The sequence below is a fragment of the Odocoileus virginianus genome, chromosome 18, assembly GCF_023699985.2.
Source record: "Odocoileus virginianus isolate 20LAN1187 ecotype Illinois chromosome 18, Ovbor_1.2, whole genome shotgun sequence".
In the NCBI taxonomy this organism is placed as follows: domain Eukaryota; kingdom Metazoa; phylum Chordata; class Mammalia; order Artiodactyla; family Cervidae; genus Odocoileus; species Odocoileus virginianus.
In genome coordinates, this window is record NC_069691.1 from 19,969,518 (window position 1) to 20,072,885 (window position 103,368).

At 41.3% G+C, this 103,368-nt stretch overlaps 1 protein-coding gene and 1 long non-coding RNA gene across 9 annotated transcripts; one reads left to right on the top strand and one right to left on the bottom strand.

Annotated features, from left to right (window-relative positions):
• Positions 1–27,647: 27,647 nt before the first annotated feature.
• Positions 27,648–70,638, bottom strand: PUM3 (pumilio RNA binding family member 3). Of its 4 annotated transcripts, none has more exons than XM_070480415.1 (19): positions 70,531–70,613; positions 69,626–69,735; positions 64,954–65,045; positions 63,976–64,194; positions 59,744–59,879; positions 59,073–59,148; positions 54,864–54,957; positions 54,545–54,611; positions 53,210–53,384; positions 52,139–52,242; positions 51,132–51,210; positions 48,873–48,971; positions 47,717–47,770; positions 43,999–44,079; positions 35,997–36,139; positions 35,171–35,393; positions 33,190–33,277; positions 30,807–30,897; positions 27,648–27,955 (listed from the first exon to the last, which is right to left on the bottom strand). In XM_070480415.1, exons 3-19 carry the CDS (start codon positions 65,033–65,035, stop codon positions 27,823–27,825), a joined length of 1,944 nt encoding a protein of 647 aa, XP_070336516.1. In that variant the 5' UTR covers positions 65,036–65,045; positions 69,626–69,735; positions 70,531–70,613; the 3' UTR covers positions 27,648–27,822. The 4 variants fall into 4 exon arrangements, with proteins under 4 accessions (XP_070336516.1, XP_070336515.1, XP_070336514.1 ...); XM_070480414.1 differs by having other exon boundaries at positions 70,454–70,542; XM_070480413.1 differs by lacking the exon at positions 69,626–69,735 and having other exon boundaries at positions 70,531–70,638.
• Positions 70,639–70,724: 86 nt separating this feature from the next.
• LOC110136802 (uncharacterized) lies at positions 70,725–90,021 on the top strand. Of its 5 annotated transcripts, XR_011492796.1 has the most exons (6): positions 70,750–70,996; positions 72,145–72,229; positions 72,945–73,112; positions 82,722–82,832; positions 87,214–87,364; positions 89,547–90,021. It is a non-coding gene; the product is annotated as an uncharacterized lncRNA (long non-coding RNA). The 5 variants fall into 5 exon arrangements; XR_011492795.1 differs by lacking the exons at positions 87,214–87,364; positions 89,547–90,021 and adding an exon at positions 80,301–82,385 and having other exon boundaries at positions 70,725–70,996; positions 82,725–84,243; XR_011492797.1 differs by lacking the exon at positions 87,214–87,364 and having other exon boundaries at positions 70,764–70,996; positions 89,547–90,017.
• Positions 90,022–103,368: the final 13,347 nt, after the last annotated feature.

Here is a 103,368-nt window from a genome sequence, read left to right on the forward strand (position 1 = left end):
AGCACTGGCTCACTCTCCCTCTTTTCTGACAAAAGTCTTCCAAAGTAGCGTATCATTTTGCATTCTTACCAGCAAGGAATGTGAGTTCCTATTTCTATACATCCTGGCCAGAATGAGGTACTTTGTTGTCAGTACTTTGGATTTTGGCCATCCCAAAAGGTATGTAGTAGTATGCTGCATGCTAAGTCACCTCAGTTGTGTCCAACTCTTTGCAACCCCATGGACAGTAGCCCACTAGGCTCCTCTGTTCATGGAATTCTCCAAGCAAGAACCCGGGAGTGGGTTGCCATCTCCTTCTCCATAGGATCTTCCTGACCCAGGGATTGAACCTGCATCTCCTGTGGCTTCTGCATTGCAGGTGGATTCTTTACTGCTGAGCCACTAAGGAAGCCCCTTCATGCATTCCTAGAAAAGGTAGTATTTTCTTGTTGTTTTAATTTGCAACTCCTCAGCGACATAAGATGTGGAACATTTTGTCATATGTGTATTCACCATCTGTATATCTTTTTTGGTGAAATGTGTTTAGATCTTTTGTTCACTTTTTAATTGGGCTGTTTTTTATTATTGAGTTTTAAGTGTTAGCTCTCTGTATATTTTAGATACAATTCCTTCATCAGATATGAGCGAGTTTTCCCCAGGCTGCAAGCCAACAACCATAGTTTTATAGATGTTGGTAGAAGACACAAGATTTTGGTGTCAGAGACAAAGGACTTTACTACTCACAGCATAGCAAGTGGCACGAGCTTCTTGTTCACATTGGCATCTCTTGCCCTCAGTTCCCTGCGGGATAACACAGAGTGGTCTGGGGGGAGAGGTACTGCACACACAGTAGTTTCGTGTCACAACTGAAGAACGCCAGCCTCAGGAAGCCTGAATCTTTTCTAATGGGTTGCAAGGAAACTTGCTTAACTTTCACCTGAGAGGGAGAATCTACTTTTATTACACTACACTCTTAAAAAAAACCTTTCCCTTTGACTTAGAGACACTCTCTCTTCCAAGGCTGTCTGCTAGTCAAATGTCATTGAAAAGATTGTTTGGAACAAAAGTTGTTAGTGTCTTTGCTCACAAGACTGCAGAAATTGATCAAGAACTGTCTCCCCCGAGTCATGACTCAACACCTCTAAATATCTTGGCATGTGTGCTCTAAATAAATTCTCACGTATGATTACCATAACATTATCACAAATAAGAAATTTGACAATTTCTTAAGTCACAACTCCAACAACTCATTAATATCCAGTCCATATTCAAATTTTTCCAAGTATGCCAATAACCTATTTTATGGCTCAACAAACAAATCCAAAACATAATCCTATCAAGGTTAACTAATACACTTGGTTGTTTTGTCTCTTTAGTATATTTTTATCTAGCACAACCCCTTTGCCTTTACTTTTTGCTATGGGGGAAAAGGTCTCACATTCTGAATTTGTCTGATAGCTTTCTTGTGATATCATTTAACCTGCTCCTCTTTACCATGTATTTCTGATAAATCAGAAACTGAATCTAGAGACTAGGTAAGATTCAGACTAAACCACTTTGGCAAAAATACTTCTTCGGTAATGTTCATTTTAAATACAGTGAGAAAGTATCACAGGAGGAGGCATTTAATGTCAGGTTGTCTTGCTACTAGCTTTGATTACTTGGATAAAGTGACAACTGCAAGACCTATCCTTCAAAGGTTCATCCTTCTATTTGAAATCTATAAGCAATCTGAGATGTAATCCTCGTGTGTGTGTGTGTGTGTGTGTGTGTATTTAGTTCACAGTCATCTCCAACTCTTTGCAACTCCACGGACTGTAGCCTGCTAGGCTCCTCTGTCCATGGGGATTCTCCAGGCAAGAATACTTGAGTGGGTAGCCATGCCCTTCTCCAGGGGATCTTCCCAACCCAAGGATCGATCCCTGGTCTCCCGCATTGCAGGTGGATTCTTGGCATCAAGCAAATGACCGATTCCCCAACAGGTTGTAGCATCCATTGGTTTCTTCCCTGAATTAATTATTCAGTAGGGTTAGCTTTGCTACTAATCAAAGCCGACCTTTCAAAAAAAAAAAAGAAGTGAGAATGAAAGCAGGGAAGGAAGAAGGAGGTACATTTCTCTTCCGTAAAAATGCGTCTCCAAAAATGGACAGCTGTGGCTTTCAAGAGCTCATTTTGGAACACTAAGTCAAGAATTTTACTCCCGTCTTAAAGGTCCCCAGCATCCACCCTTCTCTGGGGGTGTTGAACTTTGGCCTTAGTCCCAGAAGGAAAAATACAGGGAATATTTCAAATATTATCTGACTATACTTAAAGAACCAACTTTTCCAACAGTGGAAGTAGAAAATCATTAGTGGATGCCAGAACCCAAGGGCAAAGGTTTGAGAAGAAACATAGTATTTACATAGTCTCAGCATGCATTCCTCCAAATCACTTACTAATTTAAAAAGAAGTAGCTCAAAGTTAACACCACCAAAAACAGGCTACACTGAAGAAGCCTCCTAATGTTCCTGGGACACAACATCATTTCTGTGCTACTCCTGCCTGGACATGGCAAATTCTGGGTTAAATCAGGCAAATCAGGGTCAGGCTGGAATAACTCTTTTGTGCTCTTAAAAAATGTGACAGTCAATTATGGCAAAGGAATGCTGAAGAACTACTGCAGATTAAAGGAGATTAGAGAGGTATAACAGCTAAATACCGTAGGTGATTCTGGACTAGATCAGGGACTGAAAAAAAGAAGTCATAAGGGTTTTATTGGGATAATTGACAAGATTGGAATATAGACTGTAGATTAGAAAATTGTGTTACACCTCTGTCAAATTTCCTGATTTTGAGAATTGTACTATAATTATCCCCTTCATGGACCACAGCCTCGTTGTGGCAAACAGGCTTGAAAAACTCATTCAAGCTAAGAGTCGTGCTGTGCGGGGCCACCCAAGGTGGATGGGTCATACTGGAGGGTTCTGGAGGTCCACTGGAGGAGGGAGTGGCAAACCCCTCCAGTACTCTTGCCTTGACAACCCCATGAACAGTACAAAAAGGCAAAAAGATATGACACCAGAAGATGAGCCCCCTAGGTCAGAAGGTGTCTCATATGCTACTGAGGAAGAGAGGAGAGCAATAACTAATAGTTCCAGAAAGAATGAAGTGACTAGGGCAAAGCATAAACAGCTCTCAGTTGTGGATGTGCCTGGTGGTGAAGGTAAAGTCCGATGCGGCTAAGACCACTACTGCAAAGGAGCCTGGAATGTTAGGTCCATGAATCAAGGTAAACTGGACAGGTCGAGCAGGAGGAGGCAAGAATGAGCATCGACATTTCAGGAATCAGTGAACCAAAATGGACGGGAATGGGGAATTTAATTCAGATGACCCTTATATCTACCACTGTGGGCAAGAGTTCCTTAGAAGAAATGGAGTAGCCCTCACAGTCAACAAAAGGTCCAAAATGCAGTATTTGGGGACTGGTGCACTGGGAAGACCCAGAGGGATCGGGTGGAGAGGGAGGTGGGAGGGGGGACCGGGATGGGGAATACATGTAAATCCATGGCTGATTCATGTCAATGTATAGCAAAAACCACTACAATATATTAAAAAAACAAACAAACAAACAAAAAGACAAAACGAGTACTTGGATGAAATCTCAAAAATGACAGGGATGGTCTCGGTTTGTTTCCAAGGCAAACCATTCAGTATCACAGTAATCCAAGTCTATGCCCCAGCCATTAATGCCAAAGAAACAAGCTGAGCAGTTTCATGAGGACCTACGAGACCTTTTAGAAGTAACACCAAAAAAGATGTCCTTTTCATCATCAGGGACTGGAATGCAAAACTAGGAAGTCAAGAAATACCTGGAGTAACAAGCAAGTTTGGCCTGGGAGTACAAAATGAAACAGGGCAAAAGCTAACAGAGTTTTGTAAAGAGAATGCACTGGTCATAGTAAACACCCTCTTCTGATAACATAAGAGATGACGCTACACATGAACATCACCAAATGATCAATACCAAAATCAGACTGATTGTATTCTTTTCAGTCAAAGAAGGAGCGGCTCTACATAGTCAGCAAAAACAAGGCCTGAAGCTGACTGTGGTTCAGATCATGAACTCCTTATTGCAAAATTCAGGCTTAAATTGAAGCAGGGAAAATCACTAGGCTATTCAGGTATGACCTAAATCAAATCACTTATGATTATACAGTAGGGGATAGGAATAGATTCACGGGATTAGACCTGGGAGAGTGCCTGAAGAACTCACGGATGGAGGTTCATAACGTCTACAGGAGGCAGTGATCAAAACCATCTCCAAGAAAAAGAAATGCAAGAACATAAAATGGTTGTCTGAGAGGGATTAACAAATAGCTGAGGAAGGAAGAAAAGGGAAAGGCAAAGAAGGAAGAGAGAGATATACCCAACTAAATGCAGAGTTCCAGACAATAACAAGGAGAGATAAGGCCTTCTTCAATGAACAATGTAAACAGACGAAAGCAATAGAATGGGAAAGACTAGAGATCTCTGCAAAAAAACTGGAGATATCAAGGGACATTTCATGCAAGGATAGGCATGATAAAGGACAGAAACATTAAGGACCTAACAGTAGCAAAAAAGATTAAGAGGTCACAAGAATACACAGACAAACCACACAAAAGAGGTCTAAGTGACCTGAATAACCACGATGGTATGGTCACTCACCTAGAGTCAGACATCCTGGAATGTGAAGTCAAGTGGGCCTTAGGGAGCATTACTAAAAACAAAGATAGTGGAGGTGATGGAATTCCAGCTGAGCTATGTCAAATCCTAAAAGAGGACGCTGCTAAAGTGCTGCATTCAATATGCCAGCATATTTGGAAAACTCAGCAGTGGTCACAGGACTGGAAAAGGTCAGTTTTCACTCCAATCTCAAAGAAGGGCAATGCCAAAGAATGTTCTAACTAATATTATGGGTTCAAATGAGTGCTCACAATTGTGCTCATTTCACATGCTAGCAAGGTTATGCTCAAAATCCTTCAAGCAAGGCTTCAGCAGTATGTGATCTGAGAACTTCCAGATGTACAAGTTGAGTTTAGAAAAGGCAGGGGAACCAGAGATCAAATTGCCAACATTCATTGGATCATACAGAAAGCAAGAGAATTCCAGAAAAACATCTACTTCTGTTTTGTTTACTACACCAAAGCCTTTGACGGTGTGGATCACAACAAACTCTGGAAAATTCTTAAAGAGATGGGAATACCAGACCACCTAACATGTCTCCTGACATACCTCAAGAAGCAATAGTTAGAACCAGACATAGAACAATGGACTGGTTCCAAATTGGGAAAGGAGTACATCAAGGCTGTATATTGCCACCCTGCTTATTTAATTTTTATGCAGAGTACATCATGTGAAATGCCAGGCTGAATGAAGCACAAGCTAGAATCAAGATTGCCAGGAAAACTACCAACAACTCAGATGACACCACCCTAATGGCAGAAAGTGAAGAGGAACTAGAGAGCCTCTTGACAAAGGTGAAAGAGGAGAGTGAAAAAAACTGGCTTAAAACTCAACATTCAAAAAAGTAAGATCATGGCATCTGGTCCCATCACTTCATGGCAAATAGAAGGGAATACAACAGAAGCAGTTAGATTTTATTTTCTTGGACTCCAAAATCACTGTGGATGGTGACTGCAGCCATGAAATTAAAAGATGCTCGCTCCCAAGGAAGGCTATGACAAACCTAGGCAGTGTATTAAAAAAACTTTGTCGTTTTGCTGACAAAGGTCTGTATAGTTAAAGTTATGTTTTATTCCAGTAGTCATGCACAGATGTGAGAGATGGACCATAAAGAAGGCTGAGTGCTGAAGAAATGATGCTTCAAATTGTGGAGCTAGAGAAGACTCAAGTCACTTGGGCTGCAAGAAGATCAAACAAATCAATCCTAAAGGAAATCAACCCTGAATATTTATTGGAAGAATTAATGCTAAAGCTGAAGCGCCAATACTTTAGCTACCTGATGTGAACAGCCAACTCATTGGAAAAGACTCTCATACTGGGAAAGACTGAAGGCAACAGGAGAAGGTGGTGGCGGAGGAGAAAATGGTTAGACAGCATCACCAACTCAATGGACATCAATGTGAGCAAACTCTGGGAGATAGTGAAGGATGGAGGAGCCTGGGGTGCTACAGTCCATGGGGTTGCAGAGAGTCAGACATGACTTAGCAACTAATGATAACACTATGATTATGTGAACTTGTCTAAGGAAAGATGCATATACCAAAGTATTTAGGGATAAAGGGACTTATCTCTTAACTTACTCTCAAATGACTTCAAAATACACATAGGCAAATATACAGACAAAAATGAGAACATGGGGCAAATATAAACAATTGGTGAATCTTGGTGAAGAATTTGATTCCTGCATCTTTTCATAAATTTCAAATTATAATTCCTCAACAACCAAAATGAAGTCACTCCTGTTTCTTTCATTTTCCTTATTCCCTGCTCTAAAATTCCATGGGCAAATGAGAACAGGTCTGGACAGAAGAAACCTGATTATAATCCTCACCTCCAATCAGAACTTGCTGGAATATCTTGGGCTAGATCCTTTCTCTGGGCCTCAGATTTTTTTATCTGCATAAATGTGAAGTTTACCTTGAAGGTTTTAGGATTCCAGTACAGGTTGCCAAGATGGAAAGATGTTTTTTTTTTTGGTTGTTCACCTACTGAGGTTGTGTTACTCACACTTCTAGATGCTGCCTTCGTCTCCAAGTGTCCATCACATCTTTTCAGCTGCCTCTGAAGCTCCTAGAGCAGACTGAGTTGGTTGCTCTTGAGTTTCTCATCTCAGGTTGAATTGGGAAGGGGGATGCTGTTTGTTTCAAGTGATACTAGTACTAAAAGGACCACTTTTGAGCCTTCATTAGCCAAGGTATGTCAGAGTGCCCAGGACTTCTGTGGCTGCTCTTTGAGGGGGAAGGCGGGGGTGGGGGAGGCCAAACAGACATTCACGGTTATTTGCTGGAGAGAGCTCCTGACTTCAGGGCATCTCTTGAATGAGGTGGGGTTGGGGTAGTGGATGAAAGGGAGACAGACCACTGCTCTGATCTCAGAGTATCTGGATGGCTTTCATTCGTGGCCCTTTCTTCAAATTGCCAGACTGAAGGTGTCTCTGATTGAATATAAGTGAGAATTCAAATTTCCCAAAGTTCAACACCACTGACCATAGCTATATTGCTGAACTAGGAAAAAAAAAAAAAAACAACAAAACATGTGGAGTCTGGAAAGTTGGCATGAATAGTTAAAAATTAATTTCAGTATGGGTGGAAACTGCCACAGCTAAACAAAGCAACATGTCACAGAGCCTTCTAGCTCTGTGCATGAATCTTCCCATGGGCTCTCACACTCAAGACATTAAATGTTCACAAGATAGAAAGTCTATCATTTGTCGATTCAAGGTTGGAAAAAAGGCATCTCTCCATTCCTTGAGACTTTTTGAGTAACCCGTGGATTCTACATCAACCTTCTAACCAACCCATGTTGCTAAGTGCAGCAATTAATTTTATCAGTTGTAAATTACTGACATTAAATTACCAATAGGAAAACAAACCAGTATTTTTATCTTTACCCTATCTCCTCTTCTCCCCAGGGGTCAGGAATGGAGAGAAAAGTTTGTTAAAAGTGATAGCAAAGTAGTTAATTGCAGTGCTTCTCAGAGGGTGCTGTTTTATTTAGACCTGTCTAAAAATGACACCAATTCTGCTAGTCTTAAAGTTCTTTGCTCTGTGTATAGCTGAGTGCCTCTGCTAGTAGAGATATCAACTAAGACCAAAGGAAGATTTAAGAGTCTTGTTTCTCCTTCCACTGTGATGTTGTATCAGTGAAATAAGACCTCCTGATACTAGTGGACTAGTATCTCAACTAGTATGTGGAGGTTTCACAAATATGGTTCAATTTCACATCCTGTATTTCACAGGAAGCCTTGGTCATGTAAATAACAAGCTCACTTGCGTGTAACGCTCGGTTCACACTTTCACATACACCACCTTATTTCATTCTGAAGATAACCCTGAGCCATAGGTGCCGCAGGCAACTAGTTCTACCTATAAAATAAAATAAAAAAAAGAGCCCAGAGGTCTTAAAGTGGCTTGTCCAAGGTCACAGAGTCAGTGAGTAGCCAAGATGGGAGAGAGCCCTAAGAACAAAGACTGCCTCTGGAGTGTCACAGCCGATATTCCCTGCTAATGATCGCATAGGTCTTACTTTGACAGCCGAGGGACTTGGTTGCATAGGTCTTACTTTACTATTGTTTTCCCCCGGGGGCCGCTGGAGTAAGAAGGATTTGGGAGGTGAGGCGCTGCTGTCTAGATGATGTCCAGGAACATGATACCAGCTGTGAAGGCCATGGTAAAGCCATAAGAATCCTGAGTCCCCGGCCAGGGATGTGGTCATCAGATCACCATGGGAGCAGGAAGCATGTACCTGCCAACTCATGATATCTAACTTGAAAAAGGGTTCTTTAATTGAAAGATGAAGGCATCAGAGAAAAACAACTAGATAAAATGGCAGTCATTCCCACTAGGAAACCAGAGGACAGGTTCAGCTATGGTACTGATGACCTCGCATGTCTTCACATCGATGTACAAAAAACAAGGAGTGACAAAAGCAAATGTGGATTTTAATCTGAGGGAACTACAGTCTTACAAGTGTCAAGGAAACCTGGTGGGCTGAGGATCTAAAGTATGACACCATGTAAAGTTGAATCATTGAAAAGAAATACTTAGTAAAAGAATAAGAAAGGTCATATGAAATGTCAAGAGGGTGCAGATTTAGTTGGAAATCCACAGACCTGAAATAGACACAGTGAAAGGCATGTGGCTGAGACAAAAACAGAGAACCAAAATTCTATCAGTAGAAGTACACTTCTTACCCAAAAGGCCACAGCAAACATTATTAAGAGAGACACACATCAAGACTGGAGAATAGATGAGAAAAGAACTCTAGTTTATTTACATAAGGCAGGCCTATACACCAATAAGAAACTGCAGATCTTTTGGAGGGAAAATAGCTGTTGGCAAAATTACAAAAATAAAAACCGACAGAGGTTAGACAAAATTCCAACTCTAGTCATTTCTGATTTCACCCAAGGCATACACCCAAAATAATCTGTGAAAGTGAAGACTGGACACAGACCATGTTCAAGTTTTCCAAGTGGGGAGAAGGACAGATTCAAGAAACAATTCAGTTCAGTTAGTTGCTAGTGGTGTCCCACTCTTTGAGACCCCATGAACCGCGGCACGCCAGGCCTCCCTGTCCATCACCAACTCTCTCACACGCTAGTAAAGTAATGCTCAAAATTCTCCAAGCCAGGCTTCAGCAATACATGAACTGTGAACTTCCAGATGTTCAAACTGGTTTTAGAAAAGGCAGAGGAACCAGAGATCAAATTGACAACATCTGCTGGATCATCGAAAAAGCAAGAGAGTTCCAGAAAAACATTTATTTCTGCTTTCTTGACTATACCAAAGCCTTTGACTGTGTGGATCACAATAAACTGTGGAAAATTCTTCAAGAGATGTGCATACCAGACCACCTGACCTGCCTCTTGAGAAACCTGTATGCAGGTCAGGAAGCAACAGTTAGAAATGGACATGGAACAACAGACTGGTTCCAAATAGGAAAAGGAGTACCTCAAGGCTGTTTATTGTCACCCTGCTTATTTAACTTATAAATAAGTTAAATACAGAGTACATCATGAGAAACATTGGGCTGGAGGAAGCACAAGCTTGAAACAAGATTGCCGGGAGAAATATCAATAACTTCAGATATGCAGATAACACCACCCTTATGGCAGAAAGTGAAGAAGTACTAAAGAGCTTCTTGATGAAAGTGAAAGAGGAGAGTGAAAAAGTTGGCTTAAAGCTCAACATTCAGAACACTAAGATCATGGCATCTGGTCCCTTCACTTCATGGCAAATAGATGGGGAAACCATGGAAACAGTGGCTGACTTTATTTTTTTGGGCTCCAAAATCACTGCAGATGGTGACTGAAGCCATGAAATTAAAAGACACTTACTCCTTGGAAGGAAAGTTATGACCAACCTAGACAGCATATTTAAAAGTAGAGACATCACTTTGCCAACAAAGGTCCATCTAGTCAAGGCTATGGTTATTCCAGTAGTCATGTTTAGGTGTGAGAGTTGGACTATAAGGAAAGCTGAGTGCTGAAGAACTGATGCTTTTGAAATGTGGTGTTGGAGAAGACTCTCGTGAGTCCCTTGGACTGTAAGGAGATCCAACCAGTCCATCCTAAAGGAGATCGGTCCTGGGTGTTCACTGGAAGGACTGATGCTGAAGCTTCAATACTTTGGCCACCTGATGTGAAGAACTGGCTCATTTGAAAAGACCCTGATGCTGGGATAGATTGAAGATGGGAGGAGAAGGTGATGACAGAGGATGAGATGGTTGGATGGCATCACTGACTCAGTGGACTAGAGCTTTAGTAAACTCCAGGAGTTGGTGATGGATAGGGAGGCGTGGTGTACTGCAGTCCATGAGGTTGCAAAGTCAGACACGACTGAGTGTCTGGACTGAACTTGTCATTTAGAATGGAAAATGGCGATCTTCAGGTTGCAGCATGGATCATTTCAGCAAGCCATGACAAGGTGATTTCACTTCTCGCAATGACTGACAAAGAAAGAATGTAGTTGACTTGTCAGTTGCAAAATTTCTGACATTTTCTCATGAGAGTGGACAAAGTAGAAACATGGGTTGAAATGTTAACAAGAAGATTTAAATCTGTAGCTTGTTGGGCTTGCTCAGAGTGTTGACTGATGTTTCCATGACAACTTGGACAACAGAAGAGAGTTCCCTAGTTGGCTTCTGAGCTTGATCTTTGGCTTGGTTTTGATCAAAATTTTTATTAATAACTTGAGTAAAGACATAGAAGCTGTAGTGTGTTGGTTTATGGGCACAGATCATTAAGTTTTTAGAAAATCTGTAAACAGGTTGACACATTAGCTTGTAACTGGTCGTGGTGGGGTATTTAGACTATGGAAATTAGCAAGCGCTGTAAATCAGGCCCCTCCCTTTCCCTCCCAAGAAGAACTAGTTGTTAAACATTTACTACCACACCACTGAACAGAAAAGGATATATTGTCAGGACTCATTTGACTAGAGCTAAAATTGCTTTAAACAAACAAACAAAGCTCCCCAGCAAGTTTAAGTAATTAGACAGTCCGCGTTGGAGCCTTGGGTGGAGTTGGACACCTGCTCAGATGACGTCACAAAGACTCAGTCTCCCCCTCCGCTGCTCTCCCTGAGTTCAGCTTTCCTCCTAGGGCTTCATTCGGTTGTAACTCAAGGCTTTTATCATTCTGGCATTGCAATGCCAATGGAAAGAGAGCCCTTTTTCCTCAGCAGTTTAAACAAAAGATCCACTCACTTTGATGAAGGGAATAAAGCGCTTTGATTGTTCAGTCCTGGGTTATTTTCCTATATCTGGGTATAGAGATTGAAAATGCTGAAGTGGCCAGCCAAATCAGGAGCTATCAGAAGAAAGACAGCTGGATGCTGGGCATCCAAGGAATGTGTAGCCACTAAATGCAAGGAAGACTGAGAAATTATAATCCGGATGAAAGAATCAATGAGCATACCGTGTCAATTCAAGAACTGTAAGAGCTATTCTATAATAATTTAACTACTGCTCAGAGTATTGTATTCAGTTCTTGACATTGCACTTTACAAGAGACGTTGAATATTCACAAGAAAGTCCTAAAACCATGCATTAATATGTAGAAAAAGGTGTTAACAGTGGCTGAAGAAATCAGAGAATGTTTGCTTTGGAGGAAAGCAGGCTTAGGAGCACACAGGGATCTCTGTCTTCAAGTGCTTAAAGTCCTCTTCTAACCCAGGATGTTCTCATGTGACTCTGGAGGGTAGAGTTGCAGGACCGGGGACAGATTTGGTTCAATATAAGAAACTGCTCTCTAACCATGAAGGCTGCCCAACAACTGGATGGGCTGACTCAAATCAGGGAACTCTCTGCCACCAGAAATGCTCATGTAGAACTTGGATGACCAAATATCTGGAAAGGTACAGAACAGCCTGCTTGGTATACTGCATAATGGGATAGCATTTTATACGGAGGTTAGACTCTAAAGTCAGTCAGGCAAAAATCACATGTAGCCGACCTTGAAAATTACCTATATAGAATGATTAATATAGATCATAGGTTTGTATGTGTGATATGTATATATAAATGTACAATGCAAAATTATAATTCCAAAAGATACATGTACCCCAATGTTCATAACAGTATTATTTGCAATAGCCAGGCCATGGAAGCAACCTAAGTGTCCACTGACTGAGGAATGGATAAACAAGGTGTGGTACATAAATACAATGGAATATTACTCAGCTATAAAAAGGAATGAAACTGAGCCATTTGCAGAGATGCGGATGGACCCAGATACTGTCACACAGAGTGAAGTCAGAAAGAGAAAAACAAATATTGTATATTAAAGTATATATGTGGAATTAGAAAAAATGGTAGAGATAAACTTATTCACAAAGCAGAAGCAGAGGCACATACTTAAGACAACAAACGTATGGATATCAAGGGGGAACACTGGGGGTGGGGTGAATTGAGAGACTTGGATTGACATACACACTTCTGTGTATAAAACAGACTAACTAACGAGAACCTCCTGCATAGTACAGGGGACTCTACTCAGTGCTGTGTGTGACCTACATGGGATGAAAACCCTAATAAGAGGGGATATATGTATACGTACAGCTGATTCAATGTGTTGTACAGCAGAAAATAGTACCATGTTGTAAAGTAACTATACTCCAATAAAAAAAAATTTTCAATGTACAATAAAGCACACAGTCTTTTAAGCTCTGGCATGAAAAAAAAAAAAAAAAACACCCTGAGAAGTGTGTAGGGACCCAACAGAATCACCACTGATTCAAGTCTCTTATTCATGTTCATTTTGGGCACATACTGATTAAGTGCAACAGTGGATACCCTGCTGACAGCACCTTACTCTTCCCTCCCACTCCTCTACAAGCACATTTAGTTCAATCATCCTGCTGCGTAATAAAAAGAATGGACTGGCCTTTGTCCCTGGTTCCTGGGAGAAAGGCTTTAACTCCTTAGAATTCCCCAAGTAATAGAAGTGTCATTTTATTTGAGTTTCTTGGGTCACACCTGAGTTTATGCCAAGAGATGAGTGAGGATGGGGGCCAGTTACCAGAAAGACCTTATGGTGAGAATTTTGGGACTTGGAGCCAGTCCAGCTTCCAAGAAGGGAGGGGGACTGCAGATTAAGTCCAAACCCATAGCCAGTGATTCCACCTAAGACTCTCTTTTCATATCTCATTGGACAGAACTGGATCATAGGATATCCTTTAACCCAGTCACTAGCTTGTGAGTGAAAGTTGCTCAGTTGTGCCCAACTCTTTGAGACCTCATGGACTGTAGGCTGCCAGGCTCCTCTGTCTATGGAATTCCCAGCAAAACTACTGGAGTGGGTAGCCATTCCTTTCTCCAGGGATCTTTCGAACCCAGGTCTCCCGCACTGCAGGTGGATTCTTTTCCAGCTGAGCCACCAGGGAAGTCTGACTCTATCTGTCACTCCCACTAAAGACTCTAGAGATCAGCTAGTGTGGTTCCCTGAGTTGAAAATCCACTGATGCACTCAGTAGCGTTCCACCAGGAGACAGCATGGAGGCCCCAACATTTGAGACCCACCCCCTACTTGCCCAAAGCATCTCTTCATTGGACCCGTCCTGGTTTGTATCCTTTCCCCCAAAAAAACTATACTCCTAACGTGGTGCCTTCCTGAGTTTTGTGAGTCTTCCAGTGAATTACTGAAGCTCAGGGGTTGTGGAAACTTCTGACTTTGTAGCCAGTGGTCAGGAGTGCGGGTAGCACCTGAAGAAAGGGTAGTCTTGTTGGGGACCATGCCCTTAAGTCTACAGATGTGTCACTAACTCGGTGACTAGTGTCAAAAGTACATGGCAGTATTCCAGCTGGCATCAGAGCAATTGGAACGTAAAATGTGGGATGTGACTGTACAGTACCTCTAACAACAAGTACCTCTCTAATAACGCCAAAACCCCAAATTCTACTTTTTAACTACAGACCAAACAAAATTAATACTTTCATCTTGGCCCACAGAAAAGCCATTAGGCAATAATCTGTTGCATTATGAAATTTATATTTAAAATATGCAAGAAAACTGGACCTGGAATCTCTGGCTAGTACAATTTCATGTTTCTGATTCAGGTTACCAGACAGCAGCTCAGATCTGGTGATGGAACAGCTTGTCCAAGTGAGGTCCAGCCAGTTAGGGAAGAAAAGCAGAGATCTTCTTTCTGAATCAGAAGATTACCCCAGAGACCATTAGCACCGTGGTTAAGAAGATCTGCATGCCTAATGGCTTAAAGGTTGTCAAGATTTTTCTTGAGAGAAATGTGAATCAAGAATATCCACTGGCCATTTCACAGACATTCAGAGGGAGGGGAAATTTGCTTGCAAGCTCTCTTAGGGTGGAAAAGACAATGCGTTCTTTTCCCAGCGCCTGCAGTCACAGGCCAACAGCGGTTAGTATTCATCCCATACACAACAGCTACTCAAATCCCTCAGTGTGTCCCCAGAGATGCCTTTGCCCTCCAGCAATTGCGGGGGGTGGGGGTGGGGGGTGAGGGGGCAGGGTGGGCAGGGAGTGAATTCCCAGAGGGTAGAATTGAGATCAGGAGAAGTTATAGGGGACCTTCTTAGCTGAGTTTAAGGAAGGACTTTCTGAGTGGAGGAGACTGAGAAAGAACTCCCTGTTACCAGTAGGTCACAGCCACCTCACAGGGACAAGGGTGTACACATACCAGATAAAGGATGAGGACCTTAGAAGACATTTCAACCTCTGCAGCTCTGACAGCTTCTGGTTCTAAGTGACTATATGTTCAAGGTAAAACCAGGGAGAATAATCTCACGTAAGTGGAGTTGTCCGCTGTGTCCTTACTACAGATACTCCAATAATAAATCCCAGAGTACCTCCTGTATGATGTTATTTAGGGCAGTTAAGGGAGATTCTGGAACTATTTCAATGCCATTTAGACTCATTATCTACTGCTAATTAAAATGATCTGTTTTGCTGTCACCAAGGAAAATCTTGTTAGGGAAACTGATGAACTATAGCAAGTTCTCTGCCACTGGGCTGGGAGTAGAGTATGCCAACAGAACCGCCCATCCTATGTACATTCACCAGCAAAAAAAAATTAACCTGGCCTTGTACCTGGCCTCAGGCAGGTTTCCAGGGCCAGCCAGGCATCTGGACTAGTTGAGATCAATCTTTTTCAACCCAGAATTCACATTAGAGCACAAGAACTTTCAACAATTCAATACCCAAGCCCCACTCCAGATCAATTAAATCAGAATCCCTGGAGAGGCGTCCCTGGCATCAGCATTTTAAAGCTTCCTGGAATTCCAACATGCAGGTGGACTATCACAGAATTCAATGGTCTGGAAGGACCCCTCTCTCCAGCCCCGTGCCCCTCCCCATTTCCAGACTGAGTGATGGGGAATCATTGGCTCGGTTCATCACTCTCTTGCACACGCTAGTTATGAGTCTGATTCAATGAAATTCCCCACGAGTATCAAATCATGGAGGAAACTGTTGTTAAATCATGACCATGTCTTAGTTATTTTTGCATATGCTTAGCACATACTAGGTGCCCAGTACTCATCTGACAGATGCAGAGGGCAAAAATTCCATTTGCAATTTATCTAATCTCTGCTTCACTTTGAGTGGCATTTTAATCATGTTGCTGCTCTTTCACTCAGCAGAGCAAGAAGCATTAGTTACTAAAGTTAAATAAGACTCAACTTTAGTAACAAAATAGCCCCAAATAGTAGCTTAAACAAGAGAAGTTTATTTCCCGCAACACATAAAACTTTGGTTTTCAAAACATGAACCTGGGACCAGCATGATCCATGTCAACTGGGAATTTTTTTAAAAATGTAGACTCTAGGGCTCCAAACCATTATCTACTGAATCAGACATTGGGGATAGGGCCTAGATCAGTTTTAAGAAGCCATCCAGATGATGTGAGAATCTTGCCTTTATAAGAGGCTGGCAGTCCAAGGCTAGTATAGCAACTTCAGGGACACAGGCTCCTTTCTGCTCACACACCTTCACTCACAGGGTAAAATACTTTGTGTTCTTCAGTATAGCTGCTTTAGCTCCAGCCATCACATCTGAGTTCAAAGGAGTAACAGAACAGAACAGAAGAGGACATTCTTTCTCCTTTAATGTGATTTCCTGAATGAGTACGGCATTTACTCTTACATTTCATTGGCAAAAACTTTTCTATGAAGAAGGCAGGAAATGTTTTTGAGTTGGACACAGTCCATCCAGCCAAGAACTTGGGTTCTATTTCTGAGGTACCAAGATAGGAAATTAGTTGTCCATCTCCACTAATCACTTAATAAGTATAACTAAAACTTCTGAGTAAATTTCACATCCAGGCACTGCATGATAGTATTCTATGGGGGATTGTTAGAGAGTATGTGTGGCTTAGCGTCAAAGCTATGCTACCCTGACAAGTGTTGCTGGAGATAAGTAATAATATTTTATATCCATTCTTCATTAGCAGGAATAACACAGCACTAGTTTTTGCCATCACTTAACAAGGTTAAGCTTGCAAAGCAACCTCCACCCCATTCCTAATGGCTAGTTTGTTCTTTCTTAAGGATGCACTTTCAGTTCACTAGGATGGGTCTGCAGTGATGTCTTTAAGAAGCTTGGGTCTAACACAAGGGAGGATCCAAGATTCATGGGGCCTAAAGCTTATATAATTTAGGATCTCCCCTTAAGAAAAAACTTAAATTACAAAGTCAAAATGAGGTTAGCAGGGTTTTCGGAATGCCCAGCAAGCATGGGGCCCTGATGTTTAAACCTTACTGGTTTCACAGGAAATCTTGCAGCCGACTGCCTCCCTTCTGGCCCAGGTTGCTGACTGCACAAGTTATCGAGGACACACTTCAGGTGATGGCAATTAGGCAAACATGGACTCCTTCATCCAGAAGGGATGCTGGAGATAACACTATCAGCGGTTTTTTGGCTTTTAACAGCAGAACTCGGTTACAAAAGAAACCAAACTCGTAAGTGGAGCTGCTCTCGTGGGAGCCCAGGTGGCTGGCTGGTCAAGAATCCCTTCTCTCTGCCCCCACCTCCTACCACACTGCTGCTCCCAAGGCATCTCAGGGCAAACCGGGACTCGAAGGGTCCCATCCCAAAACCACCAGGCACACATCTATCCAACGCCCTTTTCATTCAACTGTAATAATTATTCTGATTTCGAGGCCAGCCCTCAAAAGCATTTTGCTGAGCTCTCACCTAATTCCAAATGCAGGGCTTGTTGAACTGTAGAGTCACAGCACAAGGGAAATCAGGACAGGCCTGCCTGTCCCACCGCAACTGTGGTGGAGGAGGGCTGGGAGCTCCTTCCAGGCAAACCACCCAATGCTATTCCCCTGAACTCCCGGCCCTCTTTCTCCCCTCCGTCCACCCAGCACCTTCGGCAGAGCCTCTGGCGCACTGTAACCGCGGGACTTGGGAACCAAACAAGGCAAGGAGTACCTAATCTATCTAGGGAATCATAAAACACCTACAAGGTTTTACGAGGCACCGTCACATACACGATCTTGTTGGATTCTGAGTTCAATCCTCTGAAATATTTCGGTCTTATCTCTGTTTTTTCTGAACTATAAGGGAAGTTGAGCACCGAAGAATTGATGCTTTTGAACTGTGGTGTTGGACAAAACTCTTGAGAGTCTCTTGGACTGCAAGGAGATCAAACCAGTCAATCCTAAAGGAAATCAGTCCTGAATATTTATTGGAAGAACTGATGCTGAAGCTGAAACTCCAATACTTTGGCCACCTGATACGAAGAACTGACTCATTTGAAAAGACCCTGATGCTAGGAGAGATTGAAGGTGGGAGGAAAAGGGGACGACAGAGGATGAGATGGTTGGATGGCATCACTGACTTGATGGACACGAGTTTGAGCAAGTTCCGGGAGTTGGTAACGGACAGGGAAGCCTGGCGTGCTACAGTCCATGGGGTCACAAAGAGTTGGACATGACTGAGCAACTGAACTCTGTTTTTATAAATAAGAAAAGAGAAATTTCTAGACTGTGACTTACCCACATTCCTGGTCAAGAGTCAGGGTGGAGCTTCCAAGCCAGGTCTTCTATAAGCAAACTCCAAGTGCTTTTCACTGTGGTAAGGCACTCAAAACCCACTCCCATTCGCAGTGAACCTTCTTGTTAAAAAAGAAACAGTCGCCTGGAGTCAGCCCACTGCGTCTCCAGGCTGCTGACTCACACTCACTTCCGGATGCCTAGACCACTACCCAAGTTGAAACCCGCACTTCTCTGCGGTTCTAGGCTTTCTGGCCCTGGAGAATGACCTCAACTTGCCCCAGTCGGTCCCAAGGAAACAAACTCCCTCATCAACCAGCCTAGTTCCCAGCATTCTACCTGAACAAGCGCTAGACTCTGAAGGAAGGTGTTAATCACAGAGACAGCTGGAGGTGCTCTTCCTACCAGGGTTGTTTGCATTTGAAAAGGAGCCAATTTGGGCTGAGTGCTTTCACCTTTGCTTCCCAACCTGCAGGCAGGAGAAACTGCTGGGGGCCTGCAAACACTACCTCGCCCCAAGCACTAGCTACTAACGGAGTAAAAGCCTTTCAAAGGCACTCAGCTGTTTTAAATTGTAAAATCTGTATTTAAAAGTGATGAATTCCTGGGCCTTCTTAGATGATTTCTTACCCAATACAAACTCAAACGAACAGATGTAATATTGCATTTTGGGGCAATGGTTGCTAAAGTGTTTGATGTCAAAAAAAAAAAAAAAAAGAACTTCAAAAATGGGAACTTACTATTTGACTTCCAAGTCACAGCTGGGTGACAACAGCAGCCTTTCCGACCTTCTGCAACCTACCATGATTCTTCCACTAGGAAGCCTGGCCAAGTGTGAGGCCTAATGTGTGTTCAGGCTCAGTTCTCCATCCTTTTCACGTATAGACTCAACTTAAGCCTCATAGTGACCCAGTGAAGTGAAATGACCCTGATGCTGGGAAAGATTGAGGGCAGGAGGAGAAGGGGATGACAGAGGATGAGATGGTTGGATGGCATCACCGACTCAATGGATATGACTTTGAGCAGGCTCTGGGAGTTCGTGATGGACAGGGAGGCCTGGCGTGCTACAGTCCATGGGGTTGCAAAGAGTCGGACACAACTGAGCGACTGAACTGAAGTGTGTATCATCTTTTTGTAAATGAGAAAACGGAAGCAGAGAGGCTATGTAGCTTGCCCAGCCATCCAGTTAACAGCCGGGCTTCATGTCACAACATGACTCTAGTTAGGCCAGCACTCCTAACACTATCCTCTACCACCTCTAATTTTACATGACGTTCATTTTGCAAAGGAGTATTATTTGCGTGTAAATATATGACAGGAGACACCTAGGAGTTTGGAAATGAAGTTCTGAGAGAGGTAAAAAGCTACCACAGGAAAGAAATTAGGCTCACTGAAAAGAGAGGAAAAGATGGATTCAGTATTTTACCAACTGTAACACCACCTTGATGTTAAGAAAATGACCAGACTAAGATGCCACCAACTGTAAGGTGCATCCTTTCAGATTTGCTAAAATGTATGTTTGATGGGCCTCCCAGGTGGCTCAGAAGTAAAGCATCCACCTGCAATGCAGCAGACACAGGAGATGAGGGTGAGAAACGGCAACCCGCTCCAGTATTCCTGCCTGGGAAATCCCATGGACAGAGAAGCATGGAGGGCTACAGTCCATGAATCGGACACGACACACACACACACACACACACACACACTTGGGGGTGGGCAGGGAGGTGGCACGCACAGTCACACACACACACAGCGGGTGGGCAGGGAGGTGGTGCACATGTGTACGCCCACACACACACACACATACACACACACACACACACTTGGTGGGTGGGCAGGAAGGTGGCATGAACTGGGGTGGGCAGTGCATTTTTAGAATTGATGAAATGTAACTGCAGCCTGGTGCTGCCTGCCTGGATAAGGAGCTTGAGACCCCAGGGAAAGGCAGATCATCCCTCACAAGTTGTCTCAGAAGCCACAGAGCTCTAAATGCTGGTCTCATGCCGGATTCTGATTTGATGCTGTTTATTAAAAAGAGTACTGTGCTTAGTTGCTCAGTGTCATTTGGGAGACTTGGGTCACACGCATCTGGTTAAAGCAGGTCATGATGGGTTCATCCTACCCTGGGAGGATGGCTGTGAAATGTGGGAGGAGGGGAACCCAGACCAAAACTCACGTCCACCAGGTTGTATTACATGCAGATATCCATATAATGGGTTCCAACAGATCTACATTTAGAACTAGACTTAAGTGTTAAACAATAGACAGGACAGAATAGTTGATTTGGCAAGAAAAAGTAAAACCCAAGACAAGCTCAGTCCCTCCAAAGCACTTCCTTGCTGCTACAAAGGTCTTGATAAATCATGTTTATTCTATCACTGTGTACTGTGTCTTTACTGAAGGTTTATTAAGAACAACATGAGTTTTAAATGCAAGAGGATTTCTATGTAAAAGGAAAGTCTTGTTTTCAAGCATCTGGAAATCATTTGAAATATCTAAATTATTCATTATGCTTAATTATAGTCATCAAGAGCACAAAGTCAGATGATTCCCATAAACTTACCAGGTTTCTATCACCTTCCACTTAAGTGTTGTCACATATCAGGCAGAAGAGCTAATCATTTCCCCCAAGAAAGAATTAACTTTAAACAAGTAACTAAAAACAAGAGCTCATGGGCCAAAATTTCTCATTACCATGTTTTTGCAGCTTTCTCTGTCCACTTCAACAATAAGCAGGAGCCCATGTTTAAAAACACTAGAAAACATTTCTATGAAAGATTCCAAACGCCATTCCTTCACATGGATGGGAGCGAAAATATTGGCACCATCTTCCCAGTCACTGTTTTGGGTACAAACATGTACAGAGTATCAGTGTCTGTACACTCTGGGATGCAGAACAGAGGCTGTTTTAGTTACTATTCATAAAAGTAGCGTGATCCAAAGAACACAGTATATATCTCCTGCTTAAGACTGCATTTACAACCCTAAGAATTCATCTGGGAAAAAGGTTAGGGAATTTGGCGGCACTGTGGTGGTAATGGTTTTAAATTTAGAAAAGGAAAGATGACGTATTAGTTTGCTAGGGCTGCCTAACAAATACCACAGACTAGGGGGCTTCCCAGATGATGCTAGTGGTAAAGAACCTGCCTGCTAAGGCAGGAGACATAGAGACATGGGTTTCATCCCTGGGTTAGGAAGATCCCCTGGAGGAGGAAATGACAACCCACCCCAGTATTTTTGCCTGGAGAATCCCATGGACAGGGAAGACTGGCAGGCTATCTTCCACGGGGTTGAAAACAGTCAAACACGACTGAAGCGACTTACCACCCATGGGAAGCTTAAAAAAAAAGACGTTTTTTATCTCCTCACAGGTTCTGAAGGCTGGAAATTCAAGGTGAAGGTGTAGCAGAGTTTGTTTCATTTACAGTCCTCTTTCCCTGGCTTGGGGAAGGGTATTTTCTCTTCACATGGCCTTCTCTTTATGTGTGTCCCGATCCCTTCTTATAAGGACATACCCAGTCATACTGAACTAAAGCTCACTCATGAGACCTCATTTTACCCTAATTATCTTTTTAAAGACCCTATATCCAAATACAGTCACATTGTGAGGTTGGTCGGGGGGCGGGGGCACAGTTAGGCTCTTTATACACAGACTTGAAGGGGACACAATTAATTCAGCCCTTAACAGATGGAGATGATTATAAACCTAGTTTCCTAAGATTCAACAGTTCAGAAGTGGAAAAAAAAGGTTTAAGGGGCAGATTTTTATGTTTGTTGATTACGGTCCATTAGCTTTTTTTTTTCCTAAATGTGTATTTACTTATTTATGTTGCTCTGGCTGTTAAGTTGCAGCAGGTGGGATCTAGTTCCCTGACCAGAGATTGAACCTGGGCCCCCAGCATTAAGAGAACAGAGTCTTAGCCACTGGACCACCAGGGAAGTCCCAAGTTCATTAATTTTAATATAAAAATAGTTTGATTAGTGGTTCGGTGTAAATGGTAGCTCCTTTTTCTGAGACTGTGTCCTCTCTTAACCATTATTTTAAAAATAAACACACAGTCCTGTATTTGTAAGACATACTCTTAAGAGTGACTAACCTGCTCTGATTAAGATGTAACCTTTTCAAAACTTCACTGCAAATAGAAGTGCCATGACAGTTTTAAAGAACATACACCTTTGCACACAGGAAGCCTGATTCCACTAGGCTAACGCACACTACCCTAGTCTTAAAGGGGATTAACCTAGCCTTAAAAGTCAGGAAGGAAAAGTTAGAACTGGACATGGAACAACAGACTGGTCCCAAATAGGAAAAGGAGTACCTCAAGGCTGTATATTGTCACCATGCTTATTTAACTTATATGCAGAGTACATCATGAGAAACGTTGGGCTGGAGGAAGCACAAGCTGGAATCAAGACTGCGGGGAGAAATATCCATAACTTCAGATATGCAGATAACACCACCCTTATGGCAGAAAGTGAAGAAGAACTAAAGAGCCTCTTGATGAAAGTGAGAGAGGAGAGTGAAAAAGTTGGCTTAAAGCTCAACATTCAGAAAACTAGGATCATGGCATCCGGTCCCATCACTTCATGGCAAATAGATAGGGAAACAGTGGAAATAGTGGCTGACTTTATTTTGGGGGGCTCCAAAAGCACTGCAGATGGTAACTGCAGCCATAAAATTAAAAGACACTTACTCCTTGGAAGGAAAGTTATGACCAACCTAGACAGCATATTGAAAACCAGAGACATTACTTTGTCAACAAAGGTCCGTCTAGTCAAGGCTATGGTTTTTCTAGTGGTCATGTATGGATATGAGAGTTAGACTATAAAGAAAGCTGAGTGCCAAAGAATTGATGCTTTTGAACTGTGTTGTTGGTGAAGACTCTTGAGAGTCCCTTGGACTGTAAGGAGATCCAACCAGTCCATCCTAAAGGAGATCAGTCCTGGGTGTTCATTGGTGGGACTGAGGTTGAAGCTGAAACTCCAATATTTTGACCACCTGATGCGAACAGCTAACTCATTTGAGAAGACCCTGATGCTGGGAAAGATTAAGGGCAGGAGGAGAAGGGTATGACAGAGGATGAGACGGTTGGATGGCATCACCAACTCAATGGACATGGGTTGGGTTTGGGTAAACTCCGGGAGTTGGTGATGGACAGGGAGGCCTGGCGTGCTGCAGTTCATGGGGTCGCAAAGAGTCAGATATGACTGAGCAACTGAACTGAACTGGAAGGGGAACAGGTTCTCCTTTCTTCCAGGTCTGTTAAGTCCCTGAGAGAAGGATGGAAGTGCAATCTGAAAACTACAAAAGTTAAAATTTAAAATTAAAAACATTTCTCAAATCCAGTGAACTTTTCCATGGAAAATACAGCCTCCATTCAGTCAGGTAGGTTGTTCTCAATGTGGTTAAAACCATCTGTTGATTTCTGTTAAGATTAAATAAAAATAGTATAAAGTTAAAACAACAGTGGAAACAGGAGAGAAGTCACCAGTCACTGAACAACAGCGACAAACATCTGGAAGAAGGGGAAGTTGTGGGGAAAGTAGCAGGGCCCAGAAAGCTGAACAGCAGGTACATGCAGAGAAGCAGGCTAATTCTCTCTGTGATTACAGAAAATTTCAGCAAGAAGAGGTGCTAAGTACTGGAAAGAGCTGGGGTGAGGCCTAGGATGAAAACGGTGGGTTGGCTCAATCAGGCTACCACTCCACACAATGGCAAAAGACTGAGTTTATTTTGTGGATTCCGGTGGTTCAGTTTCTCCAAGCTATGGGGTCCGAGATACAAGAGAGCATGACAGATAGGCACTGTATGCAAAACAGGTTGGTGAACGAAGACTTGAATAGTGCTGAGCAACCAGAATTCTGGCTGCTAGCTGGCATCTCCTCTAGAGGCACCAAAAGGTCCAAACAGAAGCCCTACAGATCCCAACATATGGAGGACTCCAGTCCAACAGCAGCAGCCACATCTCTTCACCTGTGCAATGAACTGTCAACACTCCAGAAGGTCCTGCATCTTATCTGATCAGTTTTAGTGGTCTTATGTATACAAAGGGGGGCTTTACATACATAAGGAGGAGACGCAGGTTTGATCCCTGGGTCAGGAAGATCCCCTGGAGGAGGAAATGGCAACCCACTACAGTATTCTTGCCTGGAAAATTCTATAGGCAGAGGAGCCTAGCAGGCTACGGTCCATGGGGTCACAGAGAGTCAGACATGACTGAGTGGTTGGGCCCACACACATATATATAAAGGAAAGCCAAAGATCTCTCCCAGAAGCTCTCAAATGTGAGAGACCAAAATAAAAAGTGCAGACACCAGAAAAAAGACAAAGCAAAGTAAAACAAAATGAACATAAAAGACAACGGAAGGGCTGAAAGAAAAAGTGGAGGAAATATTTCACCCAGAAGGCAAATCAAAAGGCCAAAGAATTGAAAGAAAAAAATTGCAGATCAAATCAGCATTCAAAATCTGCAAAATAGGAGCTTCAAAGACAAATAATAGAGAAAACAGGGTTGGAGGAAGTAGGCATTAGGGAGATAATACAAACACAGCCCCTGGATGGGAGAGCTTGCCTTCTCCAATGAAAATCCTAAACAAGCACCCAGTATGAAGAATGAAGAGCAGGTAACACACAATAGATAGCAATGCCAAGATCCTGAAATGCGAGGAGGCTGGCGATACAGTCCTGAAACCTTTCAGAGAAAACCCTCTCATCCCTCCAAAAAAAGGCCACACAAAAGACTGAGAATAAGAATGGTACTGAACTTCCAGTCACTCTGCAAGCTGAAGGAAATACTGACCCATGTCTTCAAAATTCCACACAAAATTAATTTCAAACTAGAATTCTACAGCCAGCTAAAATAGGTGCTCAGATGCAAAAAGGTAGAATAAAGACATTCAGACTTTAAATTTTGACCACATATGCATTCTTTCTCAGGAAGCTACTAGAGACTGTGCCCCATTCAAAAGAGGATGTTAAGCAAGAAGATGAAACGCATGGGATCCTGGAAATGGGCTTTCCGTAAGAGACATGAACGGAAGGCCCAGGATGAAAGCCAGCTGGCTCCAGGAGAGGTGTCTGCCAGTTGACTTGATGTACTAGACAGGGTGGAAATTACTATTCAGTGACAGATAAGCACACTTTGGGCTGCAAATTTCCAAAGATGCAACTCGAAATGGCCTAAGTGATAAATAAAAGTTAACTCTCTCACGCAGCAGGAAGTTCAGTAGTAGGGCAGTTGATTATTCAGCAGTTCAACATCAAAGTTTCAGATTCTTCAACCTTCTGCTCCAGCATGCCCGGTGTGCTTTCTGCATATACTGAAGTCAGTCAGCGGGAAGGCGACGCTGTTCCTTGTGGGTCTGAGACCAAAGGAAACTGTCCCAGGAATATATTGCTCCTCTGAGAAGCATATTGGTCAAGGCCCTCCTTAAACCCATCACTGACTTAAGGGAAGGGCCCCTGGGATTAGTTTGCAAAAGAACACTGATGTGAACTAATCAAGGAGATGTGTGTAATGGCTTCCTGGAGTAAGGGTTGAAGCTGTTAAAATCTCAGCACATTTCTGACCCACCTGAAGCACATGAGGTGGGACATATCAGAGCCATGGGGAAAAGGGTAGACACCCCAATGACATGGGAGCCTTGCCAGGCTGAAAAAAATAGAGGAAAAGGGGGCCTGCTGGAGAAGAGTTTAAACAATTCCGATAGACAGTTTGAGAAAAATAATAGGAACGCAGGAAAGAAAGTAAATAAAAATAAACGAGGCAATTTATTAACCCCAGGAAAAAGAAATTACTATAGGAAACGTCATGACAGTTCATTACTTCCTTCTGTATTTAAGAACTGACGTCAGCATAATCATATTAACTGAACACCAATTTTTCAAGAATGATGTAATTCTATTGGGAAAATTGAAAGAAAAGAAGTAGGGGAACAGTGGTGGTGAAAGGTCTCACTCTGTATTTTGCCCTAACAGGAAGTTAAAAGAAAATGTTTAAAACATATATATATATTTTAAAACCTCAAAAATTTTGTTTGAACACCTAGCAGAGCTAAAAAAGAACTGAAAATTGCTTCTGGGGAGGACAAGTCCAAGAGTGAAAAGGAGTAGGGCAGACAAAGGGTTTCTGTTTTTGATATATGCTTCCTAATACTCTTAACTTTCAAAACTGCGGATGTTATTTTATTTTAGTCTTATAGATGGAACAAATAGCAGAGTTTTGTCCCCCTCTCTTTCTAAATGGGCCCATTATATGGAAAACAAACTCACATACACAGGTCAAACAAAAGCAAGCTTCTTCCCCATTATATCTCATCACTCCAGCCCCAGACCCAGCAGTTCCACATCTCCACCCTTAGGCCCAGTTGGGAGTGGGGATGGGGGCGTAGGTAGGTAGACAATCTACACAAAAGAGAACCACCGGCATAGGCTCTTTTCAAGGCACCTGCCAGAAAGGGCAGCAGGTGACATCTCCTGTGTTGGAAGTAGTCCTGGGACCCGGCAGTCTGGCAGGAAAGGCTCAGCTGCTCTCAGGTGTAACCCTGGTGCAGAATGAAGTGGGTGCGCTGTTACAGCAGACTACTGAGAGAAAGCACTGAAGCTGGTTTCAAAAGCAGTCAGTATTCCCAGGCAGGGCTGCGTGAGCCTGACTACGAACCCTTCCAAGGTCTACCAATCCTTCCACGTTTGCTTCCTTGGGAGTCAAGTGTAGTTTTAAAATTCAAACAGCCAACTTGTACCAAATTCAAACTGCTGCATTATTAACAAATCTGCATAACCTTCCTTCTAACTCAAACTCTGGAGGCCTCAACTACTTTAGGGAAAAGTTCCAAAAGAAAGAGCCTCATTACAAAGAGCTGGAAGGCCCAGTTTCAAAGACAGGAAGATTTTCCCTGTGACGCTGATATTCACACTGCTACCCTGCGTGATCCTTTAATTCACCCAGCACATTTTCCCCTACAAATCTTAATTTACTGCAGTTGCTTGTTTCCAACAAAATCTAACACAGTGTCCAATCTATCAGGCAGCTGGGAATGCAGCTGCCCTAGATGTAGAGAGGCCCCATCCCTGTGCCCCTTGGGCCCCAATGGTTCCTGAAGCACTGCCCCCACCAAGGACTCTCCGTGGCTCTCATCCATCACATCCTCGCGAAGATCCCCTGGAGGAAATGACAACCCACTCCAGCATTCTCACCAGAAGAATCCCAGGGACAGAGGAACCCGGTGGGCTACGGTTCATGCGGTGGGGTCACAAAAAGTCAGATGCGGTACAACTGAGCGACTGCGCACTCACACACGGCCTCATCTGAAGCTCTGATTCCTCCTCCTCCAAGAAGTCCTCTCGGGCTCCTGTTCACTGAAGGTGTCTTTCCCCCTGAATCAATGCACACAACTACCTTACATGAATTTGTTTGGTCCTTGTGTATGACTGTCAATCCTTTTCCATTGTGACTTTGCTTACTATTCAACATGATAAAAGAGAAGGCTGAGATTGTTTTTTTAAAAAGGCCATTTTTAGAAACAATTTTATAAATAGATTCTTATACAAAGAAGAAACACATATACAGAGCACCCAAATTACCAGTAAGATGGACCCTAGCCCTTCTTTCCTGCACTGGAAAACAGAACAAGAAAAATGATTCCAACTTGTTCTTAACTGTTTCCACCTAGGCAGTCAGTTTTTCAAGTAGCATTTCTATTCCTTTGCTGGTGTTTTTGCTTTTTTCCAAGGCAGGAATCAGGCTTTTCAGTCCAGCTTTGACTTTATTTGCAACTTCTTGATCAGAACTCTGGAGAAGGCTGAAGAGAGAAGACAGAAATCAACAACAACAACAAAAATGTATTTCATAAAGCCTCCTAGATTGGTCTGCAAATAGTACCTTCACACACAGTGTCAAAAATTCACTGACATGTGAGAGAAGTCTTATATCTATATATATGTTTTTTTCATTCATCAGACAAATGATGAGGGCTAGGAGTCTATATATTCTAAAACCACATAGCTTGTCCTACTTTCACTTTGTCTTAGGATGGAACACTGCATTAAGATTGTTTATTACATTTCTTTTATCTTGCCTTCTCCACCTAGATAAGCTCAAGAAGAGCAAAGACCCTGTGCTTTATCTATCCCATGGCACTGTGGTGCAGAGCAGACAGTCGAGCAATGCTTGCTGAGAGGCTGAGTTCACATCTGCAGGCAGGTGTGCATGGAGGGAGGTGGGCCGCGCAAGAGGGAAGCAGATAATGAATGGCCTTCTCGCTGCACTCTGTTGCTAAAACACTGAATGAAGGGGTGAAGAGTACCTTAGACCTTACCTGTACAGATCTGAAAAATACCTCTGACACTCTAGTAACTATACAACCAAAAGTGTGCATTAAAATTCTCAAAGGCTGCAATCTCCTGGCCTCTAGAATAGAATCAACAAAATAATCCACCTTCTACCTCACAGGGTTGTGTTTTGAGGCTCACATGATCTTGTACCTAAAGCACCTAGCCAGAGCCTGACACATAGTTAAGTACTCGATCGATGTGAGTCACTGAATAAGATAAGGTCAGCTCTGCTCTCTGAGACCTTGCTGGGGCACTCTAGCCCAGGTGAGCGGAGCCCTGCAGGCTGGCAACAAGTAGGCCCCTTCCTCTAGATAGGGGCCAGGTCACAGGCACTCTGTCGCCAAACACCAGGGCTGAATTTTTTATTCTCCCCTGACTTCCTCATGACCACATTTACTGACCACTGAAATACATCCTAGAAAGTAATCACTTGGCACTTCTGAAAGACCCCGGCTGCAATATTTCCAGAATGTCCATAGAGAGGAGGGGAAATGAGCAGCCCCCAACAACATTCCAATGCTTGTGGGAGACGAGCAACGAGTACTGCCTGCCACCTGCAAAGCTGAAAGGTGCCCTCCTAGCAGACTTGTGACTCACTCGGTGTTTTTATTTTACATACCTTGGCTAAACACACAGTCACATTGTGCACAGCACTAATACAAGTTAATATTTATTGAACATACGCATTAGACCTAATGCTAAGCATCATGTATGCGTTATCTCATTTAGTTTTCCTAACAACCTAGGATTATTATTAATCTCATTTTACATCCAAGAAAATTAAGGCTCAGAAAAGTCAAATAATTTGTGCAAGGCCACACAGTGAGCCGGGAATGGAACCCATGCATTTAAATGCTAGAGAATAATGCTTCCCTGAGTTATTTTTCAGACTGCACACAAGGCTGATTTTTTTTACCCAGAATGAGGCTTTTCCACTTACTCCTAAAAAGATACAGCAAAGCAAACAAACCAAAAACAAAAACACATATATGTACTGCATGAGTTTAAAGAAAAATATAAACAAGCAAAGAATCTTGCCAAACAAGTCAAGCACATGACAATAATCTATAACCAAATAAAAAATAATTATAATAATCAATTATTAACTTATCTACAGCTTTACTTCTCTTAGAACCTCAGATATTTCATGTTTTAGTTTTAAGGAGTACTCATAATAAACCTATATAATATCCTTCTCATGTTTGAAATCCACCCAAGGGGAGTTCTGATTGATGATTAATCTTAAAAAATTAATTTTATGGCACTGCCAGAATTTTCAGTTAATTGTGTGTAATGAAAGAATATGTCAGTAGGTGTTAACACTGCAAACGCCTAGTAAAGAAATCCATGTCAAAAAAGTTCATGTTTCAACTAATGGACTCCAGCTGCTCAACATCAACTGGAAAATGAGTTAATTTTAATGAGGAATAAACCAGTGATCAATATCACCTGTGCATCTAGAGATACTAATAAACCAAAAAAAAATGAATGCCCATTTGGAATGTATATATTTGTGAGTACATGTGTACCAAATCAAAACATAAACTGAAGAAATACATATGATGTATAAACAATACAAATTAAATTGCAGAGGATCTTGCATGTGAAATACTATGGGAAATTCAAACTGAAACTGGTAACTGTTTTTTCCAAAGCTTGATGACACAGAAAGGGGCAAAAATCAACAGTGATTGCTTTAAAACAACACAGAATCTATTTTAAAAGGAATATCCTTATTAGAAGGGTTTTATCTGGGAACAGAATACATGGCAATGTCAATGCCCTGTAAATTATAAACTCAACCTATGTCCAGGCAAAAAATATACAAGTTACCCATATGTCTCAATTCACAAATCATTAATTTTCTATCATTTTAATTAGAAACAAAGATAAATAGGTAGACTGTAATAGCTAATGCTTCTTGAATCCTTTCAGAATAGTTGAAAACAAAGAATTATATGTAAAGTCAGTTGTGATTTTTAAAAAAAAACCTTCATCAGAGCCCAGAGGAACAAAACTAGTTCATTAAAAAAGCATACAATTACACTGTGGTCAAAACCAAAAATATGGTGAAACAATCAAATAATGCCTTGTAAATGCCATAATTTTATGATCCTTGATATCCAAAAGAGGGCATATGGAAAAAGTGATATTTACTCTCTAATATTTGGCAAATTAAGACCAAGGGTGACTGAGAGGAATGCTGGGCTACTGAAAACAGACATTCCAACCGAGAAATAAATGTGAAAGAACCATGTTTTGCACCAATAGGCATTAAGGATAAGAAGCCTCAGCAGGAAAGACACACACTCTACATACCTAGACAGAATAATGGCTCCTCGATTGACACTAGCCCAGGACTTCAGGTTCTTCACACCAACATGTTCTATGAGTGTTTTTGCAAAACAACCTGTAAAATAAACTGAAACTTCATGAACGTCATATACCAGTATTTAAACTCCCAATCACTTCCTCTCTACTACACTTAGAGTGGGAAACATGTTTTAATAAGAAAGCTAATAGAGTTCTCACCCAATATCACTTAACACGAAAAATTCCAGCTCAGCTTGACATAACACATTTTTAATATAGCCATTTCTTTCAACCCTGACCCAAATCTCCAGCTATGTTTAGCAGTAATTACTCAAGAGAAACAATGAATTTTTATAAAATGCTCACTTGGTCAGGTTTGCATTTCTTTGTACTATTTAATGATTTAACCCTAATCTGAAAGTTATTTAGGAAGTAAAGGTGTAATAGCAGTGTTTGGTTAAAATCAAGTTATTCCTCAAGGAAAATGCTCACTCCGAAGGTGCCATGAACACGATTATGTTTTCTCTTTACAACACTAAACCTTTGTTCTTCCATCAAAAATACCATTCATCATTTGTTACTGCAGTACATCTGATTCCCAAGGTTTTAAGAGTGTATTATCGTATTCACTGGGTCATCTAAGCATGACTAACTCTAGGACAAAGAAGAAACTCTGAATACCAGGATCTGGTACAGATGGAAGTAGAGACAACCTATTTTAAAGGCAGCTCTCTTGGGTAGGTCCTACGTATAATTCATTCAAAGATATCCAATAGTGAGGAACCTTTAAAAACCAAGGGGTCTATGGCTATTTCACTCTTTGTGGCTCATGCTCAAGAGGGTCTGAAACCAGCTGGTGAGGCAGATGACATTTTCCAAAGGTGGCCACAGCAATATCTCCTTTCCTGCGTATGCTTCTAGAATAGTGCCACTTCCCCATCTAGAGGTGGAACTGGTATCTTCTTGTGAACTGGGTGGGCCTTTGTGACTGACTTCAAAGTATGGTACAAGTGACCTTGAATCACTTCTGAGGCTAAATTATGAAGTACCATGTACCTACTTCATTGTCCTGAAACTGGACCACTATGTTGTAAGGAAACTCAGCACGCTAGAGAGAGGGACTGAGACTGCTGGACTTAGCCACTGCCAGTCATGGTTTAAGTGGATACTCCAACCCCAAGTCAAGCAGCCTTGGATGACTCGGGGTAGAGCTTCTGAGCTCCACCAAACACCAACCAAATGACTGCTGTTCTGAAAACTACTAGGTTTTGAGGCAACTTGTTATACATCAACAGATAACCAAGACTGCTAGCCACGCATTTGGTACTACACGAAAATGATGAATACTTCGAGTCCAAGTAGATGTGTTTTAGGGTTGCCAGTGCAATTGAAATAAGGAGAAAAGTCACTAGAAAATTCTTCACATTTTAAAAGTAAGCAAGAAAACTTTTTCTGACATAAACTCAGCTCAACTATGTATCAACTTTTTAATAATGAAGATGATGATTCAATATATTATTTTTTCTTCAAAGTTTATTACAAGATTTTTTTTTATTAAAAAAAAAAGTTACAGTGAGAAATAGGGCCAAGTTTATCTTCTTAAAGACACAGTGAGAAGTGACAGCTCTACTGCCTCAGTGATTGCCGCGCTAGCCATCAGCACTGCAACTTGCCTCAAGACATAAATTCATGATCTGTCACTTCTTCCAGACACAGTAATAGAAAGCCCAAACTGTTTTAACTCAGCGGGAGGAAATCTCTTTAGTGGCTAAAATAGAGTTTGAATCGAGTTTGAATTCAGAAAGAGAAGGTCTGGTCAAAGAGACAGGACTGACAGGGGAAGGACATGCAACTTCTCACTTAGATAAAAGATGCTGTCCTCCTGGGGGGCTGAGTTTCTACAGAGCAGCTCTAAGGTTTATGAAAAACTGTGAAGTGCTCTTTGGTCACATGTATTCCAAGGCCAAATTGGCATCAGGTCAAAATTCTCTGATAAGGATAATTTTCTTCTAGTTATCCTTTCCTCAAAACTAGAGATAAATATGTTTTTCAACTTGAGTGATGATACTCACAAATGGGCCCTCCTACTCAGCTCTCACCATCCTCAAAGAACCAAATGGCATTTTAAAGCACTGGACAAGCCTGTTTTGAGGTCTGAAGTAGTAGAAGAGGGAAGGAGGGTGGGAAAGGGAAAGAAAATGGAAGGATTCAAGGAGACAAATCTCCAGGGGAAAAAGCAGTAACCACTAAATCATTTCTTACAGACATCATGTCTGAACACTCAACAAGCTTTCATCTGAGCTGAAATGACCAGCATAAAGTTCAAGGATGCCAAACATTACTGAAATTTCACATATAATACCAGAAGAGGTCAAGTTGCACAGCCTACCTTCTCTTCCACGTTCTTTCATCTTTTTATCTTGCTCAATTAACCACTTCAGAACCAAATGTCCAGCAGGATGTTCTGCTATGTGAAGCTGTGAGAGGTCAAAAACACATTAATTAAGAAGCTGCCTTCATCCACCTGATATCACCACATATGAATAAGGTCTCAGGTGAGCTGAAAGTTCCACAAGGCTTAAGAGGTCTTTATTGAGATGACTACTACTCCTGGAGAGAAAAGACCTATTCCAACCCCAACCGAAATGAAGACAGTTATTCAAGATAACACAGCCACCAACACAGCTCACACTTAGCTTCACAAGCTCCAGACTGAAGAGCTCTACCACTAGGCTCATCTTAAGATCACACAAACCACTTTTCAGATCATCATATGCAGTTCTGAGGAGCAACACAGTAGAAACACTGAAACCTGATGTTGAACGATGTCTAAGTACAGGTGCCCGAGGAGCACTGCCTGGAGAGCAGGATAAGAAACCATCCTTCAGCTTAACCTCCCTCCTTTTCAAGGGCCATATGAACTGTTTGCATAGAGATCGACCTCTCCGTGTCCAGTGTGAGAGACAAGCTCTATCTCCCTACAGAGGAACTTTCAAGACACATGCATCATCCCAATTTGTTAACAGGATCTGTTCCACGATGGCAGGAGCCAGGGCATCTCTAAGACCCCCGGCCCATTTCTTCCCCCATCTCTTGTGTCAGACAACAGCCAGCTCCCCAAACATGTCTTTCCATCAGGAGCTCACAACCCTGCACGGGATGAGGCCCCAGCAGAATTTGGCTTCTGCCTTCCCCTTCCCTCTGCTCACTGATTTCCAGCCCCCTATGCCTGCTGTTCTCAAACACGCCGAGCTCTTTACTTCATCCAGGAGGCCGCACATGGCTCTTCTCTCTGCCTAGAATATTCTTCCTTTACTCATCTACCCATCTTCTGGGTCTCACTGCCCTGGGAAGTCCTCTGAGGACAAGCTGGTTCCTGTTTGTATATAATCCTGTAGAACCTAAAGTTTTCCTTCAAACCGCTTATCTCTATTCTACAATAAATAATTGTTTGTGTACACATATTTATTTAACTATGTTTCCCCAAATGGCATTCTCTGTTTTAGGTGGGGGTAGGGGGAATGTGGACCACTGCCTAGCACATAACTGGTGCATGAACCGATAAACTTGAGATACAAGACAGAATGATACAAGGCCCAAATAATGTAAGCAAGAGCAATCAGAAAGAGCGAAGAGGATTTTCCTGATGGTCCAGTGGTTAAAAGTCCGTCTGTCTATGCATGGGACATGGGTCAAACTCCTGGTCTGGGAACTAAGATACCATGAGCCAATGGGGCAACAAAGCTTGTGCACCCTAACTACTGAAACCCACTCACCTACAGCCTGTGCTCCGCAACAGGAAAGCCTATGCACTGCAACTAGAGAGTAGCTCCTGCTCGCTCCAACTGGAGAAAGCCTGCACACAGCAACAAAGAGCAACGCAGCCAAAAATAAGTAATAGTTCAAAAAAAAAAAAGAAAAGGAAAGAGCATAGTGTTTCTGCTTGAGAGGGAATTAAGACTTCATGGAGAAGGATTCTGAGGACTCCGAAGGATGAATAAGGCAGTTTCTGCAGGAAGAGTGCAGGAAAATGGAAGTATGGGCACCACTTGCGACTGAGAAAAGAAGTACATAGAAATGAGGAAGTACAAAAGTCCACAGCAAATTCTAAACCGAATTAAGAACACAGAGAATGCTGGAAAGGCAGCCTGGGTCAGTCATGGACAACATTAACAGGAGTCTGTTTTTACTCTGCAGATAATGTAGAGTCATCAAAAGACTGAGTATTAAAGTGAGTGTTAACAGCATTAACGTACTGTAGATAGGAGGTGGGTGAACGATCATTAAAAGGCTCTTTCTAGCAGTGTTCCCAGAGATGGGAGTTTCTGGGGCCAAAGCGGCTTTCCCGCCATCTCACGGCGGCATCTCACCTCTCCGTCCTTGCCACCGGGATGTAGCTCTGCCGCTGCCAAGCTGGCGATGGCATCCATGGCGGGCTGCATGTCTCCCGTGGCAGTGCCCAGGATGTCAGCCACCAGCACGCACGCAGACTTATCCAGGACCACCTCCTGGGCGTGTCCCTGCAGGTAGCTTACCAAAGCTGGAGAAATGGACTCTAAGAGCTCTCGTCTGCGGATTTCTGTGTCTTTCTTACTGTGGGAACATGATGAATGAAGAATCAAGGGAAGATGAATAGCAGAGCTAATGCTTTCTTCACACAGAAACCTCTAAGGCTTTTAAGAGCTAATGTCCTGCTCTGCTATAACTGTCTGATTTCTGCTATGCATATGGATAAGCAATTGGAGGGTAGGATAGTTTTCATTTTTGGGTCCCCAGGATCCAAATAGTGCCTGGCACAGAATGGACACTCAGTAAGTGAAGCTCGCCTTGTGTAACACACACACACACACACACACAAAAACCCCAAACCAAATAAAGACAACAACAAAATACCTCACAAGACAACACATGTCTAGATTACTGTACGGATTCTGCTCTCTAGAGGACTTGATTAACTGGTTGCTTTAAACATAAAGCAAAATCATAAAAAACCACACACCCAGACACCTACTATGTGCTGGGTCTCAGAGGCAGGATACTTTCATTTCCTTTTCAGGATAAAAACTTTTAAGAATCTGCCACAACTACAGGCTTAAAAATGGAATTCACCTTTGGAGTCTGAGGGAGGAAGCATGAGAGGTGGACATGTGTGTCACTCAAAATGAATGAACAACCAGCGCGGGCTTAAGCCCTTACCTGTGTGCATTACCATCTCCCTTCTGCAGAACTTCAATGATCTCTCGCACCGTGTGAGCAGGATCTCTGGGGCTTAGTAAATACAACAGGACCTTCCTTCCATATTTGTCGTTTACTATGTTCGGCAAGGAATTGATAATTTCCTGTAAAATTACAGAAGCAGAAAGTGAAACTATACACTTAAACTATGCTTAGAATCTGAGTGGAAAAGAAGGATACATAACTTTCCTCCAACATAATGAAAAATGTACAGCTAGTTCTGAAATCGTCTCATTAAAGCTAAAGAAATTTCTTACACATGGAACACAGAACTGCTTCTCTATTGGGACTAGTATTACTGAACAATCCATTTATAGCTGACTGACCAAGCCCAAGGACTTAAGGAGCTAACTCATTCATCGTAACCAATATTTCTTAGGCGGCTATTACTTGGGACATTGCTTGCTGGGGCCACTGAGCAGATACAGTTAATTTGCAGCTGCACTTAAATGCAGCATCAGCATTGATCGGGACCATTCTTCCTAGAATTTCCCCACTGAGATGTATGTGAACAGAGATAAAGAAACTCTGTTAAATAGAACAAGTGGATAAAGGCTTTTAAAGTTAGGTTACTTATTCATAGCAAATGAAGTATTGCATGGAAAACAAAAAGAGGGGGGAAGGGGAAAAACTGCAGAAAGACTCTATGGAGCAGTTACACATAATTGCTTTCTATGACATTTCCCATCAAGTTACCAAGAACAGTAACCTCCTTTTCTAGTTGTTTGAGTTTAAGGAACAAAGGCAATGTCATCCCCACCCCAAATGAGCTCCCGTATAGATTTGGTGATGTTTACTAAGACAGAGAAATCACTGTGTAAAAATTCCTTTATTCTAAATATGCAACAGAAAAATCATTAGCCTTCCCCTAACATTCCTATTTCTTATAAAACAAACCTAATAATTATATTCAAAGCCACGTGCATCTGAACACCAGAGATTCTTCAGAACTGGTTGGGGTCACAGAAATATTCCAGCCCAACCACCCATGTTTACAGAAATGAGGAACCTCAAAAGGGAGGAGATGACCCACAGGACGACAATGAGGTGTCAGTAAAAGGGCTCTGACTAGTCTTGGTCCCCTGACTTTCCAACTCTAGTCTCTCTCAAAGAGAACATGTACCCCCCTCATCAGGAAAGCAATTCTCCAGGAGATGTTATACTCAGATCTGCTATTCTCTTAAGTGCCTATCAGTTAGAATGAGATTAGTAATTTTATTGGGGGGGGGGGGGGGAGCTGGAAAATAGGTACAATAGATATCACTACCTCAAAATAAATACAAATTTAAACCACTCAGAAAAAATGAACTTAAAATTTCAGTAAAAAATTGGAAGACAGAAAAAAAATGTAAGTTTATCATGGGGATGGGAGCTTTTCTCCAATTTCAAGGTAAACTTGCCTCAAAGTAGACTCGATATATGGATTTCTGATAAAGAAGCATTTAGTGCCACAAATATGGGCTACCTTTAATGTGGTTTTTTCAATTTCAAGTTTAACTAAGTCATAAAGGAAAACAAATGCTTTAATCAGTTGAAGGAAGAGACTGAGAATTATATGTAGCTTAAGTGAATTTCTACAATCATTAAAAAACCTCCATAACTTTGCTGTCTTTAAAAAACCCTCTGGGGTATTATACCTTTAAAACACTTTATTTTTTGAAGGGAAAAAACCAAAAAGGGAAGGGGGGGAATGCTGTGAAGAATTATCAATGGCTGCTTATTTGATTAGCTATTTTCTCTTGGCATAGGAAGAAAAGGGGGGTGGCATGAAGCCAGCATGTATTCTTCAATGCACTTGGCCTTCTCTATAGGTTCTACACTTAAGGGCTAGTGCAGTGTATTTAGGTCAGGCAGAAATGGTTTCACTTTAACAAGATGCATATAAAACCCATGAAAAACTACTACTCAAGGACTAGCCCCCAAATTCACTGAAATTTAACTACATTTCAGTTTGCAATTAAGGAATTTAGTATCTACACTCAGGTTGGTCTGTTTCTTGAAATAGTGTCATGTTTATAGACTAACAATCCTAAGAAACTAAAAAATGTTTACTTAAAAATGTGGTGTCATTTAATTCTCCCCCAACTCCTACTATCTTAGGAAAAAAAAAACAACAGTCTGAGCGACGCTGTATTATGGAGTACTAATTCATTTCTATTTAACCTGGGGTACACAAAGGAGAGAAATTTCTAGATGATCACTTGGAGAACACTGAGTGTCAGAACACATAGACAGGACAAGGGAGCTATATAGCGCAGCTGATTTATGTTGAATTTGGTCTTTGGGTTCAAGTTGTGTGACTTTTGGAAAAACCTTAAACCTCCCTACACATCAATTCCCTTCTCTGTGCAAAAGGAAATTGATGTACCTGCCCAACCTGTGGGCCACTAGCAGGAGTAAATCAAAAAATTCACTCTGCAAACTGGGAAATGCTATACTGTCATTTTATTCATATGAAAAACTCCTCTTAATGTACAGCATCTTTAACTATGGAGATTAAATAAAGCTGATGGAGTCATGAATCTGACATCCTCAAAAGAGAACTCCAACAACAAAGGTTCAAATGTACAGGTTTTCAATTCATTTTCCCTCTGACTTAGAGAAAATAAAAACAATTTTAATTGTTGTAACTTCTCTCCCTTATTTGCTTTACTCTAAAGCAGGTATGCCCAAAGAAAGGCAATGCCAAAGAATGTTCAAACTACCACACAATTGCACGTATCTCACACACTAGCAAAGTAATGTGCAAAATTTTCCAAGCGAGCCTTCAACTTTATGTGAACCGAGAACTTCCAGATGTTAAAGCTGGATTTAGAAAAGGCAGAGTTCAAATTGTCAATATCCATTGGATCACAGAAAAAGCAAGGGAGTTCCAGAAAAATATCGACTTCTGCTTTATTGACTACGCCAAAGCCTTTGTGTGGATCACAACAAATTGTGGAAAATTCTTAAGAGATGGGAATACCAGAGCACCTCCCTCCCTCCTGAGAAAACTGTATGCAGGTCAAGAATCAACAGTTAGAACTGGACATGGAACAACTGGTTGGTTCCAAATTGGGAAAGGAGTATATCAAGGCTGTATACTGTCACCCTGTTTATTTAATTTATATGCAGAGTACATCACGCGAAATGCTGGGCTGGATGAAGCACAAGCTGGAATCAAAATTGCCGGGAGAAATATCAATAACCTTGAATAGGCAGATGATACCTCCCTATGGCAGAAAGCAAAGAGAACTCAAGAGCCTTCTGATGAAAGTGAAAGAGGAGAGAACTCAACATTCAGAAAACTAAGATCATGGCATCCGGTCCCATCACTTCATGGCAAACAGATGGGGAAACAATGGAAACAGTGACAGACTTTATTTTCTTGGGGTCCAAAATCACTGCAGATGTTGACTGTAGCCATGAAATTAAAAGACACTTGCTCCTTGGAAGAAAAGTTATAACCAACCTAGATGGCATATTAAAAAGCAGAGACATTTCTTTGCTGACAAAGGTCTGCCCGGTCAAAGCTATGGCTTTTCCAGTAGTCATGTATGGATGTGAGAGTTGGACCATAAAGAAAGCTGAGCACCAAAGAATTGATGCTTTTGAACTGTGGTGTTGCAGAAGACCCTTGAGAGTCCCTAGGACTGCAAGGAGATCAAACCAGTCTCCTAAAGGAAATCAGTCCTGAATATTCTTTGGAAGGACTGATGCTGAAGCTGAAGCTCCAATACTCTGGCTACCTGATGTGAAGAACTGACTCACTGAAAAAGACCCTGATGTTGGCAAAGAGAGAAGGCAGGAGGAAAAGAGGACAACAGAGGATAAGATGGTTCAATGGTATCACTGACTCGATGGACACGAGTTTGAGCAAGCTCTGGGAGTTGGTGATGGACAGGGAGGCCTGGCATGCTGCAGTCCATGGGGTTGCAAAGAGTCAGAAACAACTGAGGGACTGAACTGAAGTGCAAGAAGGTATGTACACAGAAGAAAAGTGAAGGAAGAACAAAAGAACTCCCTTGTGAAAACCTGTGGCCATTCTGACCTTATGATGGACCCTTGTCAGATTCGTTGGCATTCCTGTTTTGCCACCCTCTTTTAAGAAGGAAAGGTAAAACTCAAAATGAAAGGTACACACTGGAAGCAGGGTTAGAGCACATACGGATTTTCAGTGGAAGAAAGAAATGCAAAATGCCCATCCACACCCATCCATGGTGCACATTCCTCCGTGGGAGCTAGTATGTGGAACAAAAAGAAATGCTCTTTAAGAAACCTTAAAGAGCTAAAATCTAGCGGATAGGCAAGAAAATACAATAAAAAGTTAAAACTAAAAATAATGGATTTAAATAACGAATAAAAACAGAAATGTAAAAAGAAAGATCACTGGCAGCGATTGAGTATTTTGTGTAAAAAATATGGTGATTTATCCAAAAGTCCAACTTTGGGGCTGTCTTCAAAAACTTGGGATGTGGTTATTAAAAGTACAGTTTTGATTTTGTCAGATGGAAAAGCTATGGACACTGGTGGCAGAACAATGTGAATATACTTAATATCACTTAACTGTACACTTAAAAATGGTTAAGATGGGAAATTTTCTCACAATTAGAAAGAAAAACAAGTTGGAAGACCTATCACCATGGGGCTCACATTCCCAGAGATGGGAGCTGGGGGTGGCTATCTCCTTGGACAAGGCACCGACACTCCCCCCCCTTTCTTCACAGCGCCCCCACCACCCCTCCAACTTGACCTGCCTCACTCATTTACCTGCATGGTCAATGAATGTTTCTGAGTGTGTAAGCCCTGGGTGAGACCACAACTAACTGCTAAATGAACAGATGGCAAAGACAAAAACCTGTAAGGGTTGAGAGGATGTGGACAGCAGGTCCAGCTGGGAGATCAGAGAACACTATGTGGAGATTAAACTGGAGCTTGGTTTTAAAGAGAAAAGGAGGAGTGCTGTTAGGCTACAATGTCAACCTGACATTTCAGGAAAACCAGTTATTCTGAATAGAGTGCTTAGCAACACTAAGCTCTCTTGGCTATTTTTACAAGCACTGCATAATGCAACAGGTTCTGCAGTGGCTGGGCGGGAAACGCAGACACACGACTCTTCATAAACATATGGGCAGCATATCTGGCAACCCTCAGCTCTGCTAAGTAAATGCCTCAGAGAAACGAGTAGACATGCAAGAATAATTATAGAACTGTTTGGAACAGCAAAAAATAATAACAGTGTTTAAAGTTTTAAACACTATAAACCACCTAAATGTCCATCAACAGAAAAATGGAAAAATCAACTGTGGTGTATTCATATAGTAGAAAATTATTCAGCATTGAAAAACGAATGGTTTAGAACAGTTGTGGGTAAACCATGGCCTGTGCTTCCTGTGAGTTAAGGATATATATTTTTGAACATTTTAATGAGCTGTTTTAAAAAAAAAAAAAGCAAACAAGAATATGCTACAGAGACCAGATATAGCCCACAAATCCTAAAATAATTACTATCTGGCCATTTACTAAAAAAGCTGTCGACCCTGATTATGCGTTACAAATACAATGCCAAAGGAAAGAGCAAGTTGCAGGAGAAAGCACACATCTCTTACATAGAATATGTAAACATGTAAATACTGTAAACATTTACATATAGCAAAAGGATAAGGGAATGCATGCAAATAATAAGTACCAATCCATCAGAACAAATATGAGAGGATGGGAAGGGGGTGTGTGTGTCTCTCTCTGTGTGTGTGTGTGTGTGTGTGTGTGTGTGTGTGTGTGTGTACATATATAAAGGACACAAGGGTCTTGAACTTCAACTCTATTTGGCAAGTTTTACTTCTGCATGCCCAATCAGTCGGGAGGCTGGGTGTTCACTGATATTATTCTTTATACTTAACTGTACAGCATCTTAGAGATAATACATTTAAAAGTATGCATCAATATTTATTCACTCTCAAAGAGCAACTGGTTGGTGTACTTACTTCCTTTCGAGAGACTCACTGCTCTCAAAGCAGCTGCACCACACCAACAATTCCAGGATTGGATTTTTAAGTCTGCTTATTTTGGAAAGCAAAGTAGGTGGGAAACAGTCAGTATCCATTTCGAAAGGTGAGGGCTCAGCTGACCAGGCTGTGATTTCAACCTGACATTTCAGGAGTCTGGTTACCCTAAACAGAATGCTTAGCAACACTAAGCTTTCCTGGGTATTGTTAAAAAGCACTGCATAACTGCCACAGGTTTTGTGGTGTCTGGGTGGGGAAAATGCAAGCACAATTAGCATTCCAGAATTTTATCGCTAGCTACAGAGTTTAATGATACACAGAAACCCAGTGAGCATTTGTCAGCCAGAGGCAGGACATCAGCAAATGAGGCCATTTTCAGGGTAAGCTGCCCTAAGTATGAGAAAGTCATTAGGAATGTGGGTTAAACAGTTGTGGGAATCAAGCTGATAAGCACAAGGAATTAAAACTGTTTCAAAAGCAACTGTAAGTGGGATAAATCTTTGGAAAAAAATTATAAACTAGCAGACAATCGTGGCAAATTCTGAAGGAAGTTGGGTTTCTCTTAAAATCCATTTGGAACAGTTATGCAAATTTCAGTTGTCATGAAAATATTAAACAAAAGCAAGTGTTCAATAGCCCAGTCTGTTTCCATTTTCATGAAACAACTTTATTCATTAGCCAATCTATGGCCTCACATTTCTGTCACTGGAATGAAAAACAAGCATTATTGATTGGAGTCAAAAGGGTAATAAAGTCACAAGGAATGTGTCAAAATACTCAGTTAGTGACATGAAAGTCTTGCCAGCTTGTTTCTTCCCACAATCCTATTCCAGAGAAAGTCATCACAATCTTAACACAGTCAAGGGAAAAGCTGGAAAATGACAGCAAGGGCATGAGAAATTCACACACTGGAACATACAGCAGGCTTCTAAGAAAACAAATCTCCTGCCCCTTCACTAGTTAGGATATTCTCCCTAGTCACCCAGCTCTACTGGCCAGACAGGACTGAGAGGCCTTGGCACCACCACAGCCAACAGGGCAATCCTCTTCCTGAACATTCAAATGCTGTGCCCTGCAGACAGTGTGGAAGCAGCTTCTGTCACTACGATGTCTGCAACGACCTCATCCATGTCTAACACCCTTCAGAGGAACAATTGGTGTCTATACAGATTATGTGGTTTTAAAAACATTTCCAGGCTTGGTTGCTGCTACCCATGTTGCAGTTTCTTATCCCTTCCCCTACAACCTGTATCACACGCCCAATACCACTTGTCCACTAGAAATAAAGGAAGGAAAAATAAAAGCAGATCACAGGATCAGAAGTCAGAAAAGTGGGCAGTAATTAAGAACAAAGAAAGTTATTTCATAATGCAGTTTCTACTTTGGTGCAGTTTTTTTTTTTTTAAGAGAATATTCAGTTTTTCAGAGGGCAAACTTAGTCAAGACAATGTATTGATAAGGCAGCACAGATTATTGATAAGCTGTGCAGAGGTAGTTTCTCCAAAGGGAGAGAGAAAACGGTCGTGGATATCTTCTGCCTGGGGGGACATAAGTTCCTGAATAACTGAAGAATTACTATGTAAATAAATTTCTGATCAAATCTAAACACTGCATTGCTGATTTTTCATTTACTATGGGGTTGGCCAAAAAGTTCATTAGAGTTTTTCCGTAATATTGTATGGAAAAACCAAACGAACTTTTTGGCCAACCCAAAATCCTATGGTCTAAAAAGTCATGCTATCCTAATTTAAGCAGTCTTTTTACACATGTTTAAAGCAATATTAACTACTAATATCAAGTAACAAGATTATAGTTTGTACAGGAATAAAGCAACCCCCCAAATTAGGCTTAATTATGGCAACTAATAAATAACAAATTGACAGAAAGCACACTTTATACATCTATGTTGAAATCAAACTCAAATGTTTAAAAATGTTATATCCATTTAACTTAAATTCAAGACCATGCAAATTACTTACTGATATGATTATCTGTTTCACAAGCTTTGTATCATCAATACAATCAAAGGCCGCCAGTAAAACCAAGTGGGAATATTGGCCCTGCAGGAATTAAAAACCAGTAAAGGTTAAAAGATACACAGATTCTCCCTTTTCTTTCACCCATGGAGTTACTTTATTAAGGTTATCAACCTGACAACTTATCCAGCATAATAGAAATGGGATAGATAAAAGTCACTCAAAGAAACGTGCTCTCTTATCAGGACCTAGTTAATTACATTCTAGGTTGAGTAACAAAAAGAAAGAAACAGATGTGCACATTCTTCAATATCAAATAGCTGAGACTCATTTTTGAAACTAACCAGATGTCTCTCAAAAACAGGTATCCTGTTAATGAATAGCTACTTTAAAATTAAATTCAAAAGAAAATTACAGTCAAAGTGGGAGGAAAAAAAGGACTATAAAATAATACGTTAAACTATGTATAGCATTTCAATCATGAAAATAAAAATATATAAACTTAGGTGTAATAAAATAATATATAAGATATACATAATACACACACAAGAAATCCTGGAAGGAAAAACACTGTCACCTTTGGGTTGAAGAATTACAAATGATTTTTCAGTTTCTTTTGAAAAATTACACAATTGCTTTAAAATAATCTTATATAATTAAAATAGAAACACCAGAAAAAACTAGAAGAATATACTTATATACTGCGTATGATAAGATAAAGTGAATTGCTTTTAAAAATTACAGCAGCATGGGCTATATAAATATACATTTGGACATTCACAATTGTCACTCTTTAAATAACAGAATTATTTTCATAATAATGACAGTGTTCCAAAGGTATATAAAGAATTTCTACTTTATGTTGAAGAAGAGTTTTCAAAGCTGGTGGCATATTTCTTTTCTATCCCAGATGATGATATAAATCTTTTTTTTTTAAACTCTAGAGGTATTTGACTTTTGCTACCAACCAATGGGTTTCCCGGGTGGCTCAGCTGGTAAAGAATCCACCTGCAATCAATACTCATTCAGAGCCATATCTGACAAATATGGCAGGAATAGCATCTCAATCAGAAACAGACTGGAGAAAAATAACAAAGGTCTAACATCTTTACTATACATATAAGATCAACAATCAACTAAAAGGGGGCTAAGAACATGAAGAATCAGTCCACAAAGTACAAATGGCTTTAAGTATATGAAATAATGCTCATAAATTAGGGACAATACTTAAAACAAAATACCATTTGCTACCTAGCTTATACACAACAGTGAAAGCCCTTGATAATACACTAATTTGGCAAAGGTCTGGGGAGAAACAGGCACACTTTTATGTTGCTAAGGAGAATGTAAAGTGGTTCAACCTCTTTAAGGGCAACTGACAGTAGACTAAAAATTTAAAAGGCACGTACCTTCTGATCTAGCAATTCTAGTTCTAGGCAGGTATCTTACAGACATGCTTCCACATATGAGCAAAGGCTATGCCCTGGAGAATTATTTGAAATAAAAAACTAGAAACTACCCAAATGTCCAATAGTAGGGACTGGTTAAATGAACTATGGAAGTTATATAATATAAAGTCAGTAACAAGAAAGAGGTAGAGAGAGAGATATATATAGAAATAAAATGATCCCTGAGATGAATTAAGTGAAGGAAACAAAATAGAGAACACTGTGCTTACAGCATACAACCACTGGTTTTCTGGTTCTTTAAGTCCCATACACAGAAGTGTGCCCAAGTGCAAAATATCACTGGGTGAATACAGAAGATGCAACAGAATTTAAGTGAGAAATAGAAAATTCTACAATTATAGCTGTAAGTTTTACGACACTTCCTCAGCAACTGACAGAAGTAGACAGTGATAAATAAGTCAGTAAAAACATCCATGATCTGAAAACACTACCAATCATTTTCATCTAACTGACATTTATAGAGGACTACAGCCACACATTCTTTTTAAGACATTAAGCTAGACCATACGCTGCGCAATAAAATAAGTCATAAATTTTAAAAGACTGAAAAAATACAGAGTATGTTCTAATATATGGAAATTAAACACTTCCAAATAACCCAGAGACCAAACCCATGGACAGTATTAGTTTATCTCACCCTCTTAGAAGCAAGTCCTTAAGATAAAACAGGCACTGCATTGCTAATTTGTTAACTTTGCAATGCCTTGTGGGGATTTGGTTCTCCAAAGTAAAATTATTGTTGATATAACAAAATTGGAAAACAATCTAACTTTATTACTGAAGACTGTCTTTTACTATTAATATCTTTCATAACTTTTTCTTTTGATATCATTTTATTTTTAAATTTTTATTTTATATTGGAGTACAATCGATTTACGATGTTGTGTTAGTTTTAGCCATAGAGCAAAGTGATTCAGTTATATGTAAATAGAGTTCTCTGTGCTACACAGTAGACCCTTGTCGATTATTCACTCTCTGTATAGTAGTGTGTATATGTTAATCCCAAACTCCTAATTTATCCACCCCCCCAAATAAGGGAACTTGCCAGTAACATTCTGTTTTTATTCATTTCTAAATCAAAATAATCAAATAAAAATGCTATACAAGGGAGGGGGGATCAGGATGGGGAACACATGTAAATCCATGGCTGATTCATGTCAATGTATGGCAAAAACCACTACCACTGCAATATTGTAAAGTAATTAGCCTCCAACTAATAAAAATGAATGGAAAAAAAGAAAAAATGCTATACAAAAAGATTTAATGATGAATTATGAATCATAAAAATTTCTCATACTTTGAAAACATCTCACTAAAGAATCTCTTATTCCATTTTGTTCCAAGCAAGTTGGCTGCCTTCTACGTGGTTTTATACTAACTCTCTTCCTAGTCTAGAACCCTACAGAAGATGACAGGTATGTATATAATCTCAGAGATCTAATTTATCTGAGTTTGAATTATCATTTACTATATCAAGTATTCACTAGATGCCAATAGTGCTTATTGGAATTTTTTACAGGGAAGAGTTGCTGATATCACTCATTTTTAGTTCACCTGCAGATTAGAAGCTATAAAACATAATATATAAAATAATTCAAAAATTGAAAACTAATGCTTATTACTACATATATTTTAGAATTACTATGGAAAATGATTTAGTTTATTTAAGTATAGAGATATTATTTTTTGAGGTAATTATTTCCTCAAAAGAAACACATTTTATATCCTCTAATTTCATTTGAAAAGCTGTTAAAACATCTCCAAAAGATTTCAATGAATTATAAAACTTAGAACTAAAATTTTCTTTGACCACACTAAAGATTTAACTGAAAAAAAGAGACAAGTTTCACTTTGTTACGTTTTTGAATAAAATTTTCTTTGACCACACTAATGATTTAATTGAAGAGAAAAGAGAGACAAGTTTCACTTTCTGTTATGTTTTTGATGATAATGAAAACGGGTAACAAGTTTCTGAAGTGCAGTTTCCCAGAGACTAAATATTAAGGTCTTCAAAATTATCTAATAAAAATGGAAAATTGCCAAAGTACAATGTCAAATGAAAAACAAACTATTTTGTGTAAATTTAATAATATGTAAAAATACATGTATAGGCATATATTTAGATTTAAATGAAATGAAATAACAAGTAATTTTCTTGATAACTTTCTAAATTTTTCTAATTTCCTATAACAGATACAAATGCATTTTACTATTAAAAAGTATTAAAAGAAATAGGCAGTTTTTATACTTACATTAGCCACCTTTTCAACATAAGTCTTCATTGTTTTCACAATCACTTTTCTGTCCTTAAAAAAGAAAAATTGTCTCAATGAACTTACAGTTACAGATTTAGTTACAGAATAACTATAGCTTAAGGTATTTCATAGTTAGAAATTTTATACAATCCTAAACTCCCACTGGAGTGGCATACTTTTCATTAGTGAAAACAGTTATTTAGCCAGAACAAAAAAATACAATATACTATAAGGATTCCTCTCAGAGCTACTATAATCTTAGACTTCTTTGCGACATTCCATTGAGACATAAATATGGAACCATGAAATTATCAGCTGCAAGGCAAGCCTGGTGAAACTACCTTCCTTTATACTAAAAACTGAGATCCCTCTTCCAATATCTGAGCTGTCTTCAAGTGCATAAAAGTCAAGCATACAGGTGGCAATCAATACATTATTTACTGAACAGAGATTACATTTGTATTAAAAACTGGACAAAGTACAACTGTCCTTTAAAGGAGAATTATACCAATTAAGGGAATGAGGATCATTTCTATTAAGCTTCTATAATTAATATGGATCTGTAGCATTTCCCTCAAAGTACTTAAGACCCAGAGGAGCAATGTACGGCTGCACATTTTCTTTTCTTTCCTCTTCCTTCCCAGCACGAAGATCATTAACTGAGGAATCAAAGAAACTGACAGATATCAACACTTTTAAAAACCCGAACATAAACACTGTCTGGGCTTCCCTGATGGCTCAGTGGTAAAGAAACTGCCTGCAATGCAGGAGACACCGATTCAATCCCTGGTTGGGAAGATCCCCTGGAGAAAGAAATGGCAACTCACTCCAGTATTCTTGCCTAGAGAATCCTATAGACAGACAAGCCTGGCGGGCTATAATCCATCGGGTCACAAAAGAATTGGATGCGACTCAGCAATTAAACCACAAATACAGTGTTTATTTGCTTGACAGATCCCTTCCCATACAATGACTAACACAAGGTTTTCAAACTTGAAGACTCCAGCAGAGAAGAAATAAGAGGCTCAAAGAGGAGCCAGTTTCTGTGAGGCCTTGAGGTTCAACTTTGCAAAGATAATGCTGTGCACAACAGGGCAAGACCCCAAGGAGACTGAGAATGTCCAAGCAGAGGCAGCTCCTGACCGGCCCTCACCTTGGGCGTGCCGTGCCAGAGGCAGTGCATGGCCACTCTGGCGCCATCGTGTGTGTGTGCCAGGTACAACACCGCTTCTCGGACGGCTTCAATCATTTCCTGGGGAATAAATGCAGTCAGGGCTTTGGTTTACTCTTTCCTTTTGCTTTTTCACAATCTGTCCAGTAAGGAGCAGTAATGCACAGAGAATGAAAGGCAGAGAGTACAGGTAGAAAACAACTTAATGTTTAATTTTGTAGACAGGCATGCATACATACAACCACTTCCTAGAAACATTCTTTTTCTATCAAGAGCAGTAAATGTTGCCCACAGGCAATTTCTATTAAAATACCTGAGCTTCATCAGAGTCTATTCAGAAAAGTATGTATACAGTGGACCCCTGAGTGTGATGTGAACCAGAAAGGTTCACTTACACATGAATTTTTTTCACTAATATGTACTACAGCGCTATACCATCTGCAGTTGGATAAATCCCCGTCCCTGATGGGGTAGGGATGATTACAGGTGGGTTTTTGACTGAGGACAGGAGTGTCAGTACCCCTAACTCCCATACTGTTCAAGCGTTAACTGAAAAAATATAGTATATTCTCAATGACTTTTCAAGAAAAAAGAAATCTAAGAACTGGCTGTGGTATAAGAAGAGAGCTTTTAACTTAAAAGGCCAGATAAAATAAATAAAACGTTCTTCCAAAAAAGTCATATATAATGAGCAGAAAGCCAAAATAATAATTTTGTCTGAAAACGTTTTTCTTTTAGTTTATCAATGGATCACCTCTGGAAATCACGTTAATAATTCACCATCAAGACACTTAAGTAACATTTCTCTTAAGAAAAATTAATCTCTATACTGACATTTAGACTAGGCCTTCACTTACCTTTTAGTAAAACCCAGTCATTAAAGTATTATGAGGTAATTTTAGCTATTTTTAGTCTTTATTCTCTGTTTTCAATGTATATATATATTTTGTAATTATATTTGGAAGACAAGCATATAGGACAGGATGAGTTCTGCCAGCTAAAAGCTGCAGGGCCAGTTTAGTCCATTCCTAATTTTAAAAATTTATATTAAATAAACACAAAGTCTCCTGCCAGGAAGGAGAAAAGTAGCCCATTTTTATCAATAAGGAACAAAAAATTCCACCCTTAACTATCTTACAACCCTTTTCAAGAGTACAGCTTTCAGCTTACATATCTAAACTTACAAATCTCTTCAAAGCCATCCAGTTGGGGAGTTACATGTATATTCCAATCATGCTTCTTTCATCTCCAAAGTTTTTTTTTAAAGTCTCTCTATTGAAAATGCCGCAGGGGCCACAAAGATTTGTCTGTTTACTTTATATTCACACTAAGTTCCCAAATATTTTCTGGCTATTACTAAAAAATATTCAACACTAAAGACTTTATGGAATATATTAAAATGATCATTTTCTCAGTTCTGAAAATAAAGTCCTGCCTCAGAAAATCCAGAACTGTGAGATACTGGGCAGGAAAGACGCGCGATCCTCCCAAAGAGAAGCAGCAGCTGCTACGAAATACGTGCTTAGATAGGTGGCTACACTTGGAAAACTATTTTGCATGTCAATTTTGAGAGGGTCAAAATTCCTATGAATGTTCAATCTGGCATATTTGTAAAAAAAAAATGTGAATCTCATTATTTGGTTATTGCTTATTATTAGAATGAGAACAAATGGACAATGAATTCACAGTATGATGAAGCAAGCAAAATTCAAGGGACTAAATGAACTCTCATCTATACTCCCATCATTGACTTGAAGGGCAGTGCAATTTACCTTCACTGTCATATAAGGTCCAGTCTTTCACGGTCCATTTAGTTTTACCTAAGTATCCTCCAGTCACCTTTTAACACCAATATAATTTTTTTTGTATCAATAAAGGTGAATTTCAAACTCCTTGAATGCTGAATATTCCTCCATGTGTTAGTTAATTTTCTGATTATGTTAAGCTAGAGTATACTCTCTAGATTGTAATTAAAATATGAAAATTCAATGGAACTGATAAAACTATGGTCAGGTCTACTGTCTTTCTAGCAAAAGTCTAAATGGAATTTAGTCTAAATTCCATAGACTAAAAAGTCTAAATGGAAGAAGGCGACTTCTTCAAAGGAAGTAGAGAGTATTATCTTTTCAATAAGGAAACAATTCTTTAAAAATTTCAAAAACCAATAAACATCAAAGCAGTATTTCACATTTTTACTCAGCATTCAATGTTTCAGTTTAAAAACTAAAACCAAGAACTTACTGATCTTAGCTTTGGGGGTGCATAGGTGAAAAAGTCCAAAAATACTTTATGTACCAGTGAGTGCTTAATCACAGCTTCTCTGAAAACAGAAAAAAAGAGTCAGAAATGGTAGTATAATAATACAGAGGTAGGTAACCTTTGTTGCCCTAAAATAATCAAAACAACTGAAATGGTTTTAGCAAACGTCATTTGTAATAGATTATCTTCAGCAACACCAAGACTTGAAAAAAAACTTTCAGACCTATAAAAATAGTGCCATCTACAACCAAGACCAGACTATAAATTTCTAGTACCTAATCAGCAAATATGAAATTACTGTTCAAAATATATTCAATTTTCTTAAATAAAGCCATTAACTTTCTTTTACCCAACAATGGACACGTGATTAGAAATCCACATGTGGACTATATTTTAATGGCTATTTTCTTTTTGTCACACCTCCTTTATAATGTATCTGTTTCACAAAAACATTTCAGCAGTTAAAACCTAAACAGATCAAAACAGTATCAGCAATTGCAACAACACCTAATTGGTCCAAACCTCCTAGTGTGACACATGATGAATTCAGATATACAGTGTAGGTTAATGATCAGGTACCAAATTTAAGTTCACATGGAATATCCAAGTAGAAGGCAATAAGCTGTTTTTAATGGAAAAGCACTGCTCTGAGCACTTTGGAAATATTAACTTGTTTAATTTTCATAAAACTCTATGAAATAAATACTATTATCATAATTATATGGGTAGGGAAACTAACGCACAGAAAAGTTAAATTGCCAAAGGGCACAGAATCAGTAATTGAGGGAAGCACCAGGATTCACAACCCAGGAAGGGCTCAGAGCAATGCCCTAATGCCAAGTAGGCCACATGCATGGACTTTTAAGTCTCACAATCCAATTTATATAGTAGACCGTAACTGGCAAACTATTTACCTTTCCTATGCAAAGGCTACATAAAACTTTTCCCTTTCAAATGCTATTTGTTAATAAAAAAAAACGTTTTCTTACTTTTGGGCCATTGGAGTTAGAATCTGTTTCATTTCATCCATGATAAGCTCTAATTTTTCTGGCTGTACCTCTAATACTTTGTCCAGAGTTGGGTGATCTGCTGACTGCAAGAGAAGAAAAATCAAACCCCTCTAAATTTGATCGTGTTTCTCCAACTTTAGAACAAAGAAAATCAATTAGAGTCATTTTACATAAACTTAAATTTTTAGATTTCCCATAACAAAAGCACCTCTGTAGATACACTCAGGGTAATTCCTGATTATCTCATTCTCATTTGATATACACCATCGTACTTACAGGCTAAATAACCAATCAACTCAACAAGTCAGCCAGTAAAGACCTGCCAAGCACTTAACAAGTGCCTATTCACAAGGTCAAGTAGTCAGTTAACAAATTCTTGCTACCATGTGTTTTGTGATTAGCTGGACATTCCTAGAGGGACTGTGACAAAGAAGCACTAAGTTCAAGCCAGGAGCTGAACCTGCCCAGCAGAAGCAACCCAGGAACCAATCCATCTCCCTTGAGATAAATGTGTATACTTGTGTCTAAGGTCTGCACCAGATCCCTTAACTGTCCTAGTCCCACCACTAGCCTTGTAGTACACCCAGGGTTGGGTCTCTCTACCCTGCGTCCTCTCCCCGTAGGACCCGGAGAAGGGTCATCCACAGCCAACACGGAGCTCGATGCCCTTGAACCAGGGCTGGTTAGCAGGTGTTTACAAAGCTCCACTGATGACTAAGAACCTTCTCCCTGGGTCTATCTGACTACTCTAGCAACAGAAGTGCTGAAGCGTACTTCTAGGACAGAAGTTCAAGAGCACCTGCGAAGGAGCAACACAGGCAGTTTTAATTTATAGGGGATTTAAAGATCGTGCTCTGGGAAAGAGAAATTTAAGTATGATCACTTGCTCAATAACCAGAGACAAAACACTCCAAGAGGATAAAGGCTAGGGGACAGTCTCTTAAAGGACCAACCAAAGGAAAAAAATATTCTGAAAATAGGGCACTGGAAGGTAAAGAACAGCACAAAGGAAAAGTAAGTCTCGAGGAAAAAACTGCCTTGAAGCAGCACCTTGTAAAGCTGGAACGTGTTCCCATAGAGTTCTTCTGTCAGCATGTTCCGCTGCTCCAGGATGGCCTTGTCATTGTAGGCGTACTCCACAATGGCAGACGCTTCCGCGTGCCGCAGGAGCTTCCTCACGTGGCCTTTAAAGCTTCGCATTACCTCTGCGATCTGTGCTTTGCTCCTAAACCCGATGTGACCACAGGAAAAGTAAGTGATACAAGGAGAAAGCTGGGTGGTGACAAAACACAACGCACTTCTCCTGAGACCTCTCATCATTGTGTGTGTGTGGGGGGTGGGGGGGGGGGGCAGTGACTACCCCAGAGAAATGCTGTGAGAAGGAAAATCAAATTGCCTTGTATTTCTACCTTGTATTTCCTTGCTATTTTCCCTCTTTTTGGCCATGCTGTGCAAATTATGGGAATCTTAGTTCTCCAACCAGGGATTAAACCCAGGCCCTCAGAAATGAAAGCATCCTAACCACTGGACCACCAGCAAATTTTCTATGTGACTTGGGGGGTAGCCTGCCTAGGTTTGAAACCTGGCTCCGCTGACCAGCTAAAAGTGCCTGAACAAAGTATTTAACTGCCCTGTGCTTCAGCTTCTTCAGTCATAAAACAAAGAATACGGTTACTGTGAGGATAAATGAGTTAAGACACGCTGAGAACTGTAACCAGCACATAGTAAGTGCTCAATAAATGTCAGTTCCCATCAGGAAACTGTTTAGCTTGAAAGAAGCTGGGTAGAAGGAGAAAAGGAGAAGGTAAAAGTCAAAGATGCAGGATAATAGGAATAAAACATATTCCAGGATTCTCTTTTAAAGCAGGACTTAATCACAAGTATTTCTATTCTATCCTAAAATAATCAAGAGGCCAATAATTCTAGTCAGGAATACAGTTTTTAGGAATTTTCCAGCTGTACTGCTTTGCTGTTGGTTAGCACACTTTGGCACATTATTATACTAGGGAGGGCAAGACAAGTATTAATTCCACCTGGTTTAGGAAATCCTCCTATCTTGACATTTCCTAACCCACTTACCCTGGTTAGGTCTACTCACTTGCCCCTCCCACCACTCCAACCTCTAAATAACTAGTGACTAATTACAAGTTTATTATAACCATTTCTCTTCTTCCAGGACTTCAAGATACACTTGTAAGGTCAAAGAAGGCAATACTACCTTCTACATTATTTCAATAACTGTTTTTTAAGACCATGCTCCTTGCAAACATCTGCTTAAGGCTACTATTATGGTCACAGATTTTTAGGAAACATTTACTTGCACACAATAGGTTATCCAAATCTTAAAAAAACTAATTAAAATATTTTATAAATAAAACAACTCACCCATACATGAGAAACTTCTTAACAATATTTCTGGAATATTTAGCTTTACTTAACTCAACCAAATCACCTGAAAAACAAAATACATTACAATGATGGGGTAACCTCCAGAAACAAGGAGAGAACTGAACGCACAATCCTGGGAACACAAACAAATAGCTCCCTATTTGTCCCAGGCAAAAAGCAAACAAAAACAGAAAAGGTCCTGCAGAGGACGCTCTTGCTATTCCTCAACAGAATTCTTTTTCAACACAGTGTTGAGTATTTCAGGAGAAAACAAGCAACTTTATACCATTGATTACAAAATACATATACGAAATACCTCGCAGTTCTTCAAAAGCCTGTTTCCTTTGCTCTTCATTGCCAAACTGAATGTAACACTGGATCACACGAGTTGAATCGTGCGCAAATGCAATCTGTAGGAAAACAGTTGGGGCCTTTAGACAAATTCTCTCTGAAAATGTATGTTTCTATCATATTACTTATGTTGTATTGCTCCCTCTTTTACAACCCCTTGTGAGAAAAAAAAATAGGATCTTCATGGCTAATCAAATCTACATTACTTGGGAGTAAAATTCTTTATTTAAGTGTTCAGAATGGCACTCTTTGGTTTTGCTAGCTACTTTATGGCACTGAGATAGGACTGGATTTAACTATTTTTAAAGATTTTATAAAAAAAAAAAAGATTTTATCATTATAATTAAAACCAAACCAAATCTGTACAATCATTACACATACTGTATTTCTCATTTCTCTGACAGTTACTTTCCCTAAAAGAGGAATTTTCCAGTGCAAAAAGTCTATTACACTGTGATTTTTTTTTAAAATATAAACGATCTAGGAATGGTTGGCTTTGACAACCAAAGTCTTGCTACATAAATAATTATATCCAGATACACACTGGCAATTATATTATGAGCTAATCACTCCATTTCTCACATTTTCATTATAATTCCTGAATATACATCCAGTTATATTCCTAGAAAAGTATTTCAAACCTGATTCTCCAACCTTAACCCCCTCACAACTACTGGATGGATTAGATCCTCATGGATGGACCTGCTGATCAATTTTCTAAAGCAATAACCAGAGATAATCAGTCATGCAATATTACTTTTTATATACTAGTCTATTTTAATAGTGCTTATTACCTGTTCCTAAGTCTGTCTTTAAATTTTTTAATTCTAACAAATCAGAAGGTAAAGGTGTATCTTCATCAAAGTCACAGATTGCAGAAGAATTTGCCTAAGGGAGGTCTGTTTAGACTTTTTTCATAAAAATTTAAAAATAATTTTTAAAAATCAGTCTGAGATTTCCCTCGTGGTCCAGTGGTTAAGAACCCACCTGCCAATGCAGGGGACATGGGTTCAATCCCCGGCCTGGGAAGACCCCACACACTGTGGGACAACTAGGCCCATGTGCGACAGCTACTGAGCCTGTGTTCTAGAGGTGGCAGCTGCTACTACTGAAGCCCATGTGCCTAGAGCCCATGCTCTGCAACAAGAGACGTCACTGCAATGAGAAGCCTCTGCACCACCACTACAGTAGACGCTGTGTGTCCCAGCTAGAGAAAGCTCAGGTGCGGCAACAAAGACCCAGTGCAGCCATAAATAAATAAATAGAAGAATTTTTTTAAAATTAGGCTGTTTTGTGCATATATTGATTACCTACTATGTAACCAATGTATGTGGTTTAAATGTATTTTTCCGATGTAGACTTAAAAGTGAGTCGGTGTTAAGAAACTTGCTATCCTTACACTCTGGAATGAATTTCTTTGAGCCCAGATGCTGTTGTTGTTCTCCACCCACCGCCGCACCCCCACCCCCCCCCCCGCCCCGCATTTGCCATGCAGTAATGGGGCCAGATGCCATGATCTTAGTTTTCTTAATATTTTGTTTGAAGCTGGTTCTTTCACTCTCCTCCTTAACCCTCATCAAGAGGCTCTTTAGCTCCTCTTCGCTTTCTGCCATTAGAGTGGTATCATCCACATATCTGAGGTTGTTGATATTTCTCCCACCTATCTTGATTCCAGCCTGTAACTCATCCAAACTGCCACTTCTCATGATGTGCTCAGTGTATATCACATCTCATGATGTGACAGCAGACAGCCCTGTCATACTCCTTTCATAATCTTGAACCAATTAGTTGTTCCACACTTGCTTCTTGTTCCATAACACATACACATTTCTCAGGAGACAGGTAAGATGGTCTGATATTCCCATCTCTTTAAGAGCTTTCCAGTTTGTTATGATCCACACAGTCAAAGGCTTCAGTGTAGTCAATGAAACAGAGGTAGATGTTTTTCTGGAATTCCAGAGCTTTCTCTGTGATCCAGCAAATGTTGGCAATTTTCTCTCTGATTCCTCTTCCTTTTCTAAACCCTGCTTAGACATCTGGTAATTTTTGGTTCCCATAATGCTGAAGCCTAGCATGTAAGATTTTAACATGACCTTACTAGCATGGGAGATGAGTGCAATTGTCTGATGTTAGCACATTCTTGAGTATTACTCCTCTTGGGAACTGTGATGAGGATTGACCTTTTCCAGTCCTGTGGCCACTGCTGGGTCTTCCAGATTTGCTGACATATTGAATGTAACACTTTGATGGCATCATCCTTTAGGGTTTTGAATAGTTTTACTGGCATTCCATCACATCCACTAGCTTTATTAACAGCAGTGCTTCCTAAGGCCCACTTGACTCTGCTCTCCAGAATGTCTGGGTGACTGACCACATCATCATAGCAATCTGGTTCACTTAGATCTTTTTTGTATCATTCTTCCATGTATTCTTTACATCTCTTCTTGATCTCTTCAGTGTCTAAGTCTCTACTGTTTCTGTCATTTATTGTGCCCATCTTTGGGCAAAATATTCCTTTGATATTTCCAGTTTTCCTGAAGAGATCTCTAGTCTTTCCCCTTCTGCTGCTTTCTTCTAGTTTCATGTACAGTTCATTGAAGAAGGAGTTCTTGTCTCTCTGTGCTGTTTTTTGGAAATCTGCGTTTAGTTGGATATACTATTCCCTTTCTCCCTTGCTTCTCGCTTCTCTTCTTTCTTTAGCAATTTGTAAGGCCTCCTCAGATAACCACTCTGACTTCTTCCTTTTCTTTTTCTTTGGGATGGTCTTGTTCGCTGACTCCTGTACAATATTACGGACCTCCGTCCATAGTTCTTCAGGTACACTGTTTACAAGTTCTAATCCCTTGAATTTATCAAATGTCTAATAGGGATGATGACTAAGCTAAAGGATACAAAGTATGCACTGGTTACCATAACTGCTGGCACAGAGTAAAGAATAAATGGGCTGTCCTGTCTAAAGGCACAGATTAACTCCCAAGTCCACAGGCATCAGTAGTAACAATAACCTAAGGGTAAATGAGAAGGGTCTTGAGCGTGCATTATTTATTTATAAATTGGACATAAGAGGTTACTGATAGAGATGGCTAGTTCTATCTTGCTGGCTTTAAGAAAGCAGCAGCTGGAAACTTGCTATTGGAAGACAGTCCTTCAAATTGCAATACAGCATTTGCTTAGACCTCTGTATACGGTATGACAAAGGCAGGCCCTCAGGGTCTCCAAAGATACTGAGTCTGTTGGCTTACAAGTGAGTATCACTAAAAGGGTAAAAGTGATAGCCATTCAGTCATCTCCAATGCGGCAACCCCATGGGCTATTGCCCATCAGGTTCCTCAGTCCACGGAATTCTCCAGGCAAGAATACTGGAGTGGGTAGCTGTTTCCTTTTCCAGGGATTGAAACTGCGTCTCTTGTGTCTCCTGTGTGGCAGGTGGATTCTTTACCATCTGAGCCCTCAGGGAAGCCCAAATATCACTAAGTATTTATCCAAATACACAAGAATCAACAGAAGTTTACTATAAAACAGGATTAAACAGCAATAATGAAAATCACTTTGAAACTCCCAAATCTACTATATGTTAAAGATCTTTGCATAATGCTTATAAAGGCAAGGAAGAAAGTAATATGTTTGCTTTGCACATTCAAAATAGCCAGCATTTAGAACTTAAAGAGTTTATAGTAAGACAACCTAACAAACACTGGTGAACTAATAAATTCCCTGAGATAACTTTAAGAGAACACTGAGTGAGCGAAAGTCACTCAGTTGTGTCTGACTCTTGGCGATGCCATGGCCTATATAGTCCAGGGAATTCTCCAGGCCAGAATATCAGAGTGGGTAGCCTTTCCCTTCTCCAGGGGATCTTTCCAATCCAAGAAATCAAACTCAGGTCTCCCGCATTGCAGGCAGATTCTTTAACAGCCAAGCCAAGAGAACACTGATTTATTTTAAATAAATTATTTTAAAATGAACAGCCAAATACTTGATAGTCTTTTTGCAATTTCCCAGCAGTAAGGTCTCTATTAAATTTTTCAGAGAGATTATAAAAGGTATTTGAAAACTGAGGCCAAATATATTAAAAACAGAAACAATTTCATCTGTAATAAATAATCAACTACCCTTTACTGAGAGTGAGTCAATTTAGTTCTTAAATTTGCAACTATGAGTACGCCCTACTTACAGTTTTAATCTTCCCTTGAATCAACTTCTGCAAGTCACTCATCAACTTCACTCTTTTCTCTTTATCACAATCTTTTCTATAAAAGAGGCAGGAAACATAGCCTAAGTAAAGACATTATTTTAAACACACAAAACTAAAAACCGTACCAGTGTACATTCACACAGTTCAGTATGATCTTCCCTTCGAAGAAAGCAAACCTTTGACATTAAAATTACTATCCCAGAGCAGCTAGAGAAAAGTAATTTTCTCAAAGGCAGAAACTCATCTCACAAGGTATAATTTCATGCATCAATCTAAATCTTAACAACCAGAACTTCAAAGCAAAGCAAATAATAAAACAAATCCAAGATACCAAATATGCAAGTATTTCAAAACCTAGCCAAAAAGAACTATCCTCCATTTTCTCAGAAATTTCTCAGGAAGGATATCAAATCCATTTTAACTCTCATACAGTTTCCTAAGCAGATCTTGATGCCATCCTAATGATTCCACACATTTCTGTAAAGGGCACACATCCAGACAGTGATGCTTCTCCTGGAGTGTTATGAAAACTCCCTAAATAACTGAAGTGCTATGTCATTTATTTTAGGACATCTCACCATTTACAAAGTACACTGTTACTCCTCCATCATCTCCAAGGTCTTAATAAAGACGTCATTAGCTAGCATTACCTTCTTAAGATCTCCCAGATTTGCTTTGCCCGAACGACGATGTCATAGTTGGTTTTATCACTGAGTTGCCTGCTCTGCTTCAGTTCTTTCTTCTTTTTTTTGAATTCATCCCATTTGGGTTTCTTGGCTGCTGACTCTAGTCATTACAGAAATTATTTTCAATTACACTTAACATTCTCAGTGCCATAAACACAGCAAATTTGGTACCTATGGCAATCAGTAATCAAGATCAATACTCATTGTAGGAACAAGAAGGGGGAAAAACATTCCCTATCAACTTAAACTTTATTTCATTTTCTGAGCAGTTTACATATTTTAAATTTGGTTGATACCAACTGTTCACTCATTCAACAAATTGATTCTTAACGGAACACCTATTAAGAAAAAAGAAAGGAGACTAAAAGGATTATAAAAGCAATTAAAAAATTTTAAGCATCTTTTTCCATTGTAAAAATAAAATTTTACTTTAGAACATAAAGATCATTGGACATTAGGTATAGTCAGTTCTCAATGAAAACAGAAATTAGTCCAAGTTAACATAGGAAAAACAATAGTCACAAATTCACTATTCTGAGTGCTGTTACGTATTAAGTAATTTTTACAACAGCTCCGTGAGGTGGGTACTGTTATTATTCCCTCTCATGTCAGGGAAAGAAAGACACTGGGTAGATAAACTCCCTATCCAAGGTCACATAACTCCTACGTGGCAGACAGGATGTAAGCCCAGATATGGCTCTGAAACTTAATATTCTCTGCTACCTCTAACTCATGACAATGCACAGTGAAAATTTCTAAGTTCTCTACAATTAGGGTCATCCTAGGAAAGTATCTTTCTACTGCTTATTTTTTTATCTTCACAATCTAAGCAACTTATTAACTGAATTAAAAAAAATCCCAATGAGGCCAAACAAAGAACAACTTAATAAGATGGGTATTATTTACATGAGTACCCTGCAAAGAACCCTAAAGAGAATTGGTTATTTCTAGATACTGCCCCTTCTCTGATTAGAAAATAAATTAAAAAAACAAAATTCTGCTATAATCTTAAAACCTAGAGACTAAAATTTCATTTCCTTCTTGTCTTTTCCCGCCACACATATTTTATATTAATTTCCTTGATGTTTTTCTCCAAAGAAGACATACAGATGGCTAACACATGAAAAATGGTCAAAATCACTCATTATCAGAGAAATTCAAATCAAAACCACAATGAGGCACCATTACACGCCAGTCAGAATGGCTGCTATCCAAAAATCTACAAGCAATAAATGCTGGAGAGGGTGTGGAGAAAAGGGAACCCTCTTACACTGTTGGTGGGAATGCAAACTAGTACAGCCACTATGGAGAACAGTGTGGAGATTCCTTAAAAAACTGGAAATAGAACTGCCATATGACCCAGCAATCCCACTTCTGGGCATACACACCGAGGAAACCAGATCTGAAAGAGACACGTGCACCCCAATGTTCATCGCAGCACTGTTTATAATAGCCAGGACATGGAAGCAACCTAGATGCCCATCAGCAGACGAATGGATAGGAAAGCTGTGGTACGTATACACAGTGGAATATTACTCGGCCATTAAAAAGAATACATTTGAATCAGTTCTAATGAGATGGATAAAACTGGAGCCCATTATACAGAGTGAAGTAAGCCAGAAAGATAAACACCAATACAGTATACTAACGCATATATATGGAATTTAGAAAGACGGTAATGATGACCCTTTATGTGAGACAGCAAAAGAGACGCAGATGTGAAGAACAGACTTTTGGACTCTATGGGAGAAGGCAAGGGTGGGATGATCTGAGAGAACAGCATCGAAACATGTATATTATCAAGTGTGAAACAGATCGCCAGTCCAGGTTGGATGCATGAGACAAGTGCTTGGGGCTGGTGCACTGGGATGACCCAGACGGATGGGATGGGGAGGGAGGTGGGAAGGGGGTTCAGGATGGGGAACACATGTAAATCCATGGCTGATTCATGTCAATGTATGGCAAAAACCACTACAATACTGTAAAGTAATTAGCCTCCAACTAATAAAAATAAATGGAAAATAATAATAATAATAATGATAATTTCCTTAATGTCTTTACTTAAACATTATTATACTCTAGGTATTCTTCCATGAAACTAAATATTCCTCAAGAATGTAATTTTTAATGGCATATCATATACTACAATGTATTTTACTCCCCTTACTGCTCACTTACTTATTCCCAATCTAATAAACAGAGGATTACAGGCAACAGAGGCATATTTACTATTAATATTAGGACATCATATACTATACAGCAGGGGATAGTAACCGATCCACAGTTCACTTAATTGTAAAAATATCTGGGCACCCTTGACATATGCCATGTTGGGCTGCAGTAGATATAACCAATTTTGGGAATGACTAGTATCCAGTCCCCCTCAGTTGCTGGTATTAAAATGAGAAAATCAGAGTTCCACTTTGAGATGCAGAGAACTTATCTCCTATAGCAAAAGGAACAAGGGCCACTCTTTAATGAGAATGTGTGTGCACTTAAAATGCAGGTATCAAGAATGCCAGCGTGGGGACATCCCTGGTGGTCCAGTGGTTAAGAATCCTCCTTCTGATGAAGGGAACGTGGGTTCGATCCCTGGTCAGGGAATCCCAAGTGCTGTTGGGCAACTAAGCCTGTGAGCTGCAACTGGATAGCTCATGCTCTCTAGAACATGGGCTGCAACAAGAGAAGCCCGCACATCACAACAAAGACCCAGCACAGTCAAAAAATAAGAAAATTAAAAAAAAAAAAGAATACCAGTGTGGAAAGGAAGAATTGGGATCTATGAGAGAAGCAAGGTAAGAGTAGATAGGCAATAGAAACTGGAAGAAAAGGAGAAAAGAGAAACGGGCTAGACCAAGAAAAAGTCCTTTAGGCCTCATGAGAAATAATGAAAATTTCCCTCCTTTCCTCCCTCCCTACGTCTCTGTCTTAAGGCTGCTGTCCCTCCAGTGAGCAGCCCTAAGCAGAGCAGAGAGCAAGGACCAGGGCTAAAGGACTGGCTAAGGGACAGGCTAAGAAGGCCCCTTGGCAGCGGTCTCAGTTGGCAGCAAAAGGGCAGTGCCAGGCTCCAGCATGCTGGAGAAAAAGGGAATGAAAGACAGCAGAGAAAGTCTCCTGATGCCGCAGAGAAAGCACCTGCAGGTCAGCAAGATTTACAGCACCTTGGTTGTACAACAGAGAGCAACGCTCTGAGTTAGAGACCACCCCTTGAACATCACCATGATGAAGAGAGTAGTAGTTTGTTTCAACAGACAAAGAAGAGCCTGGCCAGCACTTCTAATCAGTTAGCAACCTAGCCTGCACCACTTCAGGTCAAATCTATCATGTGTATTATATACCTTCTCTGGAACGGTTTACCAGGTCTGAGCCACATGATAAGCTGGTACTCTTAGAATGGCCTGAACTCTATGACAGCAGTATTTACATGTTTCTCATTTACCAGGACACTGGTTATTTAAGGCTGGCTTCCATGCTGATTACCTGGGGCTTGTACCCTCACTGGTTATTAATTTCTTTTCACTGTCTCTTGATGACAGTGTGCAGAAAACTCAAGTATTTGTTTGCTGAATGAATGAGTTCATTAATGTCAGCCTACAGAAAGGAATGCTTCATTGAGATTCCAATGTATAAAGCCCATTACAACTTAGCCTAACTCCACAGCCAGGGGAATTTAGCAAGGTCCTAGGAATTCTAAGCACTAGAGGACAATTTTGTAAAAATAAATAAGACCCTAATAGCAACTCTGGAAAGTAAAAATAAAGACAGTAGTAGCAACCCTGGAAAATGGAGAAGATGCTTTCTGATGTTTATTTAATCCCATCTACCACCTTCCCATCTCTACCCGAGATACTGCCTGTCACGGAACAAGAACAGGAGGTCTCTAACAGACTTCAAGAGTCCCTGTGCACAATGGTTCGGGCACGGCAGGTCAGTTCAGTCTCTCAGTCGTGTCCGACTCTTTGCAACCCCATGAACTGCAGCACACAGGGCCTCCCTGTCCGTCACCACTCCCGGAGCCTACCCAAACTAATATCCATTGAGTCGGTGATGCCATCCAACCATCTCATCCTCTGTCGTCCCCTTCTCCTCCTGCTCTCAATCTTTCCCAGCATCAGGGTCTTTTCCAATGAGTCAGCTCTTCACATCAGACAGGGCAAGGTTTGTGCAAAAACCACGCTAAAGAAATCAGTGCTTACCATCACTTTTACTGTCTGGCTGGAATTTCCTCTTCTGGTTGAATTTATTTGCCTGCTGGAATTTGTTCTTTGGTATTTTATCCCCTTGCTGCTTATTCTTGAACTGCTTCACACCTTTTTTCCCAGGTTTTGTGGCAGTTTTCTCAAAGTTCTTAGATCTGATTTTAGGTCCACCTTCCTTAACAACTTTTTTGGCGAATGTCTTTGAAGAACCTGAATCTAGTGACAATAATAAATAATTATTAGTTCAATGATCCTGGGCCTGGATCTTTTATCCACTGGGCTCTATTTGTTACAGAACATTACACATTTTTTAATGAAACATACTTTGTCCTTCTCTCAAAATGGAGCACAGAAGGACTTAAAAAATTACAACAAAATTTAAAAACTTCCTCTGATGATAAAATTATAACACAGGCTCATTATAGAAAGCCTACAAAGTATAGAAATACATAGTAAAAACTATTCATGATTCTACAGATAACCCACTATTGTCAGGTAGGTATATTTCTGTTTTAAGCACACATCACAAGATGAGATATTATTTATGTCTTCATGTGTGTGTGTATTTTGGGGGTTAACGACATAATAGGAGTTTAAGAATAAAATGAACATTTAGAACTTAGAAAGTACATCATATAGACAAATTCAAAATGTTTATATCGCAAACTTTCTAGCTGCAAGAAAAAAAACACAAAGACTGCTTAGGAAATTAGTCACTGATACAATTCTTGACTTTTCTATTTTGCAATACTGACACCTGATGGAATAGTAAAGACATCACAATTAGAAATCCTGAAGATTTGGCTTGCCAGTAAACACATTAATCACTCATACACAGTGACACTTTGTCCACTATTTTAATCCTTACTCTAACCCATGAATAGATTGGAATCTGCTACATCCCCTCTCATCCCACCAAACCCTGCCTCCAAGAGACAAAACAACCACATGGGAAGCATGTTTTGAGTATCTTACCATTGTTTTTATGAAATTTGTTTTTTTCTTGTGATGTCTTTGTATCTTTACCTGTTAATTTTTTTTTCCCTTTGACTTCCATTATAGAAACTCTGGAAAACAAAAACAAAATCCAGAAATGATCACTAAATTGCTCTCATCCAATAAAGGTCCTTAGTCGTCACTGCCCCATTTACTCCTTGACCACAGATGCAGGACAAATTATCTGTGTCCATGAGGAGTCCAGGAACTACACAATCACTATTTCTAAGATTGAAAAAGTAAAATTACACACCAATACAGAAATAAGAACACCCCCCCACATACACACCTGAACTAGTGAGTGATGTTTTGGAGGCAACATTATAGTGACAGTAAAGGTTACAAATAAATCATTATTTTACACTAAGCAGACTACAACTGTCAGTGTTTGCATTTCTGACAACAGCAGGAGGATTTTTGTGACAAGAAACTGACAATATTACCATTTCCCCAGCCAGGAACAAACAATACACTACATTTAATCACATTCAAATTTAATGAAATGATACAAAAGATTATCTAAAAGTTTCCTATGTAACCCAATGTAGCTAAAACAAAAAACAACTTCAAATGTTGTTATTCTTTTAGAGGCAACTAAGAGTTTTCAAAGACCTCCAAGATAAGACTGTTGACATACAGAATATTTCATTTTAAAGGAATCTGGCTAGCAGGCTATTTCTGGATTGAGACCCCACTGTGCACAGGGCAAATAACAGACAACCCTTCAGCTGCCCAAAGCTCCAGAAAGCAGAATTTATTAAGAACAAAAGCTACTATGTGTTGTCTATTTCTGTACCTTCCAAAGTTGCATGTTCAACTCATTTCAAAATATCTAAAGCTGACCCTCTAGAGTAGATGTAAGGGATCCTTGACAATTCCAGATCTTTCTAGACAAGAATTGTCCACTGAAGAACAACACATTTCTCAAAATATTAATAGGTACTAGAAAAAAGGGTTCTGGAGTGAAAGGCATTTAGGAAACACTTAAATGAAAACAATTAATGAGGCTTCTTTAAGGAAAATCAGATTCTTAGATTCTTTTAATTTGCTAATTTAAGCCATTAATCACCAAGCACAAGCTAAAGTAAGCAGGATTTTCTAACCAGGTTGAACCACTTTTTCCTGGAACATCACAAGGGACCAGTAGGGTCCCAAAGAACACTCTGGAAAATGAATGGCCTCTGAATTAGTTTCCTGAGACCTTCATAACCACTTCTGCATCCCTCAGCTCCTCTATGCATGAACTTTCTATTTTGATATGTTTAGTTTTAGAGAAGAGATGGGAAAGATACACAGAAAGTTACAGTATATCCCTGTTTCCCCTAATGTGAACAACTTACCATGAGGCATTAACCAAAACTAAGAACCTTAATATAATGCTAAATTTGGATTTTGATAGCTTTTCCACTAATGTCTTTTTTCTATTAATATTCCAGAATTTGTTGTTGTTGTTGTTCAATCGCTAACTCGCCTCTTTTTTGACCCCATGGACTGAGGCCCGCTAGGTTACTCTGTCCACGCGATTTTCCAGGCAAGAATACTGGAGTGGGTTGCATTTCCTTCTCCAGGGGATCTTCCTGACCTGGGGATTAAACTAAATTTAGTTTCCTGCTTGGCACGTAGATTGTTTACCACTGAGTCACCTGGGAAGCCCATACTTTGCATCTAATTGAGTCTTCTTTTAATTTCCACTAATCTGTGGCAGTTTATCAGTTTTCCCTTGTTTCTCATGACCAAGACTGGCACTGTGCAGAATGAATATCCCACATTGGGGGTGGGTCTGACATTTTCCCATGAATCTACTGATACTACGGATTTCAGGGAAGAATACCATAGAGAAGAAGTGCCCTTCTCAACCCATCACATTAGGAGAAACATGATATTGACATGACTAGGGTTAGTAACCTTAATCACTTGGTTAAGGGTAGGATTTGCCAGGTGTCTCCACTGTAATGTTACTGTTTCCCTTTCTATACTCTTGTTTATTAAAAGCAAGTTACTAAATTCAGCCCAAGCTGAAGAGGAGGGGAATTAAGCTCCACTTCCTAGAGTGGGGAGTATTAAAGAATTTGAATCAAGACAGTAAAATCTCCATAGCGATTAATAAATATTTTGCATGATATATTTTGAGAGCATGCAAATATCCTGTATCTTCCACTGATTTAATATTCTCCACTGGATCCTGCCTGCAGCAATTACTGTGGTGTTTTAAGGGTGACTATCTTCCTTCTTACTTTTACCTTTATTATTTTGAATTCTTCTGTAGGTAAACTTCATTCCTTCTCTCCATTTATTTCATCATTTACATCAGTATGGTCTCAAAGACATTTTATTACTTGGGTTATGGACTCATAGTGTCTTTATTTTGTTGCTAAAACTATTCCAGTTTTGAGAGCTCTAAGTTTCTGTGTCCTTTTACCGTGGTCCATCCTTTGTTCTTCTTAGCACGTCTTTAATTTCTGGCACTTCTTCCATGTTTACCCCTTCGGATCCCTGCACAAGTCCTAAAGTCAGTCATTCTTCAAGGAACCCTAATTCCTCGTACTGAGATCTGAGTGCTAGGTATGCTTGTCACTGTGGTGTCACTACTTTTTGGTCTTTTGACTAGACAAGGCTAGGTAATATATGTATGTACATTAGTCTTCTGTGTTCAAAGAAACCTGTATTTCTGTATCATTAAGTTCACACTAATGTCTTGAACACGAAACATGTGCCACAGGGTTATGGTTGGTAAAAACAAAATTTATCAACTACAATATATTTATTTACAGTTTGTCATTTCCCGAACAGTATCCATTCAAAACACTGCTTTTCAAAGTTAGTTAGGTCAAATCTTTTCCCTTCACTCCTTCAGTGAGGTCACTGGTGGGGGCGGGGGGGGGGGGGGGGGGGGGGAGACAAGCAGGTGATGCATAGCATGTGGGATCTCAGTACTTTGAACTCAGTGTCCCCTGCATTGGAAGCTTGGAGTCTTAACCACTGGATATACATCTGTACTAGTTAGATTCATTTTGTTTAGGTCTGCATTCCATTTCCAGGCATGGCAGTTGACTTTCCTTCCATTCGCCTAGGGTCAAGATCATTCTTTTTGGTGTACAGTGTTGATTTTGACAAACCCACAGTCATGTATCCTCCAACAAAGCACCTTACAGAACTGTCCACAACACCTAGAGGCTCCCTGTGCAGCTCCTTTGCACTCATCCTCTTCTGGCTCTCTTGGAAACACCTGATCTTTTTTTCTACCCTCCAGCTTTGTGACTTTTCAAAAATGTCATATAAATGGAATCAGACAGTATACATCCTTTGGGGTCTTGCTTCTTTCATTTAACAAAATGCATTTGCTTGTAGACCCTGTACCATAACATCCAACCATCACATTCCAGTATCTTGGAATCATCTCCTCTTTTTCCCTTTCATTACTCCATTCAGACACTTTATCTCTTGTTCAGATTGTTTTCTGCTGTGAGATTCAATTTGCTATGATTCCACTCCCTACTGCCTGATTAATTGTCCATTATTACATCTATTCCATGTTATTGACCTGCTCCAACACCTTCAGAAGTTTCCCACTGCTTACATGAAAAATTTCAAACTCAGTCTGTGTGCTCTGCTTAGTCACTCAGCTGTGCCCGACTTTTTGGGACCTGACAGACTGTAGCCTGCCAGGCTCCTCTGTCCATGGGGATTCTCCAGGCACGAATACTGGAGTGGGTTGCCATGCCCTCCTCCAGGCGATCTTTCCAACCCAGGTCTCCCACATTGCAGGAGGATTCTTTACCAGCTGAGCCACCAGGGAAGCCCTGGTAAAACTTGGTCCTAACTCACCCACATCACAACATCACACTGAAGAAAACTTTATTCTCTCAGTAGTCTTTCTCATAAGCCAAAATTTAAAGCCATTCTTTATTAGTACCCATCCTTCAAAACCAGCCTAAATGACAATTTCTAATCATTTTCCCTCCATGTGCCTTCCTTACTTCTCAAATGATTCTCTTATTCCTATGGCACATTCTGATGAGCTTATAACTTAACATTTTGAACTTGAAATGCGGTGACAGATTTCTAAATATACATATACAAACAAACCAAAAAAAAATCAGTGTGCTGTAATAGAGACAGACAAGGAGAAAATCAAAACATGGCATACTTAAGCATTACAACCAAAATACACAGAAAGTGTTGACAGTCATAGAGCTGAGAGAACCATGAAAGAAAACAGTAAAGATTTCCCAGACACAGAAGGACAGACATGTGACTGATCTTGAGTGATCTTTACTCCTCTCAGCAGGCTCAGCACTGCACTTGAAAGTGCTGACCTTTCAATATCCAACTTCTGAATGCTGGCATTCCTTTCTCTCCTCACTTCTCTCTGATGATCTAATGCAATCCTATGACTTTCTATGCTGGAACCCCATGTATTTCACCATCAGGAACATCTCCTTGAGCTACAGACTTGTGTATCTAACTGCTCCCCCGAAACTTTTAAGTGTCTAACAGGCCCTTTCCACTTAACAGAACCGAAATACTGAATTCTTTAACTATATAATCACTGCAAACTACCCCCAAACAATAACATCCTCACCTAATTTTGCCCATTTCATCAGTAGCCCACCATCCATTCCACTGTTCAAGGAAAAAAACCCAAGATTACCTGTAATAGTTTCCTCTTCTTCCTCTGCTACATTCAACCCTTCAGGAAGTCTTCGCCAATCTTTTAAAAACATCTCTAACCCTTCAACTTCGATCTCCACGACCACCGCCCTAATGCAAATCATCAATAATCCAACTATATAATCAATAACCTTCCAAATTATTATACATTTACCAAAAAGAACCCGGGCCTATTGTGTTTCTCCCTTGCTTATAAGCCTTTCCTGCGCTCTACAAACAGGAATATTCTTCCGTTGTAGAAAAATCAAAACTCCCACCACGGCTTTCAAAGTTCTACAGAACCTCGACCCCCCATCCCGTATTATCTTATATGCCTGAACTTCCAGCTCACTACCTTGGTCACCTCTCTACAGCTCCCACCTCAGGGACGCAGCTCAAGCCACTGCTTCTGCTGAAGGTAGTTTTCCCTGAACCTCCAGATTTCAGGGTTGCCTCTAGCCACGCTCTGCGTCTCGGCTTAAAGATCACTTCCTTAAACTCCCCCATCCTTTATCTCGGCACCCAGTTCGTTTCTTTCCAGCGCTTACCACTTGCAACTGTACATTCCGATTGCAAACGGGGTACCTGGCCCTGAGCGGGCGCAGAGTGAGTGTCAAACATACAACAGAAAGGCTGAAAGCAAACTAGCCCAGACCCGGACTTTAGAGGCAGAAGGTAATAAAAGCTAACCCAGCACTCTCTAGGCAGCGTGGTAGGGACACGCGTTGTGCACTCGCCCCTGTCCCCAGGCTCCCGTCAATCCCCAAACTCCCACAACAGAAACGGCCACAGAAAGCCGCCCGGCGGGTGACAGGGGTGAAACCTCTACCTCAGAAACCCTCCGACTCCAGCACCGGGCAGGGAGCGAGGCCCTCCCGAAGCAGCCGCGGAGTCCCCATCACTCACCGCACACGTGTGGCCCTGGCAGGCGCGGGTCCCGGCACCGCCGCTGCGGCTTCCGCTTCCCCGCCTTGCTCCGCCCCCTTTTTCCCTTCTTCCTCAGCCGAGCTAGAGTTAAGGGACTGGGAGTAGCCGGAAGAACGGAAATTCGGCGTTTCTACTGGTCCGCGTCTATCATACGTCATCTAGAGGCGCGAGTGCGGCGCCACGGGAGTTTTGGCCCTAGAAAGTATCCGTGGTCAATGACGTACTGCTGGCTACTCAAAGTGACGTTCATTAACCCTTTCCCTTCCCGGCCGCAGAGCGGGCGGCTTCTAGTGAAGGCTGACCGATTGTGGAAGTGGAAGCTTGGCTGGCCGGGCTTCTCCTTGTTCTTCAGTGGCTAAGTCGTGTCTGATTCTCTGTGATACCATGAACTGCAGCACGCCAGGCTCCTCTGTCCTCCGCGATCTCCTGGAGTTCGTTCAGTTGAGTTAGTGATGCTATCTAAACATCTCATCCTCTGTCGTCCCCTTCTCTTTTTGCCTTCACTGTTACACACCATCAGGGTAGCACGGAGCATTAAAGGGACATTTCGGTAGTTGGCTATGATTGCGATCTCGTTTCTTTCTGTTTCTTAGTTGGATGGCTTTGGGCAAATCCCTCAATTTCTGTGAACCTTGGTTACCTGATCAATAAATTATAGATGGCTAAGTCATACATGGAAAGCGCCTAGCACAATAAATGATTTGAACAAGCGCTCAAGAAATGCTTGCCATTTTAAACCTCTGCGAGTTCCTCCAGACGGTAGTTACCTCACTTATGGCTTTAGGAAATCAGACTAGTTAGGATGTCATCCCCATCTTACAGATGAAGAAACACACCACAAACTTGCTCTGGTCAAACAAAAGAATTTATTCTCTAACAGTTCTGGAAATCATGCTAGTACCGAGGTTGTGCACCCTCTGAAGGCTCTAGGGTAGCATTCTTTGCCCCTTCCAGCTTCTAGCGGTTCCAGGCATTCCTTGGCTTGGACTGCATGACTGCAGTCTCTGTCTTCATATGTCTTTCTCTTCTATGCCTTCCTGTCTTCCATATATTATAAAGACACTTGGCTTTGGATTTAGGGCCCATCAGGATAATCAAGGATGCTCTCATTTGGAGGTCCTTACTTAATAATATCTGCAAAGATCCTGTTCCCAAAAGCAGTCTCTTTCATAGGTTCTGCGGGATGGTACACTGATATATCGTTTGGAGTGCCACTGGGGAAGTTGAGGAATGGGACTTGATCCCAGGGGTGTCAAGCATCAGATTTTACTGTCTTCCAAATCACATGTTTCCCACCTCTTAAGGCATCAGGCTTGAGACTGGTGTTTCACTACACTTTGCTTCCTGAGGACAGGGACCATCATTACTTCCCAAACACCTATAGCACTATTCAGCACATAGACAGTTGCTAAGCACGTTCTGTGTGCCTTAAGTATTATGTTTGGATAAGCTCTTTTAAGTCTCATAAGAACAGTTAAGTAGGTCTTTCCCCTCAAATTATGTAGAAAGGGGAAACATTCAGTAGTTTTGATCCAGTCAGTCTGACTCCAAACTCAACATAACTAACTATGGACTACCATCTCTAATTCACAGATCCTCCAGTGAAAACTCAAGAGGAGAGAATACAGAACAAGAATGGCAGAAGGTTCAATGCAGCACCTATTAGGCAGATAGAATGGTATGTACTAGCCAATAATAATGATAAAATCTTCATGTATACACCCTACCTGAAAGAGATATATTTACATTTTCAACACCACAGTTTGCATCACCCCACACCCTCTCAGACAGATCCATGTAGCTGTCAAACGTATTGGGCTGGCCAAAAAGTTCATTTGAGGTTTTCTATCCGATCTTACTGAAAAACCCCCAAACAAACTTTCTGGCTAATCTGTTACATCAAACTCTGTTCATCTGCCTTCTCACCAGGGAGAAAAAAAAGTCACATACCTAAGTCCTAGATTATTATTATGATGTTATTTATCAAATCTGTGTGCTGTCAAAAGTTTCACAGTAAGATTGACTTGAGTGTTTGATTTGTTTGGAGTCAGTTGGAAGTATCTTGTAGTTTCATAGGATAACAAGTTTTCTATAATTTTACAGTTAGCCAAGTTAATTCTTCAAATATCTAATATCTGTCCATTTCCCCTATGCTCCATGCCCCCACTTCCCTCCCAACCTCTGACAACCATCAGTCTGTTCTGTTTTTATGAGTTCAGGTTTTTGAGATTACACACATGAGTGAGATCACACCGTATTTGTCTTTTTCTGTCTGACTTATTTCTCTATTGTTTTCTGACTGCAACACATACTTCTCAGTTTCCATATTTATATCAGAGTTCAGGGCTAGGAGAATGGAGAAAAGATGAAATTCTCTTTTTTCCTCCCAATAGGGCTCTATCCTTTCATCCCAGAGGGAGAAGACCTGGCAGTTTTTCCCATATATTTAAACACCTAGAACTCAGTCACACAGCTGCCCCCAGGACTGGAAGACCATCAGACATACTGTTAACCAAGCGTTTGGATTCCATTCTTTGTCCAGTACTGTAGTAAAATTACAGGTAACTTGGCAAATATGCTTTCATCCAGCAGCAGAGATTTGTTATTTAATCCGGTTTAAAACTTAAAACAACTCTAACTAGTAAGCTAAAACTTAAAATCATTGTGGTATCCAAGGTAGTGGATCTCAATCTTGGCTACACATCAGAATCACCCGTGGACTAAAAAAAAAACCAACAACAGTAATTCTGATTTAATTAGTCTGAAGTGGGACCTGGCCACTGAGAATTTGGAAAGTTCCCCCAGATCACACTAAGGTGTGGCTAAAATTGAGCTGCTTATTTAGGGAATGGAGTTCAAGTTGGTGATTTGATTTGATTTTCCAGTTAAATGAGGATTAAACCCTGTAACCTGGTTCCTCTTTTTGTGGTCACCAGAATTAGAGAATTAAATGTAAAGTGCATTTGTTTCTCTAAGTAGAATGTCTTAGATATAACTGTATCTCTCTTATTGCTTGAGACCTCCTGCAGTGAGTTAACATCATTACATACTGAAAATGGTTTAAATTTGAACTATAAGCTTTCAAATGTATTCTGGAAAAAGTTCGCCTTTTTTTTTTTTCCAATTTGTTACTATTTTGTGCAATTTTCCTCTTTTTCATAAAAATAAAGTGTTAGGTGTCAGCTCCCACACATCTCCCCTCCCTCCAAATCAGTTCTTTAAAGTTTTAACTAATGGATTTTTAACTAACGATGTTCTTTTTGTGTTTCCCAATGCATAAGCAGGGATAAAGGGCATGTTATTGATGTAAAACATAAGTGGGACTTTGGCAACGATTGGGTTTTATTTTCAGGACTTATTAGAATCATAAATCCATGGAAACGGAGCAGTTGGCAACACATTTTCCTTTAGTAAAAAAGAACTGCTTCTGAGTAGAGCGGATTATGTCTTTCAATACACATTTGCTAAAAAGTGCACAAATATAAACATTAATTGTGCATTCTGAATTTCCAGTTACTGTGTATTAGACATAAAATTGACCTTGTCCTAGGTTTACTTTCTTTGTTGATATTCTTAAGAGCCACAGAAAAATCAGATCAACAAGATGGTGGCTCAGTTGGTAAAGAATCCACCTGCAATGCAGGAGACCACCTGCAATTCAGGAGACCCAGATTCAACCCGTGGGTCAGGAAGATCCCCTGGAGAAAGGAATGACAACCCACTCCAGTATTCTTGCCTGAGAAATCCCATGGACGTAAGAGCCTGGCAGGCTACACTCCATGGGGTCGCAAGATTGGACATGACTTCGTGACCAAACCACCAGCACCACCAAACATAAAACTGACCTTGTCCTAATTATACTTTGTTTGGTGACACTCTTAAGAGCCACAGAAATATCAGATCAATAAGATGAAAATGTATCTGATTGTAGTATAAAATACCACTTTTAATGAAAGATCATATCAAAGATTAGTATCACTTAAAGCCCATGAGTCATACTTAACACTGCACTATCATAGAACAAAACTCCTCAAGCAACAGGTACCAGGTTTTAGCAAGGATGGGAACAATGAACATATTTTTGGTTTAAATTTTTGCTGAACTTTTGTTTTCAGGCTTTATGAAAGGTATTTCCTCTGCAAATTAGTGACTGGTTTTGACTTGTGATTTCCTTGATTTCTGAGCAAGCTCATTAATAAATAAATCATTTTCTAACTATTTCTCCCATTTTACTATAGAAATGTTAAGTCAGTACTTAACAATGATGTCTAGCTCTATATACCTAGTCAGTTTTCCTCCTTATTTCAAGATGGAGAAAAGATTAACCAATAACCTAAACCCATTATGTCACTTTGAATTTTCCAGCAGATGCCAAGGTAGAATTAGAAGGCCAAGACATGTATTGGGGGTGGGAAGCCTGTGAAAGACAAGGAGAGAGAGAACAGGATTAAGTCAGAAGCCTCAGGCCGTAATACTGACCAAATCCTGATCTGAAGGGACTGTTGGACAGGAGAAAGGTGTGGTAAAAAGATCTTTTGATTGAAGGTTCTGAGACTCTGGTAATCATACCCTTGTAAGGTGAAGACTACTGCAGAGATCCTTTTGCAGTGACCATGGGGGCTAAGAAGTACTGAGAGGCGCCTGAGTGGATCACCTGGGCTCTACAGAGATTGCACACATCCCTGATGTAGAAAAGCAGCCTTACCTCTTCCTGCTGATGTGAGTTCCTCACTGCTGCCAACATGGTTGAGAAGGAGTTCCTCTTCTCACTGTTGGTCCTGGACACAGTGAGTCCAAAACATCCAGGAAGCATCCATAGCTCAGCGGAACTCTTGCTTTATCCTCTGCCAAGAATGTGTCTCCTTTGCAGAGCTCAGAGCTGTAGGAACAGAAAGCACAAACTGCCCCAGAAGACCATTTAGAATGATGGCAAGTGGGGCCATTCCTGCTTCTACTCCTTAGTTCCCAGGCCTATGTAGTCGTCATCTTTATAGTACCATATAGAGATCTCTCGCTTGGATTTATTCTGCATTCTGGAGGACAGCATCCCATTTTTGTAGATTACGGCCTCTGAGCTGGTGCTTCGGCTGCACCTTTAAAAAGCCAAAGCGCAGCTGTGTCGCATGGCTGCCTCTGGGGGAGCAGTGTGTAATGTGTGTGGATCACATGACCCCCTTTGCTGTGACGTGTGTTCCCTACTCAGATGCTATGTTGTGTAGTTTTCCATGACTATAGATCAGGTGCTTCTTAGCTTCTGGACAGTGGTCCTGGCTGAGGCTCTTGGGCAGGAAAAGCAAGTCCATACTTGAAATAGGACTCTATTTATCTATGAGGAGAAATAGCTGGCCCTTCCAGAGTAACAGGAGCCCAATGTCATCAGCTCATCAGTAGGTGACCTGCTGGTCTCTGGGAAACAGTGCCAATTCAAGGGCTCAGCACTGGTTTCTGTTGCTGGCAGGTCTCCATTCAGAGGACTCAGTAGTTAGACTGGCTTTGCTAAGTGGAGGTTCACACTGCTTGGCCCACAGGTAGCCTCTGCCACTGTCACTGTGGCCACTACGTTCACGTACCCACCTGGCCAGCTCTAGAGTGTCTAGTGTTGCAAGCTCACTAACGTCAACTGGCTGAATCAGCTGGTCTTGTTGGTTGTTCAGTGGTTATTGTGGATGCCTTTTGATTGGGCTTCCTTTGTGGCTCAGATGGGAAAGAATCTGCCTGCCCTGCAATTCAGGAGACTTGGGTTCGATCTCTGAGTTGGGAAGATCCCCTGGAGAAGGGAATGGTTACCTACTCCAGTATTCTTGCCTGGAGAATGCCATGGGCAGAGGAGCCTGGTGGGCTACAGTCCACGGGGTCACAAAGAGCTGGACACAACTGAGCAACTAGCACTTTGTTGGGCATTATCATGTGAAAATGGTCACCTGCTGTGTCCATTCCCATCTGCCTTTGCCCTGGACCTTGTTTCCCACTGTCCTTTTCCTTCCAGGTGCTGGACGGGTTGGGGCATTGGCCAATGACAGCAATTGCTATATGCTCTCACCTTGGCCATTTCTTCTTCCCCATAACCTGGATGACTAGGTATACTCTTGCCCATTAGGAAGATTCCCCCTCTACTGTCTCTCACCTGAATGAGGTTGTAATGCTACTACTTTCAGTTTGTACCCCCAAACCTCGCCAATTCACCTGTCAACTCTGCTGGGGCTTTTCCCTCCTCCATCAGCTATTTGTAAGGTACCCTGCTCTATGGCCACAGAAGAGAGCTGAGGAAGGAGGGCTGATGCAATCACGTGGGTGATGCGGAGATTGAGGCTTCCTATTTGTGCAGCTGACTCAAGCCCTCAAGCACTGCCTCTCTCAGATCTCAGTAACACGCTAGGGGATGCGTATAATTAATTCCCCATTATAGATGATCTGGCCTTGCTCTAGAACCCCAAGGCTCTAAGCTGTGATTCTCCTTGGGCTTAACATGAACTCTACGCTGCATCTTTTCTTACCACTGACACATCCCACACCACAGGGTCTACCAGATGTTCTGCTCCAAGTGGGGAGGCTGCTTTTGCTACATCTTGGCCCTGCTGTACAGTCCTTCCTGCCCCGGGCTCCACTCAAAGCTGCAGTCTGCCATGCCCTCCAGGGCATGGACCAGACAGAGCAGGATTCCTAGATGTGAAGTACTTGGCCGCCAGAACGTGAAAAGGCTCCCCAGGCATCGTACTTCCTTCTTTGTAATAGGGAATCCGAGATGCAACCATGTGTCTTCACTTTGGAGGGATACCCTGACATGTCCCTGACCCTAAAAATGTGCACCTCCTTTTTTTCAGTCCTAGTCTTAGGACTCCTGTAAGCTTTATTGAAGTGGCCTGTCCTTGAAACTCTTCAGCATTTATTTCCCATCTTCTTGAACACACATTTCTTACCAAGGTCCCAAGCGTACTAGTCATGTCTTTATTTCACAAATGTAATGAATTGGTGTGCTGTTCTGCGGGATGTCCAGATGGCCCAGATCTCTTTGGACTATATTAAGACAGAAGGTGGGCGAGCTAACACAGCCCTGGTGCAAAACTGTAAATGAATACCGTTGTTCATTCCAAGGAGTGTGAACTGTTTCTGATCCTATTTTCCATCTACTTTTTCTATCCTGTTTTACCATCTGCTGCGGTAACTCAGGCATTTCACCTCTGCTCCGTGATTGGAGTAAACCTTAGTGTTTGCCTCCTCCCGGGGTTCATGCTGGAGTGTTAAATCCCATGTTCCTAGACAGTGAGTCCAAGTCAGAGTTCTCCTGCTTGTTCTCTTTGGCCTTCCGGCCCCCGCACACCCCAGGCCCTCGGAGGGCCTCTCCCCTGACAGTGTATGCTGGCCAACTCCTGCTGGTCCCCTGGGGCATAATCTCTCTCCTCCCTCAACAAGCTCAGCATGCCCTCTGTTGGGTTTAACCCAGGTGACTGGCCAGGCAGCCAGGAGAGGCAGTGGGGGCTGCTCCTGAGGGCAGGGGGTCAGGGAGCAGGTATTGTCTTGTAGGGAGAGGCCTCTATGGTGTCTTCCTGCTCAAGCAGAGTCTGGATCTTAACAAGGCAGTGCGGGCTACCTCCGCAAGTTCGCGTGTTCAGGGCCGTCGGCAGAGCCAAAGCGGGGGCACCCATTCATGCACCCACTGCACAGCTCATGGTGTCAGGTTGTCCCAGTCAGGCCTTTGGCTCCTGTGTAACAGGATGCCCTGGCTAAGCACTGAAACATCCTGGAGATGCACACTTCCTGAAATCTTGGGCTTGCTTTTCACATCATCCTCTTCCCCTGCCAGAGACAGCAGCCTCTTTGCAAGTGACCAGGGATGCCTCTGCCTCCCCCAAGAGCCTTTAACCACCTGATTCCAGTTCTCACTGTCACTTTGCAGGGAATCCTCCACATCCACTCTCCTTGTAGACACTGAACCCCCCAGTCTTGGCTCTGAGTCTTCACCAGCCAGGCCAAAGAATCCTCAAAGCTGTTCTTGGGGGCTCTTCCTGTTTGATCCTCCCCCATCCTGTTGTTGCTTGGAGCAGCCCCAGAGCCCGTGGTCTTAGTCTGGACACTGAGGATGCTTAAGGTTTGAGAGCATGGAGGCCTTCAGCTAACCCACCTCTCACCTCCCGCAGCAGGTGTCCTCTTGAAGAAAGACCTGAGCCGTATACTCTCTGCCTGTCACTGTTATGTGACTGGTTTAATGGCAAGACCAGGACAAGAACCAGAATGGTCACCAGGGTTTTAGAAGCCTAATGTTATGTCTTTTCTATATTTGGCGGGAGGGGACAAGATTAATTTCTGCCATATATTCTTCAATGTATTATCTAGTATTTAGCAACTCAAAGCAACAGGTCTTCAAAAAAAATCTCAAAAAATAGCTCCTTGGACAGTAAATTATACTATACAATTAAAATATGACTTCACACTGAAAGCAGAAGTCAGGTTTTGGGAGCTACACAATCCAGTGTTTGTTTTAAGACACCTTATTGCTGAGGTTGACTATGTGCAAGACAGGGTGCTCGTGAGGACTGTCTGCAAGACATGGAGGTGAAAACAGCAATCGAGAATTTTAAATTTGGTGGCCAAGTATCTCACATATGTTAACATCTGAATTTTTATAACATCACATCATTTCGCAAGGATTAGCTATCTGAGAGCAAGGAAACTGTCCTTCATTTGCTATAGTATCTGTAGTGGAAATGAAAGTCATTCAGTCATGTCCGACTCTTTGCAACCCCATGGACTGTACCACCAGGCTCCTCTGTCCATGGAATTCTCCAGGCAAGAATATTGGAGGAGGTTGCCATTCCCTTCTCCAGGGGATCCTGACCCAGGGATCAAACCTGGGTCTCCTGCATGACTGACAGATTCTTTACCATCTGAGCTACCAAGGAAGCCCACTGTATCTCTAAGGCCTTATACATTGCCTGGCACATAATTAGTTGTCGATAAGATTGGTTAGATGGGTAACACTGTTAAGCTATAACTGTACAAGTATAAGGATCACAGTTATTTTATTTGCGGGCACACAGTAAGAACTTAAGTCAACAAATTCAGCAACTATATTCATTCAGTGGCTATTCTGTCCCAGGCACTGTCCTGGGATATCTATTAGTCAACAAATCTAAGCCTTCCTGATAAAAAAAAACACCAAATAACTACAAGCAATAAACAAGGGCATGATAAGATGTGTTAGAAGTACTATAGTAAAAAGAATGGAGTTGAGTAAAGAGAGAACCAGACCAGGAGAACAGGTTATAATATCAAACAGGGTGGTCAGTGCAGGTCTCACTAAGGAGAGATTTGGGCGTTTTCCAAACATACATCTGGAAGAAGAGCCTTCCTGGCAGAGGAAAGAGCTGAAGCAAAGGACCGAGAGCAGGAGCCATCACCCCTCCTGACTGTGTCTTTGAGGAACACGGGGAGGGGTGGGCGGCTGGAGCCAGCCAGAGGGAAGAGTAACAGGAGACAAGTTCAGGAGGAGGGTGGGAGGGTGCAGAGGGTGAAAGGATTTTTAGGCCATTTTAAGGACTTTGGGTTTTACTCTTGAGTGAAAAAGAAGCGCTGAGCAAGGAGGGGAGAAAAATGATCTGACATCGAAACAATAAACTTTTACAGGATTAATGAATATGTGAAGTAGATAGAATCATGCTATTTTATTGCCCATGAACTGGTTCTATAAAACTCATCATAATGATATATTATTTTTTTGCTGGTTTTTCCTGACACTCATTCTTTATCTCTAGGGAGCTGCTTGTCTTATGTAACTTGATCATTCCCACTTCCAGCAGCAGCAGGAGGAACTATCTGCCAACCACTTAATCATGACTAACTAGATACCATTTGATAGTTTTGAGAGCATTTTTCACATGTATTGTGTCACTCAAATCATCCAAATTGTATGTAGTATTACAGATCTATCACAAATACAGAAACAAGCTCCAAGAGATGATGTATATATACTGCCCACAGTCACACATTTAATAAATGGCAGAGTATGAATTTTGTCTCCTCATCTAGTATTTGTAGAGCTACATTCCAGGTCCTAAAGACAGAAAATGGCTACATTACTCTAAGGGGGTTTAGAGTTCAGGTGGGAGGCCAGGATGGGAATAAACAAAAATATGGTAAATATCAGAATAAAGAAGTAGAGGCAAAGCACCAAGGTTTTTGTAGTGTGTTCAGCAAAAAGGCCCATAAAGAGGACGGTGGTCACGATGGTTGGTGGCCTTAGATGCACTGAAATGGCGGGGTTGGGGGGGCGGTGGCGGTGGTGTGCTCAGGTAGTGGGAACAGTGCTGGCAGAGGCTTGGAGGTGTAGGTGAGCACGATGTCCCCTGGGAATGGTTGGAAGCTCCTTCCGAGTGGAAGGAAGTTGTAGGAAACAGGATTATAGCGAGTAGAAAAAAGCCACATGATATAGAATCTCAAGCCACAGACTAAGACCATCTGTGCTTTATCTACTGTGCAAGTTGCCAATGATTTATGAGCAGAAATGATGTTTTTTAGCCTCCTTGAACTTTTTTAAAGTTCAATATAACATGACTGCTTAGTGGGAGCTGACATGAGAGGCAGTGTCGCAGAATGAGTTCCTTCAGAAGTCAACAATGAGACGAAGATTCAAGTGAAAACAACTGATTTTGGGGGGTGATGCCAGGAAATACCAGTATAGGACTAGTGGGGAGAGGTAGGAAACAGCATGCAGTGTTCTCTGTCAGGTACCTTACCACTCTGGGTAACTGGAGATTAACCTTGCCGGGGGACTCTGGGAGCCAGTGTAGAACACAGAGAGCCAAGGGATCCCCCCACGGGATGCAGGAGCCGAGGTGTTTATATGTGAGTTCCCAGCACTCACAGATTGAGGGGTGCTCCTGGGGGCGGGGATTCGAGGTTCCCCAGAATGCCCAGCCTGACGCCCAGGCGTTATGATGGCATCTGGTAGCATCAGAGAAGCCCTCAGTCAGAAATGCAGCCTGCAGGCGATGGGGGGCTGGATAGTGTGCAAAATAGATAAGGTGTGTGGTCCAGACAGGCTGGTGGCAGGATTTGCTACAGGCAGCAACAGCAGTAGATTGAGACCTCTAAGCCAGAGAGCACATGGGTTCAGACCAATGTGCTGACAACACGGAATGAAAAGAAGGGACAGCTTAAGAGCTTCCATAAAGGAAGAATCGCAAGCCTTGGTCTTATAGACCTTTGCCTTATAAGGTCACTAGTGACTCAACCTATTTAATGACTGGAGTTAACCTCTGAAAAAAGGCCAACTGGTCCCACATGCATTCTTTTGAACATATTAGGGAAAATAAGTGTGTATAAGACTAATCATTTAAAAACACCTATGAGAGGGAAACATGAAAGTCACTCAGTCGTGTCTGACTCTTTATAGTCCATGGAATTCTCCAGGCCAGAATACTGGAGTGGGTAGCCTTTCCCTTCTCCAGGGGATCTTCCCAACCCAGGGATCGAACCCAGATCTCCCGCATTGTGGTCAGATTCTTTACCACAAGGGAAGCCCCAAGAATACTGGAGTGGGTACTAGTGGATCTTCCTGACCCAGGAATCGAACCAGCTTCTCCCGCGTTGCAGGCAGATTCTTTACCAACGGAGCTATCAGGGAAGCCCCAAAACACCTATAAATTACACTTATTAGGAAAGGATCTGGGCAAAGGTGTGATAAAGTTTATATACTGGTGAGAGAGCAACACACGTCCAAATTCCAGACCTGCTCCTTTTAGCCAATTCATCTTTTTCATGGGAACATGAGGAAAAGTAATGCAGAGATCATGTAAATCAAGGAATATCACCTATGAATAATGGAGACAAAAAATAAGGTAAATACATGGACTTCCCTAGTGGTCTAGTGGTTAAGAATTGCCTGCCAATGTAGGGGACTCGAGTTCGATCCCTGCCCTGGGAAAATTCCACATGCTGCAGGGCATCTAAGCCCATGTGCCACAACTACTAAAGCCTGTGTGCCTAGAGCCTGTGCTCAGCAACAGGAGAAGCCACTGCATTGAGAGGTCTATGCCCCACAACTGGAGAGTAGCCCCATTCACTGCGACTCGAGAAGGCCTGCGTGCAGCAACAAGACCCAGTGCAGTCAAAAATAAACAAATAAATAAAAAAGAAGGTAAGTACAACCTAATCATTTGTTCAAATATTTCCAGCAGGAGCTTATGAGAAAACTCATCAGAGAATGCAGATAGAAAATGGAAGCATGGGAGAATAATTTACCAAGGCATTCATTCAGCTTCATTCTCATAGTTGTCACTAAGAAGGTAAGAGGTATTACCTCCTTTTCTCACCCCTGTTCTCCTTGGCAAGACAGTCACACTTGGAAAGGAAAAGAAAGGAAAGAATAGGAAAAGGAAAGGAAAGGGATATGCTCCTGGAAGAAAAGAGCTGAAATGTCCAGGAGGGAAAACGCTGAGGTACCAGAAGAGCAAAATCAGGGGAATATGATGTGCAGTGCAGTGGGGGTGGGCTCAGGGACTCCAGAGATGTGGGGGGTTCAAGGTGCAGTGGAGGGACCTGCCTCAGAAGGTCATGAAACCTGGGAAATGGGCATTTCCTCAGCCACTCTCACAAAGATTAAAGTCCCCTTCCTCAGTTTTGTGGGTGGCTAACCCTGATGCTGGGAAAGACTGAGGGCAAGAGAAGGGGGCAACAGAGGATGAGATGGTTGGATGGCATCACCGACTCAATGGACTTGAGTTTGAGCAAACTCTGGGAGATGGTGAAGGACAGGGAGGCCAGGCATGCTGCAGTCCATTTGGTGGCAAAGAGTCAGACACGACTTAGCGACTGAACAACAACAATGTCCTACAGGACTCATTAGGATGTATAAGGAAGGCAGAGGTTTCTAAGACCCAGCTGAAAATATTCACTACCTTTGATGGGTGGCCATGCAGCCAAATCAAGCTGATTTCAAAGGAAAAAATGCTGATTCTTACAGCAAATTCATCCCTGCAGTAGAAGAACTATATAACCTTGACTTTTCTTTCTCTGTTTGCTTTGTTGAAACTATGCGTCCTGTACTGAGATGCACATGGGAGGACAGTGAGTGACATTCTGCCAAGTGTACGGATGGAACCATCCTCCGCATGACTTTTCCCAGACCTGGTTCCTTTGTGGAGGCCTCTCCCGCTGACATTCGCACGAATGGAAGAAGAATCAATCTTATCCCCTTCTTCTAAATTTTTCTCTTCTTTCCATCAAATTTGATAGAAAAAGAATAGGTACATAAGCACAAGGGGGTGGAGATCTCTGAAAGGTACATATGTGAAAGGAAGAGGGAGAAAACAAGGAGATTAAGGAAACCAAGGAGGAGGCTGGGAAGTGTGGGGTGGGGATGGATGGGAAAGGGAAGTGGAGAAAGAGGCAGAGCAGAAAGGTGGAAGGAGGAAGGCAAGGAGCTTGGTGACTTTGACCCCTTTGCCTTAAGAATGCCAAGGATGCTGACTATGCAGGGTTCCTTCCTGTGTCAGCAAGACAGTCTGCAAAAATACACTTGAGCCAAATATATAGATATAGGGAACCAATATCTATAATGTCTCCTTGTGATGTTAAATTTATTTAGTGATATGAACAACTCAAAGGCACATTTAAAATAAGATACAAATTTGGAAATACTCTTTGCTTCCATTCACATTTCCTTTAATAAAGCTTTCATATTCATTTTTGATGGAAGTATCCTTGTCATCAGTAGAGGTACATTTCAGTTCAGTTCAGTCACTCAGTCGTGTCTAACTCTTTGTGACCCCATGGACCGCAGCATGCCAGGCCTCCCTGTCCATCAACACCTGCCGGAGTTTACTCAAACTCTTATCCACTGAGTCGGTGACACCATCCAGCCATCTCATCCTTTGTAATCCCCTTCTCCTCCTGCCTTCAATTTTTCCCAGCATCAGGGTCTATTCAAATGAGTCAGCTCTTCGCATCAGGTGGACAAAGTATTGGAGTTTCAGCTTCAACATCAGTCCTTCCAATGAACACTCATTGATCTCCTTTAAGATGGACTGGTTGGATCTCCTTACAGTCCAAGGGACTCTCAAGAGTCTTCACCAACACCACAGTTCAAAAGCATCAATTCTTTGGCGTTCAGCTTTCTTTATACTCCAACTCTCACATCCATACATGACTACTGGAAAAACCATAGCCTTGACTAGACGGACCTTTGTTGGCAGAGTGACGTCTCTGCTTTTTAATATGCTGTCTAGGTTGTTCTAAGACCAGCTTGAACATCTGGAAGTTCATGGGTCACGTATTACTGAAGCCTGGCTTGAACTTCCAGATGTTCTAGCTGGTTTTAGAAAAGGCAGAGGAAACAGAGATCAAATTGCCAACATCCGCTGTATCATCAAAAAAGCAAGAGAGTTTCAGAAAAACGTCTATTTCTGCTTTATTGACTATGCCAAAGCCTCTGACTGTGTGGATCACAATAAACTGTGGAAAATTCTGAAAGAGATGAGAATACCAGACCATCTGACCTGCCTCTTGAGAAACCTGTATGCAGGTCAGGAAGCAACAGTTAGAACTGGACATGGAACAACAGACTGGTTCCAAATAGGAACAGGAGTATATCAAGGCTGTATATTGTCACCCTGCTTATTTAACTTATATGCAGAGTACATAATGAAAAACGCTGGACTGGAGGAAGCACAAGTTGGAATCAAGATTGCTGGGAGAAATATCGATAACCTCAGATATGCAGATGACACCACCCTTATGGCAGAAAGTGAAGAAGAACTAAAGAGCCTCTTGATGAAAGTGAAAGAGGAGAGTGAAAACGTTTGCTTAAAGCTCAACATTCAGAAAACTAAGATCATGGCATCTGGTCCCATCATTTCATGGCAAATAGATGGGGAAACAGTGGCTGACTTTATTTTTTTGGGCTCCAAAAGCACTGCAGATAGTGACTGCAGCCATGAAATTAAAAGATGCTTACTCCTTCGAAGGAAAGTTATGACCAACCTACTGCTGTTGCTGCTGTCGCGTCAGTCATGTCCGACTCTTTGCAACCCCATGGACTGCAGCCCACCAGGCTCCTCCGTCCGTAGAATTTTCCAGGCAAGAGTACTGGAGTGGGTTGCCATTGCCTTCTCCAGTGACTAACCTAAACAACATATTAAAAAGCAGAGGCATTACTTTGTCAACAAAGGTCCATCTAGTCAAGGCTATGGTTTTTCCAGTAGTCATGTATGGATGTGAGAGTTGGACTATAAAGAAAGCTGAGTGCCGAAGAATTGATGCTTTTGAACTGTGGTATTGGAGAAGATTCCTGAGAGTCCCTTGGACTGTAAGGAGATCCAACCAGTCCATCCTAAAGCAGATCAGTCCTGGGTTTTCATTGGAAGGACTGATGTTGAAGCTGAAACTCCAATACTTTTTCCACCTGATGCGAAGAGCTGACTCATTTGAAAAGACCCTGATGCTGGGAAATATTTAGGGCAGGAGGGAAAGGGGACAACAGAGGATGAGATGGTTGGATGGCATCACCGACTCAATGGACATGGGTTTGGGTAGACTCCGGCAGTTGGTGATGGACAGAGAGGCCTGGCGTGCTGCAGTTCATGGGGTCGCAGAGAGTCAGACACGACTGAGCAACTGAACTGAACTAGGTTGGTCATAACTTTTCTTCCAAGTGACTTTTAAATTTCATAGCTGCAGTCACCATCTGCAGTGATTTTGGAGCCCCCCAAAATAAAGCCAGCCACTGTTGCTACTGTTTCCCCATCTATTTGCCATGAAGTGATGGGACCGGATGCCATGATCTTAGTTTTCTGAATGTTGAGCTTTAAGCCAACTTTTTCACTCTCCTCTTTCACTTTCATCAAGAGGCTCTTTAGTTCTTCTTCACTTTCTGCCATAAGGGTGGTGTCATCTGCATATCTGAGGTTATTGATATTTCTCCTAGCAATCTTGATTCCAGTTTGCAATTCATCCAGCCCAGTGTTTCTCATGAGATGCTTTTGGAGTCACCCAATACTGTTTTCAGAAAGGACTTAGAATATTCAAGTTTACCACCCAGGAATAATGATTGAATAATATTTCTTTGCCCCCTTAAAAAAAAACCTGATTATCTCAAGATCCTTCTACTATATTGCTATCAGCTAACTTATGGCTCATCTTCTCTAAGCGATATGCTATTTATCAACATAAGTAATTGAGAGAAAGTCTTATAAATGAGAGTATCTATAAAGACTAAATTCAAAGGTGATATGTTTTAATTTTTCTTTGAAGTAAAACTTAGGCAAATATGATACAGTTCTTCTAGAAGAGAGAAATTAATGGCTCAAAGCCAAGTTGACTAGTTTTAGCTCAATATTATTCCAGAGGTTCCTTGAAACCTCTGCTGTCAGACCAGGCTTGGAACCACACATAGAGAACACCTTCCAGGAAGTATTTTAGCTGTCATTTGGTTCTGGACTATTCTAGCCAGGTCAGCCTTGTCAGGAACTATGCCATGAAAGAATGCCAGCCTCACCTGTCAGCAGCAGTGGTTCTCAACTGAGACTTTTCTACCCCCTGGGAATCACCTGGTAATGCCTGGAGACATTCTGGGTTGTTACTACAGGGTTGTATTTGTCGAGTTCTCTAGAGAAAGAATCCATACGATCTGTATATATGTATGCACACACACAGAGAAATTTATTTCAGAGAATCGACTCACATAATTATGGAGGCTGGAAAGTCCGAAACCTGTAGTTCAAGGCGAAAGGCCATTAAGACGGAGACCTAGGGAAGATCTGACACTGCAGTTCATGTCCAGAGGCCATCGGCTGGCAGGATTCCCTCTTGCTTGTAGGAGGTGAGTCTTTTGTTCTAGTCACCCACCTGATAGGGGCAATCTGCTTTCCTCAAAGTCAACCAATTTAAATGTTATCTCATCCATACCCAGAGCAAACCATAATTCAAAAAGAGACATGCACCCCAATGTTCATAGCAGCACTATTTACAATAGCCAGGACATGGAAACAACCTAAATGTCTATCTATGGATGAAAGGATAAGGAAAATGTGGTATATATATATATATATACAGTGGAATACTGCTCAACCATCAACAACCTAAGTGTCTGTCTGTGGATGAAAGGATAAGGGAAATGTGGTATATATATATACAGTGGAATATTGCTCAACCATCAACAACCTAAATGTCTGTCTGTGGATGAAAGGATAAGGGAAATGTGGTATATATATATATACAGTGGAATATTACTCAACCATCAAAGAATGAAATAGCGCCATTTGCAGAGACCTGGATGGACCCAGAGACTGTCATACAGAATGAAGTAAGTCAGAAAGAGAAAAACCAGTATCATATAGTATCGCTTAGATGTGGAATCTAGAAAAATGGTGCAAATGAACTTATCTGCAAAGCAGAAATGGAGACACAGATGTAGACGACAAACGTATGGTTACCAAGCGGGGTAAAGGAGGGGTGGGATGAATTGGGAGATTGGGATTGACAAATATACACTGCTATGCATAAAACAGTCACTAGTGAGAACCTGCTGCAGGGCCCAGGACCTCCACTCAGTGCTCTGTGATGACCTAAATAGGAAGGAAATCCAAAAAAGAGGGGATGTATGTACATGCATAACTGGTTCACCTTGCTATACAGCAGAAACCAACACACCATTGTAAACCAACAATACTCCAATAAAAGTTGATTTAAAAAGCAATTAATCTAAAAAGAAAACATATACAAACTACTATACATAAGATAGATAAGCAACAAGGATATATTACATAGCACAGGGAATTATAGTCATTTTCTTGAGAAAATGACTTTTTAATAGAGTATAATCTGTATTGACTCACTATGCTATATACCTGAAACTAGCTTCTTAAATCAACTAGACTTCAAATATTACACTTATTTAACAGTACATTATTTTTATTAGTATATACAAGTAAATATTGTATATAACATAATAAAAAATAGGGGCTTCCCTGGTGGTCTAGTGGCTAACACTCCACACTCCCAAGGCAGGGTGCCCAGGTTCGATCCCTGGTTGGGGAACTAGACCCCACATGCCACATCTAGAGTGTGAAGGCCCAACTAAAGATCCCACATGCTGCAACTAAGACCTGGCACAAGCAAATGAATAAATTTTAAAATGTATATATAAAATAATAAATAATGGGAAAAATAATAAATGTCATCTCATCCAAAAAAACCCACACAGAAACAACCAGAATAACATCCTAGAGCAGAGCTGTTCACAGTGCCCCAGACAGTGGCACAAAATTTACTACACGGGGATGGGGGTGATTGGCATCTAGAGGGTAGAGGTGAGGGGTGCTGCTACAGTCCTGCAACACATAGGACTCACCCCCACAACAAAGACTCATCCGGCCCCAACTGTCAACGACGCCGAGTTGAGAAATGCTGTTCCCAGCTCCAGTCACAGCCTTGTAATGTGACTATAACATCACTGAATGGAGGTGATGAGACTTTTCCTGTTTGTAGGGAGCTGTTAGAATCATCTAGAAAGAAACTAACTCATGGATGAAACATCTTAATGAAGATCATCCTTCCCTTCTCTTTCCACTCTGACTTGCTGGGGAAGAGAGATAACTCCACGGAGGCCTACCTGTAACAGGTCGGCTGGTGTGGGACTCTTGGGCAGACAGAAATTTAATTTCTTCATGCCGATGCCTCAGTCAATGATTCAGCTGCAGAAATGGGCTGAGGAAAAGGGAAGAAAAGAGAGTTTGTGGCAGCTCCTCTGATCTAGATAAAATGTGAGCTCAGGTGTTTCTGGAGTAAAACCAGCATTTGAGTGGAACAGTCATTGGCCAGTGCAGCCACCAAAACAGGACAAAACCACCCAATCAGACAGTGAACTTGCTGAGAACAACAGAGCAAATGGGCCAGTGGCGCAAAGGCTGCATTCATTCATTCATTGTTCATTTGCTCAACAAATAACTTGCACTAGGCTCTGAGTAAATAAGGCAGCTGGTTTCTGTTCTCATGTTTTGCAGTCTCACGGAGAAGGAAACACAGAAACATCATGAAGGAGAAGGTAGTTCTGGATGGATTTACAACCTCATTTAGGGGTGACTTGCTCTGCTCTGGTGGGAAAGAGTCCTGGATTTGGGGTCCAAGCTGGATTCAAATCCTAATTTAGACCTCCTGGCTGGCAAGTCAGTTATCTTCTTGGATCTTCTATAAAAGGGGGCAAAAATACCTGCCATCCCATCTGTCACATGGACTTAATGTGAGAAGCAAATACAATGCATGAGAATGCTTTGTCAGTTGTAAAGTCCTGAATCAGCGTTTTTCACCTCTGGTCGTACATTAAAATCATCCGGTTATTTTTTAAAACTACCAGTTTTGTTGCTGTGCACTCGACACTATGACACCATTGTTAATCTGGTATAGTCCAATAAAAAAGAAAAAAACTACTGATGCCTGACACCTTCCTCCCACCCCCACCCCCCCTCACCAGTAGCTCAGACTACTGGGGTCAGAATCTCTTAGAGGAAGGATCTAAAGCATTAGTATTTTTGAGAAACTCTCAGGAGAAAATAAAATGAAGCCATCTATAAGCATTGTCAATTTGTATACTGTTACTTTCCCAAAGTAATCATAGTAAAAACCTGTCACGTAGTGATCCTTACATCCCAAGGTTGGTTCAGACTTGACATAACAAGTGGAAATGGGCTCTCTGCCCTGGGGCAGGGGGTGGTCTTGCTTTAATGCTATAAGCAGAAGCCTGCTACAGCTCAGAACCTCGATGCTAAAGGTCACCCAGTGACCTCATAGGCCAGGAGAGTCTTGAGTGGTGGGCGGGCAACAGATCTCATTGCAGGTGCCAAAGAAGGTCCATCCACCAGGTAGAGTGTGATTTCCTTTGGCAGGAAACTGGACTCATACAACAGACACGGGATTTTCTGCTCTGTGACAGATCCTTTTTTAGACCTTTGGGACACTATGATAACCTTAAGAGACAACAATCATGGAGATCATGTTTTAGTAGGAGGAGGAAAACAATAAAAAACAATGAATAAAATGCATCTAGTGTTAGATGGTGACAAGTACTACAGAGAAAAGTTAAATAAGGGGGATGGGTCTCTGGTCTTGTGCAAGAAGTGAAAAAATGAGCTGTGTTGGTTCCTGGGGGAACAGTGTGTGAGGCAGAGGGAACAGCAAGTTCAATGTTCTGATGCAGAGACATGCCTGGTTTGGTTGAAGAACAGCAGGAGGGCAGTATTGCTGCCAAGGGTGAGGACAGGAGGAGGTGAGATAAGAGTTAGGGGTAGGTCTGTTTACAGAGCCTCAAAGGATACTGGGAAGACTTCTATTTTTTTTTTTTTTAAGACTTCTATTTTGACTTCGAGTGAGAAGGATTTTGAGCAGAGGATCTGACTTGTGTTTTTATAGGATCACTCTCTGCCACATGGAGAATGGACTCAGGGGACAAACGAGGAAGGGATCCCAGTTAGGAGGCTGTTACGACAAGCTGAAAGGCAAGGCTGTGGCTTGGACCAGGGAGGGAGGGGTGGAGGTCATGAGAAGTGATAGGGGAGGCGGGGAGAAGTAGCAGAGCCCATGTGAGGAACCAGTGTCACAACTGATGACTCAAGGACAAGCTAACCAAAGCAAGGAAGCAACCCCAGGCTCGACATGACAGAAACCCAGACTCCACCAAGATCAACACCACCTGGAGCCTCTAGACAGACAGAAAAGGACTCCTCCGCAGCTCTCCTATCTCTCTATACACCTTACATTTGAAATGCTCTGGCTCAGAGGGTAGAGTCTGCCTGCAGTGTGGAAGACCCAGGTTCAATCCTTGGGTCAGAAAGATTCCCTGGAGAAGGAAAGGACGACCCACTATAGTATTCCTGCCTAGAAAATCCCATGGACGGAGGAGCCTGGGAGGCTACACCCCATGGGGTTGCAAAGAGTTGCACATGACTGAGTGACTAACACACACACATAAGCACTATTACAAATGAAAATGCTTTTTGGGGGGAGACTGTCCCCATGATTGAAGCCCCACAAACACAAGAAATTAAACACTGCCAATTACTGCGTGCTACTGAACATTTCTTAAAAGAAGACATAAAGTGATTCTGTAGAACCTAACTTAATTATTCAGTTCATTTCAGTCGCTCAGTCGTGTCCGACTCTTTGCGACCACATGAACCGCAGCACGCCAGGCCTCCCTGTCCATCACCAACTCCCGGAGTCAACCCATGTCCATTAAGTCAGTGATGCCATCCAACCGTCTCATCCTCTGTTGTTCCCTTCTCCTTCTGCCCTCAATCTTTCCCAGCATCAAGGTCTTTTCAAATGAGTCAGCTCTTCACGTCAGGTGGCCTAAGTATTAGAGTTTCAGCTTCAACATCAGTTCTTCCAATTCAAATCTATGATACTGGAATTGACAAGACCGGACACATGCAGTGGAAACAAATGGGGTAGAACTATGCACGTGTGTGTGCGCACACGAGAGTGCATGCATTTAGCGTGTCCTATTCTTTGTGACCCCATGGACTATAGCCTGCCAGGCTCCTCTGTCCATGTATTTTTCCAGGCAAGAATACTTGAGTGGGTTGCCATTTTCTCTTCCAGGGCATCTTCCAAACCCAGGGATTGAATTCACATTTCTTTTGTCTCCTGCACTGGCAGGCGGATTCTTTACCAACTGTGCCCCCTGGGAAATCCCAGAGCTATGCACAGTTCAGTCAGTCAGTCAGTTCAGTCGCTCAGTCGTGTCCGACTCTTTGCAACCTCATGAAACGCAGCATGCCAGGCCTCCCTGTCCATCACCAACTGCTGGAGTTTACTCAAACTCACGTCCATTGAGTTGGTGATGCCATCCAGCCATCTCATCCTCTGTCGTCCCCTTCTCCTCCTACCCCCAATCCCTCCCAGCATCAGGGTCTTTTCCAATGAGTCAACTCTTTGCACGAGATGGCCAAAGTATTGGAGTTTCAGCCCCCGCATCAGTCCTTCCAATGAACACCCAGGACTTATCTCCTTCAGGATGGACTGGTTGGATCTCCGTGCAGTCCAAGGGACTCTCAAGAGTCTTCTCCAACACCATAGTTCAAAAGCATCAATTTTTCAGCGCTCAGCTTTCTTCACAGTCCAACTCTCACATCCTTACATAACCAATGGAAAAACCAGAGCCTTGACTAGACAGACCTTTGATGACAGAGTATTGTCTCTGCTTTTTAATATGCTGTCTAGGTTGGTCATAACTTTCCTTCGAAGGAGTAAGCGTCTTTTAATTTCATGGCTGCAGTCACTATCTGCAGTGATTTTGGAGCCCAGAGAAATAAAGTCAGCCACTGTTTCCCCATCTATTTGCCATGAAGTGATGGGACCAGATGCCATGATCTTAGTTTTCTGAATGTTGAGCTTTAAGCCAACTTTTTCACTCTCCTCTTTCAATTTCATCAAGAGGCTTTTTAGTTCCTCTTCACTTTCTTCCATAAGGGTCATGTCATCTGCATATCTGAGGTTACTGATGTTTCTCCTGGCAATCTTGATTCCAGCTTGTGCTTCCTCCAGCACAGCGTTTTTCATGATGTACTCTGCATATAAGTCAAATAAGCAGGGTGACCATATACAGCCTTGACGTACTCCTTTTCCTATTTGGAACCATGTTTGTTCCATGTCCCGTTCTAACTGTTGCTTCCTGACCTGCATACAGGTTTCTCAAGAGGCAGGTCAGGTGGTCTGGTATTCCCATCTCTTTCAGAATTTTCCACAGTTTTTTGTGATCCACACAGTCAAAGGCTTTGGCATAGTCAATAAAGCAGGAATAGATGTTTTTCTGGAACTCTTGACTTTTTCGATGATCCAGCGGATACTGGCAATTTGATCTCTGGTTCTGCCTTTTCTAAAACCAGTTTGAACATCTGGAAGTTCACGGTTCATGTATTGCTGAAGCCTGGCTTTGAGAATTTTGAGCATTACTTTACTAGCGTGTGAGATGAGTGCAATTGTGCGGTAGTTTGAGCATTCTTTGGGATTGGAATGAAAACTGACCTTTTCCAGTCCTGTGGACACTGCTGAGTTTTCCAAATTTGCTGGCATATTGAGTGCAGCACTTTCACAGCATCATCTTTCAGGATCTGAAATAACTCTACTGAAATTCCATCACTAGTTTTGTTTGTCGTGATGCTTTCTAAGGCCCACTTGACTTCACATTCCAGGATGTCTGGCTGTAGGTGAGTGATCACACCATCGTGATTATCTGGGTCGTGAAGATCTTTTTTTGTACAGTTCTTCTGTGTATTCTTGCCACCTCTTCTTAATATCTTCTGCTTCTGTTAGGTCCATACCATTTCTGTCCTTTATTGAACTCATCTTTGCATGAAATGTTCCCTTGGTATCTCTAATTTTCTTGAAGAGATCTCTAGTCTTTCCCATTCTGTTGTTTTCCTCTATTTCTTTGCATTGATCGCTGAGGAAGGCTTTCTTATCTCTCCTTGCTATTCTTTGGAACTCTGCATTCAAATGGGAATATCTTTCTCTTTCTCCTTTGCTTTTTGCTTCTCTTCTTTTCACAGCTATTTGTAAGGCCTCCTCAGACAACCATTTTGCCTTTTTGCATTTCTTTTCCATGGGTATGGACAGATCACAGATCAGTCTAAATGTTCCACCCTGAAAGTTCCCTACCTCTAAGACAGAAGAGTGTGGCCGAAGAAGAACATTAGCCACTAGATGGCACTATTTCCCCTGAAATGTCTGACAATCTCTAAACCCACAGGATGGGTGACTCCCTAGCAAGCTAGAGAGTAGAGTCTTTACTATTAGCTTCACCTAAAGTCCAGTGCCTGGAGCCCCAGAGGCAAGGAATGAATGTGGCCGGATCTGTTCTTAGGCAATTCTGCAGGCTCTCTTGGCGTGGAATAACTTGAAGGATTCTCTTCTTCCCAATCAAGCTCTTCACAGAGTTTAATATGGGAGTTCTTAGCCCTCTGGCAGTCTGCTAGGCTTCTGAACTCCTCAGCATCATGTTTTTAAATGCACAGGATTTAAAATGAAAGGATTATAAACTAAGCCAATCATACTGAAATGCAATCATAAGACTATAAAGAAAATGTGAGATATACTAATACATGTGCTTCTTTAATAATCCAATAAATTAGATTGGGGGGGGGGGGGGCCTCCTGTACACTGTAGTTCTGAAATAGCCATGAGCAAAAACAGTTATTTCAGGGACTTCTCTGGTTAAGACTTCACCTTCCAATGCAGGGGATGCTGGTTTGACTCCTGGTGGGGCAGCTAAGATTCCACATGCCTCACAGACAAAAAACCAAAACATAAAACAGAAACAATATTGTAATAAGTTCAGTAAGACTTTTAAAATGGTCCACATTTTTTAAAAAAAAGTTAATTTAAAAATAATATTTCAAAGTATCTGCAACAACTGTATGTGATGTTTGTGGTGATTATTTTTTATAAAATAGATTCACTTTAGTTAGTGGTGGTTAGGTACTAAGTCATGTACAACTCTTGTGACCCCAGGCTCCTCTGTCCATGGGATTTTCCAAGCAAGAATGTTAGAGTGGGTTGCCATTTCCTTCTTTAGGGGATCTTCCCTACCCAGGGATCAAACCCAGGTCTCTTGCATTGCAGGCGATCTTCTGCACTGCAGGAAGATTCTTTATCAACTGAGTCACCACATTTCAAAGCGTCTGCATCAACTGTAAAGTGATGTTTGTGGTGATTATTTTTGATAAAACAGATTTTTAATTTAGAGGCAGAACCTAATGAAAATAGAGAATATTTGATTTTGTTCTCTCTCTCTTACAATTTCACTTCATAGACTGCTTAAATTCTATTTAATGACCTCTTAGAGACTGGAAGACCCCAGGTTAACAATCCTTGTTTAGTGACTCTTTAACCACTCAGTCACACATGTCGCCAACTGAAGAAAGCAAAACCTCACTCCATCTAGCCAGGTTCCAGTCGAAGCAGGAGTGAGTTCATGACAACCCTTCCTTTCCTGGCCCTCCTTCTGGTCACGCCTCTGAAGCACTGCCATTTCTTTAGCACATTCTCTTCCTGAAGTCTCTCCCCTCCTCTTTGGCAGCTAAAGCCAAAGCCGCTTCCCCTGGCTCCTCTCTTTCTTTCTTTATCCAAAATCGAGATGGGTCTCGCTCAGTCCCAGAACCGATGCTCAGTCATTTGCCCTCTGCTTTTTCTTCCCTTTCTTCCCCCTCCAGAGGTGGAGGAGGAAGAGGGAGGGTGTAGTAACTGATGAGAGCCTGCAAAGTCCAACTGTCAGAGTGACAGAAGACAGGCAGCTCTCTAGTCTCAAAGCTGTCCTACCCTCACCCTGTTACTCTTCGTCCCCCGTTCTGCCTCACTTTCTTCACCTTTATGCTTATCGAAGTCATCTGTATAGTTACTTTACTGTTGTCTGTTTCCCACACTAAAACTCGACCTACAAAAGGACAGAGACTTGTCTGTTTCATTGCGGTGTCCCTCGTCCCCAGAACAACAGGGCTGAGTGTAGAATAGATGCTCAAATAATGCTCGTTAAAGGGATGAGCCAGGATGGAATGGAATGGGAATGAAAGTAATTCCTGGATTTCAATTATTCAGTCTTTTTTTCGACCACTGTATTTTACTGACGCGAGAAGAACAAAAATACCCTGGGTAAGTTTTGCAGAGGCTGACTTAAGGATTAGACGAGTCCAACAGAGAATCTAAGTTTTGGTTTGGTAATTACAGGTCACACACTCTGTATGCATATCTTAATTTTATGCAATGCAAATGTACTTTAGCCTTTTTATTTAGGGTAGAGAATACTTTACAAAAATAAATATTTTCTCCTCTTTTGAATTTGAAAAAAAAGAAGCCTTATGTTTCATCTCTCTGCAAAAGCCTTCGTCTCTGTGCAAAAGGTGTAAGTGAATCTCTATTAACTACGATAACAAACATATAATAAGTGTAGCCTAGCCATGGTGGGGAGAAGGGGGCGGGATGAACTGGGAGATTGGGATTAACATACAGAGACTACCATGCGTAAAACAGATAGCTAGTGGGAACATAATGTACAGCACCGGAAGCTCAGCTCAGTGCTGTGATGGCCTGGAAGGGTGGGACAGGGCGAAAGGGAGGGGATACGTGTATACACATACCCGATTCACTCCATGGTACAGCAGAAACCAACACAGTACTTTAAAGCAACTATGCCCATAAAATATATATATACATACACACATACACATAAGCAGATCCTTTACCGACTGAGCCACCAGGGAAAGCCCACTTAGCTATATCAGCTTACTTCAGTTCAGTCGCTCAGTCATGTCTGACTCTTTGTGACCCCATGGATTGCAGCACGCCAGACTTCCCCGTCCATCACCATCTCCCGGAGCTTATTCAAACTCATGTCCATCGCATCGGTGATGCCATCCAACCATCTCATCCTCTGTCGTACCCTTCTCCTCCCACCTTAATCTTTCCCAGCATCAGGGTCTTTTCCAATGAGTCAGTTCTTTGCATCAGGTGGCCAAAGTACTGGAGTTTTAGCTTCAACATCAGTCCTTCCAATGAATATTCAGGACTGATTTCCTTTAGGATGGACTGGTTGGATCTCCCTGTAGTCCAGGGGACTCTCAGGAGCCTTCTCCAACACCACAGTTCAAAAGCATCAATTCTGTGGCACTCAGCTTTCTTTATAGTCCAGCTCTCACATCCATACATGACTAATGGAAAAACCATAGCTTTGACTAGGCAGACCTTTTTTGTTTAAGTAATGTCTCTGCTTTTTAATATGCTGTCTAGGTTGGTCAGAGCTTTTCTTCCAAGGAGCAAGTGTCATTTAATTTCATGGCTGTAGTCACCATCTGCAGTGACTTTGGAGCCCCCAAAAATAAAGTCTGTCACTGTTTCCATTGTTTCCCATCTATTTGCCATGAAGTGATGGGACCAGATGCCATGATCTTAGTTTTCTGGAATGTTGAGTTTTAAGCCAATATTTTCACTCTCCTCTTTCACTTTCATCAAGAGACTCTTTAGTTCTTCTTTGCTTTTTGCCATAAGGGTGGTGTCATCTGTGTATCTGAGATTATTGATATTTCTCCCAGCAATCTTGATTCCAGCTTGTGCTTCATCCAGCCTGGCATTTCACATGATGTACTCTGCATATAAGTTAAATAAGCAGAGTGACAATACACAGCCTTGACGTACTCCTTTCCCGATTTGGAACCAGTCTTTGTTCCATGTCCAGTTCTAACTGTTGCTTCCTAACCTGCATACAGGTTTCTTAGGAGGCAGGTAAAGTGGTCTGGAATGTCCATTTCTTGAAGAATTTTCCTCAATTTGTTGTGATCCACACAGTCAATAAAGCAAAAGTATATGTTTTTCTGAACTCTTTTGCTTTTTTGATGATCCAATGGATGCTGGCAGTTTGATCTCTTGTTCCTCTGCCTTTTCTAAATCCAGCTTGGACATCTGGAAGTTCACGGTTCATGTATGGTTGAAGTCTGTCTGGCTTGGAGAATATTGAGCATTACTTTGCTAGCATGTGAGATGAGTGTAATTGTGCGGTACTTTGAGCATTCTTTGGGATTGCCTTTCATTGGGATTGGAATGAAAACTGACTTTTTCCACTCCTATGGACACTGCTGAGCTTTCCAAATTTGCTGGCATATTGAGTGCAGCACTTTCACAGCATCATCTTTTAGGATTTGAAATAACTCAACTGGAATTCCATCACCTCCACCAGCTTTGTTCGTAGCAATGCTTCCTAAGGCCCACTTGACTTTGCATTTCAGCATGTCTGGTTCTAGGTGAGTGATCACAGCATTGTGGTTATCTGGGTCATGAAGATCTTTTTTGCATAGCTCTTCTGTGTATTCTTGCCACCTCTTAATATCTTCTGCTTCTGTTAGGTCCAAACCATTTCAATCCTTTATTGTGCTCATTTTTGCATGAAATGTTCCCTTGGTGTCTCTTGGTTTTCTTGAGGAGATCTCTAGTCTTTCCCATTCTATTGGTTTCCTCTATTATTGCTAAATAAATTTAGGTTGGAATAAATTTTATACAAACATACAAATCTCTTAACAGTACGAATGAAAGCTGGTACTTTTATTGTTAATAATTTCATTTCTTTGTAAATCATCTTACTTCAGCGTTATGCATAAGATGGGTAAGACCTTTTATCATTTTCCCTCTGTGCCTTTTGGCCCAGGCAAATCAAGGTACAGGTACTGAGATACCGAACTGCTGCTGGTGGGACTCTTGTGACCTCATGAGTAACGTGGCTAACAAAAGAACCCAAGTGGGAAATACATATTACTTTAATTTTCTAAAAAGGGAGAAAATAAATTCTGCAAGCTGCAGAGTGGGGAGCTGATTCTCAGTTCCAAAGAGACAGGCAGCCTGGAGAAGCTGTAAGACATCCTGGTGCCAGTGGGTGGAGCCAGTGAGCACTGCCCAACCAAGGACAAGAAGCCGATAGGTAACTTCATTTCCCTCTTCTGCAGCAGGCTAGACTGACCCGCACGCCACAACCGCGCCTGCGTCCTCTGCAAGACGTCTAAGGGCCTCACTAACAGTATACTTCGGCAAGTGGACAGATGTGGGCTAAGCACAAATTAGGTGAGTTGGGAGCATTTAAAAAATGATTGACCGTTCTCATATCCAATAAACTGTTAGGATTCACTATCCTATCCTTTCTACAACCAACCAATTTCTAGATTCACACTGAATCACATATAAGATTGTTTTTTTTATCAAATGAGTTAACAATCAGAGGGTTGATTTAGGCAATTTTAGGCTACATTAGGAAATAAAAACAAAAATAAACAAATGGGACCTAATTAAACTTAAAAGCTTTTGTACAGCAAAGGAAATCATAAAAAGAACAAAAAGACAACCCATAGAATGGGAGAAAATACACGCAAATGATGTAATCCACACAAGATTAATTTCCAAAATAAACAAAGAACTCATATAACTCAAATATCAAAAAATTCAAACAACCCAATCAAAAAATGGGCAGAAGATCTAACGGATATTTCTCCAAAGAAGACATACAGATGGCCAAGAGGCACATGAAAAAATGCTCACACTGCTAATTATCAGAGAAATGCAAATCAAAACTACAATGAGGTATCACCTCACTGCAGAATGGCCATCACCAAAAAATCTACAAATAATAAATGCCAGAGACTGTGTGGAGAAAAGGGAACCCTCCTATACTGTTGGTAGCAATGTAAACTGATACAGCCACTATGGAGAACAGTATGGTGGTTCATTAAAAAAAAAAAAAAAAAAAAAAAACTAAAAATAGAGTTACCATATGATCCTGCAATCCCACTCCTGGGCATATATTTGGAGAGAACTATAATTAGCCTACATGAAATGAAGAAGTATAATGTCTAGAATAAGAGAGATAAAGGGCTTATTCTTCTCTGAGTTAGTACACCTAGAAGGTTGTACTCAGTTTGGAATACCACATTTATAAGTGGATACAGACAAATAGGAAAACTGCTGGCAGAGTGACAAGGATGCTGATGACTTGGGATATGTGTATGGAATCTGTACCAAAGGTCTGAGGCTGCTTCAACATAGGAGGAGGAGCACGAGTGAAGGTATAAAGCATGTTGCTGGGATCTGGAGGGAGACAAGTGAAAGACTGGACAGTGTGGCCAGCACGTGCAGTCCCTGCTCCGGGACCAGTAAGGCCAAGTCAAAGGCCTGGAGTTAGGTTCAGCGGACAGAGGGACATTCAGACAGGGGGAGATGCTCAAAGATGAAGAGATGCCATTCAGAGGGAGTGAGTTCTCATTCACCAGAAGTACTTACTCAAGAAAGCAGCACATCTCAGGGATTTGGGAAGAAGGCTCGTGGTTGACAGGGGCAAGGTTCACCATATGCTAGTCTAGGGATGGCTGATGGTCCACTACAAAACTTTTTACAAAATGCCTGGAAAGATACAGGCAACATGGTTCACAAACCTTCATCTATTCAACGTAAAGGACTACCATTTGTTCTATTTTTTACCTCTTTGTAAGGTGAAATGCCATTCCTTGAATGAAATAATGGTAATGATAAGGCTATGTTTTTAAATATACCTTTCCTGGCAAAATTAAAAGTCTGGTAACTCTCTTTTGAAATCTCCAAACTGTCATGAAACATAATAATAAAAATTGAAATAAAAAAGGGGCTACTTTTTTAATTGCAACATTCATATGAAGTTTAGCTGATTTATTAGAATATATGCCTTCAGGGGGTGAATAAAAATATAGAGAAAATTATAAATAAGACACTTAAAAATATGAATGAATTTTAGTGAACTCTTTTAGGACTCACTGAGAAATCACACAATCCAGCTTAATTGCTCAAGGAGCCAAGAGCAGCAAAGGGCTACTTACATTAGTGACCTTTGAAGATTCCTTCCAACCCTGAGATGCTATGTATGATTCTAGAAACAAATTATTCTGCATCCTTAAGGGAATGAGATTTTCTTATACTTGATTTCTATCCCCAGGGAGCCTAGAATGGCTTTAGTGCATGTCAGTCCCACCCTCTTGCCCATCTATTTTAGGCTCATCACTTCCTGGGTTACACTTTTACTGTGTAAGCCTGTACCTCTAAACATTCACAGTGTAGATTTTGCATATTTTCTGATTTAATGAAAATGGAATCATAGAAAACCTGTCCTTTGTGTTGGTCCTCTTTGGCTCAACATTAAAAAAAAAAAATTGATCCCGACTACCTTATTTATGTAACTTTTATTTTGTAGCTGAATACAGCCAAAATATAGTACAATTTATTAATTGCACTTTGATGGACACCATTTCCGGTTTTTTTGTTGTTGTTATTTTTTGAATATGCTTCTCCGAACATTCTTGCCCATGTCCCCTCATGCAGAGTAAAGAAGAATTGATGTAAATTGAGTATTTTATATGAAATACAATTTTTGTGAAAATCAAATATTCTTGCCACACAATCACTGATTCAAGTCTTTGTCCCTAGGAGGGACACATGATGAAAAAAACTTACAATGTCTTAACAAAATCAGAAACGAACATCCCAATGTATGGGGGACATTATTTGAAGTATGAAGAGGTCACTTATCAAATTTACTAATGTCTCCTGATTAATGTATCTGCCTGAATTGAGCCTCTTCAGTTCTGTTGGATTTTTTTTAAACTTCATTTGGAAAAAAACAATTACACATGTACAAAAATACATGAAACATAAATATGCTGCTTACTGAATTAGTGTAAAGCGACCATCTGAGTAATTACCATTCAGGTCAAGAAATACAACATCTCCAGCACCTAAAAGTCCCCACGAGTCCCTCCTGATCCCACGCCCCCACTCTCATGCTCTTCACTTCTTTTCTTCCCTTTTACCACATAAGCTTGCATCCCTCAACACTGCATCTTAGCTTTTTTTTTTTTTTTTTTTACCTCTGTAAAAATGAAATCATAGGGAATTGTTATGGACTGAATGCTTGTGTCCTCCCAAGTTCCTGTGCTGAAACTCGAGCCCACAGCATTATGGTATTCAGAGGTGGGGCCTTTGGGAGGTAACTCAGAAGAGGTCATAAGGATGGAGTCCTCAAGAGTGATATTGGGCCCTTCCCTGTTGGTCCGTGGCTGAGACTCTGTGGTCCCAATGCAGGGGGCCCAGGTCTGATCCCTGATCAGGGAACTAGATTCCACCATACTGCACCTGAAGATCCTATGTGTTGCAACTAAGACCTAGCGCAGCCAAATAAATAAATAAAAATAAATATATTTTTTTAATCCCGAAAAAAAAAAAAAAGAGTGACATCAGTGCCCTGGTGGAGTCAGGAGAGAGTTTGCTTCCACTCCACTCTGCTCTCTGCCCTGTGAGGAGACAATGAACAGTAGCCCAGAAGAGGGTTCTTACCAGAGCCCAAGTATAATGCCCCCTAACCTTGCACTTCAGCCTCCAAACCTGGGAGAAGTAAATGTCCATTGTTTTCATGAGACCTCGTCTGCGGTACTTTGTTAGAGCAGCCTGAAGGGCCCGAGCCAGCTCTCACTTTGTGTTTACCTTCTTTTGTCCAACATTAAGGAAAGAAAGATTTACTCCTACTGTTCATAGTTGTTGTTCACTCACTTTTCTTGCTGTATGCAATGCAATAAAAATTCCACTTTCAGTTTTCCTTTGGTCATTTTTTTCTGGTCTTTTTTTATTATGAGTAGTGCTGCTCTGGATATTCTTCTACATGTCTCTTGATGCTGATGCAGACCTTTTCTAGGAGTAAAATTGCTAGATCAAGATGATGTGCGTCTTAGGCCATACTAGATGGTGCCAAGCTATTTCCCGATGTGAAAATACAAATGTATACTTCCTCCAACAAGGCATATGAGACCTCATTGTTCCATGTTCTTACCCACATTTGACATTATCCAACTTTTAGCGGGGGCTACTCTCCAGTGGTGGAACACAGATTTCTCGTTGTGGCGGCTTCTCTTCTGACAGAGCACAGGCTCTAGGCGTGCAGGTTTAGTTGCCCCGCAGCTCGTGGAGTCTTCCCAGAACAGGGATCGAACCCATGTCCCCTACATTGGCAGGCAGAGTCTCAACCATTGGATCACCAGGAAAGTCTTGCCTTTCACATTTAGATCTTCAGTCCCTTAGAGCTGATTTTCGTGTATGGTTTGAAGTAGGAATCAAGACCCATTCCATTCTCCTTCCTTCTCTCTTGCCTTCCCTCTTTTTTCACTTAAGGATATTCAACGGTTACAGCACCATTTATTTAAAAAGACTTCTTTCCCTATTACTCTACGGTGGTTCTTCAGTTAAAAAGTGACCTTTTATGTATAAATCTGTGTCAGGGTTTTT

Coding starts and splice junctions, on each gene's coding strand:
- PUM3 (XM_070480413.1), bottom strand. CDS start 65,035: ATGGAAGTCAAAGGGAAAAAAAAATTAACAGGTAAAGATACAAAGACA. Junction 54,612..54,863: donor GGCTTTTGAAGAACTGCGAG/GTATTTCGTATA, acceptor TTTGTTTTTCAG/GTGATTTGGTTGAGTTAAGT. Junction 52,243..53,209: donor ACACGTTCCAGCTTTACAAG/GTGCTGCTTCAA, acceptor CTTCTCTTGCAG/TCAGCAGATCACCCAACTCT.